The 142,348-nt window shown below is 39.5% G+C and overlaps 2 protein-coding genes and 1 non-coding gene across 7 annotated transcripts in view; all 3 read right to left on the minus strand.

Moving 5' to 3' along the window:
* The window catches only part of farp1 (FERM, ARH/RhoGEF and pleckstrin domain protein 1), a 240,549-nt gene extending 222,655 nt beyond the window's left edge, over positions 1-17,894 (minus strand). For 2 of the 5 annotated variants that reach the window (XM_016992295.2, XM_003218697.4), the window contains exon 1: positions 17,408-17,893. The gene's annotated coding sequence lies outside the window, so the exon portion shown is untranslated. Of the gene's footprint in view, positions 1-16,842; positions 16,991-17,407 lie in introns of those variants that run through there. The other 3 variants (XM_008106936.3, XM_062975494.1, XM_016992293.2) reach the window with 3 other exon arrangements.
* Positions 17,895-36,702: 18,808 nt separating this feature from the next.
* On the minus strand, positions 36,703-78,296 carry ipo5 (importin 5). Its single transcript, XM_008106932.3, has 26 exons — positions 78,081-78,296; positions 72,159-72,239; positions 68,825-69,017; positions 68,594-68,696; positions 67,026-67,122; positions 64,507-64,611; positions 62,887-63,009; positions 62,668-62,788; positions 59,919-60,006; positions 58,103-58,209; positions 56,588-56,712; positions 56,418-56,507; positions 56,166-56,339; positions 55,852-56,070; positions 55,367-55,450; positions 53,734-53,866; positions 53,528-53,649; positions 52,552-52,648; positions 51,646-51,818; positions 48,913-49,024; positions 48,118-48,173; positions 43,850-43,972; positions 43,306-43,525; positions 41,503-41,731; positions 37,452-37,593; positions 36,703-36,845 (listed from the first exon to the last, which is right to left on the minus strand). Exons 1-26 carry the CDS (start codon positions 78,171-78,173, stop codon positions 36,759-36,761), a joined length of 3,297 nt encoding a protein of 1,098 aa, XP_008105139.1. The 5' UTR covers positions 78,174-78,296; the 3' UTR covers positions 36,703-36,758.
* Positions 78,297-88,208: 9,912 nt separating this feature from the next.
* LOC103278301 (uncharacterized) lies at positions 88,209-104,307 on the minus strand. Its single transcript, XR_010004368.1, has 4 exons — positions 104,177-104,307; positions 99,500-100,091; positions 98,126-98,213; positions 88,209-96,101 (listed from the first exon to the last, which is right to left on the minus strand). It is a non-coding gene; the product is annotated as an uncharacterized LOC103278301 (transcript).
* Between the last annotated feature and the right edge of the window lie 38,041 nt (positions 104,308-142,348).

The raw sequence follows: 142,348 nt of genomic DNA on the forward strand, positions 1-142,348 counted from the left end.
TCTATGCATTTTTTAAAACCTGTATGCATACTATTAGATATTATACATAAGTGAGACAGAATCTATTTGGCTGTAAAAACAAATCTCGTTAGGTCTGCTTAAAACGGGTAAGCAATACTCTTTCCCGATGAATGAACACAACAAGCAATTCTACAACCATGAAATATGTCTCTGACATTCTCAAAATAGTGAAACAAGAAACATGCCAAAACTACTTTTTGGCTGTAAGAATCCATAAGGTTATTCTTCATGAAATACAGTTTCTGTAAAGGCATTTACTTTTACACTATGATATTTCTTCCCTAAAAGTCACAACCTATGTAGGAAAAAAAACCAGTTGAATAAAAAATTTAGGAAAGTCAAGTTTCTTGCACTGTTGCCTGAAATTCTAGATTATGCCTTTTTGACATGTGGTAAGAGAACCAAAAAGCATGTTGACTTCTCACAAATGGCCAGCATTTCTGCTCAGAAATAAGTGAATATTCTACAAATATCGGCTAGGCAACTAATGAAGTATTTTGCACATTGTACTAAATTGGCTATAAGGGGCTTTGATATACCAGTAGTTTGAAATTTGAACATCAGGAAGGTAGGGTTCACATACTACTGTATTACAAAAAGCTCCTGAACCTGAATTTCTCTAATGGACAAACGTGTGCTCAATATATCTATCTATCACAGTGTTGAACCTTGAAAATGAGGATTAGAATATATAGGAAGACTGTAATGATAGTCATGTGACAATTATATTTGGGATCAACACGAAGACACACAAAAACCATGTATAACTGATTATCATCAAACCAGAAGGGCATTTTGAGCAGGGTGTGCAATATGTGTTCTGTAATGTGGAGCTGAGGCAGAATCCTTTTGGCCCCACTGAAAATCAATAGTCCTTCTAACAGGCAAGCAACATCAATATATATCGCTAAGCAGCATAGTTCTTACCATACGGAGAGTTTTAGAGGAAAATAGCTATAAATGAAATCATCTTTAAAAGATACAATCTCTCCTCTCCCCGAAAGACAAGTAAGGATTTGACAAAGGCATAGACTACCACTTATTTGCACCCACACAGGACACCAAAGAGAAATGAAAACATACAAAAGGAAAGCGTGAACTATAAAATATAAAAAGAGAAGAGAAGGCAATGCAGATAATTATATAAGAAAATGAAATGGGGACAGGGAGTATTAAGCAGAAAGATCACTTTTGTATATTAAGTGTGACCTATGTTTCCATGGCACTGGGATCCACTGTGCTATTTACCTGCATTTGAGAAAATATGTAATTCTAGGCATTTCCTAGCTTCTCCAGCATAATTCTATGGTACTCTTCTCCTGGGATCCATTTGTTCGAGGGTTCACTAATACCCCCAATTTTGAAAACTACAGTAAGACCAGGGATGTATCCCCCACAGATATGGGTACTGTACTGTATTCCAAGAAATCAAAATGGGAAATACTGAGATTCATTTGGATTAAGAGTACAATTGTACCCTTTCCTAGGATGCTGATGGCTGGAGAGATTCAGGGCTATATATTATCAGCTGTGGGATCAAAAGCAGAAAGGCCTCCACTCTAGCTGAGGAAATAAACACTACAAAGGTAGACATGCTGAGGTGCAGAGCTTGGAAGAGTTACTAGAAACTACAGTTCCAAAGGAACTACAGTTCCAAAAAGTAACTTTTCCAACTCTCAGGCCCTTTCTACCCTGCCATATAAAATCCAGATTATCTGTTTTGAACTGGATTGTATAGCAGTGTGGAATCATATAATCTAGTTGAAAACATATAGTGTGGATTATTTGCTTTGCTAATCTGAATTATATGGCAGCGTAGAAGGGGCTTCAGAGAAGCCAACCTAGGATCTACCCTACATGCAGCCATTTTGTTTCCTCAATGGGCTCATTTAGGGCCCTTCCACACAGACATATAACTCAGAATATCAAGGCAGATAATCCACAATATCTGGTTTGAACTGGATTATCTAAATCCACATAGCCATATAATCCAGTTCAATGTGAATTTTATACAGCTGTGTAGAAGGGGCCTTAGATACAGCAAGTCAGAATGTGAAGCACAAACACAGTTGTGGTGAATGGGCAGATGTCTCAACTATCGACATAGTTTATGTTCTGACCTGTATGAACCAAGAGAGCTTGGATTATGATGTGAGATGCATTGCTCCATTTGCTGTGGCTCAGGCTTCCTCTGAAAATTAGTTGAATTTGGAAGAAACACTATTTTACTGGGACACAAGTGATCTACTGATTTTAAGATCTAAATTTAATGATCTAAGCCAGCAAATACTATGCCTCGCTACAGGTTTTCCACAAGATTGAATGTGGATTGAAACTGGATCCAGCTTTATTCGAATTGGTACTTTATAATCTCAACTCACTTTCTCTCTTTCTGCAACCAGTACAATAGTGATACATGTTCCTGATGTATCCAGAGAGAATATGGGAACAAGTCAGTCTTCGCATACTCCAGTCAGAGACTTGACAAGTGGAGGAAATCCAAAATTCATGCTCTGATGGCATATAAATGCTACTTTTTAAGAAAAAGCACACAATATCCATATTCACTTCTCAGATACCACAGTAATGCCGTGGGAAAGAAACATTTTTGCCACAAATGGTAGCATACAAAGTTGTCTTCAACTTGTAATAATTGCACAGACTGCCAAAATGGGTTTTCAATCTGGGGCTATTTGTCAAAGGCCTATTCACAAAGGAGTCTGTTGAAAACAGCTTGGAAATTTGAGAAAATGACAACAAGCCGAGGCCAGTAAGTCAGTTCAGTCATTAAGATTCAAGAAAATGTCCTAAATTGTGCTTGTTTACATAAGAGAGGGGATCTCTGCTAATTCTCCCTCCTGCAGTGCCCACCAAATCCTACACCTTTCCCAGATTTTCCCAAAACACTATAGCAGATCTTTAGGCGATTCAGGGGGCTGCAGAAGGAAAGGGAGCCTCATTCCATAAATATTAATTCTGCTCCATTCACTAAAAGGAAATAAATATTCAATCCAGCATGCCTAGATACAGCTTCTCAGCAAGGAATATCAACAGAATATTTTTGCAAACAGGTTTATTTGAGTAGTTCAAACAACAGGAGGAGAGTCTTCAGAACCACACTTATTTGAAATGAATAGACATGAAAACATCTCAGAAACACAAAGGTCACTCTCCTTAACTTAACAACACTTGACATAAGAGCAAATGCATTCCACAAATAAAATGGTGTACTTTTCATTTAAGATGAAAACTATATGATTTAAGATGAAAACTTTACAACAAAAATGAACAGAGAAATATTAAGAGCTCTTAAAGAGATTTAATAAAAAGGATACAATGAAACATTGGGGAGGAACAATGAACAGCACAAATATTCATCCAGATTAAAAATGAAAGGGTAAGAATCCCTTTCCCAGAGTCTCTAAAACTGTTTTTTTTTTAAAAAACCAACAAAAAAAACTAAACCACCAATACTACATATTGTATGATGAAGTATTTAAAATGAAGTAACCAGGCAAGAACAGAAGGTTTCCAGCAAACATTTATGAGGGAGTGGGAAGAGAGACATGTTAACAGACACCACAAGTATTTATATGAAAGATGTCAAGTATGCAACTTGAAGGCAGATATATACACACAAGCTCTGTGTTTTTCAGGGCAGAGTTTGAGCAAAAAAGACCGAATAATGGGGAGCAAAAAGAATGGATTCATGAAAGTGAGAACTTACAAAATAACAGAATGGAGTGGTTGCTTGCTTTTATAATTTACAGAAAATTAGAATAAACAGTCCATATATTTTTATATCTAATCTCAAATAAATCCAGTGAATGGCTGAAAACGTATAGGTACATTTTACTTATTGTGAGATATTTCCAGATAGCAGATAATTGGGTGCCAATTCTCAAAATTCACTAGAGAACAATGCAGTTTTCTATAACAACACAAAATGGGGTTGTTAACATCATTCAAAACATCCTAAGAGCTAGATGCTTTTTAAATAGTGTGGTAAATATGGCAGATTACAGTAATTCAGAACAGAACAGATTCTACAAAAGTCACAGAATTCTGCAGCTATTTCAGTTCAGATTATAGTCAAGGAAAGCTCCTGTTTAATTCAACAAAATTTACAGCTATGCTTTCAGAGCTTGAGAACAGTGACTTTCATGAAGCACAACTCCCAGAGGCAAACAATGTACACAATCCCAACAAATCAGAGAAAGAATTTATTGTTGGCTTCATTCTCTGGTTCTGAGGATGAAATCATTCCAGAAGGGAAGATGTACACTGCCAGGCGCAACAATAAACTAGCCACGGAGCAAATAAAGCACCATATTTCACTTAATCACTCTTGCTGTAAGTAGGGCCCATTGAGAAGATTTGATATCTTTGTAGTCAGTACATGCCAAAATTAATGTTCATCATGTTAGGTGAATGCAACTATCCCCTGGCTATTTTCTAGACTAGCATTAGCAAACAAGGCATAGAAGACCTTAATATGATACCTGCATCAGGGTTCCACTGACATTCTTATTTGTTCCTCATTTATCAGCAAAAGTGAAAAATCATTATAGTTTGCATAATTTATGCAAGTTGGTCAATTTTATAAAAGTGGAGAGCTACATCCTAAAACACTTACAGCAGCTCAAAAATGAAAAATCTACTCTGAAAAATAACTGCTGGTTTTACAGTATAATTAACACTTTTAAAGGATATTTCTTCTTATGTGTCATGTCTACATATATAATTCACACACAAACCAACACAAAAGCATGCAATTTTTGTTTGACTATAACACAAGTGCAAATTCTATTCTCATAAATGTGAGCTAATTTAGAAGTCAATAAGGTCAAAGCTTTATTTTTGCTTTTTAGCTGAGGTTGCCAATTGTCATTCTCTGCGCAAAGCAAGGAAGTTCTTCTGCAGAACAAACAATTTTAAAAATTGATTTAGGATTACAGGCACTGACATTCCAGCACAGCATCAATAATTATTAATCCAGCCTTCAAGAGTGAGTGATGTAGCCCATTTAGTATACCTTAAACAGAAAGCTAGAGCTCAGAAAAGGATTCAAACGTTCAAAAGGAGGGTCACAACAACTGTGACCTGTTTATCCATACCTGTGGTATGCCATCAACAGAAAAATTCCACTAGCATTGTATATTCCAACAGCAAATTCAACTATGTTTGTTTACACATGTGTGCACATTCCCAAGAATAAGTCAACCAGGTGATCATGCACATGACACTTCTACTACTCAAGATTACAGCAGCTGAAAATGTTTTTTAAATGCTAGAAAAAATACAGAACATAGGGCTGACAATATCCAATTCACACACTTCATTTGTCTGTTCAACACTGTATATATAAGCTAGATGGCTCTGCTCACATCAATGATGACAACACACACACTACAATTTTCCTTTAGCAAAGTTTATTATTAAACTGCAAACCATATATACACAATTAAGACTAACACAGAACAGCATGCCTGAGTTACAACAACCAAGAACATTAAAGCCTAGAATAAGCCACCTCTACATAAGAAAGCAAACATTGTACATTTCACAGAAACAGGCAAATGACCTGGCAGCATTTACTTCCAACTGACTGGAGTCTTTGGCCGAGATCCTATGCAAGGTTAGGCTACTTTAATCCCACTGAAATCATTGATATTTAGGCAGCTTAGCATCCTCACAAGCTTCCAACCCAAGATAGGCTCAAATTTTTATGAGTCACTGCAAAAGAAACCGAAGGGAGCATTCTATCTACCAGCCATTACATTTTATTGCAATGTGTTCAGCTGGGTGTGCCTGGTCACCTCTGGGGCAATGCCGACCATTTCTGTTGTAGACTGGCACCAGTGTAGACTCACATTGGAGTGCATATTATATTCCCCTTCAGATGTTGTTGGAGTAGAGCAGCTGTTCAACAACATCTGGAGAACCACAGAACTCCCATGCTACCCTACACTTTACAGCATGGGGCACATGCTAGTGTGCAATTCACAGATAAAACCATATTTTAAAAAGATGCCTATTTTGCTCATCCACATTACTTACATTCAGAGTTATTTTATTCTTTTTCCACTCCACTGACATCAATATTCAGTCTGGCCACTAGCAAGTTGCTTTAAAACTGTTCTGAATTACCCCGGAAACCTGCATCAGAATATACTCAGATGTAGGACCTGAGAAAGTTTCTTTCTTGGACTACAGATCTCCAAATTCCTCAGCCAGCATGCCCAAAGCTGCAATTGTGTACAAGCCAGGATTATTTTAACCTTTGAATAATTACATATTATGTTGGCCTCCTTCTTTGCTTTTTCCAAATTCTTTTTAAGAGGTTTATTATGTTCAGGTCTCAAATATCAAATAGTAAGAAGTTTTACCCCTGCCCTTTCAAACTCTTTATCTTTGTTGTAAACCTGCACTATGCTCCTTCAGCCACTTGCTTAAAACCCACTCTAGAGAATAATTTACAGAAACACATGTTTCACATATATGCACCTGAAAGAAGTACTGAATGAATACAATGCTCAGCATTGGCCAGGATCCAAAAAACTTGTCTAACAAGTTTTGTGCATCCAAAGATATGCTGAACACCTTTCTTAGACAGCAGCATTTGCTCAACATTGCAAAGGGTTTTGAAAAAGAAGGGAGCTGTGTATATGGTACTGTGATAAATTCTTCAAAGGAAACCAGTCCAAAATCTAATTGGCCTAAGCTTGTATCTCAGTCAAATGTTTTTCCACACCATTTTGTTTCACTGTTAAGGAACATTTCACACATTATATGGCTGCAAATCCATCATTTCCTTAATATAGAATTGCATTGATCCCAGCAAAATGCAAATTTTCACTCTACACTTGAAAAGAAAAGTAGGTAATTAATGAAATGTCTCTCAAATAGTCCACACACACTCCTTGAAGACTTGAAATTTTGCATAGTCCAGACACTGTAAGATGGGATAATTAATGCACCAATCTTTGGAAATGCTCTAAGAACTCTACTGGTTGGGGAGTCCTATGCTGATACTGCAGTACACTTCTTGTACTGTGGTGCTCTAAAAGGAAAAATGTTCAGAGGGACTATCTCACAACTTTGGGACAGTGTGGCCAGGAGGATTGAGCCTATGCCAATCAGCGTGTTCCTAGACATGCAGACATGTCTGCCAATATAAGCATGGGTGCCTATAACGGCAGGAGATCTCATGGACCTCTGTTGCCATCCAGCAGTGGTGTTGACAATGGGGACAGTACAATGACAGTCCAGCCAGGACAAAGCAATCTCAGCCAAGCTGGACTCTGCTCTGCTGTAGGTTGGGAACAGAGAGTGTTGCTGTATCCAGCCCTCCAGGACCAGTCCAGAGTGTTTTGGTTTGGCCTGGCCCTGGAATAAGTAATCAGTGTAGCTCTTAGCTGGATCATTTTTATGAAAATATAGCCCACCTAGTCACAGCAGCTAAGCCCAGCTCATGCTGCCCCTGCCCTCCAGCTTGGCTCTGGCCCTGGAGCACTGCCAGGCCCAATCCACTATAGTACAAAACTGGCTCCCAATGGGGCAGCTTGCACATGGGCACAAAATGAGGATGTTGTTATCTTAATCAGTCTTAAACCACAGAAGCTGGTCACTTTTCTGTGCATAGTTGTCATGACCACTTCATTATCTACTACTGTAGCTATTATCCAAGTGATATATCTCTCAATGCTTAGCTATTCAGGGCCTTGGGTGACAGATGCATAGTCTGCCTTCTTGGTTGTGTTCATAGAACCTCACTTCAAGAAATAAGGATGATTGTGACTCCTGTCACCTTTAGAGGCCTCCTCACTGTGGCAGCAGAAAGTTCCACACAACCAACACTGCTTTGACTATAGTGGGGCAGACGGGGAAGAACTATATCATATGTCTGGTGACTCCACCAAATTGATGGATTCACCGACTTGGTGAAACTTGGTGAATTTCATTTTCTTCCTTTAAGTCTCAGAAAGGACAAAAAGTACGCCAACCCTAAAACTGGCACACTTATTTTTCTTCTCGCATAAATGAATTTGAGGAGAACTTTTTTAGAATGAACAATCATCAAGAGAGGGAAAGTGAAGCGAATAGTGGGGAGGACTCAAGACCTCCCCTCTTCCTTCTTCCTGATCAGTATTAGTCTTGCAGGGCTATGGAGCCTTCTCTATCATGAGGTGTCCTCTTTACAAAAGGTTGGTCTGTTAAGCCAGCAAGGTAAAGTGGTTTGAGCATTAGATTATGACTCTAGAGACCAGGGTTCGATTCCACACTTGGCAATGAAAACCCATAGTGACCTTGGGTGAATCACTAACTGTCAGCCCCAGAAAACCCAATGATAGGCTACCTTACGTCAAAAATGATGTACTGTAAATGTACACTACAAAAATAAACAACTTGGTGTCTTCCTACTTTTGGACTCTGGCTCCATAAACCTCAACAGGCATGGCCAATTATAGAAATTGTACTCAGATATATCTGAAGAACACCAGTTTGTTTAATGCCTAAATGCCTTAAAGCCACCAGATCCTGTCTGATTTTAGAAGCTAAGCAAGGTCAGCTCTGGTTTAAACCTGAATGGGAAGCCATCAATAAATACCAGCTGCTGTTCAGAGGAAATGTCATCTCTGAATATTCTTTTCCTAATACACCCCCCTCCCCCAAGTTATATACAATTTTATTCAAAGCTCAGCCAAGCCAATGATTCTATGCAGCATCGGAAAACAGTTAACAAGTTGCTTCATGAAACAACAGTAAAGTCCTAGCCAGATATATGTGAAGACAGCTTTTTCAATGAAATGTAAACTCCCCAAAGATAGAACAAATGGCAAGAACAAGCATTAAAACTTTGTGCCATCAAAAATCCCACACTTTAAAGAAAATACTTGGCTTAGGAACTACTGCTCTCAGCGTGCAATTCCTCATTTTTGAACAAACACAAATGAAATCAACTACAGCTTCCCATACTGGTAGATGCCAAAAGGACAGTGGCTATATGCCAAGCTGTCCTTGGCTATTTTAGCAGGTTCCGGTCAAACATCGTATCTCAGTTTGCTGGAAACATAGCTTAAAACCCAGTCCATATTTTGAACTCAAAAGCAAAGGAAAGTTAGCTGCTTCAGATTTCCATCTGCTCAGAACTTCCATTTTCATCAGTGTACAGTACTGTAGATCTTTATGAAGTGCAACTATAATTTGAACAATTTAGTCATCACAGCAAACCACATTTGGCTTGCCCATGGTTTGGTAACTCACTTCATACCATGGCTTCTGATTCTGCATTTCTATTAATCATGCTTTATTAATTTTGGACATTATTTAAACATAATAATTTTATTTAGACTGGACTGGCTCCAATATCAATAGGTATACTATGGTATTCTGAGATAAAGTATAAAGTTACACAAAGTAAAAAAAAAGTATGTATCCAGAAGATAAAACACCAAATGTGTTCACTGACACCTTAGCGTTTATCTCTTGTTCTCTTGGGACAATCTACTTGAGAGAAGCCCTGAGAAAATATCATAAGGAGATATACAGGATATCATGCTTGAGTTGTAAAAATATGCCATATGATAAACCCTTTTTCTTTTCTTTTTTAAAGACTCCATACAACTCTATCTTGCTCACAACTTAACAGTCTGAGGATCAGGGGCTCAAAAAGTTATTTCAAACTTGCATTTTTCACTACCAAAGAATGTCAACTGTGGATTTTCATTTTTGTTCACTCCTAGTTTTCAGATAAACTGAAATCCATCACTAACATCTTGCAATTTGCAGAAGGCACTTTAACATTCTTCAAAGAGTGTTTTTCTCTTTAGTGTGATACAGGGAAATGGAGACAACAACAAAAAATACTATTCCTTGTTTATAAATAAAGATCACACAAACTATTTCCTATTGCAGTAACATCCAAGGACCCAAATGGTTTCAGCTCAAGACCCATCAGTACCAGAAAGTGATTGGTGCTTTTATTTTCATGTTCATCTTGCATCATCAACTGTGTATTGTCCTTATTTTTACTTGAAATTCAAATGAATACATTCCCCATGAAAACTATTTTTTAAAATTTGGGATAAACATTAAATAAATCTGTTAAGGGGTTATATCAGTTCTGGCTCAATAAAAGCAAATGCATAAAGAATAATTCTTTATGCACTTGTTAGTTGCAATTTTACCCTTGTTTTTCCAACAAAGCTCTCTTGCTCCTCTTCACTTTATCCTCACAACAACTCTGTGATGTAGGTCAGGCTGAAAGAGGGAGAGAGCGAAGCTGCTCTAAGGTCACCCAGTGAGTTTCAAGGTTGAGTGCCTACAACTTGGATCTCCAATGCCCCAGTTTAACCCTTTCAATCACAGCACCACACTGGCTCTCATCTCTATAATTAGGCCAATGGCACGCACTTCATATGGCCCAAGTCTGATTTCTGTAGTCAATATCATAGACTGAGCAGAGGGCTAATTTTAATCACTTAATGAAATGTCACTTGAATAATCACACTGATTGCAATCGATCCAATCTTAGAGCCATAATTAAATATAACCCTACAATGGGTGCTGTCAATTAAAATGTGTGTGTCTGTCTTCAAGTTACCTGCTAACTTGTGGTGACCTTGTGCGTTTCAGTGTGTTTTCTTAGGCAAGGAATACCCACAGGTAATTTTGCCAGTTCCTTCCTCTGGAATATAGAAACATCACCTGGTATTCATTGGCAGTTTTCAGCTAAGTAGCAACCAGGGCTGACCCTGATTAGCTTTCAAGAAAAAAGAATAATGCAGAAAACAGTTTTACATACACAGTATTCCTGCTCAAAGGTATAACCTGTGGTTCTCTGACAGTGCATCTACTTTGCTTGCTAAAGGATCCAAGGTTCAGTCTGTAGCATCTCTACTAAAATAGGTCAGATTTCAGGAGTTTAAAAGATCTTTGACTCATGGTCAGGAGAATGACAAGTAATCAGAGTGGAAAATAATGATCTAGTCTCAGGCAGCTTCATATGAATTGCATTCTGTTGCCACCCAAATTTATTACCCGCAGGCACCTTTTCATCACAATCTCCATTTTAGAACAACCAACCATAAGTTTATTTAATTTTATCTCTGTCTTTCTCAATGGAGCTTAAGGCAAAGAAAAGGTATAATTTACAACCTTTTAAGAATAAACCAAGCTCCCTGCTAAGCATTCTATGCTAAACCCAGCCTTGGGCAATTGACCAGTTAAAAGTTGTGAAATAATGGTGAAATATTTGAAGAATGTATTGGAAAAAAAGAAACAGGAATGCACTCATTTCCAAGTTAAGGTATAAATCTTATGTTCCCTTCACATTTCAATCTAATAGCGGCCATGCTGATGCAGGTTTCTGAGAGATGTAGTCAGAAAATGCAAGTTGTTAAAGGTCTACTGATAAGACAAGCAACAGAAGACAGAAAAAAGATCTTTGCCTGGCACAAAATTGGAACCAGACAAACCTCACTGGGAAAAGAATTCTGCAACTGGGAATCTCAGGATACGGGTGTTTCCATCATCACAGCAGCCCTTGTGGCTCAACTATTCCTTTATCAATTCTAGACTAACCAATAAAATCAGCTATAAAAACCAGTCCAATGATCTCTAATTCCTTCGCTAAAGGGCCACCTGAGGAGGATAGTCCATTAGGAAAAGGACAGGGTTTTTTTGTTATAAAACAACACATGTATGCCCAAATTTATTTGTAAGGAAGAACAGTTCTATCCATGATGAGGTGGAGTGGGGCTTCAAGCATACTATATAACCTTTTTCATGAGAACCAAATGAGTAAAATAGTTTGAGCACTAGACTCTGAAGACCTGGGTTCAAATTCCCCCTTGACTATGGAGGTCAGCTAGATGACAATGGGCAAGTCAAACTCCCTAAGCCTCAGAGGGAGAATAAGGCAAAACCGCTCTGGATAAATCTCGCCAAGAAAACTCCTGTGCAGTTTTGCCTTGGGTTCACCAAATGCAGAAACAAATCAAAGACAAACAATAAAAACAACAACCCACTCCATTCATTCTGAAGCTTCTTCTAAGACTATTCCTACCTACACAGGATTTTAACTACGAGACATCCATGCTTATCATTTCACGACTGAGGGGGATTGGCATTTCATTATTTTGTTTATCAATAAGAAACACACAAACAAAGCCACTCTTGAGTAACTGACCGACAAATATTGTGAAACCCTCACCAAATATTTAAAGAATGTGTTTAAATATCAACAAAAAGTCACAGATATACTAATTACGAAGGTGAAAGGCAATGATTATTTTTCACAGACCCACAAACAAAAACAGTGAAACACAAACTACACTGCTCACTTTATTACATCTAGTCTTTAGTCCGTATTGTACACTACACCAAGAATTGCCCACCACACACGTTTTCTTATTCATCTTGGTATGATGGAGATCCTGTCTCTCACATTTGTCCCTTATGTACTTTTTATAACCATTGTAGAAAAGGAATTTGCCACCTCATCACCATACTCACATTTTGCATTTCCATTGCTGTCTAGACATGCAAACTCCACACATTCATTAGTATAAATGTCTGTCAGCAGGTGCTTCCCTTCATGTATCTGATAAAGTAGATTGAGTCTATGAGTCTATGATTGTTTATGCTACTGATCTTTCTTTGAGGCCTCATCTACATTACCATGTAATGCAGTTTCAGAATGCGGTTTAAATGCATTGAACTTGATAATATGACTCTACACTGAATTCAATACAGTGTAGATGGGGCCTCAGACACAAAGATGCTGATACTGACTAGCATGGCTATGCCCTTGATTATGCCACACTGGTTCCTATTCAAAATGAAGCCAAGAATATGATGATGCATAATGGATTTGGTAACTGATTACTTCTATATCTATCTTGAGATTTTTTGATCCCTCACTCTCATCCTATTAACTTTCTGTGGGAGTGGCATTGAGGCACACCTTAAGAAAGAATGAATATGATGAGATGTTGAAGCCATATAAAACTAAACAGTGAGCAGATGCTGCTTAAAATATTGGAGCATCATCCTATCACTGCTCGGTTATGACTGACTTCAACATATCATTATAGAAAGTTGTGTGGCTGTTACTTCCACATTTCTTTTAAGGAGCAGAGGTGTGTAGCACATCCATGTATGTGTGTATTTGCTCAGTATTGTACTTGCAAATAATTAACTGTACTTGCATATAATTGTGTTGACATACAGTTAACAGGGTGTGCATGTTAACGATGATATAGATGCAGCCACGATCCCCTATCCCATTCCAAATTCTGGCAATCCTAAGCCTGAGCACATATACACTCTTTCCTCAATTTTTCATTCATGCTCAAAGATGCAACAGACAAAGGCCCAGTGAAGGAAAATAAACATTGAAGTTTAAAGAGGGCAAAACAGTCCCAAGAGAGCTACAGAGCAAGAGGTGTCTACCTATAACTGATGCAGATGGGGGGGGGGGGTGTTTACATGTGTGGGTCAAGAAGCAAGGAGTTTTCTTATCTGCCATTGCTATCAGTCTTGGGATAATTTATGGCTGGAGTCTCTGATGTCATTCAACCTGCTCCAGGTTTTAGAGTGAACTTGCTAAGAGCTGTCCTAGGCATTGCGGCCATGGGAGGAGTCAGCACCTTGGACAGGTACACTCAGGACAGATTCTACCCTACCACTGCCATGGGCCAGGTGTAATTTGTTGTTGGGTATGCATGTAAGTCATTTCTTACTTATATCAACCCCAAGGCAACCCTTTCATTGGATTTTCTTGGCAAGATTTCTTCGGTTGGGGGGGGGGGGGTGCCCTAGCATTCCTCTAAGACTAAAAGAGTGAGTTTCCATGGCTGAGTGTGCCTTCGAAGACTGATCTCTCGGTCTTTTTTTTTAAAAAAAATTTTTTTATTACATTTCTGTTCGTTCTGTTACAAAGGAAAGAACAATCTTTACAATTCATATAATTGATTCTTTTCCTTCCCCCAGTGTGTCTCTCAGTCTTAGTCCAACATTCAAACTACTAGACCACATTGGTTCTCCCAGGTGCAACAGGCTACCTGTGAGAGTCTCCTTTAGAAATTTGCTAACTTTCAAGTACACAGTAAATTGAAGAGTATCTTCATTCTTGAGGCTACAGTGACAATGTGAATGGGTGAGTAAGCCACAAGAGAACATAGCAGGGCTGTCACATTGTTTCTTATTACTCCAAATACAATGTTTTGTTTCAATAGCGAGTCACTTCATGCTTTCAGTAGTGAGTCATCAAGTGTTAAGTTATTGAATGATAAGAAAGGAACTGACGTAAACACACTTGTGGAACAGCACAAAAAGCCTTCTTTCTGATACACCTGAACCAGCTGGTCAAAGAGAGTTCTGCAAACATGGGATTAGAAAGCCAACATGTGTGATCGTTTGAGTATCAGACCATATGAAGATCAGAGTCCAAATTTCTACTGGCCACAGAAGCCAATTGAATGACCTTGGTCAAGTCACATTCTCTCAAGCTGAGAAGAAAACAAAGGCAAAGCACCCCCCAAACAAATCTTATCAAGAAACCCCAACAATAGGGTTGCCAGAATTCAGAAAAAAAAACCATCATCATGAGGTTGGATTCCCTCCAACATGAGTTTGGTAACTTATGATCACATTTTGAGATGTTATATTACAATATACCAAAATATAACTAAAGCCAAAATACAGACAAAATGGTCATCATCTCAATGAACTAGAGTGGTGATTCTCCAGTGTTGGGCTTCCGAGTGTTTTGGGGTTCAACTCACAGAAATCTGAGGGCACTTCTACACAGGCATTTAATCTGGCGTATAAAGAGGGTTTAAAAAACCCATTACCTTCCAAAGAGTCTCCACCTGGATCTGTTGCCCCAGAGCAATTATCTCAGAGCATCCACACTAATCTGGAATAATTTAGATTGGTAGGACATGTGACAGAGGTTTTCCACCATTTTTCTCTCTACCTAGACTTGCTGCAGTGCATGTCCAGAATGCAGGAATGCCTGCAATTTTTAAATGTGGTTATGTGCCGGTGACATGCACACTAGTGCCCCACATGGAAATCTCACAAAGTCTCACACTTTCCACGTGCCTAGGGTATAATGGGCCCCAATGCAGCACATTTTCCAGCTGAGCCCAGACTTTCTTTGGACTTTTTAAAACATGGGTGTTTCCTGTTTAATGCAGTTTCACCAGGACTATAGGCGTGCATAGTTTGGTTACACCCTCCCCTTATAATCCACTTCAATGTAGATTATAATGCCTGTGTAGATCCTAAAAACTGGAGGACCATTTTGGGACCAAGGAATTGCGTGTTCTATTTCATGATACTTCTTTTCATGTTCTCCCTCCACATTCCCACTGAGACTAGGCATTTGTGGAATCTGCAGTTTGTATTGTAGCAAATCCAAATGAAGTTATTTGCTGACCTAACACTGTGGGTTGGTAGGGAAGACCCTTCCATGCTATGTGTTTATATATACCTTCAAGTCAGCTATAGTGATCCCATAAATTTTATAGGATTTTCTTAGGCAAGGAATACTTAGGCCCCTTCTACACTGCCATATCATCCAGATTTTCGTTTTCTTCATGTCAGGAGTGATTTGTGAAACTGCAAGTCACTTCTGGTGTGAGAGAATTGCCCGTCTTCAAGGACATTGCCCAGGGGATGCCTGGATGTTTGATGTTTTACCATCTTGTGAGAGGCTTCTCTCATGTCCCCGTATGGGGAGCTAGAGCTGACAGACAGGAGCTCACCCTGCTCTCTGGATTCGAACAACCAATCTTTTGGCAGCAGTCCTGCTGGCACAAGAGTTTAACCCACTGCACCACTGGGGCTCCTACAATCCAAATTATCGAAGTAGATATTCCACATTATCTGCTTTGAACTGGATTGTGTTAGTCTTTGCCAGTCCCTTCATCTGAAATATGCCCTATACCACTGGCATTCGCTGACAGTCTCCCATTTCAGTACTAACCAGGGCTGACTCTTCTGAGAGTCCAAGATCAGAGGAGCTTTGGTGCCTTTAGGATAATTTAGACCCTTTCCAATGTTACAAGATCTTAATATGCTGTTGAAGCATTGCTGTTAGTTTAGTTATGTTTAAAAAGACGAAATAGCAAGCATACACTAGACTCTTTGTGTCTGCACATCTATATTTCTACCAAGCTGGAAGGGATGCCATCCCAAAGGGAACCCATGCGGAATATATATCCATCCGCGTTTTGCCCAGTGACTTCTTTTGAAAGAGGGGTTTCCTGAAAATTGGGGGAACAGTTGCCACCTTCAAGCTCACCAAGATCAACTCGATGTATATTGACACCGAAGGAAAACAAAAGCCCACCAGACAAGCCATAGACCACCAACAAATCTGCAAACGCTGGACTCATATGCTCCTTCCACACAGCTGTATAAAATCCATATTGAACTGATTTATATGGCGTGTGGACTCAGATAACCCAGGGCCCTTCCATACAACCATAAAACCCAGAATATCAAGGCAGAAAATCCCATAATATCTGCTTTGAACTGGGTTATCTGAGTCCACACTGCCTTATATATTCCAGTTCAAAGCAGATAATGTGGGATTTTATTCAGCTGTGTGGAAGGGGCCACAGATCAAAGCAGATATTGTGGATAATCTGCCTTGATATTCTGGGCGATATGGCTATGTGGAAGGGCCCATAGACAACGGGTGAGACCTGCCTCTCACGCCCACCTTCCCACACAAAGGTGTACGGCAGCCACGCAAACCGGGCAGAGAGAGAGAGAGCAGAAAGCGGCAAGACCCCACCTCACCTTGAAGCAGAGCAAGGCCAGATCTCCCTGCCTTGATACGCCCCCTGCTACTTTGTTGGGAGAGAGAAAAGACTCCCTCCCCAGTTCACCACGCCTTCCCATCAAAAGAGATTCATTCGCCCTTCTCTGGAAATGAGCGGTTCCAGATGAGAAGGGAAACCGGCGGCGTCCTCTCCCCTCCCGGCCTCTACCCGCCCCTCCGTCCCGTCCCTCGCCTTCCTTTGTGCGGGTCCAGAGACAGGAGAAGGAACAGGGCAGGAGGGGAAAGGGACGGAGACAGAGGGATGATGATGATGATGCCAAGAGGAGGCGAGGGCACCGTGCGGGTGTCCCCTTCCTTCCCTCCCGCCAAGGTCCTTCTTCTTCCTCGGAGGCCCCTTGGTCCCAGCAACTTCCCCAGCGGCGCCGCGGAGACAAAAGGCGCAACTTCTGGGCGAGGGAGAGGGAGAAGCAGGCGGGCAGGCTGTGTTCCCCTCGCTGCCGCCCGGGGCTTCCCCTCCCCGGCCACGAAACCCCGTCCTCCCCCTTCTCGCCCGCTCCTTTTCCCTCGCCATTGTTCCCTCACCCTCCGCGACGCTCCTTCTTCTTCCTCTGAGGCGCTGGGCTGCGAAAGAAGTCGTCGGCTGGGGGCCGCCGGAGAGTCCGGGCCATTAAAGGTTCCTGGAGGCGGAGGAGGAGGAGGGAGGGGGGAGGGCGAGAAGCGCCGGGACTGAGGTCGCCATGGCGAGGAGGAGGCGGAGGAGGAGGAGGAGGAGAGGGGAAAGGGAGCGGGGCGGGTTCCGTCCCAAGAAGTGGGCTCTGCGACTCGCCACTCCGATCTGGAGCCTGAATCCTCCTCCGACCAGCCCGGCCCCCGCCTCAAGGGGAGGCGGAGAGGGAAGCGGCGGCGGCGGTGGTGAAGAGCCCCCTCCAGCGGCGTCCAGGCGCGCCTCCTCCTCCTCCTCCTCCTCTTTCTCCTGAGGGAGCTCTCTCACCAGGGAGAGAGAGACAGAGACAGACAGAGAGAGAGGGGGGTGTGCCTCGTGCGCCTCCCCGGCTGCCCAAAGGTCGGCTTCCAAAGAGCCAGAAAGAGGAGGGGAAGGGGAACAAAGGGGAAGGGGACCTCGCGCTGAGGGCGGGGCCGGGGAAGAAGGGGCGGGGCTACCTGCCTTGCGCCCCGCCCAGCACAATTCCCACAGAGAAACACCCAAAAGGGGATTTACATCTACACTGCCATATAATGCGGTTTGAAACGACATTGTGCTGTCCAAGCCTTTCATGTCCAGAATTACTGGTACCTTCATCACACTAGACCTTGGATCCACTTTAAATCAACTTTAGAAAAGAGGCTTTAAACCAGGAGTCCTCAAACTTTTAAAGCAGAGGGCCGGTCCACAATCCTTCGGACTGTTGAGGGGCCGAATGATCATTTGGGGGGAAAACCCGAACAAATTCCTATGCACAGTGCACATATCTTATTTGTAGTGCAAAACAACAACAATAACAATGAAAGAACAATACAATATTTAAAAATGAAAATAATTTTAACCAACATGAACCTATCAGTATTTCAATAGGAAGTGTGGGCCTGCTTCTGGCCAATGAGATAGGTTAATTAGGATTGTTGTTGTTGTTGTGTGTCTTCAAGTCATATCAGACTTTGGGCGAGCCTAAGTCCAGAATTATTTAAGTCCAAAATCATTTACTACATTTATTTACTACATTTATATCTCACACTTCTCACCCCGAAGGGAACTCCGAGCAGCTGTATGTACATACAATATATTATATTATTAGCATAGCACAATATTAGCATTATACTATATTGAATTATACCACTATACTGTAATATTATATGTAATATATAACATATACTTAATATTATTATATGATATTATTGTTAGTTTTGTATTGTTTAAAATGATAATATTATTATCAATATTATATGTATATACAATATATTATATTATTAAAACTGATATAAAATATTATATTATAAATGAGGGTGGGGGCCAGGTAAGTTACCTTGGAGGGCCGCATCCGGCCCCTGGGCCTTAGTTTGGGGACCCCTGCTTTAAACAGCTCAACTAGATAAGTCCTGGGCCTCACCAAAACTACAAACCCCAGAATTCTGCAGGAGGCAGAATAATAATAATAATAATAATAATAATAACACTTTATTTATTAACTGGATTTTAAGTGGATTCATGCCCTAGTGTGATGAGTCAGTGGGTTGCTGTGAGTTTTCCAGGCTGTATAGGTAAAGGTTTCCCCTGACATTAAGTCCAGTCGTGACCAACTCTGGGGGTTGGTGCTCATCTCCATTTTAAGCCGAAGAGCCGGCATTGTCCATAGACATCTCCAAGGTGATGTGGCCGGCATGACTGCATGGCGCACCGTTACCTTCCCGCCAGAGCGGTACCTATTGATCTACTCACATTTGCATGTTTTCGAACTGCAGGAACTGGGGCTAACAGCGGGCACTCATTCTGCTCCCGGGATTTGAACTTTTTGTTCTGCAAGTTCAACAGCTCAGCGCTTTAACACACTGTGCCACCAGGAGCCTCCGATGGCCTAGGGGATAAAAACCTCCTGATTTGAAGGTTGGGTTGCTGACCTGAAAGGTGCCAGGTTCGAATCCCACCCGGGGAGAGTGTGGATGAGCTCCCTCTATCAGCTCCAGGGACATGAGAGAAGACTCCCACAAGGATGGTAAAACATCAAAACATCTGGGCGTCCCCTGGGCAACATCCTTGCAAATGGCCAATTCTCTCACTCCAGTTGCTCCTGACCAAAAAACAAAAAACGGGCCCCTTTCAGGCTTTATAGCCATGTTTATTTGCCTTATTTCTATCCCACCTTTCTCTAAGGCAGCTTACATATGGCAACCATTAGTTGCCTTATAATACATACAAACGGACACTTAAAATCAATTACATTTAAAATTAATACATGTTAAACATTTAAAACATTACATTCAATATTAAAATTGCATCATTCGAAAATTATAGTCCAAGGCCGTTCCGTTGTCAATTATCTATAATTCCAAGTCTATTACTGCACTGTACTAATCACTGAAAGCCTGATCCCAGAGCCAAGTTTTTACTTTTCTTCTGAAAGCTAGAAGGGAGGGGGCTGATCTAACGTCGCTGGGGAGGGAGTTCCACAGCTGAGGGGCCACCACTGAGAAGGCCCTGTTTCTTGTTCCCGCCAGCCATGCTTGTGAAGTAAGCGGGACAGACAGCAGGGCATCCCCAAATGATCTTAACCAGAAGCATTCTCTCTTGACGTTTCGCCCACATCTATGGCAGACATCCTCAGAGGTTGTGAGGTATATTGGAAACTAGGCAAAGGAAGTTTATATATCTGTGGAAGGTCCAGGGTGGGAGAAAGCACTCTTGTCTGTCTGAGGCAAGTGTGTTCTTTTCTGTTACCTGGGTTGGAGTTTGATACAGTTTTTAAACACCCTTCCTACATTCTACAGAATACAGGGAGCTTTGTAACTTAGTGAGCTTATTGGAATTCTCTAGTGAAGCTTCCTGAACTGTATATAGCATTATAAGTCTCTGGCAGAAAATACTACCTCATCAACAAACTATAAATACTAGAATTCAGTAGAATGGAATCATGACAGCTAAGGCAATATCCAGGCACTGATATTATATAGTGCAGATACATCACTGTGTGGTTGAAAGTTTGATAATATATTTGCTTTTTGTAGGAAATACGATACTGACTGCACTCCCAAACTCTACTCTTGTTTGCCCATTTGACGTATATAACTGTTTCTGAATTTGAAGTCTCCTTTTAAATATAATGGCCAACAACTATTGATTGACTCGTCCTCTATTAATTTCTCTAACGGTGTATAAATCAGTGGTCTTAATCATATCTGCAGGCAGTTAATTTCCTAAATTAATAAGACATTTATGTCAAGAAGTATTTTCATTTGACTAATGTACTGTGAATAGGTTTTACTGGGTCACCTCAAGATCTAATGGAGCAAGGTTAAAGAAATAAAACTCCATATTTGCAAATATTATTTTGTAAGTCTCTGTTACATTCCCTCATTTTGCTTTGGTTATCTGCCTGCTTCAGATAGAGTATTCATAAGCTTTAGCCAAACTTACCTATCTTGGTAAAATGTTTTAACTTTGTATATTTTTCCTGTATAATCAGTACAGAAAGATGTCCAATTTTGTATGTGAGACCAAATTGCTCAATATGATGAAAAGCCATAAAACTATAACAAAGAGCAGCAAATCAATACTTCCTAAATAGGTGTGCAAATGACAAAATGGTAGAGAGCCAATGTAAGTGAATTAAATGTAAAATTATGGTTTAAGTGAATTATAGTGAGAGAGAAAAAATCTGGCTTTATATATAAGTCTATGAGACTTATACATAAATAATATATTTTATATTCTGCTCTATCTCCCTGAGGGGACTCAGGGCAGATTACAGAACACTCATATGGCAAGCATTCAATGCCGTTATACAATTAACAAGGACAGACAGTACACGGACAGACAGAGGTAAAGGCATTTACCATCTTATTTCCAGCATCTTGAAGGCTGTGCTCGACTCTGACCACAGGGGGGCGGGTGAGGTGCTGTCACTCCATCTTCCATGCTGAGGAGCTTTGTGATCCTCCTGATAGATGTCCATAATGGCACCTTTATTACCTCCCCACTAAAAGCGGTACCTATTTATCTACTCATATTATGTTTTCTATCCGTTAGGTGGGAAGATTGAAAGTCTACCAATTATGGTAGATAGTAGCTTGACACATTTTAATTCTGCTGTCCATGGCAAAGGATTGAACAAACTCCACAAACCAGGAGTTCATTCCACCTGACCCTTGCCTTTTTTACCTGGAAGCATGTACAATTTGTTCTGGCTGTGTTTATGTGTTCTAATAAGGGTATGTATAAATGCACAGAACCTTTTCTGCAAGAAAAACCAAAGCATCCATGTTCAACTTGGGGAGAAAACCAATTAAGCAGAAACATGAAAGGTATTTAATATCATACATAGTGTGGAGTATATGAATAGAGGGACGATTTACTCCCTCTTGTCTCCTAGATGGAGGCATTTGCCCCAAGTAGATGAATTGAGGTGTCAGAAAGGAACAGTTGATACTTAATGTCAAAGAGAAGAAAAAAATTGACATTGGAGGGTTTTTGAAAAAAAAATCCCATGCCCCCCCCCCCCCAAAAAAAACAACAACCCAGCTTTGTCTTGTTTTGGAAACTATACACCTTTAATATAAAGTGACACTGTTTGCTATTCCACCTCAAACAACAAAATGTCTTGAACCACTCATTCTGTAATACTAGAATTATTATGCTAATAATTTAAAGATTATTTTGGGGAGACTACCATATTACACGATTGTAAGGCATTTTGTAGACTGCAAAAATCAAAAGGCACTTCCAACAGTCTGGATCCAAACATTTAAATGAACATTTTATGGCATATCATAAAGTTGCAAACGAAGAAAGAGGAAAAATACTTTCATTTTGATGTACATGAAAGAAGACAGCGAAGATCACAAGAAAAAAACATTTTCTGAAGCTTCATTTTATTCCACATTGTTACATGCTAGAGCCATCATCTTTACATATATCACATACAAAATAACAGATGCCATGTGACAAAAACTAGTATTCCTTGATAAAAGAAGACATTGAAGTAAATATGCAGTCTTACTTTTCTATTGCCCCTGTGATTTAATTGATTTGTAATACTGTTATTGTACTCAATACTGTATTATTTGAGCATTCCTTGATAAAACATTACTGTTTATCTCCAGATGATGTGCAAGTTTGAAGATTGCAATTACAACTTGTCCCAGAAAGTTGTCATTGTTTATTGCAAAGCAATAGAGATATGACTTTGCATCAAAGGTAGTGGAGACTTGAGACTGCTTTTAAAACTGACATCAGATTTGTTCCATTTAGTAAAAATGTTAGTGAATAAATAATAATTTGCTTTGATTTTATTATGAATTTTATAATAAATTCATGCTACAAAAACAGTTTTTTAAATGGGCAGATGTCTGAACATGTTGAACTATCTTTATCAATGCAAGATGAAAGTTTTAGAAGTCAGACCAGAGATATATTTAAAAAGTTCAGCAACACTGTGATACAGGAAGATAATACAGTAGAGTCTCACTTATCTAACACTCGCTTATCCAACGTTCTGGATTATCCAACGCATTTTTGTAGTCAATGTTTTCAATACATCATGATATTTTAGTGCTAAATTTGTAAATACAGTAATTACTATGTAGCATTACTGCATATTGAACTACTTTTTTTGTCTAATTTGTTGTATAACATGATGTTTTGGTGCTTAATTTGTAAAATCATAACCTAATTTGATGTTTAATAGACTTCTCCTTAATCTCTTCTTATTATCCAACATATTTGCTTATCCAACATTCTGCCGGCCCGTTTATGTTGGATAAGTGAGACTCTACTGTATCACTATATTGTGTCCCAATTGCTTTAGCAGTTATTTGTAAAATTAGTAGTTTGGGAGGGGCCAAATCTTTAAGGTATTTAAATAGCTACATGACCTGTTCCCTAGGAAGAAAATCAACCTGAGTAATTGAACATTAAACTTTAACTTCTTTCCTCTGTCAAGCTACATAGTAACCAAAGCCAACCAAGTTATTATGGCACATGAGGCAGAAGATATCACAAATGCTTCCCCACACCCTAGCAGCAAAATTGTAACAATATATGCAATAAGCATTTTATGCATCTTCCAGGTCAATTCCCAAACTTCTGACTGAGGTTGTTAAGATTTCAGTTAGGACCGCAGATAAGGAAGTTTGTGCCTGGTGAGCTTCGATTAAACGTGATCAGCCCAGATTGAGAATAAGTACTCTGGGTTGAAGGCAAAGTTACAGAGGTTTATTGTGATTTGGCCAAATAGGATGCAAGTACAAGCAATACGCTTCAAAATGTACAAGCACAAATTCATAGAAAAATACATGACATTTTATATAGTTCTGACAGCTATTCAGACCTCCTGCTCCCTCACCTGATTGGCTGAGAAGAGAGGCAGACTAGAATCCGCACCAGGATAACCCTTGTGGTTTCCCTGTAGTCACATCCTGAAGGATGAGATTATTGTGTTGGGAAGAAGGGCAGCTGGTAGTTGGTCAGCTTCAAGGATCAATCCCTTCCAGGGACACCTCCTGGGAGGGAGCGACTCTGGAGGAAATGGTGATTTGGATATGCTTATGAGTTTTTAATTAACTCAAGTGTCCAGTTCCATGTGACATAAAGGGTGCAAGACCCAAAAGATAAAGGTGGTAATTTCAGACAATCAAGGGCTTGGCTGCCCTTGGTTAATGAATTAATGTTTGCTGAGCCCCCTCTTCCACAGGAGTGACATACTCTCAATCTCAAGTTGAATGAACAAACATCCTGAGCTCATCCTAGTGACAAAGAGAATCATCTGCCTTCAGGATACATTTTAATATATATATATATTTGATATAGTTTATATATTTAAGAATTGACACAATACATAAGTGATACAACTTACACATAAAATCTCACGTTGACACATTTATTGAAGGGTAAGATTTGTTTTTGTTTTTTAAAAGAAATTGACTCCTATATGCATATGTGGTGGGAATGTTTGGGCAGAAATTATAAAATATATGACATTCGCCGCCCAAGCATCTGTTGCTTTGGGCTAGAAAGAATATAGAAAGCAGGAAGTCAATAAATGGTTAGAATATTTAGCTGATTCTCCATAAAAGGAGAATTAGATACACATCAGGCCGAAACAAGAAGAACTGGGTTCTGAAATGGGGAAGACTGATAGATAGAGCAAATGAAAAAGGAAAATATGAAGAACTGAATCATACTCTCTCCATGATCGATCAATTAAAATAATATTTGAATGAAGGAAAGTACTGTTTCCTGAGGGAGGGGGGAGGGAGGGAGGGAAAAAATATTGATAGACACAGGTGGAAGATAACTGTGGAATCGGTAATGTTAAGAAAATTAAGAGAATAACATTCTGTTTGTATTATGAAATGGTTACTGAATTTGATATTATTCTACCTGTGTTTACAATAAAAAGAATTTTAAAAATTTGATAGAGATTTTTAGGGTATAGCTGCTGCTAGATCCACCCCAGAGCCTCTAGCAGCTTTGACATTTTGCAACTTTGGAGCTGTGGAAAATATTTAAAAAATAAAGATAAAAAGTATATCTTGCTTGGAGTCATTTAATGGTCTATAAATCATTGGGGAGCAGAAGTGTGTTAGCTCAACAACATACTGGATGCCTCACTATCTAATAGTGTTTAAATAGTATTTTTTAAATTATGTAATTAATCTGTTCACATGTGATACCATATCAGAAAGGTCCCTTTGGACTGTGTTTCCACAATACCATAAGAAGGCAGGACAGCACATGGAGTATGAAATTCTTAAAGGGAAACTATGGTGTATATATACCATAGAAGTGCACCACAAAAACCTGCAATTTAACACAGCAGTAAGTCTAAGCAAGAGGGTTATTCATTGTCTGTGTGCTTGGTAATGGATGGAGAACCCCGTCAGCATTAGGTATTAGTCACAGTTCAATACAGTCATGTCAGATTTCATTGCTTTAGTGCCTCCTTCTGCATTACTTAATATGTTCTTTAGGAACCTCAATCTTTCAAAAATAAGGAACAAGTGGGCTGAGGCAAAATTGTTCTTTCTACATCCCTTCTACCTCCCCAATATTTCCTATTCTTCAATGTCAATGCATTTCAAAGAAAATTGGAATAGTATTTGAGTGGCACAAGTTCAGTGAGCAATTCAGCCAGAAAACTGTCTAAGGTCAATTCTAGTAAAGGTAAAGGTTTTCTCCTGACTTTAAGTCCAGTCATGACCGACTCTGGGGGTTGGTGCTCATCTCCATTTCTAAGCCGAAGAGCCGGCATTGTCCATAGACACCTCCAAGGTCATGTGGCCGGCATGACTGCATGGAGCGCTGTTACCTTCCCGCCGGAGCAGTACCTATTGATCCACTCACATTTGCATGTTTTCGAACTGCTAGGTTAGCAGGAGCTGGGGCTAACAGCAAGCGCTCATTCTGCTCCCGCGATTTGAACATGGGACCTTTTGGTCCACAAGTTCAGCAGCTCAGCGCTTTAACACACTGTGCCATCAGGGGCCCCCCTAAGGTCCCTTCTACATTGTCATATAATTCAGATTATCAAATCCGATAATCTACATTATCTGCTTTGAACTGGATTATATGAGCCTACATGGTCATATAATCAAGTTCAAAGTAGACAATCTGAATTTTATATGGCAGTATGAAAGTGGCCTCAGTAACCTCTTGTGCCTAGTCATACCTAGATTATGCTGAAAGTAGATTTCAGCATAATCTACTTCTCAGCCCTGTTGTGAGGATAAAATGGGCAGAAAGACATATACATTATCTTAGATAATGCAAAAGTATGGGTTTAATTAATTAATTGCTTGCATCTTTCTTCTTACATTTCATTCATTTCTACTGTTCTTCTACAAGACCATCTTTGTGTCCTGTGCCTCTATAATATCACAGCAGTCCAGGGACTCTTTTGCCCATGCCACCTTTGTGATATTAGAATAGATTAGGCAGTCATTGCTAGATGTATAACCAACATCACCAGATTCATGACTGTATATATCATTAGACTGATCAGGTCAGGGCTGGGTAGGCTTAAGTTTTGCATGATCCACTGTGTTTTCCCCCCTCTAGAATGGCAAGGTTTGCTAAGGGAACCAGAAACAAAATAATGGCGCAGGCAGAAATAATTAAGGAAGAAGTAATGAACACATGCTTCTAAGCATAAGTTTAGCCCAGGAATTTGCAATCATTTGCGAACAAAGTTCACAAGATCTTTCACATACAAAATCAGCCCTGGTTTCCTCCTAAGCATTATTTTTGCCTCCAGCAATAATTTGGGTTGCCATTGTTAGATAACAGGATATCCCAGTTTCTTGCCAACCAAATCAAATCACCCAGAGATCTGACTTCAGGACACTCTAGGTTTAGATAATTACTGAAACCTCTCCTTCCCAATGTATTGTGTTCCTCAAGTTATCTATGCTGCTCCTAATAAGCATTACCACTGAATAGCAGCAAGGGGCAGTCATGTACTGCTCTGAGCATGAGCAGATAAGGACTTACTTTGCCAGAGGGAATATACCTCCACTCAATCATACCACAAGCATCTATCTGAATGGCAAACCTTCCAAAGAAACAGAAGAGGATGGATGTGGAGGTTAATAGTCTCATTATGTCTGCTGTTGGTTAGTAACCTCTTTTTGCCCCTCATTATGGCATCAGTGCAGCCCACAGAGCTGTGAAATTACACATCCTTTTCTAAGAACAGCTGAGAAATCCAATGCCTTCTATTATAAGAGCTTTCAAGTGGCATAAGCCATTTAACCACACTTCAATTGCAATTTAAAATTTGTGTGCTCACATGCAGGAGATAACTTTTTCAGGCAGAGGAAGTATTTTAAAGCATCATGGCCCACAAATACACACAATACATTTATGTCTCTTAATTTGGTGGTTTCTGGCCAAATCTATTTTTGAAAGTTTCTGTATCTCTTGGAGCAGTACTTGGAGGAAAAGCCAAATCAAGTGATTCAGAGACATTAGCCTTCTTCATTGAAACTGCCACATCCTATTAACCAGGTAGTTGTGAGAATCCAGATACCTTGTCTCCCAAACTATTGTCTTCCTTCATCCAACTCCACATGCCTTTTACATTAAGTACTTTTGGTTGTAATTGTGCAAAATGTTTTTGAGGTGAACTAGCATTTTTGTCTGACTTGATTTGAGTTACGTGTTATGTGTTACCTGCTTGGTGAAAATGTGGAACATTGACTATTTTGGATACTCAACTCTAGGGATTCTTGGACAAAACTGATTATCTTGACTCGTAGTCTGGTTTTAGGCCTGGTTACAGAACTGAGGCAGCTTTGGTAGCCTTGTTGGATGACATCCGCAGAGACCTAGACACGGGGAATGTATCCCTGTTGGTTCTCTTGGATCTCTCAGCTGCTTTTGATACCATCGATCATGGTATCCTCCTGGACTGGCTCTCTGGGATGGGCCTTGGGGGCACTGCATTGTAGTGGCTCCATTCGTTCCTGGAGGGTTGGACCCAGATGGTGGTGCAGGGGGATGCCTGCTCGGATCCCTGGCCATTGGCCTGTGGTATCCCGCAAGGCTCTATTTTATCCCCCATGCTTTTTAACATCTACATGAAACCGCTGAGTGAGCTCATCCAGAGTTTTAGAGTTCGGCATCATCTGTACACAACTCTATTACTCATTTCCACCTCAAGCCAAGGAAGCCTCCCAAGTCCTGAACCAGTGCTTGACAGCTGTGACAAGATGGATGGGGACTACCAAACTGAAGCTTAATCCAGACAAGGCAGAGATCCTCCTGGTCAGTCGTGTGACCGTACCTCAATAAGCCAGACTTGGCCACAGTGGTCCATGTCTTATGGATTATTGCAATGCACTCTATGTGAGGATGCCTTTGAAGACAGTCCAGAGACTTCAATTGGTGTAAAGATCTGCAGCCAGACTGCTGACAGGGACTGTTTGTAGGGAACATACAACCCTCCCCCTTAAAGCAGTTCCATTGGCTGCCGATTTGCTTCCAGGCCCAATTCAAAGTGCAGGTTAATACCTTCAAAGCCCTATATGGCTCGGGTCCTGCCTATTTACTTGACCACATCTCTCCTTATGAACCTGTTCGGGCCTTAAGATCAGCTGGGGAGGCCCTCCTCTCGGTCTCACCTCCCTCACAAATGAGGTTGGTGGGGACGAGGGGGAGGTCTTTCTCGATAGTGGCCCCCTGACTCTGGAATGCTCTCCCCAAGGAAATAAAGCAAACACCCACTCTTCTAACCTTCAGGAAGGAGTTGAAAACCTGGCTATTTAAGCAGGCTTTTGATAATGGCTAGAGTATTACCTAACTATTGGACAGGATTTGAATTACTACTAGAACTCTAATTCATAATGCTGGATATCTTGATAACAGGAATTGACTGGTTTAAACGGTATTTATATTTATAATATCTTTAGAGGGCAAATAGGTTTTAAACTGTTATTTATTGTTTAAACTATAGTATCATTTTAATTGTATGAAGTGATATTTGTTTATTGCTGTCTATTGTTTATTGCTTATATTATTTTTTGTGTTTGTTGGTTGTTATAAGCTGCCCCAAGTCCCTTCGGGAAGCGGGGGCATGGTATAAATAAAGCTGCTGATGCTGCTGCTGATGCTGCTGCTGCTGCTTCTTCTTCTTCTTCTTCTTCTTCTTCTTCTTCTTCTTCTTCTTCTTCTTCTTCTTCTTTTTCATTTTAAAATGCTGTACCTGTGCCATTAAGTTCCAATTACAGGGAATTATTTTATGATTTCAATACAAAGCTTAGTTTTGATTACAAATTAGAGTATGAGCATTGCAGATATAGTTTGTGTGTGTGAGAGAGAGGGAGGGAGGGAGGGAGGGAGGGAGGGAGAGAGAGAGAGAGAGAGAGAGAGAGAGAGAGAGGGAGATGAACATCTTGTTAGACCTCACATATTTATATATTCAATTCATAGCCAACAATGTGCTAGCACCTATAACACATTTTTCATTTTTTTTAAATTTTGTACCTTTTGGAAACAAACCCTACAAACGGAGAAACAGAAACATTGCTCTTCTTCTTTTACTGCTTTTGTTCCCAGTCACCTTGTAGCTACAAGGGTTATGCTCTAACCATTTTTCACCACATCGACATTTTCTCTGTAACACTTTAAGCAAGCAAGCTGTAGAGTTGTTACTGAGTGCATTTGTCAAAGGTCAGACGCCAACTGAGAGCAAAGTATAGTTTATTTAAGTAATAATTCAAAAACAGTTCAGTAAATTATCAGAGACTTAAAACACTTAATCTTCAGTGTTATAAAGCAGTCAAAATGGAAAAAACGCCAAAAACATGAATTGGCATATAATCCGGATTAACCAGATATATAATCCGGATTTAACATAAAGTACTTGAACTCAGCCCAAAAGCTCAAAACGGGCTTAAAATGGCAAAACAAACAAAGGAAAACAGCTACGAAGCCCCAAAAACTTCCCCAAAACCCAGGAGTACAACAGCGATTTCAAACTGAAGCAAAAATCCAAACTGGGCTAAAAGCTCTTTGCTGTGAGCGGCAAAAACAAGCGAAACTGGAAGACGCTGAGGAGACAGCGGCAAGCCACTGCAGAGACGAAAGCCAAGCCAGGAGTTAAAGGAGCAGAGCGTTGTAACGTAGTCAAGCCGGTCCGAAGTCGGGATAAGGAAACAGCGTCAGGGTCAGGAACGAAGCCAGCAGTCAGCAACAGTAGACAACCACAGAGACGAGAACAAAGCCAAGCCGAGTTTGGGAGCGAAGAGATAAGCCAAGTCGAGATTCAGTCCAAGGTCCAAAGGGTGAAGTTGTCACAAGAAGGTCCACGTCACAGGATGGTACAAAAAGCCAAGACAAAGGAGGCGAACAGCAACTAATGCAAAATAGTAATAACAGTGCAGTCCAGGAAAACCCACACAATTCCAGCCCTCCGTTGAAGAATAACCCGGATCAAACTTACATCTGTTGCAAAGTCCCAAGCCAGTCTTCAGAATCACGTACAGGAAACCCAATGGCGCCCAGCAACACCTTGCCACACACAAAGAATAGTGGCCAAACATCCCCAATTTATTTAGGTTTCCTTGGGTGTCCAAACTTCCAACGCCCTAGGATCAGATGTCCCAAGTTCCTCATCAGAATCTGAGCTCCAAACATCCAACGCCCTAGGATCAGGCGTCCCAAACTCCTCATGAGAATCAAGATCATCCTGCCCACACCCAACTCTGTCCACACCTGTGGAACTACCCTAATTACTCCAGGCAGACCATGTGGGATCTGCTTCTGAAGATATCCAAGCCTCTCCAGCATCTACAGCATCCATGGACCCAGATTCCTCCCCAAGATCCTCCGGAGCCCGTGCCCAATCTATGCCAACTTCCTCAGTCACCACCAGTTCTTCAGCATCAATTTCCACCTCAAGATCCCCTCCCAAGTCCCCACATGAATCCTCCTCGGAAGACTCCTTATCAATCTCCCTGATACTCTTCCTGTGTAAATCTTCCAGCGAGCCCTCCTTGCGAGGGTTCTTCCTTCCTCTCCTGATCCCACCATTATCACTCACAGTCTCAGAAGACTCATTCACAACAGCATTAGAGTTCTTCCCAAGCTATGGAAACCCTATGAGGCAACCTATCAGATGGATTTTGGGATAGGATTTGTTTGCAGCTGCCTTCCTGTGAGGCAGAGGAACTAAGCCTTTCCTAATATTTTACATGGGTTTCCATGAGGGTGGTTTGAAACCCCAGTCCACTGGAGTCCTACCCGAAATCTGAAACCACCATACCATGCTGACTGGTACAAACCTGTAACTCTGCAATCTTTCTCCCTTTATGTAATTTTTGAGCCACTTTTGCCTCATGAAGTGGACTTTGTAAACTAGCAATGATGAAATGTGCACAATGATGAAACGTGCACCTTTTGATTGGCCTAAAAATGACATTGCCAAAATTACTCATTTGGCCTTTGGATTTTATTTTTCAGTCAACATGATTACCTCTGCATTTTTTAAAGCAAGAAACATGATGCTGGACTAGATAGGTCTTTGGCCTGGTGATGATCTCAGCAGGTTCTTTTAAAGTTCATTTTATGATATCTAGTTGTACGAGCTAATGGCTAATATGATTTCATACTGGCTTACCCACTCGATGGATTGTCACCTTGTCATGATGAGGAAGCTTGCGTGTTCTAAGGAACCTCCGGGAGTAACTGTTGGAGTCATGTACTGCTAAGAGGGGCCGCAGAGGAGGATCCAGACCAAGAACAATCTGAAGACTTCAATGGCGGAGCAGGCAGACGACAACATGGTATGTGTTGCAATGGCTAAGAAGGCAGAAGAAGGCTGCAACAGATGAGAAGCCACTGTAATCGTGTTAACCATGCCACTGGATGTGCACCTCATTCTGTGAAGACTATGTGTTCATAGTGTGTACTGATCTACACATATAAAAAACACTTGCGCACAGGTGTCTTTCAAGAAAAAGAAAAAAAATCCAACAGAAGTTCCATGGCGATCAGCGAGTGGTGATGGAGGCAGGATTGTGAAATCTGGAAGGTCCTAGTCATGTCCCTATTCATTATCTGAAACAAGTCGCAAAGTCCTGTAAATGTTGATGTGAAGATGGGAGAGTATGGCAATTGCCATAGAGAGCCTAAAGGGAAGTGTGCTTTTCACAACCTAATCCTTTGTCGTCCTCATAAAAAACCCAACAAGGGTTCTACTTGCCATTGTGAAGAAAGCTTCTCTCTCTTGACCCAGGAATTACATTAAACTCTCCTCTTCCTAATCAGAGAGATGCCTTCACAAAGGTAAGGAGGGAGAGGGTTCTTCTTCCTCTACCCCACTAAACCCTGGAATCAGTTTCCGATTGTAAGGAATGATGGATGCTCCCCGCCCCCTTTTCAAGCACCACACTCTACCTTACCTGTAGTAAACTGTTTTTCTTTCAGATAGCTCTGGAATTCAGCTCCCATTATATTCAGCTTTTGGCTGCTAATTGAAGTTGGATTCTTACAACATCTGGAGAGCCTCAGGTTCACCACCTCTGTCTTAGGCCCCTTCTATACTGCCATATAATCAATATGCACATTATCTTCTTTGAACTAGATTTTATGAGGATACACCGCCATATAATCCAATTCAAAGCAGATAATCTGGATTTTATAAGCAGTGTAGAAGGGGCCTTCGGAAGAAAAAAGAGGTGTACTTATTGGCATTACTGGAGTGAACTGAACCTATACCCATGAATGCTCTTGATACATTCCTATTATGTATTAAAAATCATAGAACATAGGGACATATACTCTGGAAGCTTATTCCCAAGCGAATTGACTTTTAAATACACAATTATTTCACGCAGCACAGGTACACAGCTGTATAAAATCCACATAATCTGCTTTGAATGGGATTATATGGCAGTGTAGACTCAGATAATCCAGTTCAAAGCAAATTATGTGGATTATCTGCTTTGATACTCTGAATTATATGGCAGTGTAGAAGGACCCTCAGAGAAAGAAATTGTGAAAATGGAAAATATAGTCCATTAACAGACCTTGTAGATTAAGAAAAAAAAACCCTATGAGGAGCACATAAGATGTTAGTGTAGCTTTTGAAACTATAGTTTTAAAGCTAATTCAGGCCTCTTCTACATTGCCACATAATCAGATTATCAAAGCAGATAATCCACATTATCTGCTTTGAACTGGATTATATGAGTCTACACTACCATATAATCCAGTTCAAAGCAGATAAAGTGGATTTTATATAGTAGTGTAGAAGGGGCCCTACACTTCTTGTTTTCTCCACACAAATGTTTCATTAATACATGATTCACTGGGCAATTTGGGACCTGGGATGAACTGCATTTATAATACTAGTGAATCATATATGAGGAGGAAATCAACATTGTAACCTTAAAGTACCACATGAAGCACACTTTATTTCTAAAGTGATGTTTGTCCAGTTCAAATTGCATTAGTGCTGGCCCTGACATTAGTTTCAAGGCTGAAAATATAACCGTAAGGACCAATTTTCACATTAGCCCTTTAGTTTTGAGTCGTTTCGGAAATTGGGGCCTGGCATGATTTAATTAGTACAGGTGGAAGATGTTGCTAAAACATTTACAGCAGATGGTCTTTTTAATAAACCGGAAATGCAAGGTCAGATATTTGGAATGGTTCAGGGTTTCCCAAGACAGAGTTTCAGTAATTCGTATCAGCTGGATGTTGTTAAATGTTTACTTCCCTATCCCTTGCTCACATGGTCTGATTACAGATTAAGCAAAAAGAACTTTGCTAGTTGATATATTATTAGAAGACTAGTAGCTGTGCCCAGCCACGCATTGCTGTGGCTTATGGGAATCATTTGTTGGCCAGGTGGAATAGCAATGAATAGCCTGGCCGTTTTCTGGAGTAGCTGGAGTAGCTCCCTCAATCAAGAAGCCTGGCTACTTCCTTTGTAGGGCAATCATCGTTTGGGCAGCTTGAATTGCACTGAATAGTCTTGCAGCTTAAAAGCCTGGCTGCTTTCTACATAGGGCATCCTTGCTAGGCTAGGTTGAATGGGACGGAGTAGCCTCGTGGCTTCAAAGTCTGGGGGTTTTTCACCTCGGGGAAATCTTGGTTGGAAAGGTTGAATAGCACTGAATAGCCTTGCTGCTTGCAAGCCTGGCCGCTTTCTATCGTGCACAATCCTTAGTTGACCAGTTTGAATAGCAATTAAGTCTTGGTGTGGCAGGTATGAATGCTGCAATTAGCCACCTTGATTAGCATTTAATGGCCTTGCAGCTTCAAAGCCTGCTTGCTTCCTGCCTGGCGGAATCCTTTGTTGGGAAGTGTTAGCTGGCCCTGATTTGTTTCCTTTCTGGAATTCACAATTTCCCTGTTTTCAGAGTGTTGCTCTTTATTTACTGTCCTGGTTTTAGAGATTATATTGTTCTGCATTATTATACCACAGTAATTATTTCATATATTTATAATATTATATTATCTGCTTAGAAGTGGATTATATGAGGCCCCTTCTACACAGCTGTATAAAATCTACACTGAAGTGGATTACATTCTGTTAACAAGTTTTAGCAAATAAAGTTTGCAGAACTGAGCAGGACCCTGGCTAGAGCATTTACTTTATTTTCTTCTGATCATTTTTATGGATCATATTTGATTTTTTTAAAGGAATGGCTTGACCATCATTAACTGGGCATAAGAAAGTAGTCCCTTCCTGCCATAAGCCAATAACACCACAGCAGTCTGCACTGTGTAAAGCAATAAGCCTCCTGGTGGTCAGCATAGGTTTTGCAGTCTAGTCTCTGAAATTTAGCAAACTGCAGAGATGAGGGTGGAAAACAAGGATTGCCTCTACAGCTAAGTTTCCTTGCAGCATTTTAATTCCACCAGGCCTCTACACTTGCTCCCCAGGAATATTTTCCCCATAGTGGTTCCTTGACACCCCCAAGCAGCTTTTTGTTGTAAAAATGTCAGGGACAAAATGGTAGCTAGAGGCACTTGCTTTAGTGTAGTGGTTCTTAACCTGTGAGTCCCCAAGTGCTTTGGGGCCTACAACTCTCAGAAATTCCAGCCAGTTTATCATCTGGGGTCCACAGGTTGAGAACCACTGCTTTAGTGAAAGATACCCCGTTTTCAACAGCTGTTGAAAGATGCAATGGATTGGAGTATCCACAAATTTACAGGATAGCTTGAATCCTGATAACCACTGTCAAGATATATTGGGTTGATTCAATACATTTATTGCTGCAGAGACCGATTCCTAAAACCATTGTGGCTTCCCCAAATTTTATAACTTATTTTCCTGGGCTCTTGGCCAATTCTTGGTTTATTCTCTGCTCTTTTAGATGTCACAGCTAACATTCATTGAGACCTAGCCTAGAAAACAACATATTGAGATGAAAAGAACTAAAGGGAGATGATATTCCTTCTTAGCATACTAGAATATAAACAGAACTAAAACAGCCAGCAAACTAAACAATTGAAGAGGTAAATGTAGGAATCATTAGAATTGATCACAATGTGAGAAAACACAAAGGTGGAACATAAAGGTGGACAGAACCAGCAATTGGTTTAAGAACCAGCAAAATATTACATTTTAGGGATAAAGAGGGACGTAACTATTCTGCAGGCCTCTTTGGAACAACTCATCTTGACCTTAATATTCCTTGCGATCCAATTAAGGCAAATCTAGACTATGCTAGAGTAGGAGTTCTCATCCATGGTTTCTTAGAACCCAAAGATTCCAGGGGTTCAAGTGAAAACTCATGAATGACAAAAAATGCTTAAACCTTTATGAGCTGTGGGAATAAATAAGAAATTGTACTTCATGTTATTTTTTCATTTTGTCCTATTTTCATATCTCCTCTAAAGGCTCTAAAATTGTGCTGCAAAATATTTGATTGCTGACGTACTATTTTTAAAAATAGACATACATGTAAGATGTAAGAATGGCTCCTCAAATTTCTGCACAATATAGAAGGAAAAAAATATATGAATGATTGCGAGCCAGGCATTTAAAGTCTAAAACATACAGTACTTGAGAACACAGTCTATTTTCACTGGAAGCAAAACAAGAGACCACACAGTACAGGACTTTTACACAAGTTTTGATTGAATTTCAACATCATTTATTGAGGAGTGAATGAGATACTGTCAGACATGCCAAAGACACTTCACATTCAAGGGCTGGGAGCTCAATGACTTTCCTCATTGAGATGCTACACAAGCCTGCTTCAGAAAACCGAATGTGATATCGATGAAGTCTTCATGCTCGATGTCACCATCAAATTAGTCTCTTAATCTACTGGTTTGGTGGGCAGAAGGGTGTTCGCTACCCTACAAAAATACTCACACTCCAATACATGTTAACACTAGAGGGTAAAAATGCCTGTAATCTGTTATAATGGGTGTCTACTGAATACCTGGTCTTAAAGCTGTCTTAATTAGTTTAGCTTCATGAAAATTCAACTTGTTTCCCTTTCACCATCATGTGGTTGGTTCATACCATTAGAAAAATACTCTTCAGTGCTACTGCAGGGCTTACAGGGAGCTCCTTCAGTGCTGCTGGGTAGAAACTCATTATTGCAACACCATTTGAAACCGTTTCTTCCTGCTGCCACTGCCTGTAGGTTGCAGAATAGCCTACATGCACTACAGTTTTCTCTCTCAAAAACAAAACAAAGAAACCTAAACCGAAGGGTAAATGTTTATTTGAAGTTTTCTTGTGGATGATCTTAAGGCCCTTTACGCAGAATTCAGGAGCTCCTGTATGGCTCCCTGCTGATCTGCATTGAGCTGAGATATGCATTCTGTCCACAAGCCTCCAGAAGTCTAGCAAGTAAAAAGAAAAGAAATAGGAATGTTAAACATCTATAAAGGTTAGGACAAAGCATTTTATATGACAGTTGCCTGTCTTCTAAAATCCAATCTTATTTCAAAGTATGACTGTGGAGACAGAGCATTAAAAAGTTTAAGATACTTTACATACTCATGTATAAGTTGATCTGATGTATACGTTTTGGGATCAAAATTATGGATTTTGATGTCACTTGTGGATATAAAAATACTATACATAGGTCATAACAAATGAAAAACAGGAAAAACAAGGTGTTTTATAGTGGTGAATTTTATTTTCTTCTGGAATTGGTTGAAGCTCAACTTCTGGGATCCTGTCTTGCCTGTCCTCTTATCATGCAGGGTACTTCAAAAAATGCCTCTATCTATCTGTCTGTCTATCCATCCATACACAGACTTATAGCATCTCTACTTTTTTACTAAACTTTTAAGGAAGTTGTATAACACTGTTCACCCCAAACTCTGTCATTACAAATTAAACATGAGAATTGCTCATACATATGCTTCCTATTTAATGAGATTTCGATTTTGAGATGAAATTTTGTTATTATTGTGTACATCAATTTATATATTTATATTTACCTGAACTTGTCGAACTACATTAGCCAGTCGCTTGGTGCATGGATCTTCATGCTTGATTGCTTCATTAATTTCACCATCAGCAATTATACCAAATATTTTGGGCAGGTTAGAGTTATTAGGGCCCAGGACAATGGGATTATTACTGTTGGAAACGTAATCACAGAAAAGCAGGGTGGAGCAAAAACAAACAAACAAAAACAAAGAAATGCTAGTTAATTTAACATGGAAAAGTTGCAATGTTTCAAAACATAATACTTCTAACGAAGATCTTCTGGTCAAATTCCATGTTGTCATGAACTGTTTTACAATACTCAGATACCCAAAATGGGGTTTTAATGTACAGATAACAATGTTGTGATGAAATGAGAAAACAAAAGACCACATTTAAGTAGTATTAGCAAATTGATGTGTGGTAAGAGATAAGAAGGCATAAAAGTTAATCTCCCCAGTACAGCATGCTACATCACACAAAAAATGTGAGGGTCAGCTTGTTCTTGCAGCTTGACGTTCAGATGTATACTATTTATCCTGCACCACTAAGGCCCTATTCAAAAGTAGCCTCAGATTAAAAGACAAATAATGTCAACTCAAATTTAATAAAGCAAAATTTAGAACTGAGTTGCCTTTGTTTATCTAAAATATGTGTATGTTGTATATGTTGACATTTTCTGAAAATACAAATTTTGGAGGGACTCTCTGGATCATTAAAAAAACAAGAGTTATTTGTTCACTTATAATGTAACAAGAGGGAGCCTGTTGATGCATAAACATATTCAAATATATTGACTGTGATTGATTTCTGGGCAACAGAAAAGTGAATAGCATACTTGCTTCCTCCCAAGCAAACAGTATTTTTTAAAACCTGAATGGTCCTGGACCTAAGTAAAGGACCATCTTCCCAGTACTGAACTACCCAGGACTTAAAGAGGAGTTAAGGAGGCTTTATTTGTGGTTTGCAAAGTGACCTACAGATTTCTTGTTGATGGCCTCCTGGTTATGGAATTTGCTTTTATTACAGATCTGGTTGTCTCGCACATTTCTCTTGGACACTATTTAAAAGGACAGATTGCTTACCTGTAACTGTGTTTCTTTGAGTGGTCACCTGTGAATTCATACAACTGAGTAATCTGTACTTGCGCAGAGCCTCTTGGGAACCTTTTAGAATCAAAGGGGTTTTGTGGTAACTCCGCCCACTCTCCTGAGGCTATAAAAGAGTTGATTGCTGCCAAAAGCCCTCAGTTCCAAGGCAATAGCTGCAGCTCATGACCGAAGTAGATATGATAAGTGGGGTGGATGGGTGGGGTTGTGTGAATTCATAGATGACCACTCGAAGAAACAGTTACAAATAAGCAACATGTCCTTCGTGGTTTCTGTGAATCACACAACTGGATAACAAGCAATAATACATTTCAGGTGGAGGGAATCATGACACCAGAGAATTAAATTTATTCAAAACAGCAGAAATTAACTGTAACGGTTGTTAAAATGTTATAAAAATGCATCATAAAAGTAGCATATTATAGTTTAAGAGTACAACCCGCCCAAAGGGGTAACACTGAATCTCTCTCTCTTCCACATAGATGGTAGGACACCTTGGAAATAACAGCATTACCAAAACAACAGGGCCTGAAGCAAACCAAATCACCAAAGAGTCAACATTCATTTTTACAAAGAATGACTTCTACAGACAAATATGAAATAATGTCTGCCCAGTGATTCATAACACAAACTTTTTAAAAACAATACCAAAAAAATAGTTTAGAAGTGTGTATCTGGATACACAAGAGAGCAAAATTGACCATCCAAATCGATTTTGAGAGTTAGACCTAGAGTCCAAGCTGTAGTGTGAAAAAAAGTTGATGGGGTTGACCATATTACAGTCCTACATAAGCCCTCTAGAAGTATGCCCTTCATAATGGCAACTGAGATCACTGTGGGTCAGGTGGAATGGGTTCGAATTTGACCTGAAGCTTCTAGTCCTGTCAGTTCGTAGCAGGTAAGTATAGCTCCGGTTGCTCCCGACACAGAAAAAAAAAGAAAAAAAAGAAAGAAAGAAGATGATTTACTTCAAGAAATGTTGGGATGAAAGGGGGCTCTTTCAAATGGCTTTGCCATAAGGTATCTTAAAACCAGTTTGAGACTCCATGGTGGAGTTGGTTCTTGAACTGGGGGGAAAAACATTATTGTAGCCCTTAAGGAATGGTTTAAATAAAGGAGAGGAAAAACAAAACAGTTTGTCTTGGCACTGCAAATAAAAACAGAGAGCCGAGAGATAAACTTTTATATATGCAAGGAATAAGCTCTTACTGGACAGATGAGCCAAAAATGTCAATATCCCATTAGTTGAGGCGGAGCCAAGGTTTACCCCACACTTATAAAAAAGAAAGTCCATGTAGGTCTGCCGCTTGAGAGTGTAAGATGCCTGCTTGGCGGGTTTCTGAGACGCTTGTATGACATGTGACACAGATTCTGGTATCAAGTTCAAAAACCTAAACACCAGGCTATTAACTTTAGAGTGTGTATGTCCAGATGGTGAACTCAACCCCTCAAGACAGTTAAGAAGTGGTTGATCATTAGAAGGCATTGAAACCTGCATCGTGACAGGTCTTGAGAAAAAGGATGGGTTCCGGACCAGGGCTTCTTGGTCTTTGTAAGGTCAGCATCAGTGATTTTTCCTGTGCTTTATGGGAGTCGAGACCTGCTTTGAATTTGAGGACTGTTTTCCATGTTTGTATTTTTTTATTTTTCTTTGACTTTGGTAGTGGTGGCTGATGCCGAAGTTAAAAGGGTGAGAGCCTTCTGGTATAAAATGGCTCTCAGACAGAATTTTCTATTTTTCCTTGCTTGTGGAGTAAATGCTTGGGATTGAATGCAGCACTGCACAACATGCTCTTCACCGAAACTGAACACCTTAAATGGCCTCCTGTATCCAGCATTTTAGCATTAGTCTTAACAGTGCTTAAATCTAGTTGCTGATGACATGGACCTAGAAATCTTTCAAGTAAGTACACAGTAATATACTTAACAGGCATTGAGGGAAGTAAGATATCAAACAGAAAGTTTTCTGTTACTCCAATGCATTAAGGTTCCTCACGAAAGAGCTTCAGCGAAGAGAAAAAGCAGTCTTGATGGCAACCGGCCCCTTTATAGCCTCAGGAGAGTAGGCGAGGTTACGATCAAAAAATTTTCTGCCTAGTGATTCTAGAAGATTCCGAAGAGGCTCTGTGCAGGCGCAAATTACCAGTTGTGTGATTCACGGAGACCATGAAGAAGAAACACATCTGCTTGAACATGTGTTTCAGTGTAGAAGCAAGTGTTTGATTTGACTTTTGCTGCTGATGACTTGCATTTCTCACATTGTATCTTATGAGGCATTTGTAATTTATTATTTTTAAGTAAAAAATCTATAATAAATGATGGAATATTTCACTGTTTTTGTATAGCTATTTAGGTAACCCACAAATCAAACACATAAGCACACAAATAATAATGGTGACATCAAAACCTGGCCTTCATTTACTTTACTTCCAAAAATCTTGAACCCACTACATTTTAAAAAGAGTATTCTTCACCTTATACTAGAATAGAAAGGGGATAGAGATGGAAACAGGAATGTACCATGTAATGGAAATATTTGGAGCATGAACTAATTCGGGTAGTAAGAAATATGTGACTTTTTGGATGTTGACGGAGTACTATGCTTATCATCGTTATGGCTAGCAGGAGATGATGAGACACAGTTCTTTTTGAAAGCCATAAATCTACGAACCAAAGCTTGGGGGCAGGGTGGTGGTGGTATAAAGTTGGGACAAGTAATAGATTCAAAATGCAAATATGTATTGAAGTCACAATCAAAACATGACTGAATATTTACATATGATGGATATGGATATTTCTTTGTGCCAGTGGATTATTGTAAGCACACTCCTAAAAATCAAGTCATGAGAATAAACAGTATTAGTCCAAATGTTGCACCACACATATCTAATGAAAATGAGCAAGAATCAAATCTAACAAATACATAATACCTTAAGATGCATTTTCCGCTTACCTTTCTATTAGGTCACACAAGTAATTGAAAGTATGGACAGCCTCCTCTTTGTCTTCATGCAGTGGAAGCCATGATAACCAGTGTGGCAATACTTCCTCAACATTTATACAGTCAGGTTTGAACTTCATGATCTTTCCAACTGCTGAAATACAGTTTTCTGTGGCATTGACATTCTCTTTGGCTTTGGAATCTGTTGATTGTATAACTCTCACTAGCAATGGAAGCGCCTCTGTTAATTGGTCAGGGGAGGGAGAGAAAATACACTGAGTTTCTGTTCAACAAGTGTTGGATATATTCTATAAAGTTCTATGTGGATGGGACCAAGCTGATAGCTCCTATATGAGTCAGCCCAGTTATTGATATCCTTTTTATGTTAGCAAGAGTCTTCTCTTGCAATCAATGGAAATCTAATCGATAAATAAACAAATGAAATGGAAAGTATGCTTCAGGGTCAACAGAACCATCACATTCTCTTCCCAGACGTTTTCACAAACCAATACTTAGCACTCTACACCTACTAAACATGTCCAGCACATGTTTGGCTATTTTGGGCCCTATTTTTAGAACTATCCCCTTAAAAATAATTTGTATTTCTGTAAAATTTGGGGATTCTCTCAAGCCTGCTGATATCTCTCCTTTTGTGTGCAGGTCTAGACTGTACTAGGTATTTATTTAGATAATTAGTTATCTGTATATAATTAAATGCTAATCTGAAGGACAAAACAATATACCCTGTTTCCCTGAAAATAAGACAGTGTCTTATATTAATTTTTGCTCCCAAAGATGCGCTAGGTCTTATTTTCAGGGGATGTATTATTTTTCCACAAAGAAGAATTCAAATTTATGCTTTTTTTAAAAAAAAATGAAAATTTATTATCTACTGTACAGTAGTTGTCATCACAAACTAGTGTAACCAAACTGTGAACCCTTTCAAGAATTTCTATATTATATTTTATTGCTATACTGTTTTTAAATTACTGTTTTAAATTTCTGTTCGTATGTAAATTTATGTTGTTGTTGGGCTTGTCCCTGTGTAAGCTGCCCTGAGTCCCTTCTGGGAGATGGAGGTGGGATACAAGAATAAAGTTAACCTCTATTAGATCTTATTTTCTGGGGATGTCTTATTTTCAGGGAAACAGGGTATATTAATGGCTAAAGTACATAAATTTCTATGCATGAAAACGGATGTATTTACTCAGAAAATGCACAAATATAAAAATGTTAATATATAGAAGATACACATATGTTATATAAACAGTGTCAGTTTCCCCCCTTGAAACATATATCCATAACACAAACTGGAACCTCATTCACCATACTGAAGTAAACAGGTTACCTTCCAGGCTGTTTTTAGGTTAGTAGTATCCCTAATACAAAGCAATAGTGTCAAGTTTTTAATCCTCAGGAAACCCTTATTGTCAACACTCTTCCTTAAGACCCACTTATGTTGTGTTACAGAATTTCTTTATATTGCAAATGCGTACATGGAATTTACATGCTGTTAAATGGTAGTCAGAGATCCAGAGAGTATGTGAATGGGGAAAAGGGGACTTGTGAGCAGGATGTGTACAGGAAAAACGCTTTACTGCCTGACAAGCATTCTTCAGTAACAAATACAATACAAATGTGGAATAGTAATTTAAGCCTAGTTTATAAGTTTCTTTCCCCTACATTCACTACTACTGAATGCACCTGTCTGCATGAATTTAAATGTCCCCATAATTAGAAATAGTAATAGCATGCAAAAGTGTTTTACTTAATCTATTACTGCACCCCATTTAGAAACAGCAGGAGATCAAATACCTGTACAGAATGGTCGATAGTTGTCACCACCAAATTGTGCCATAACTCCAACACCATATGCAGCTGCTTGTCTAACCTCTGGGCTGTTATCACATATTGATTGTAGCATTGGTCTCAGGAAGTATTCTGCATATTTGAATGAGGTTGGGCTGCAGTGTTCTATGACATCATCAAAAATGCATAAACCCCACTGCCTGTCTGGCCATGGCCTATGAGGACACTGTAAACGAAAAAATCGAAGTAGAAAAACAGATATTCAGCTTTCCTATATTTATCTGAAATGTATCTCTTTCAGATCATGACTTGGGTAAGCTAGGGAGCTGACATAAAAATCCTCTGAAGACAGACAGATTGAGATGCATCCTACTATATTATGTCAAAGAAAAGAGTTACATAGGTCATAGCTATTGCGATTTTAAATGGTATTTTAACTCAGTAAGCCTTTTACATGGATGCATCCACAATTCATCTTTCCAGTGATTATATTAATATGGAGTCCTTTCATTATACTGCAAATTAGTCAAAAGAAGTAAAGCATACTTACAATTAAATTGACAATTTGTGGTAGCAGCTGTTCAAACCATGGTAACACTTTTGCCTTGTAACTGCTGAATATTGAGTGCAAAATATCCGATACTTTAGTTAAGATGTAGACATCACTGTCATGCTAATAAAGAAAAAAAAGGGCAGCGTGAATAGCACAAATCATTTTAACTGTCTTAAAAGATAATGGGTTTCATACAGTTTATATTTTTGTCTTTGTATTTTGCATTCTCTTAGACATGTGAGACCCTACTGTTCTTATCTGTGGATTAGTGAGGGAGTGCTGCAGAAAAGGTCTGAAGTGGGTAACTCCGACACATGAATGAGCCAGAATTGTTAACTTCTCCAGGTGTATTATCAATTAGAGGTGTGCTGACGCCCATAGATTTTCTGCTTGTTCACTAACTCTCTTAATATGAGTGGCTAACACAAACCAGAAATTCAAATTTTCATGTTGTATCTCAACCAAGGCTCTTGGTTTAAGTCTTCCAAGAAAGCTAGAATTGTAAATGAAAAAGAAACTCATTTATTCCCACACTGGAGTGGATATAATTTTGGATTTATTTTTAACCTATTTGTGCAAAGGGAAGAGGGAACTATTCTGGTTTTTCAGTACTTGCAAAGTACTGTGAATAGGATGTCAGTGCTATTTCATTTTCCCCCACCTTGGGAGAACCACTATTTAAAAGGGAGACAGGACTATTTCTTAGTGCAATTCAACATGGTTGTTAGATTTCCAGTCTCTCTCTCCTCTTTCACTCCATCTGCCTCAAAGCATTCCCCAAGCTGGCAGTATTGCCCAAACCACAACAGAATATTTTTTTCCATGAAACATACAGCTACACATAACACAATGCAAAATGATAAAGCTTTAATTATACATACAGTCAGTACTCAGGTTATGAACAGGATAGGGTCTGCAGGGTTGTTCCTAAGTTGAATTTGTATTAAAGTCGGAATGGGTACATTTTTAAAATGTAACTGAGGCCATTTTTTTGAGTTTTGGATAGCACATGGAAGACTTAACAGCCCTGTAACATTTGTTTTGCTCTCTGTGCCCATGTTCAGAAGATTTCACCCTACTTTTTGTCTATCCCTGTAACAACTGATTTTGAAAATTTTGGGCTGTTGTGGAAACAAGGATTGGTGATAAAGCTTCAGTGGAGACACCTTTTCCTCATGATAACTCTTACAGGAGTGCCTTCCCCTTCCTAGGAACAGATTTCTCTCACTTCCTGTTGTCTCAACCCTGTTTGTAACTAGGAGTCATACATAAACTGGATGTTTGCAACTTGGGGACTGCCTGTATTTCATTATAAAATATGTGGTGAAATGATCCACTGTCTAGTCAACTGATCAACTCCTATTATTGTTACTGTCATTACCTCAATTTCTGCTCTTTCAGCCTCAAAGTGGGGAACTATGAAAAGAGAACTGGCAAGGAGCTGAATTTCAGTCACTGCTGGTATAGTAATGCTATTACTTTACCAATTACTGCATTGTCTTTGTTGCTAATGAGTCTAATTACACTACCATTAACAAAATACGGGCACTGCAAACCCTGGACATCAGTTTTCAAACTCCAAACGCAACAAGAAGAACTGCTATAAGCTTTGCTAAAATGTGAAGCTTGGAACACAGATTTTATTCTCAGGAATTCTGCTAAATCAATCTGGCCCCAGTGTAAGGGACCAATGATCATGACATACTGTTGTGACTATAATAATCTATGCAGTCACAGGGCAAAGCATCAGTACTGCTTCCAACAGATAAGAGAAAAATATTTTGAAGATGTATCTGTGACTGTCACCCACTTATAGTGCAGACTGTACACCCAACATGCAACCAAATCACAATTCTACAGACTACATAAGACATTTGTATGCCTGCAGAGTATCAAGTATGCAACTCACTCGTGGATCTGCACCAAATCAATCTCATACATTGAAATAAACTTGTTACAAGAATTTTGTATCAAAAGCTATTCCAACAACCTGAAGAAATAATCAAAACTGACTGGATCACAATGATCTGACAGTGGTAACTGTTTTAGGATCCTGAATGCATCCTTCGTTAAACCTAACCTGATACCTTTCCACCGGACTTTTCACACATCAGTGGACACTGACCAAAGTATAAGATTGAAGACAGTGGTCCTTATTTTGCTTTGTGAACTGTTTCTCTCAGGTATAATACTACATAAGGAGTCTTGGTCAAACCAGAAAGAGACATAATTTTTATTTTTAAAGCAGTTTAAATCTTTCTGTGCTGTTTTTATTATTTTGTGGTTATTGTAATCAGAAATTTCAGCTATGCTACTAATGTCTGTAACTTTCTTTATATGTCCATTGCAATTCCAAGATGATCTACAGAGATCCTTCTCTCTGTCTCACTACATTTTCAGGACCTTTTTGGTGGCTGCTCCCAGATTTTGCAATTCTTGCCTTAAAGTCAGAATGGCTCCGTTCTCACTGTCCTTCAACCAGCTAGTTAAAACATTTTGATGGTGTCTGGCTTTTGGAAACTGACTGGGATAGACTTTTAATTCCATGCAAGTGTTTTAAGGTTGCATGTTGTCTTAATAAAAATCAGAACATTAAAATTTGTTGTATTTTATTGCTTTTAAATGCCTATATTTTTATAGACGCTTTTGTATAATTTTAACCTATATTGTTTTTAAATATGTTGTTAGCTGTCTAGAGTCTCATTATTGGGAGAAAGGCATGATATAAATGAATAAAATAAATAAATGTTTAGCAATTGAAAAAATGGACAAAAATGTTTAAACACATGAACACTTTCATACCCCAGCCACCTTTGGTTTCTGAACCTGATTCAGAAATGAACTTTGACCAGGATGAAGCTTATTCTGATTTTTTACCTAGTTCGCAGAGCTCCTTCCAATTACAGCTCCCAGCTGTTGACAACTCGGATGCTTCCTTAATTGGGAGAGATACTGGAAATATTACTCCCATGGCTGAACCAGATGTTCTTAGTTCCCCAGAGAATGTGTCCTTCAACAGAAGGGAGTTTCTGCATCGCCAGAGATCTGAAAAGCAAGGGCTCCGCAGGAGTAATCGCTTGGCATCTCGAGGGGATAATGGATAGAAGATTTTCCCTTGGGAACTTTTAGGGAGTTTGACTTCCTTTCTTGTGATCAGATCTAAGTTCCATAAAAGTGTCTTGCACCATGAACACTTTGCGGTGTCAACGTAGCGATTTCCTGAGTAAGGTTCACCAACTCCAGTTCCTGGTTCTCCAAGTCAAGTTTCCTGATCCTGGCGGCCAAGCTGAGCCGCGACTTCCAAGTAGAACCGGAGTAAGTCTACTTCCTTGCCTTGTTCCTGAATCAAGTGTTGGCTTCAGCCTCGTCTTGTTCTTGCCTTGTTATCAAAGACTTCCAAGTGACTTTGGACTTTGTACTTCAGTCTTGCTTTTAGCTTCGTCTTTTGCCTGCCTTGAAATCCAAGACTTTCTAGTGACTTTGGACTTTTGTTATTTACTCCTGCTTTCTTGTTGTTTCCCTGCTCAAGAACTTTCCAACAGTTTTGAGCGTGTTTCAGTTTCTGGACTTTGGACAATATTGGACATTTCTCTTTAACTCTTTGGGCCAATTCATACTTTTACACAAAGGAATATTATCCACTCAACCTTTCCACTTATTCTTTCCTGAATTTATAATTGTTTTAATAAAGATATTATAGGAATTCAGTAGCAGCCATGATGGATAGTACCAGGGAACAATGTTCCAGGTTTTGAAGAGCAGTGACAGCAATCATTATTTTAGGAGAAAAAGTTGCTGTATTGTGATGGAAGAATGACTTTTGTGATTATAAGATATGACCTGATGAGCATTAGCACAGTGTAGTGAGAAACAGAAAAGTTTCACAGAAATGATCCCAAATCATTTTTTTAATCTGCAAATTTGTTGCTAGGCTTAGACCTTGACTCCTGAGAGAAACAACCTTCAGGAAGCAAACCTTGTAGTCTGCTAGAAACAGACTGCAAGCAATTTTTAATTCTATAATCTCACTCCTGTTGTGTTGAGACAGCCTGTGGAGTAGAATCTGAGAGAACTGGAGAATTTCATTCCTTTTTCCAGTGGAGCTGACATTACAGATAGATTTAACAGTTTCACCACTTTGTTGAATGCTTCCAAGATCATCCAGTATCACAGAAAAGCACACCCACTAAGAGACTGCACATATTTTTCAACAAAGCACTGTGTTAAACTATTGTTTTGTACTTGCAACAAGCTACCAAACTTACTTCATCTTGCAGAGACTCTTCAACTTGCTCATCATAGTCTTCATCCTGCCTTTTCGCTATTAAAAAGTAAATTTTAATTATTAGAATTAGAACAGCTTTGTTCATTAATGTTCAGATTAGTTGCAAAAATGAAGCTGAAGAAAAGGATCAAAAGGGGAATTGTTTAGTAATGCAACTCAGGAGGTAAATGAATTGCTGTAAAACAGTAGAGGGAACCTTGGATAAGAAAGGTTTGCTTTAATGCAGAAATAAATGGCAACTTATCTTGTAATAAGCTGTTCAGATAGGAAAAGCCTATTTAATCTGTCTTGCAAAAATACTGTTGTGGTTCCTAATTTATGCAGTTAAAAATGAAAATTACCTTTTGAAGATTTTTATGACCTTTTTTGAGCTGGCACTGGCCAATAAATTTTAAATAAAATTGTGTGTTTCTGTGATGCCCATTATTGCATAGAGTTTTCTTAGGCAACACATACTCAAGTGGTGGTTTCCCCAGTTCCTTTCTATGAAATATAGGATACAGCATTTGGGATTTGTTGAGTTTCCTACCAAAATACTAACTAGGGCTAACCCTGCTTTGCTTCCAAGATCAGACAGGATTCAGTGTCTTTTAAGATATTTAAGGCACTGTATATAGTATTACAGGCTATAATAAGCATTTCATCTATATTTGATACATATTTTGAGTTTCTAAAAGGTTTTTTTTTAATTTGGAAAGCTTACATTTTGATAGGTTAGATTCAGTAAGATTCAAGTCTCTTGACGTTTGGGTAATATTAAACTGTCTTAGTTTACCTTGTCTTAATTCTTGATTTTTAAAGTGCTCTTCTAGTTTTCCTTTCAATATTCCTCCAAGTTCTTCAAAGTGTTCATTGTTAAGGCATCCATCTCCCATGACTTCAATGCACTAATGAAATAATATTATCAACTTGAAAATAAATTCTATTGAAACACCTTCAAGAATAACAATGTAGTAAACATAATTATAGAAAAGCCAGTTCTGTAAACTCTGCAGTTACACATTTATATATACTCCCTAAATACAAATGTACAATGTAAAAATAGTGCATTTCTTATATTCAAGCATGAAAGGTATAAAAATGCAGCTTGATCTCACAGTATGTATTTTATGTCAGCAATACACAGTTCATGACCCACATGTGTATCTCTTTAGCTGTTTTTGTAGCCAAGATACATCCTGCTAAAGGCTGGCAGTCTGGCAACAGTCTCTCCTTTTTAGGAGGACCCATAGTCCTATAACCTACACCAGTGGATAACGGTCAATTAGGACAAAAATATGGAGAAACAATGGTCTCCAACTGGGAAGCAGTCAAACAGAGGTACATTACATTATCCTACATTATTAAATTATACACAGAATGTATATTAACAGTGAGATGAGAATTAGAAGAACATATGACAATTGAGGGGGAAGAGTATTAATAATTTTAGATAGAAATGCTATCATATTGATAGCAGAAACCAGCAAAAGTATTGGCATGGCTACTGATGAATGCTGAGGAAGAATGTGCAAAAAGGAAAATTACTACAAAATTTAAAGAAAATAAAAATAACGACCACATAAGATTTACTTTATGTGGGTCATGAAGACATTGAAAATGTTATTTTTATACACTGACTCAATCTTTAATCAAAATGGAAGCTGGTTAAGAAATCAGAAGAAAACTATGACTTGGTCAGCCCTCATCTGAAATACTGTGTCCAGTTTTTGGCATCTCAATTCAAGACTGATATTTACAAGTTGGAACGTGTATAGAGGAGGGAGATCAAAATGGTAAAAGGTCTGGAAGGCAAGTCCTATGAGGAACAGAGCAGCAAGTTGGGGATGTTTAGCCTGGGGAAGGCTGGGAGGGGACATGATAGCCATGTTTAAATATTTGAAAGATTCACATTGAGGAGGGGGCAGGCTTTTTTCTGCTGCTCTGGAGACTAGGACATTGAGCAATGAATTCAAATTGCAGGAAAAGAGATTCTTTCTGGGTGCTAAGAGCTGTTTGGCAGTATTATAGGTTGCCCTGCAGCATGGCAGCCTCGTTCGCTGGATACTTTTAAGCAGAGGCTGGATTGCCATCTGTTGAGCATGCTTTGATTGTGTGTTCCTGCATGGTAGGGGTTGGATTGGGTAGCCCTATGATTTGGTGACACAAGTATGCAGATATATAATTAAATATCAAAGTCAGGATCCTCTATGCGTGTTTCCAGTTTCTATTTACAGATATGAAATCTGAACAGTGAAAAAAGCAGCAGGAAGAGAACCACTTTTTGGAGAAGAGATGCTGAAGGACAGTCAAAATCACTAGATGTATCAAGAAATAACATGATCAATGGAAAAGAAATAATGCTTTGTCAAATTGAAGTCACAGAAAAAGGCAAAGACTTCATTACAAGTGGATTGACTCAATCAATGCTGCACTTTAAAAATTGGAAATGGGCTTTTAAATTCTGAGAAAACAAAGCGTTATGTGACAAGAAGTGTACTGGCACCACTAAAGTTGCCAAATCCTTATTAAGCTATCTTCCACCTTCAATAGTAGAAGAGTAGATGTTTTCATTATTAGCAGGCTATTTGCATTGCAAATCTTTTGGATAGTACTGCCTCAGATCAAAAAAATGATTTTGTAGGAAACCTATTCACCATTCCTGACTTTTAGCTCATATTCTCTTTCAAATCCTTTCCAAACCTCCCCCTGCCCCAAGCTTAGACAATGCTTGTTACAGGAGTGAACAGCTTTCTGTGCTAGACAGCCACACTGTATCCCTGCATTGAGGGCTACACTAATGCTGATTCCTTAGCTGCTGCTGACATTTAGTGGCATCTGGATCAGCTCTCTCTGATGAAGAATTATCATGGCCCACCCTCCTTCAACAGAAGGTATCATGAGACTATACAGCAGAAAAGCTTGATCCAATTGGGAAAGCTGGAAAAAGAAAGGAATCTAGGAGCGATTTCAGGAGTGGACAGAATGGCTGCCAAGGATTCCTGCTTATACAGCTGGTGCATGGGGTGTACGTGGAATAACCCGCTGGTTTTTGGATTGCTCCTCCTAATCCATTTTCCTTAATCAGTTTTAGGTAATGCACACTTACTCCCACAGGGTATTATCTGACATGCTTTAAAAGATTACATATGATACACCCTTGTAAAGTCCCACTGCTCATTGCTGTGGAATACATGTTTTTGTCTTGTTTGCTCTCCAAAGACATCAAATAATCTATTTTATTAAGGAAAACGTAAGTAGCTATCTATATGAATTACTTAAATGCAAACACTTGAAAAGGTTCTTAGGCTTCTAGAATTGAAAACCTTGCTCTCTCTGCACACACACACACACACACACACACACACAAATTATAAGTATTAATAAGAGCTAAAATTTCAATTCAATTCAATTCAATTCAATCAAACTGAAAGCAAAGCATGAGTATTTGAAGAACACGAATATTTATATATTCTCTTTTCTTGCTTAGTGATGATAGGAAACAAAAAGTAGTTTATATGAATATTACCTTGGCAAAAGAATGCATTATTTCTGATAGTACATCTGAGTCTGGTTCCGTTCCTATAGCCTTGATCAGGGCATCACACATAAAATGCCACATCTGAGTCAGGTATTCTGGGCCACGAACTCTTGCACATTCCAGGAGCAAAGGCATTGATTCTGCAGCTGCCACACGAACACGTTACACTTATTAAGGTAAATTACCTCTAAACATATTTTTAAATGTTAGACATCCACTAATGCAGTTTCATTGTAAAAGTGTGATCAAGATCCAATCTCACTGTTTCATCCATTCAAAGCCTAGTATGAGATTTAAAGTTACAATTAAATACTGTAACACATTACAATATGGCTACATTTCAAGATATTAATAAATGTATGATTTTAAATATATATATTTTCCTAGTAAGATAAAAAAGCATTCTAAGGTTTGGAACATTTGGAAAGATGCAAGTAATTTCACATTTTTAATATTTTTTTGTCCAAACATAAATATCCTTAAAGTAAAATGATGATATAATCAGATATCTCAAGGTATTATTTAATTAACTGTCAGTTTTATCCTACAAGACTGGTTTGGATGCAGAATATGTGCCTTCACATCGTTTTAACTAAAAAAAAATATAATCCAACATATAATAATAATTTTCTTACCCTGTGGAATCTAATAAAATAATTTTATTTCTTGTATCAGATGCATGAATGAGCAAGGCAGAGTTAAACATGGAAATGCAAGAACTGGATTCATTTTAACAGATATCCTTGCAACAGTTGTGTTCTACCCCAGTCATAATACCCTGCAGCTTTTCCAAATAGCTTCTTTCCCAGGATAACAAATAGTTTTCAAATATTGTGAAAGCTGTGACATAAAAACTCTGCTGGAACATTATGGCAGTAACTTGTAAAAGGATATCGTCATGGAAATAGAATTTCAACAAAGGAACCATCAATTTCACAACTTGTTCTGTGTATTCCACAAATCCTTCCTTCAGTTCTTTGGCATAGCAAACCTAAAGCACAGAAATGCACATAACGTTAATGAATTCTACTGTTAAATTGTTATATAAGCATCAGATACAGTTAGGTAACCACAGGAATAAGCAAAGAACATCAGAAAAGCTAAAAGAAAAATTATGCAATTCCACATTAGCTGAGATATTATGTCTTATGCTTGCTTCTATAAGACTGTACCCCACTTATGCTGGTCTATGACAGTAATAAAGATTTTGATTTGATATGTCTGGATGATTAAATTCACTTTTACTAATTCATGAATCACTTTTGCACTTAACAGGAAAATAAAGTCTCTTGCTATCCAAAGATGTAATTGTTTACTTTTCTCAGAATACTGCGATCTGGATGCAATGGTGTATACCCATTGAATTCCACCAGTAGAAATTAATCATGTAGTCAGTTGTGTACTTGTTTACAGTTGTGTTCTGCTATAGAGAACTAAGACCCTCCCTCAAGCATGTTTTTCCCATGACTGAAGATTGCCAATGGGGATTGAAAGAAAATCCCAACTACAGTGGTGGAAGCTGTGGAATCCAATAAAAGAAGAAAACATTATAGTTACAATGCAATTAAACTATCAAATTAAAATATCTGAATCAAATATATTTTAAAAAATAATTAAAATCAATAGCAACCCTTCTAAATCCTTGCTGCAATAAGTTCAACTCTACTTACTCCTCCTCCCCACTTTTTAAAAAGCAATCTTTCAAACACTGCTGGCAAAAGAATTAGAAAGAAATTTCACTCATCTCCTAGCCTTCCCCATGGTGCTTGTTTAAAAGACAGTTTATCAACTGTAGTTAATCATCTTTTATGGTTTCAGTTCTGCCAACTATTAATTTCTTTTCGAAGCATGTGATCAAAACAACACTCACCAACATCTGACATGCAGTTGCTTTTTCTTCAAGTCCTGCAGTCTTAATACCAAAACTCTGCTGGTCTCCTAGATTTACAAACTCCCAGCCATCATCATCACTCATGTTCTCCATATCTTGTGCTGGCGGAGGGGAAATATAATTTTAGCATAGTTGTCCCATAACTCTTTGGTGAAATTATGAATGAATTAACTAGAGGAACTCACTGTCAAGGAGAGCCACTTCAGGCTTGATGGATGCAGTTTTCATTAAAGGACCCATAACAACAGGAAGATATTGTTGGAATTCTTTCCCAAGGATCTTGCACATTCTTGCCCATGCAGAAATCATATATGATATCTGAAAATTAATAATACTCTTTTCACCTTCCTTTTCTCCAATATACAAAGTTGCATTACTACTTGGGCTGACAGAAAATCAAGGACATTTTAAAAGTTAAAATGTGCTGCGAATGACACTGAAGTTATTGCCACAAAGGGATCCGTACAGGGAAGAAAGAAACAAAACTTGACATTTGTGTAACACTTTGAATGCAAGTAATTCATAATGTTTTCTTGTTGCAAATCCTTCATCTGTTCTGTAAACTAGGGTTAATGCTCCCAAATTTGGGAGGGACAAAGATACAGCAGTTTATCTGAAGCAATTTAACAAGCTAAAAATGGAAAACCGAGCTTTCATAGTTCAGTTTGAGCTGCTATGCCAAAAATCTCAATAGCCAAATATAAGCCCAAAATGTGTGGTCTAAATATTGAAAAAACGGTTTGGGACCCACCTACCTTAGAGACCGCATTTCCCCCTACGAACCCGCACGATCTTTTCGCTCGTCAGGGGAGGCCCTTCTCTCGCTTCCACCACCCTCGCAGGCGCAGTTGGTGGGGACGAGAGAGAGGGCCTTCTCTGTCGTGGCCCCCCAGCTTTGGAACTTGCTCCCTAGGGAGATTAGGCTGGCCCCCACCCTCCTCTCCTTCTGGAAGAACCTGAAAACCTGGCTTTTCCGGAAAGCCTTTGATGAGTGAATTCTGTTGGTTCAAGTTGTCTGCCTACATAATAATAGACCCACTGATTCGCCTTCTTATTGTCATTATTGTCATTTCTAGTACTTTAATGACTATGTCAATTACGTAACTACCTCCCCCCGATTTGACACATTCGCCCTTTGGCCTAGACTTGTGTTCTATATCTGTTTTTAACGCTTTTTTCTGCAATATTGTTTTTATGATGGTTTTACTGATATTGTTGATTTATTGTTGTAAATTTATGTGTTTTGATTTGTTTTTATATTGTGATGTTGGGCAAGGCCCCATGTGAGCCGCCCCGAGTCCCTACGGGGAGATGGGGCGGGATACAAGAATAAAATTATTATTATTATTATTTTAAAAAGCAGGAAAATACCATAGAATGGATTTCTATCAGAACATTATTGGACAAAGCCCTTAGTACTTTAATTCCCCCAAGTAAAAATCTGTCACGCATATCTGTAATCTTCCAGAAAGTGAGAACTGCAACAATGAAAATGTGGCTGTGAACAACTGCATCACAAAAGAAAGTGGTGTCACTTTGGAATGGTCTGTTTCAGTCCATCTATCCAACATGCATTTAGCTAATACAGTACAAAAAAGTAGCATTCATGCAACCACTCCCCGCCCATAACAACTATTTCCAATAAAATGAGTCAGATTATCACAGCATGCATTCAGATTATCACAGCATGTGACTTAAAACATGTTCAGTTAGAGAGCTTGCCTAAACAATACAGCCACTATCTAAATAGTCATCATACCAATTGATTCTATGGGATATTCTTGAAAAAATAACATTAGAATTAATTATTTGGCATACCTGAGGGTCATCATCTTCCAAGTCATTGAAGTCAGTTTGTGTCTTCAACAAGAGCTGCATCACATCTGATGCATCTTGCATGAACTAGAAAGGAAAGCATTGAATAGTTTTTAATTTGTGTCTGTTTTATTTCGTTTATATGAAGACATCTGATAGCTTTAGCTACAACCAATGGCTGAAATGTTATTCCTAAAAATCGGATCCTGGGTCTAGAAAAGGTCCTTGTACCTTCTCTCATTTAAGCTGACAGGAAATATTATTGATGAATGTTTAAAAGCAGAGCTTTTAAATATTCATCAAGGCAATCCGGTAATAAAATATTTTTGTTTTGAGGACGGTTTTTTATGTTTCCTTATTTGGGATCTAGTCAGCCAAAGTGCATCCCTGGACTAAAAGGCAAGAAAGAGTAACAAGACAAACTGAATAACATCAGCAACATGTAGCTATCAAGTCAAGGGATGGAAGTATTCTTAGCTGAAACATACCTTCTCTTTACCAACTGCAAGACCAATCAAGCTGATACATTCTATGGTTTTTCCTCTTAAGAGTCTAAGTTCCTTCTGCACAGCATTCTCAACAATGTGTTTAAGAGAAGGCATAAATAAATCATAGTATGGAACAAACTTTTCCTCTGCAGTATCAGCAACTGATGCAATTGATGTAACAACCTGCTCCAAAACCAACTTGGTGCCTTTTTCAATCAGCTGTTCATGGGGTAAAAAAGGACAAATTTAAGACATTTATTTAAAATTCACTGAACTAGTGCATGACTTTAAGTGGAGTTTTTTGATTGTCTTACCTCCTGCAATTTTAAAACCATAATGGAATGAAGATGTTTCACTAGGTTATCTAAATAGGGAATAAGGAGTGATTTTGGACAGTCTTCAGTAAAGTTGATCAGAGCAGCAGCTGCATGAGCCTGAACACGTTGATTTCCTTGATCCTCCATAGTCTGGAGAAGAGCTGCTATTACCTAAAACACAATGACTACCATAAGTGAAAGGTCTTAAAATGAATTTGTTCAATATACATTATATAGCTTTCTACTTGCCTTTTCATGGAATTTCTTCTGGAAGCCTGGTGCAAAATCTGTAGCCATCTGACCGATTGCATTACAAGCAGCATATCTTACTCTTGGATGCTGAAATATTTAGCTTAAGGTTGGTACAGTCACAGAACAATCAAACATAAATTATAAGAAGCTAAGTACATTAAACTTACAGGATCCTGAAGGAAAAGCAAAACCAAATTAACTATCTCATTCAGAATCCCCTCCATTTGTTGGTGACAGCCTTCGCCAATAGCTGAAAGAGCCATCAAGCCAGCATGTCTGCATTTCCAGTCAGCTGTATGAGATATCAAATGAAAATATTATTAGACAGGAAAATACATATAGAAGGTAAGAATACATATTTTATCTAGAAATTGAATCTATTCAATAATGAAGAACACAACATCAAAGCCAGTGTACACTGATGGGTCTGACTCATTCTTCATTTAATGAACTAGTTATTAAATAGTAAAACTCCACTCAAAGTCCTGTAGAATTTTTAATTGTAAAGTACAGTTATTTAGATCATCTGCAAAGCCTGAAAAATAAGAATGCATTCTCTCATGACAAAGGTCATGAGAGGGAGTTTAATAACTTCGGTTCTGTACATATCCTAGACAGTCAATCCTCTAAATTTAGAGGGTTATGGAAAATGGTCTCCAATAATGAAAGTAATGACCAGATAGATACCAGGAAAATCACCCTTTTAATTGTCTGGTCCTGGAGACCACAGCTGCTTGAGAGCACTAGTTCATTATGTAGCACACAAAAAGTACACATGGGTGTTCATCCAAGAACACAAATGTAATTACAAAGACCAATTGCATTACAAGAAACATATTTTGCTCTTGGATGCTGCAATACTTAGCTTTAGGTAGTGCCCTAAGATTACAGGTGCTTTCAATAACATGGATAGACAGCAACAGCAATGGAAAATTTTGTGTTTGAATTAATTGTGTTTTTAAAATATCATTGGGTTTGGTACATAACATGAATGTCCCTATATGTCCATATTATAGCAAACATCTTGACGTCAGGCCAGAGCACAGCGATTCATCCTATCACTCCAATGAATTGATTAGACAACCAAGGATGAACTTGGCACCCAAATTTAGGACAAGAGCAAGGAAAGTGCAGCTTGTGGGTTACATGTGGTCCTCAGGGAATTTTTACACATTCAAGTATTCTATGGATCTTCAAAATCTTGGACCTCCTTCAACCCTGGCCCCATATAAAGAAATCCACTTTAGAATAAATTCCAGTTTGACTTAGGTGATTTGGGTCCAAGAAGGCCAAAAGGCAGTCCCCATATCCACTCACATGGACAGCCCTCGGATCAAAGGACTAGGGTTATGTGTTGTGATCATAAAAACTCTTTACTTGAATAATACAACTATATTATAATAAATCTATAATGAATCTGTTCTGAGAATGTTTACACCTCAGAGAAGAAAAGATGATGGTCTAAAGCACAACATGCCACTGGCTGCATTTTGTACACAAATAATGGACTCCCAACTGCTCCCATTTCAAAGTGACACCCTGCACATCGCTGAAAGCCATGGGGACTTAATGAGGTATTAAAAATTACTTCATACAAACATAGCAAAGTACATGGGATTTTCTTAATTTCACCCACCAATTCCAAAATCAATTAAATTCATTTTGAATTCACAATCACTTACGATTCTGAAGCATTTGCATAATGTGTTCTTTTATCATAGGAAGAACAAGTTTTCCACCAAGGCCACATGCCATTCTGTCCAATGCACTCTCACCCGCAACAGCATTGCTAAAGTGGGTAAATAAAAAAACAACAACTCAACAATTAAGTTAGTAATTGTAATGAGGTGAGGTGGAGAAGAATCCCTTTTGAATCAATTATGTTATTATATATTTAACTATTTTCGCTGCCACCAATATAAATATGCTTTATTCAGCTGCGGCCACCAACTGTGGAGATGTCAGGCAGAGGATAATTTATTCTTTTTAATTGTTCTTATTTACTTCAGATGGTAACGTTGCTTAGCTTGAATATAGGTGTGACAGAGACTTAGATGGTTTGAAGAACAAAACAAGTTTATTTCAAGTACAAAGCTTAGTGGTTTCAATAATTTCTTTAAGGTACTTAAGTAACTGTTACAAATAGATGTTGAGGTGTTCTAACTTCCAAAATACTTTCTTCTCTCAAAACCAAACTATAAACTGATCACTTGGATCCACTGGGATTGATTTCCCTTACTCCACAGCCTCTACAAATAACCCTAAACAAGTCACCCAACTTGCTTAGTCTGGCCTATTAGAGGTCTGCCTCCCTGATTTCCTAATCTGAAACCAGTCTTTCTCCTGTGACTAAGAATCACAGACTAAGATTTAAACTTCCCTGGTTTCCTTAAACTTGGAACCAGTCTGTCCCCTGTGACTAGAAATCACAGACTACCTAAAATAAGTCACCTTATTTTAGAATTGACTCAAATTCCCTCATTTGAGCCACCCTGATCCTCCACTTGAGAATCAGTCTTCTCTGTAATTCCACCATTACAGACTCTCACTGACTGACTGGGTTTTAAAACGTTCCCTCCTTTTTCCTTCAAACAGCGGTTGGCTCCGCCCCCGTTGCTAGGGTAACCTGCCTTCCCCCCACGAAATAGCAACTCTAATACTTAAACATAGCCAAACCTGACTGTTTAAACAAAATCAAACAAACACGTCATCCATAAATCAAAATAAAACACACACTTCTTTACAGTAATCCATAAAGTTATCATTCAGCTGAGTTTCTGAAAGTGTTCTTAAGCATCAGAGACAAAACAGTCTGTAAGTTGAAAGTACTTCAAACACAACTTTAAAAAGATATTATGATGCTAACACACGCTTGCATCGGTTTTGTTAAGCTTGCTCATCATCTTAATATAAGTGATGTTGTCAAAATGTTCAAAATGCATACTCAGTATGTAAAACAAACTTTCTTTTTAAAAAACACAACAAAACAAAAAACAAAACATGTTATTCATTTTTAGTTTTCTGGCATGCAAATAATTTGGATGTCAGCAAAGGAGCAAACAAGCTTCTAAACAACAACATTCAAACTACTGTGAAGTGCTTCTGGCAAAATATAAGTGGCATTATCAGTAAATGAAGGACAAATAAAAATGTAACTTTTACGATTGGCATAAATATTCATCATATTCTTTTGATGTTTCAGCCAACCTCAAGGGACCTCATTGTGAACACTGTGCATGCATGCACCAATTTCCACAATAGCAAAAAGTTCAAAATATGTCACTACCATTTAGTAAATTGTATTACTTACATCAGCAATTAACAAACCTGCAGCTGCTGCATGTAAAACTGCACATAAGCATAGTCCAACCACAGAGTTCTGAGACCACTATATGATATGGGCAAGCCACTTACAGACATCAAAACATACAACTTGAAATGTAAGAGAATTATTGGGAGGTGAACTGTTTAATCTTTTTTTAAAAAAATATTGTTTACCTATCAAAGTCATCATCTTCCAACTCATCAGCATTTGCCCAGTCTTCATCTTCTTCTAGATCAACCATCATTGTTAACATCTGAGGAACTAAAAAATATTTCCAGCTTAGAATCTTGCTGGCCTCCTTTCCCATTTCTTCCTTTTGCCTATCACTTCTTTGCTTCCTTTGAATTTCAGCAACAATCATGGAAGAGTGTTTCAACGGTGGCTACATTTCCCAAAACTAAACCAAAAGTAATGTTATTCAATGTAGACAATATGTTTAAGAAACTAGGAAATGCCAGATATGTATTAAATGTAAATGTCAGTCAAATACCATGAAAATCAAAGTACATTAGTTTGTCTTTAACAGGTAAGAATTCTTAATCTAATTCAATTGTTCCTACTTCATACAAAATGTAAAGACTTGTGTAAATCTTAATGATCTGATAGTTTTAAATGATTTTAGTAGTCAATAACAGCTTTAAGTATTTATCAGCTTTTGGACTGCTTATATGTAAAATATGTAAGTTTTTATTGCCTTTGAAAATGATCCATAATAGGGGCACATGTTGCAGTGTTGGAAATAGCAACCTTCTACTAGCCTCCTATACTAGTTATTTGTTATGTATATAATTGAGATTTTATTTATTTATTTCCAGCTTTTATATTCCGCCCTTGTCACCCAGGAGGACTCAGAGTAGCTTACAACAGTTGGCAAAATTTAATGCCAAGAACATAATAAAACAAAAACAGTACATATCATCAATTAAAACTATAAAAATACATCATTAAAATACATTGTAAAACTTAAAACATATGCAAATTAGATCCATTTGTCTAAAAACCTCATGCTTCAGCCTTAAATCGGGCCATGTCGACGGTATCATATTACTCGTTAAAAGCTTGTGTACACAGCCATGTTTTCATGGCCTTTCTGAAACCCAGAAGGGTTGGGGCTTGTCGGATATTTGTGCGGAGGGTGTTCCACAGCTGGGGGGCCACCACCAAGAAGGCCCTGTCCCTCGTTCCCACTAGCCGCGCTTATGAGGCAGGTAGGAACGAGCGCAGGGCCTCTCCAGATGATCTTAGGGAGCTGGCTCATATGAGGAGATACATTTGGATAAGTAAATTGGGCCAGGACCATTTGGGGCTTTATAGGTCAAAACCAGCACTTTGAATTGGGCTCGGTAGCATATCGGCAGCCCGTGGAGCTGGCTTAGCAGGGGGGTGGTGTGCTCCCTGTATGCCGCCTGTTATTAATCTGGCTGCTGCCTGTTGTACTTGTTGGAGCTTTGAGGCAACCCCACGTAGAGAGCATTGTAGTAGTCCAAACGCGATGTAACCAGAGCGTGGACCACCGTGGCCAAGTCAGACTTACTATACAGTATAGCTTGCTTACTATATAGTGTATATATATATATATAGAGAGAGATAGAGTTAGAGGGGTGTGTGCAGATTTTCCCTTAAATCTATGTTGTTAGAGGTTGTGGGAGGGACTACAGACCATGTGACCCTGATCAGAGTGAGACTGTTTTAGAATGCGTTTGAATCAGTGAAGTCAGTTGGAGTCAGTGAAGTCATTTAGAAGTTGAGGTCTGAGGTTGAGGTTTGAATCAGTTTGAGTTAGAAGTTGGTTGAGGTTTGATGTCAGTTAGAACAGGAGTATAGTCAGTATGCTGCAGTGAAATGTTCAGTTAATATGAGTCTGTTTGCAGCAGATGTATAGTACCGTATAGTAGAGTCAGTTGAAGTATAGTACAGTACAGTTTTAAGTATAATTCAGTTAACATGAAACCAATAAGTAATGTACCTGTATGCTAAATACATGAAGTTTGTAAGTAAATCAACTGTTAACTTTTAATGAAGACTACTTATTTTTTGGTCTCATGAGAGAATGATTGGAAAGCAATACATTTTATGGGAGATATATATTCTTGGGCAACTGAAATAACACTTCTGAATATCTGCAACATATTTTATGCACTGGCATATCTTTGTTCCTAACAGTTCAGAGAGATAACCAGGTATATGGCTATGTGCCCAGGCTTTCGAAGATTAAATGGTAAAGACGGCCCCGGACTGATTTACGGCTACAGCATGAGGATTTTGGAGGAATGGATTTTAATCATATATTTTATATTTTTATATTGTTTTAATTGTTTTATTGGATTTTCATTGCTGTTTTAATTATGTGTAGGCATTGAATTGTTGCCAATTTGTACGCCGCCCTGAGTCCCTTCGGGTGAGAAGGGCGGGATATAAATGTTGTAAACAAACAAACAAATAAATAAATAAATATCAGTATAACAGCTGAGAAGCCTAAATCACCTTGTATGAATACTAGTGCATATTTACCACTAAGGAGAAGGTTGACTCAAGTGAGGTTTTAACTCTTCTCAGGAAGAGCATACTTTCCAAAAGCTTATGATCTCTAACAAGGTCATGCCTTTCCAAAAGGTTATGATTATTCCAAATAGTGTGAATGCCAATTAATCTCCAGAAGGATCACGCTTCCAAAAGACCTGTGGTGATTCCTGGTTTTCCCAATATGAAGCCCTTTAAAAAGGCTAAAAGAACACTCTGATGTATTTGAGAAAAAGACTGATTTAGACTTCTGAGTTGATCAGTGGGAGTTTGGCTTTTCACAACAGTATGGTAGGCAATGTATTGTCTTATACAGCAAATGTCTCTCAAATACTTAAAGTTCTACTATATAGGTATATCACAATTTAAACTACCAAAAATTATCAGAATATGTTTACTCACTAGCTTGTGCAACAATGTTGATATGCCTTCTCAGCATAGCAGCAGCAGTCTCTGATAAAGTAACTATTACTTCCAATGCCAACTGACGTTGCATGTTATTGAGACTAGTGTCAGCACACAGCTGAAATCACAAAATATTTAAGCAGAACATTAATAAACAAATAACAAAAAGAACATGAAAGAACACATTGAAATTTGGGATCTGAGGATCAAACATACCTTCAAACTCAGTTGTAATGTAGGTTCTAAGTGTGGGCGTAAGTATTTTGGAACTGTATCTGCAATCTCTACAAGAGACTTCAATACTGAATCATCATTTTGATAACAGGAGTCATTCACAGCCTAAAATATGAGAATTTGGTTAAGACCTCTTCACCTGAAATGTCCACTTAAAATCAAGTTTTTGTACATTACAAATACAGTAGAGTCTCACTTATCCAACGTAAATGGGCCGGCAGAACGTTGGATAAGTGAATATGTTGGATAATGAGAGATTAAGGAAAAGCCTATTAAACATCAAATTAGGTTATGATTTTACAAATTAAGCACCAAAACATCATGTTATACAACAAATTTGACAGAAAAAGTAGTTCAATACATGATAATGTCATATAGTAATTACTGTATTTACTAATTTAGCACCAAAATATCATGATGTATTGAAAACATTGACTACAAAAATGTGTTGGATAATCCAGAACGTTGGATAAGCGAGACTCTACTGTATATCGTTCACTGATTCAAGATACTTTAAGCAGAACAAAAATCTAACCCTGCAACCAGGCAACATATTGGTTGAAAACTTCAGTAGCCCAAGTAATTATTCTTACACTTTCATTGAGCCACTGCAAACAATTTTAATGGACCCCTAATCAAAGTGTTACCTGTTCTATTTGGTTACACATCTTTTCTCCTAATTACAGTGACAAAATTGAAAAACAATTACTCATAATATCTTTTGAAAATTAAGACTATTTTGGGAGAAACTTCCAGGGAAACAAGTCATGGGATATACGTCAAAGTTACATACTTTTTGCATTTGCCTGTATTAGAATGTTTTTGTTATTTGGCTTTTTTGCATGCAAAGATTTGAGGAAATTTTATGAAAGCACAAAATTTGTTTTTTCAACAAGTGCACCAGCATAAGCTTAAAACAAGTACATTTTTATAAATACTAGATTGAATGGTAATAATCTTTCATTGATGTTTCAGTCATTTGAAACTATTTTGGATGTTACAATCTCACAAAATCTGATGTAAATTTAATATCAATTGATTAAAGGTATTATAAGAACATTTTCCCAGTCTTCACAATATAACCCTTTTAACTTGAAAGTGGTCTTTTTCACAGTGCACATGATACAAAGGAAAATGTCATTAAAATGTTTTAAACTGAGTATCTGTTATAGATAAATAAAGGGGAAACAAAAACAATTCCTAGCTAGTATGTTTAAGATTCAGATTTTACAATCTCAATCTTTAGAGAAGTTTGTCAATAAGGCAGCCTACGACTAACTGCACAATTCAATTCATCAGTGATTTTTTTTATCAAGGTCCTTTCAAAAAATTGTTGATGCACTTGTTCCCATGTCATAAAGTTTAATACATCAGGAAACAATTGGTATTTTCAGTGTTTATAGGCTTTTCTTAGACACCTATTGTTATTTGAAGGGCAATGAGTAATTCTTACTATTGGTAACAGTTACTGTGCTGATGTTCACACTACAAATTCATACATTATTGATGTGGAAAAGAGCAACACCAGATGCATTTCAGATGTCACACCTTTGGTCTATAGAAGATAATGTACTTGAAAAAACATTCTGGATGAGACTTTACCTGCAAAATTCCAGGGAGCAAGTCTGCAAAATGTTTAAGAAGGGGAAGGTTTTGTTCATTAGCGAGAACAAATGCAGCTGCAGCTCTAGCTGATAGTGTCCTGATCTAGAATAAAAATTAAACACTGACATTAGTATATTGCTCCTTAAATATTTTGAACTTCCACAAATATGGTAAACTTTCTCTAACTTTGTATTAATACCTCATTGCCTACATCATAGTCATTCTACAGATAGATAAATACAAGAGTAACAGTGATGAAAATCACAAGCTCCACAGATTGCCTCATCACATATTTCTGTGTGCTCCCTAAAGAGAGAATGTGTATGTGCTTTCAGGTCACCAGTTGACTTATAGTGACCCCATGAACTTGAGAGGGGTTTCTTAGGCAGGGTGTATTTAAGAGCTGGTTTTGCCAGTTTCTTCCTCTGAAATATAGCCTATAGCACTTGCTATTCAATTGTAGTCTTCCATTCAAATACTAATTAGGATCAAACTTGCTTAACTTTCAGGATCAATCTGGTGCCATAAAAACAAGGCCTTTAGTTGGCCTCTAAAGCAAGCTCCCATCAAGCACCATGTTTTAGTGCTATACTCTTATCTTAGGTATATGTGGGTGTATGGCGAAGGAATGATGTCTGACAATGGGTCTAGGACAGGCATGGGAAAACTTGGGTCCTCCAAGTGTTTTGGACTCCAACTCCTACCGGCTGTTAGGAATTGTGGAAACTGAAATCCAAAACACCTGGAGGGCCCAAGTTTGTCCATGCCTGGACTAGGAGGTAGGTGAAAGTACTCACTGCAACTGCCTACAGTTGTTCTAAAAGAAAAGGTAGGAAAATATCAGTACAAGAAAGTTGTACTTCTACCTGGTCTCAGGTATTCTGTATTAGGTCAGGATGGTGTACTGCAGAAAACAGCCTCCACAAAAATTCAATATGGATCAAGACTGTCCCCATTACAATCTCCCTCAAATCTACTCTATCGATTTTGTACATGTAGATATACTGTATATGCCCTTACAAAACTTCATACACAGCCTGAGCTAGAGCTGTAACTAAACAGTATTATTTTCGGTTAATGTATATCAGGTTCCATAAAGCTGATAAAACAGCCAAATGAATGATAACCTTCTACAGTTACAGCAAGTATGTTTATCAGATAAAAAACACCCTGTATTTGTTTCTGGCAGATGTTCATCAGAAAGGAAGACAGGTTTGACTCCCTTGCAAAGGACTGAAAGAAGACACCCTTGGCAACTATGCTCCAGATGATGGCAGGACTAAAAGAAGACCCTCTTCCAAAGGGTTTGTATTGAAAAACAGTATTTCAGATCACCTGGAGCCAAGTTGTGCAGGGCTCTACAAGTCACAGAAAACACTTTGAATCATCCCCAAAAATGGAATGTCATGGGATTCCTATGCACCCTACAGTTGGACCCATGCTTAAGCATTGTGGTTCTACTTCCTAATAATCTTTAAAGTTAGCCCTACAAAGGATGTGTCAAAACAAAATGTAATCAAGGTATGTTTAACTAAGACTTGCAGTAATAAGTATATTGAGAAAATCTGTGCAGACACCTGGGCCAATATGGAGTCCAGAACTCCACATCACCCTGGGGGAATCCATACAGACAGCTCAGGTTGCTGCAGTGGCAGGAAGGAGTCCTGACCAACCCCCAGTGTCAAATCTGGTTCAGTGCCCTTACTATGAGCCTCTTGTTCTCATTGTAAGGGCTAACACTATCTGTGAAAAAACTAGTGGCCATAACCCGTCATCCAGAGAGACAATGGCCGGGGTGCCAGAGTGTGGGAAAATGGAAGAAGGAGAAGAGGAACCCCAGCTGATCTCACTGCTACAATGAGAACAGGAGAGGATGGCAAGAACCATCCTGTGTCCCAAGTCTACCCAAATCCAGGGAATATGGGATGGCTATTTAAACAGTTGCAGCTGGATCTGTATTGGAACCAGCCCAACTGTTTACATGGGCCCAGTCTCAGCAAAATTCTGGAACAGCACACAACTTTCCTTAATGTGGGCCAAAACAACGTTAATCTGAATCTGCTCCATCCATCATGCAGACACCACAGTTTATTCACCGCCCCCCCCCCCCCCTTTGGGGTTATGTGTCCATGTAGATGTGCCCTTGGCTGCACTTAATTTCTAGACATCACCAAAGCCCATGCATGAACTGTGAATCAAAATCTTCAAGAATGAAATTCCAAGATAGAAGTTTGAACCTCTATCTGTTGTGCCTTTCTACTGGCTTTTGACTTGTCTCAATAAAGTCAAGTTTTGATTAGTTTGCCCTCACCCTCTTCCTTTCCAATATCAGATACCAATTCAGAATGTCTTTATATTATGTTAAGTGATATTAATTATTGAACTATGACTGTAAGTTTTCATTTCAGATACTCTATTCTCTTCCTCAATGACAGCAATGCTCCCACATTAAACAAGGATTTCTGGTATAAACTCAATCATGGTCATCAGACAAGATTAAATTGGTTTCAAATAACCTGTGGATTCTCCTGGTCCTGCATACACTGTACCAACATGCGTTTGATGACTTCCAAATAATGCTGCTGCTGATTTCCAAAAATACCAGGGAAGTTCCTAAATGGGAGATAAAAATTATGTACGTTTAGGCATCCTTAAAAGTATGTACATTAAAAATATGAAAAAAGTAATTTCTGTACAAAGCGAGGGGGCTTCAGAGGGGTTGCCAAAGACCATCAGAAAACACATATTTCCCTTTGGCAGAGAAGGCTGAAGATCTCTTTGCCTGTCCTTTGGCATAATTCTATTGTTGGTGGGGTTCAAAGGGCTCTTTGATTATAGGTGAACTGTAAATGCTAGCAACTACAACTCCCAAGTATCAAAGTCTATTTTTCCTCAAACTCCACCAGTGTTCACATTTGGGCATATTGAGTATTCGTGCCAAATTTGGTCCAGATCCATCATTGTTTGAGCCCACAGTGCTCTCTGGATGTAGGTGAACTACAACTAAAACTCAAGCTCAATGCCCACCAAACCCTTCCAGTACTTTCTGCTGGTCACGAGAGTTCTGTGTGCCAAGTTTGGTTCAATTTGTTGGTGGATTTCAGAATGTTCTTTGATTGTAGGTAAACTATAAATCCCAGCAACTACAACTCTCAAATGGCAAAATCAATCCCCCCCAACCCCACCAGTATTCAAATTTGGGCGCTTTATGAGGTATTTGTGCCAAATTTGCTCCAGTGAATTAAAAAACATCCTGCATACTAGATATTTACATTACGATTCCTAACAATAGCAAAATTACAGCTATGAGGCAACAACAAAAATAATGTTATGGTTGGGGGTCACCACGACATGAGAAACTGTATTAAGGGGTCGTGGCATTAGGAAGGTTGAGAACCGCTGGTCTAGAGAGAATCTATTTTTTTTCAGATGTGGTTAAGTGAAATTACTGGTACTGGTCCTACAAGCACTGGGAGTGTACTATAGTTTAAAGAAAATAATAACCAATCTGTACCTAACATTCTATCTTGCAATATATTGCACATGTATCATTATTACCTTGGCCCAATTCTAAACATGTCCACTGTGCATGGTGATTGGTTGTTATTCAGCTTATGTTTTATGATATTTTATAAGTTTTTATGTCTTAATTTGTTGTAATTGGAATGTATTTTATGTCGATGTTTTATTGCTGTACTATCGAGCTTGGTCCCTATGTAAGCTGCCCCGAGTTCCTTCGGGGAGATGGGGCAGGATATAAGAATAAAATTATTATATTTGTTTGTGTGCATCCTTAACACTCATCAAGCTGAAAGATGGATCAAAGTGTGAGGTATAAACTAATTCAATACAGGACAATGGTGAATGACTAAAGAACACACGAACGTAGCTACTGCTGTTTATCCAACATTATTCAACTCACTTAAGAGTCCCTTCAGAAATTCACCAGGAACAGAAGGTATCCTTAAAACCCAGTTTGAAGCAAGGCTTTAAAACAGGATTTTTAAGTAACCAGAAACAATTTTACCATCTTACACTGCTATGTAAAATACACCAATGCGATAATTGAAAAACAATACAATACCAGAAGATATGTAGCGCAGCTTCACGTAATCCCACATTTTGAGAGCTGACTGAGTCAAACAAGAACTTCAGACCTTCTGGCCACTGGTTATTGCCATCCTCATCTATAACAAAGAGAAATGAAATATTGGCTAAATTAAAATCAAAGTGACACCAGTTTTATACACATGATTAAAATAATTGCTATTAATGCACTATTTACATAAAGAGAAAAAACTAAAATATCACATACCTATTAAATTCCTGGCCAGCTCAGCTACAATGTCACAGATTTTTCTCCTCATACTAGACTGTGTTTCCAATTGAATAATCAAAAGCAATTCACTTTTGATGGCAGTCTGAACTTCAGGGGGTAATGTTGGATAAACTTCTTCAAAAGAAGCTGACAGAAGTCTCCGTAAGAGCACAGCAGCCATTTGTCTTGCCTATTAAACAGATATACATTAGAATATTTACTGGGAAAACTATTCTAGGAAAGCACAGTATAATTCTGTTCTCTACAATATTATTTCCTACATAGCTATGTATAAAACTTAAATGCTAAACCATAGTGCTGACTCTGCCACACCTATTTTTGGCATATTTAGTTATATAGCTAGTTCTCTTCAACTATCTTCATAGCTGGTATAAGAACTAAACAAAGCAAATGACTCTACTATAAAAGCAGTGCATATTTAGAAGAATACAGGGAAGAGATTCATGGACTAAGAATCTGAAATGAATTAATATTTATACAGAAGCAACATTCATATTCCATCTTTATAATAATATGAAAGAACTGAGTATAAACTAAGTATAGTTTTAAATGAAATTGTTTATTATTTTCAGATCTTTTACAATATATGTTTAAATATGTTTCTTAGTATAATTCAGTTTTAATGTGGCTTTTTCTATATTTTTAATCGTAAATTTTAAAATTTCTTTGAAAGCTACCTTAAAGCCCAGTCTTGGACAAAAGCCAGAACATAAACAGAGTTAATAATATAACAGAAATAATAAGCATGTATTAAATTATGTTTTAGAAGTGAATTATTATGTTAACTAATTAGATCTTTCAAAAAAAGGAACCAAAATTGACATTTCCAAAACAGAAGACACACATTTTTTACCCAAAAATTAGCCAGAGAAATCATACCAACAGTGAATATATCAATATATCTAGAGCTACAAAAATATATACTAGTGATGAATGAACTTTTCAATTATTTCAGCCTAGAACCTGACAAGAATCATTTCTATCGGGAGCAATTCTTAGTATACCTTATAGTTTACCTACAATCAAAGGAAATATTGTTGTGCGTAAAAGCAGCAGAAAAAAGGAGATGGTTTGTATGCAGACTGAAAGAGAAGCTAAACCATAAAACACTAATGTCCTAAAGATTAAGGAAATAGGAGGTGTGGCAGATTGGACAATCACGAAACTTTTTTGAGGGGATCACCCCATAATAGTATCAAGCAACATAGGGTATATGCAATATGACAAGAGAAAGGACCAAGGACTATTAGATGGCTTCACCTGCATACACATCAGGTGCCATTCTATCCCCAGTGCTTTTTAATATTTACATTAAACCACTAGGCATAGGGCGGAGTGTTATTAGTATGCTGAAGACACCCAAATATATTTCTCCATCCCTTCAAAAACAGCCTCAGCCAAGAATAGCATGTCTTCCCTCAATGAATGCCTGGAGGAGGTAATGGGCTAGAATGAGGGGGAAAAAGTTGAAACTTAATCCAGAAAAAGCAGGTGTGCTTGCCATCAAGGGTCCTAATCTGGGGGTGGATGTGTGTCAACCAGTTCTGGATGGTATCCCCCCGCCCCCCCGAAAGACTGTTTACAGCTCCAAATGTCAGCCCAGGTAGATATAACAGTCAAGAGTGTTTATTATCAGTTTTGGCTGACCCGCCCCTTTTGGAGGACCTAAAGATGATAGTGCACACACTGGTAGCCTCAAGGTTAGACTTTTGCAATGCACTTTACATTGTGCAACCTTTGTACCATGTTCAGAAACTCTAGTCAGTTCAAAATACAGCAGCCAGATTGGTTACAGGAACATCCAGGAGTGACCATATTACACCCACTAGCTGCCAATTGGTTTCCAGCCAAAGTACAAAGTGTTTGTTTTAACCTTTAAAGCCCTACATGGTTTGGGTCTTACCTACAGGATCACTATCCCCTGTACAATCCGCCCCAAACACTGAGGTCCTCCGGCAGGCGATTAGGCCAGCCTTCCAGAACCCGACTGGCGACAGTTACCTATAGGTCCTTTTCATCGGCCACCCCAGATTGGAATGACCTGCCGGAAGAACTCTGACAGCTAAATGAGCTGTTGGAATTTAAAATACATTTAAAGACCCAGCCAGTTTTAATCACTAAATTAAAATTTGCACCTTAATTTTTGATCTATGTACTTTAATATGTATTTTGTAGAAATGTGTTTAAAATGTGCATTTTATAGACAATTATGTGTTTTTAGCAATGTTGTAACCCACCTTGAGGCACGACAGGCAGATATTATTCTTATTGTCAGTGGCTGATGAGAATACTGAAATGAGTTGGGGTAAATTAATCACTCTTTGGCCTTTTGACTAAGATCAAGTGCATCATGGTCAATATGGAACACAGATGAGACTCAATTCAAAAAATTCTTACTAAGTTATCTTCACAAGTATTCCTAAATTAGTAAGGGAAAGTTATGACCTAATATACAAGAAGTAAGGCAGGGAGGATTGGCCAGCAAAACCCTTTAAGAGGATTAAACACAGTAATGAGGGAATCCCAAGATACCATGAGCAGAGATGCACGTTAGCTATGTTAGACTGCTTTCTGCTGAAGACTCCTGTGAATGCCCCCAGTCAAAACCTGTATATCGATTATGTTCTGAGTTGCCAGAGCTCCATAAAGTAGAATGCTAAGCAGAATCTCACTGGACACACAATGGCTTCAATAACATCACTGGGTTGGATATTAGCTTTGCATCTGTGGACAAAACAGGGCTTCCTTTCTTTGGAGCTTGACTACTGATTCTTCTAAATAGCTCCTCCATTCATGTAAAGGACAGAACGTTTTGCTCCATCAGTTTTTTGCTCCATCTGCCCCACCATATCATCTGATACCACCCACAAATGTCTTCCTACCCATGAAAACAGATTTTCATGGGGCACAGGGGATTGCAGAGAATGGGAAAAGGGAAAGCTCTATTCTGTTTACAGAATGAAAGCTAGGGCCCAGACCAATGGGATACTTCCAGTCATGGTTTATGAACCTGGCTCTAAAGGCAAACTGATTTGCCATTAAATAGAAAAGAGAGTTTCACATCTATGTATGGAAGGTGAGGAGGGAATACACATGCCTGAAACTGAACGGAAGTATTAAATAAATAGAAACAATTTGCCATTTGTTTGTTCTGTAACATATTGGTAATTACAGTATAGTTTTTCTCCACCAATTTTAGCTGACATGTTTAAAAGTAATTTGAAATAACATTAGTACAGCATAAACATTCTGCAATGCTGACATTATTTTCACTGTTACAGATGAGACATTCCTTGGAGAAAATAAATACCTCTTCAGCAACAGTAGTATTTCTGATAGCTTGCAGGAGGAATGTAATCTTAGATTGGCCTGGTATGTTCTCATATGTTTCCTGTGAAAGGAAAGAATACAGCAAAAGTTAGATTTAACAAAACAGAATTAATCAATTTACTATAAACTATTTATTTATTTATTTATTTATTACATGCATTTATACCCCGCCCTTCTCCCCGAGGGGACTCAGAGCGACTTACATTCTGCCACGAGGGCCAGCAACAAATATACTATAAAAACAAACAATTAAAACATGATAAAAACATGATAAAAAGTATACAAAAATTAAAACGCTGCAAAACTATGTAGACCATTTCTTAAGGGAAAAAAGAACTGGATTACATCAAAGCTCAATTGGTTACATATTTTGTTCCCATGACTGGCAAAACAGAAGCCCAGAAGCAGCCCATGAGAGCAATCATCCTGTCTCAATGTCATTCCCTAGTGATGTGATATTCAGAGACATGCTGCTTTTCAAATATATCATGGGTATAATGACTCCACATAAACTAGAATAAACATTTTATGTTGAGATTATTTTATTCATAGATATAGCTCTAAATTTAGAAATCAGTATTTTGCAATATCAAAAATGAAACTACGGAAGCTATTATAAACAGAAAAGCATATCTTAATCACAAAGCAAAACTTTTAAAGTCTATGAGAAAAGAAGCAATAGTTTTCCTCTATTTCAAAAAGTGAGACAGAGAGAAATCCTAAACTATTCCATTTTAACAAAATGTTTGCTGAGAGAACAACTGGAGGTGTGTGGCAGCTAAATACTGAAACACAAACATATATCATTTTTATTTCCCTTTAATACTACTTAATTATATTTTCCCAGAATAATAGTCCAGATTAAAGTCACACTTCCATTTAAGATTGAGTTCTAAAAAAACAGAAAGGCAGTTCCACACTTTATAAAGCAAAAATAACACTCCGAGAACTCTACAGAAGAAACCAATGCTTCTCATGTTCTTAATTCTAGAGCTGATCTATCAACTAATTCCAGATAACTGCAGCTTTCTGGATCAAGAACCAGCTGTTGCTTTCCAATTTTCCTTCTGAAGCAAAAGTACTGCCTTCAATTTCTCTTAATACTAGAATGACTAAGAAACTGGATTTTAAAACAGTTGAAAGTATTTAGAATAAATTATTTCCAATACTGTTTACTTAATAACAAAGCTTACAACATACTTCACCTGTTTTATAACATAGCAATAATACTTTATTTTTTAAATGTTCCTTTAACAAGAAAAATGCAAAGCCTTTCAATAAGATAAACACATCTTTATGTTCCAAATATTAATATCAATTAAGTCGATTAATGCCAAATAAGATTATCTGATGATCTGCAAGCTTTTGAAATTAAATGGAGCTCCTTCAAGACCAATACTGCCAATTCTCCTAGGTATGAGTAAAATGCCACCATGATCAAGTTCTGCCTATGTCTACACAACTCATTAAAGATGGTAGAAACTACCGACTTCTCTTTCATTGTGATAATGATTACTGAGGTATTTTTCATTCATACTTAGCAACCGTTAGCGTGGTGGTTTCCTAGGCTAGTCTGCTGCTAACTGCTGCACAGCAACATAGTGAAAGCTTTCTTTCTGAGTTGATGCATGATGCCTCAGACAGCATGGGTACTAAGTGGATAGCCCAGCTGACTCTTAAGGCAATTATACACTTGTACAATTATACACCTATATTAGTGTTGACAGCTATATTCACACCTAAAAAAAGAATTGACTGCTCTTCAAACCATTCTGAAGTTTCACGTAGCAAAACTGATACGCTTTGTATTAATTTCAAGACCTTTACCAATCAAAACTCTCAGATTAAAACCCACTTACACAGTTCTAAAATGTACAAGCTTAGAGCTACAAGACAAGAGACAGAAACTACTAGATGCTCACAAGGACAAGAAAGCAAAACATTTCTGCTCTATGTGCCAAGCATTTGGCATTCAAAGGTATGTTTCCTCTGAGGATGGAGGCTTAAACAACGAATGAACAAAACATCCACATTATCATCATACACTAGACAATGTACACCACTACAATTGGAAAATACGCTTCTCAGTTCTTATCTTACTTATATTCAAGTAATGCAAAATTCATATGACACAGCTATTAATTACAGCTTTTGTCAAAGAGGTATCCAGTACTTTGTCATGTTACTAGTGATTCAGACCAGGAACATAGCTACATATTTTATTTGCCTCTTCTATCATCTGTGTTTCCAAATAGATGCATACTGTGCCTCTTCCTGGCACTTAAACTGATAGCAGTTTTCATCTTGAATGTGGAAGGCGTGTCAGCTAAAGAAAGTAAAATAAGCAGACTGCATAGTTTTACACTAGGGTACTGAGAACAGCTTTTTATACAATTGTTCATAATGAAAGAATGTGCTGAACTCTGCTGACCGCTCAAATGATGCAAACGATAAAAGCCTCAGAACAGTTATCCAATGAGAAAATGCTAAACTAGTCCCTGGCATTTATTTCAATGGAACCGAGATGCCCCACCAGCTTTTTATTATAAAGAATGTAAAGCATTCCTCTGTGTGGGAAGAAAGTATTACCCTATTTTTCTAATTACTGAGAAATCCAGTAGTTCTGAATTTTGGCTAATAATGGGAAACATAATAGAGAGAGAAAAAACTTTACAGAGAACTACATTAAACACAGAAGACTTCATAGATAAGAAACACAAAGTATGAGACACATTGTCCAACAACGTATGGAACCAAGATAGTTTAAGTTTCCAAAACATTCTTTTGTCTGGAATAAATTGGCTAAGAAAAAGAACACTTTTTAAAGACCCTGACTGGTAAAGGTTCCTTCTTTGTCCCTACTAAATCCAATTCAGGATCTTGACAAAAAGATTAGTGCCTTCCCTGAAAAACAGACCTCTAAAGTACAGCATCTATGTCAGTGGTTCCCAACCTTTTCTTGACCAGGGACCACTTTGAGCAAGGTCCACTCTCCAATATGAATACCAAAAGGGTTACAAATCAGTTTTTGGTCAATTTTAGATTCGGTTTGGTTATCTGAGTTCTGATTCAGAAAACTGCATTAGATAGACCATATCAGCTCTAGTTCCTGATACAGAATATAAGCCATCCAGTAGTCACCATCCGCTTGCCCACAGAAAACCATATTTAATAATTCAGAGCTGATGTTGTCTAATGCAATTTTCTGAATCAGCACCCCAAATAACTTCAGGAACAGACCTAGAAACAAAGACAACAACGCGCCTTCGCTTTCAGGCGCCACATAGAACGGCTCCACTTAGGGGGATTTTTTAAAACCTGCCTCAGATGAAGCCGCTCTGAAGAAAACCTGCCAAGAAAACGCCAACATAGGGACTTCTTTTGGTTGTCCCACATCTGTTGTTGTTGTGTCTTCAAGCCTTTTCTGACTTGTGGCGACCAAAAGAAGTCCCTATGATGGCGTTTTCTTGGCAAGTTTCCTTCAGAACGGCTTCTTCTGAGGCTGAGAGTGTGACTTGCCTGAAGTCACTCAATGGGCTTCCATGACTGAGTAGGGTTTTGAACCCTGGTCTCCTGAGTGGTAGTCCCACACACACAGATTCCTGTGTGTAACTAATTCATCAGTAGTAAAGGAATGATAAGTCAATGCTCTTTGTAGTATTCTGATTTTTCTTCTTTCTTTTAATCTATATACACAATAAAAGTGAAAAATGTGTATATGTCTAGTTGGCGGAGATGTCAATTTACACAGACAGGCTCCTGCCTCCACAAACAGCTAGAACCCACAGTGCTAAGCAGCAACCCACTGCACTCCCTCCAAGGACACTGCAAGTTATAGTGAGCACCACCTCACAGGTTTCCTTTTTTCTCCATTGGTGTGGAATTTGCATGACCTCACCCACTGCCTCTCCCTTAACCCTTTTTCTACCCTTTCTTATGACACACAGCAAACAGAATTGATCAGCAACTGAACATACTGGAGGGGTTTGGGGGACTGACTCAACAAGATGGAAGTTGTAATTCATCCTGCATCAAGACACTGGACTGTGACCCCCACCGACAATGGGCCTGGACCACATTTGGCATACAGAACCCCCATGACCAGTTTGGGGAGAACTGACCCTGATTTATAGGAATTGTAGTTCACCTGCATCCAGAGAGCACTGTGAACCCAACCAACGATGGATCGAACTTGGCACTGAGAAGCCCCATGTCCAACCAAACATACTGCAGGGGTTTGGGGAATTTGACCTTGATTTTGGGAGTTGCAATTCACCCTTATCCAGAAAGCCGCTGTCAGATCTGGACCATACTTGGCACACAGACCCAACATGGCCAACTGTGTATACATGCCTGTTTGGAGAGGATTGGCCCACGATTTTAGGAATTGCAGTTCACCCACATCCATATGCATTTTCTAATAGAAGCATTCATAAAAAAAAACACATGGAAAGACTAGCTTTTAAAAAGGAAATTACAAATTACAAAGAAAAACAAATGATGCCTTTTTCAAATAACTGGGTCATAAAGGTGGATGCAGCTCCTCCTGAGCGCTTCCTGGGAAGAAAAAGTGAGCGAGGCTCCCAGGTGCCTTTTGCAATATTTGAGGGAGGAGGGAGGCCCTGCCAGGCATGACTCTTGCTTTCTCCCCAGAAAGGTAGGGAAGAGGCTCAGGGGCGAGAAAGGGATCATGACAGATAAGAGAGGCGAGGAGGCCAGATCAGAATCTGCGGAAGAGCACGTGCATTTATCTGGGAAGTTAAGTTTAGGGGCATGAGGAAGAGAGGAAAACAAGAAAGAGACCAGGGATTGCTGTGAGTTTTCCGGGCTATATGGCCATGTTTCAGATGCATTCTCTCCTGATGTTTTACCCACATCTATCACAGGCATCCTCAAAGGTTGTGAGGTCTGTTGGAAACTAAGCAAGTGGGGTTTATATATCTGTGGAAGGTCCAGGGTGGGAGAAAGAACTCTTGTCTGTTAGAGGCAAGTGTGAATGTTTCAATTGGCCAACCTGATTAGGATTGAATAGCCTTCAGCATCGAAGCCTGACTTCTTCCTGCCTGGAATCCTTTTTGGGGGGGTGTTTGCTTGTCCTGATTGTTTCATATCTGGAATTCCCGTTTTTTTAGTATTGTTCTTTATTTACTGTCCTGACTTTAGAGTTCTTAAAATACTGGTTGCCAGAATTTGTTCATTTTTTGTGGTTTTCTCCTTTTTGTTGAAATTGTCCACATGCTTGTAGATTTCAATGGCTTCTCTGTGTTGTCTGACATGGTAGCTGTTAGATTCAAACAGCCAGGCTTTGACACTGTCAGGCTATTCAATGGTAATCAAGGTGGCCAACTGCAACATTCACACTTGCCTCAGGCAGACAAGAGTTCTTTCTCCCAACCTGAACATTCCACAGATATATAAACCCCATTTGACTATCTCACAATCTCTGAGGATGCTAGCCATAGATGTGGGCAAAACGTCAGGAGAGAATGCTTCTGGAACATGGCCATACAACCCGGAAAACTCACAGCAGCCCAGTGATTCCGGTCATGCGAACACATTTTGATTGATAGGAAGAAGAGAAGGGAAAGCGGTGCAGAGGGGACGGTGAGGAAGGCAGTCCCAGAAAGGCCCACATAATGTGGAGGAGAGAAGCTTCGATCGCGGGACGGGGGCTGAGAGGGAAGTCGGGGGAAGGAGAGATCGGGGTCTGTAAAGAAGAAGGTAGCGAGAAGCAGGCCCCGCGCGAGCCCCATTGGCCAACGGCTCCAACGGCCTGGCGCGAGGAGAGCGCGGCCGGAGCACGTGGGCCCCTCTCCCGGGCCCCGCGCGCAGCCTCCCTCTCTCTCCCTCCCCCCCCCCCTCGCACGCGCACAGGCGCCCGGCGAAGGGAGAGGCCGCTCACCTCGGCCTGCTTTCGGACCACATTGTCCGGGCTGAGCAGGTTGCCTAGGAGAAGGTAGAACTGCTGCTGCTCCTGCTCCGCTGCCGCCGCCATGGCCGCTGAAGAGACAGAAGCCAGCCGGGCAGGAGGCGGGACTCCAGGCCGCGCACCGACCCAAGGGAGGCGGAGCCACCGCCGCTGCCTCCGCCTGCCGCCCGCCGCGCTCTTGTGGGCTTCTCCCCGCCCTCCCGGCCTGGCAAAAGCCCTCTTTTGCTCCCGGCTCTCCTATTGGCCACCAGCGGAAAGGCCGATGCTCTCCCATTGGCCCGGGCCCGCCCGTCTTTGTGATTGGGCGGCGAGGCGCCATTGTGAAGTCACTTCCCCCGCTTTTTTTGCCCGGGTGACTCCATCTCCTTCATGTGGTGGCCGGGAGGCGGGACCAGGGCGCGGGCTGAGGCCCCATTGGCCGGAGGCTCCATCCGCCGCTCTTCGTGGCTGGGCGGGAAAAGGGTCGGCTGGGGGAGCCTGGAGGGAGGAAGAAGGGGAAAGAGGAGAAAAGGCGGGAGATTGCAAGGCGGCTCCCTTGCCGAAATGGGGAGGGGGGGAGGGTGGAGCGCGCGCCAGGGGAGGGTACGCGCACGCTCGCCCTGGCTGTCTTTCGCTTCGCTGTTGGGCAGGCGCTCCATCCTTCCATCTATTTGTAGAGCATGGTCGAGTCATCATTAGCAGAGCACTTGATGAACCAACCTGGCGTTTATCATATTGAGAACGCAGAAATGCTGGACCACTCTCACAACCTCCATGTCAGACTACACAGAGAAGCCAGTGAGATCCACAAACATGTGGACAACTTCAACAGAATGGAGAAAACCATGAAAATGAACAAAACCTGGCTACCAGTATTTAAAAACTCTAAAATCAGGGCAGTAAATAAGAACAACACCCAGAAAACGGAAATTCCAAGCATGAATGAATCAGCGCCAGCTCACACCCCCCAACAAACGATTTCCCCAGGCAGGAAGCAGCTGTAAGGCCATTAAATGCTAATCAAGGTGATTAATCGCAACATTAACACTTGTCTCAAACGAGTTTTTTTCTCCCAACCTGGATCTTCCACAGATATTTATTTCTTTATTTACTATACTTTTGCCCCGCCCTTCTCACCTCGGAGGGGACTCAGGGCAGCTTGATAACATAGTCAATAATTCAGTGCCGTTTAAAACAATTGCAAAGAAATTACAGAGAAGTCATTAAAATATATATTAAATTACGGTAAAACACAGTTAAAACCATTAATATCACATGATCCAAAAGCAAGGTCCAGGCCATTCCATTGGTCAAATTCCAAGTCCTTTATGTCTCTTGTTGCATCAGGTTTTCAAAAGCTTGGATGAGGAGCCATGTCTTTACTTTATTGTGGAAGATCAAGAGGGAGGGGGCTGATCTGATCTCCCCAGGGAGGGAGTTCCATAGTCGTGGGGCTACCACCGAGAAGGCCCTGTCTCTCATTCCCGCTAGCTGCGCCTGCAAGGCAGGCGGGACCGAGAGCAGGGCCTCCCCAGATGATCTTAAACTCCGAGATGGTTGATAAGAGGAGATACGTTTGGACAGGTAAATTGGGCCAGAACCATTTAAGGCTTTGAATTGTGCTTGGTAGCAAACTGGTAGCCAGTGGAGCTGGTGCAACATGGGGGTTGTGTGCTCCCTGTACGCAGCTCTGGTGAGTAATCTGGCTGCAGCCTGTTGGACCAGTTGCAGCTTCCAAACAGTCTTCAAAGTTAACCCCACGTAGAGCATGTTGCAGTAATCTATTCGGGATGTAACCAGAGCGTGGACTGCTGTGGCCAAGTCAGACTTCCCAAGGTACGGGCACAGCTGGCGCACAAGTTTTAATTGTGCAAAAGCTCCCCTGGCCACCGCCAAGACCTGGGGTTCCAGGCTAAGCGATGAATCCAGGAGAACCCACAAGCTGTGAACCTGCGTCTTCAGGGAGAGTGTGACCCTGTCCAGCACAGGCTGTAACCCTATGCCCTGTTCGGCCTTGCGACTGACCAGGAGTACCTCTGTCTTATCTGGATTCAATTTCAATTTGTTCACCCTCATCCAGACCATCACAGCGGCCAGGCACCGGATCAGGACTTGAACAGCCTCCTTAGTAGCAGGTGGAAAGGAGTGACAGAGTTGGACATAATCTGTGTACAGGTGACACCGTACCCCCAAACTCCGGATGATCTCTCCCAGTGGCTTCATGTAGATGTTAAACAACATGGGGAACAATATAGAACCCTGTGGGACCCCACAGAGCAAAGGCTGTGGTGCCGAGCAGTTGTCCCCCAACAACACCTTCTGAGAACAACCCTCGAGGAAGGACCAGAGCCAGTGCAAAACAGTATCTCTTGAGGCCTATTCCTGCGAGGCGTTCCAAAAGGATATGGTGGTTGACAATATCAAAGGCTGCTGAGAGGTCCAGCAGAACCAACAGGGACGCACTCTCCCTATCCAGTTCCTGCCGTAGATCATCCACTAAGGCGACCAAGACTGTTTCAGTAAAGCCAGACTGCCAGATCCAAAAAATCAGTGTCTACCAAGAATGTCTGGAGTTGTGAGGCCACCACAAGTTCCACGACTTTGCCCAGAAAGGGGAAGTTGGAAACAGGCTGATAGTTAACAATTTGAGTGGGGTCCAGTGATGGTTTTTTCAACAGCGGTTTTATAACGGCTTGTTTTAAGCTGGCTGGAATACCGACTTCCTGAAGGGAGGCATTAACCACCACCTTTGCCCACTCTGCCAAACCCCCTCTGGCTTCTTTTATAAGCCAGGATGGGCAGGGGTCTAGGTGCATGTGGTTGCTCTCACCTCTCCAAGCACCTTGTCCACATCCTCAAACTGTGAACCAATTGAAAAGGATCAAATAAAACTGGACAAGCAAGTGCTCATGTTACATCTTCAGAGACTGCTGTTAATATGGTGTCAAAGCTGGAATGGATCAGAGCGACTTTGTCCACAAAGAACGGAGCAAATACTTCACAGCGGACTGTCGAATTGTCAGGGATCCCGTCTTGGGAGATGGGATTTAACAAATTTTTGACTACTCGAAATAGCTCTGCTGGACGGTTCTTTGCAGATGTAATATTAGCTGCAAAGAAAGAATTCTTTGCAGCTTCTATTGCCGCGGCATATGCCCTAAGATAGGAACATAGTCATGTTCGGTTTGATTCGTTCGGCCTTAAACTCCACACATGCTCTAGTTCCCTCTTCTTTCGCTTCATCGCTGCCAGCTCCTTGTTGAACAAAGAGGCTGGTTTAGCTCGGGTACTCAAGAGGGGACTTCCGGAGCGATTGTGTCTATTGCCCTAGTTGTCTCCCCATTCCAGAGAGAGACTAGAGCATCAACAGGATCACCTACCAAGGTGGCGGGAAATTCCCCAAGAGCTGTCAGGAATCCATCCGGATCCATAAGTCTCCTGGGGCGGACCATTTTAATAGGTCCTCCACCCCTGCAGGACCCACCACATAGGACTCCTAAGCAGGAACAGGAATCACCAAAGTTACCCCTGAACTACTGTTATTGGAAGAGGGTGTTTTAGGGCCCTTCCAGACAGGCCCTATATCTCAGGATCTGATCCCAGGTTTTTTTGCTTTAAACTGGGTTATATGAGTCCACACTGCCAGATAATCTGGGAGAAACAGAAAACCTGGGATCAGATCCTGGGATATAAGCGCCTGTTTGGAAAGGCCCTTAGAAAGTAGACCTTTCCCTCAGACACAGATTATGTTTCAGAGGAAGGAACTGGTCAAGCCACCTCTGAATATTTTTTGCCTAAAATAATCCTACAAAATTAATGGGGCACCATAAGTCGCCAGGTAACTGTAAGGTTTACACAGACACACGTTTAATGAATGCATCAAGAGAAGCAGGAGTCTGGCTGAGATGTGCCTCCTCTCTGTATCAAGGACCCATGAATGCACAGATAGGCCCACTAAGAACTCCTAAATAGCAGTAATAATCCAATCAACACTGAAGGCCTGTTACAGGAAGAAGGCATTTTAGAAAATACGCCTGTTTCTCAGACGTCCCCTAAGGCACCAAATCTTATCTGATCTTGGAAGGCAAGCAGGATCATTCCTGGGATGGAAATCACTGACGAAACATAGATGCTGTAGTCTGTGTTTAAGAGGAAGGAAATGTCAAAATTACCATTGAATATTCCTTGCCTAAGCAAACTATATAAGATTCATGGGGTCCCCATAAGCCAATAAACAACTTGAATGCACATGCACACACATTTAATGAATATATGAGAGGGAAGCTGGTTTCTGGCTCAGACGTCCTTCCCTCTCCATAGCAAGGAACCAGAATGCCCAGATATACCACACACAGGAGCTTTGAATCACCAAATCATCACTGAATGCCCTTTACTGGTGTTTTAGAAACTAGACTTTTCTTTCAGACAGGGCACCAGATCCCCTCAGATCTTCAAAGCTAAGTTAGACTCTGGATAGTATTTGGATGGGCAACTGCCCACAAATACCACCTACTGTGGGCTATATTTCATAGGAAGGACCTGGCAAAATTACTTCTGACTAAACCTTGCCTACAAAATTCATGGGGTTGTGGTATTTCAATGGGTGATTTGAAGGCACACATAGAGACACAATGCATTGTTGTGATAACTACAGTGACATTTGTCATGAAGATTTCTATATTGTTTCCAGCTTGAAATGAGCAGCTTGCTGAGGTCAGGCTCAGATGAGGAAAGTGGGAATGGAAACAATTATTGAAGAATTCAAGGATTAAATAAAGTAGAAGGATTGAAGAAAAATATATTCAAATCTTTTAAGCAGCCAACATCAAACAAATTTTGTACCTTAAGCATAGTTTAGTGAAGAAAAGTGGATGAGGAGTGGGAAAAAAGTATCAGTAGAAGTGCCTGATATAAACAATAAACAGTGCAACAAACAGTAGCAATAAACAGTGAAAACTGAATACCTGTAGAAATGCCAGAAGCCCTGGGATTTGCAGTTGAGGGAGGCACATTTAGAAGTCTTTCAGTCAGAGAGTTGTAGTGCCTTCCCAAACTACAAACCCAAGAATTTCATAGGATGGAACTGTAGTAGTTAAAGGGCATAATAGTATTATGACTCTGCAGTGTGAGAAAGTCTTTTCTCTAAAGTTAAATGAACTATATAGCGTTCTGGATCTATTTCTAGAGTGGGTTCAGCACCTTAGATAGCTCCTTAACAATTGAAAAACCAGAAGTAATTCAGCAGCAGTCACAGCCAGGGTCTGATAGTTCCCTGATGACTTAGAGGCAGACTGGATTGTGGGTGTTCCTGGGATTTCTTGTGATGCAGGCCAAGAAAATGAAACCGTGTCAGATAGAGATGCAGGCACAGATGCAGGGCCTGAGAATGTAATTGCTTCTGAACTTCAAGGCCAGTCACAGAAGTTGGAACCATCTTCTCTAGATAAGGAGTCTAGCGAAGACGAATCGATGAGAAACTCTCATAATAAAGCACCTGGTGATATTGACCTCAGTAAGGAGGCACATTTGCAGATTAGAAAAGATAGCCAGCTTTGTAGATCAACACGGCTACGCTGGAAGCAGAAATTTCAAGGCAGATGAAATGCTTTCATGTGTTTTTATTAGGAGCTAACAGACACTCTAATTTCAGTTCAGACAATGTGGCTTTTAAGTACGGTTAGACCTGGGTTCTCTAGTTCATGCTTGGTCTTGGTTTTGGGATTCAAGCTTCTGGAAGTTCTTCATGTTCTTGTTTTGTATCCTTGTTCAAATTTTGCTTATGGATTCAAGCTGCTTTTGTATCTTGGGACTATCTTTAGACTGTCTTGCTTTTGGATTTATCAGAGACAATTGATTGCTGACTTTTTGGATTCTGCACCTTATTTCCTTACTCCTGCTTTTTACTATATACCTTTTGTGTGTTTTTGCAATAAACTGTTTGCCTTTACTCTGGACTCTTGCATGGTCATAGGTGTCTTCAGGCCTGGGTCACAACGCATACATCCAAATTATGAACCTGAGTCTTTGGGGCACAATCATGTCTAGCACAAATTATATCAGTGATCCCTTATCTGCCTTTGAACAGACTAAAGCATCTCAGTTTTGTCTCAGTTTCAATGTATTTAGTCTCATTTTTTTTATTACTTATCACACCTTGATTTAGAACCAAAACAGTTGCCTTCGCTTAATAATAATAATAATAATAATAATAATAATAATAATAATAATAATAATAATAATATATTTATGACCTGCCTTTCCTGATGGTTCAAAGCAGGGTACAACAAAGTCAAAAACATATGAACATAAAAATGCATACAATAGATTACATAGATTACATAGATAAAAACACAAAAATGTAAAAAAAAAAAAAAACATGCCCCAAACAGAGATACAGAATTGACATATGGTAGAAATAGAATGTAAATCAAAACTCATGATTTAAAGTTGACTGGGAAGTTTTTTTAGCAGAGGTTTTACCACTGCCTTTTAGGTACCTTTTAATCCTACCAATAGCTGTTTACCATTCCTTTAACCCACTTGGCTATTCTCCTAATCCTGTTTTTGAAACCAGAAAGGATTATGGTTTAGTATAACTAGTATGCAAGACAATAGTTTCTCACCTCTGTGAGGATCCTGTCTATATTCTTAGAACATATCATAAAAGTATCCATTATTCCTGGACAACCTGCATCCAACCTGTTTCACCTGTATCAGGCAAGACTGTTTAGTGGTCTACATTATTTTCTCATGAACCAAAATGTAATATGCTCTCGATCATTTGCTAAAGGTTTGCTGGATGATTGCAACTACTGTGGTGGCAGAAAACAATGTCTTTGTTGCCTGCACCATCACAAAGCATGGCTCCAATGAGGCTCTGAATCCAGTGCTATTCAAAGTCTGTAGACTAGTGCCAGGCAGTTGCAGACAGATGGCAGTGGATGCTGGTCCAGAAGTAGTTTCCAGAAAGCTGTGAATATAATACAGTACAAATTTCCCTAGCACATTGGAAAATGAGAGTTGTCTGCTTCACAAACCTGGCAGACTGTAAGATAATGCACCTGACAATAAAGAAGGAATCATTACAGAGCAATGCAGCTCCACCTCTCCTCACCTCTGATCTTCTCTGCTTATACATAAACAACCTAGGCAGGCAGAGCTGAGAGAGATTATCTTGCCCCCATTTCATCCAGCCAGGGATCTGCAATACAGGCCAGGCTATCACACTAATCCAGGATCTGGTCCTGCATGACCGTTGTCCTAGCTTTCAGTATTCATTCCATTTGGTAGAAAACCACATCTCCACAGTTTCCCACATATTTGACATTTGGCACATTCTTGCCAAAAAATATTGTTTTCTCCATAGTTTTAGATCCAAGGAACTGTCTAATGTTCCACTTTTTGGTGGACTACACATTCTACTTCACTTTTGGCCAGCATCTACAGGGTTTCTCATTCTTGCTTTAGAGCAGGTCCGCAAACCTTTTAAGTAGAGGGCTGGTTCATGATCCCTCAGACTATAGTTTGAAAAAAACATGAACCAATTCCTGTGCATACCTTATTGTAGTGCAAAAACATGAAAGAACAATATAATATTTAAAATGAAGAACATTTTTTACCAACACAAACTTACCAGTATTTCAATGGTAAATGCTTTTGGCTGATGAGATAGTCAAGTTAATTAGGATTGTTGTTGTGTGTCTTCACCTCGTTTCAGACTTAGGGTGACCTTAAGTCTAATGTTCAGGGCAGGGGCTGGGTACATGGCCACATCCTGTCTGCGGGCCTTAATTTGGGGACTCCTGCCTTAGAGAATACATTTGTTGGAATTATAGTTATCTGGTTGAAATTGTAAATTGCTACAACTTTTAAATTCATTAAAAAAGAATAACTGTCTGTGACTATTTTTTTTAGGGATGATCAATTTAACACAGAAACCTTTTATTGTTAAGAGTAACACAAAATATTATGTTTTAAAATCCCTTAGAAATGCATTTGTTGTTATTATATTTATATAGCCCAATTCAGATACATTTCATTGGAAATCTGCTCATTTAGGGAACAAAAGGATAGTGCCCCTTAGATCTCTTCTGTCAAGGTAGGTTGATATACTATATCTTGTCATTACATTTTGATCTATGCAGTCATGCAAATGGGAGAACTGGATTAGCTGTATGGTTTATATTTTGAACCAGTTGAATTTGTACTTTTTAATACTGAAGTCTACTTATTGGTTACCCATAGGTCCACTGTGGCAGTATTTACAACTACAACACAGACCAAGTTCTGTGTATGGATCAACAGTGATAAATGTCTTAGATATCCCTGTAGTATTGGAAACATTAATCATATCTGCCAGGAAATAGAAACCAGCAAGTCTAGTTTATAAAGACTTGTTGGAAAACACTAAACGTGATGTTAATGAAGTTAAGAGTTGAGTGGAACAAAGGGAGATATTATTCTGTGCAGTTTAACTAATGGAAAACTGTTCTAGTTTGGATTTTAAAAGTCCAAAATTAGGTTTTGAACACAATTGACCTTAATAGAAAGAAATAATCTTAATTCAAATGAATGCTGTCAATGTGCATACAGATAGGGTTGTTGTATGTTTTCCGGGCTGTATGGCCATGTTCCAGAAGTATTATCTCCTGACATTTTGCCCACATCTATGGCAGGCATCCTCAGAGGTTGTGAGGTATGACAACCTCTGAGGATGCCTGTCTTACCTCACAACTTCTGAGGATGCCTGCCATAGATGTGGGTGAAACGTCAGGAGATAATACTTCTGGAACATGGCCATACAGCCCGGAAAACATACAACAACCCTGTGATCCCGGCCATGAAAGCCTTTGATAATGCATACAGATAACTTCCTCAGATGTATGATATGGCCATGTTCAGTAGTTACACATTTTTGTTGGTTATGTTAAAATATTTTAATTTTGTATTGAAAAAAATGTAGATATGTGTGTGCTTTTAAATTATACTCCTGCAATGTGGCATTTAACTGAAATTTTACTGTTGCAAAAGACAAGATGCACTTTCCAAGACAAAAAGGATGAATACTCATCCTTATCATTCAGTGGTTAGATGATCTTGCTTTGGTTTGAATGTGTCAGATTCTATAAAATATGCATACAGCATGTTAATTGTTGATCATCATCACTTTGCCCCAGTGGTCAAAGTGAGGGGTTAGCTAATCGTTCATTAACGCTCTAATGGTTTGCAACCTTTTTTGTTCTAAAATTGGAAATACAAGAAAGTTTAAGCAGGGCTGCTCTTGCTAGCAGTGGTTATCATCTGGAAGGAGAGAAGGCTACCAATAGTTGACTTTGGAAGATTATTTAGCAATGTAAACTGTTGTATTTTACTTGTTACTTTTCTCAAAACAATACATTGCTCACTACTTTAAGAGCAATATGACCTTTTAGCTAGTTTGAAAAATACAAGTTTAAAAATAGAAAATTGGCTCAATTGAACAAAAAAAATCCTCCTACTCACTTGTTAAACATTTTTATGAATAATGAACTGACATTGTTCAATGTGCTAAAACACACTGTTTCTTTTTTGAAAACAAAGCTTGTTGGTGTCTTACTCCTGTGTCAGTTACCCCACTAAGCAACTGCACATTTTTGTCCAGTGTGATAACAGCATATTATTTTCAAATTGCGTAAGTGGAGTTGTTCATTCATTGCCATTGTATATCAAAGTTGCCAATGCCACTGTTGTATAACAACAATTGAGGTGGCCTTTTACAAGAAAGATTAAAGTTTTGTTGCATTTCCTAAGTGTAAGAACTTGGCCAATGGTAATGTCTTTATCCCAAAAGTAACATATTGAACATTGGCTGAGATTCTTGTACAGCATAATTTTATGCTGGAGTTATCCTGGATCACACACTATTGAAGAATTGATCATGCCACACCATGTAACACAATTTTATTGGTTTTATCATAAAAACATGGAGAAAGTTGATTAAATTGCCAAAACTTTGTCTTTGCGGAGGGACATTGTGCAGCACATTATATTATATTATAATTACATTTATTATAATATTATAATTGTATTATATAATTATAGTATATTATTATAATATATTACACTATGTAACATGATTTTTGTTCCTGAGTTATCTATGTCATTTCCTAATGGGTTCTATCATAAAAACTTGGGGGAAGTTTAATGTGTTCAACATGTTTGATGGTTTTAATTTGTATTTATATGTTTATTGATTTTAGTTGAATTATGTTATGTATTACTTTTTGTATGTGTATGTGGCATTGAATTTTGCCAAGATGTAAGTTGCTCTGAGTCTCCCTTGGGATGAGATAGAGCGGGATATAAATGGAGTAAATAAATAATAAATAAATTCTGTAGCATGGTACAACTTTGGTTAGCATAACATACTTAGACTACCTCCTATAATTGCATGCATAATGGTATTCACACCAGCACAAGCCCACTAATAGAATTCCAGTACTTTCAGACTTTGAGTAATTGTGATCCAACTTTGGATTTATGATTATAGAAGTATAAATTTTCTTTCCTATGTGTAATTTTAAAAAAGTGTTATTGATTTCAATAATTCCGGAAGAGTAGTTCCATTAGTGTAAAGTACACATGTTTAACGGTGAGCCTGTAGGCTGAATCTGGCCTATCATATCATTGTGAGTGGCCCACAAAGCTTTCAATGCCAGAGCAACATAGTTACATTTATATAGTCTTATAATTACAACTGGCCCTTTGAAGGCAACCATGAGGCTGATGTGACCCTTGATGAAAATGGGTTTGACACACTTGGTGTAAAGAGAAATGTGTGAGGCTGGAATGAGCATGGGAGCATAAGAGGAAAAGTTGGCTTTTTGGAAGTTATTGCAGAATGAACTTTTTAGGGGTTAGCTAATTGGATGTCATCACAATAGACAGTTATCCTGTGCTAGTAGTCATCCATTGTTTTAAGAGTGTTTATATGCCCAAGCTGTCTGTTATCTCCTTAAAGTGACTAAAGTATTTGGATTAATAAGTAATCCATCATATGTAGGTTGGAACACATTGGCCTACACTCCAGCAGACCAAGTCCTAAAAGTCTGGAGATTTTATAAATAATAAATAATAATAAAACTTTATTTATATACTGCTCTATCTCCCAGAAGGGATTCAGGGTGGTTTACAACAGTAATACACAGCATACAATATAATACATACAATACATAACCATATAAAAACAGATTATTACACAAAATAAAATGTTACAATAAAAATAGCAATCAATGATAATCACAACAGGTTCCTATCGGGGGGCGAGGGTCCATAATCTCATAGGTTAAACATGGTTCATAATCAGGAAAGATGAGACTATGCAGTATTTATCAGGTCAAAGTCGGTGGGCTAACCAGAATGGATTCATTCGAACACCTACTGAAACCACCAGGTTTTGAGTTCCTTACAAAAGGAATGCAGAGTAGGGGCCAACCTAATCTCCTAGGGAGGGCATTCCAGAGCCGGGGCACCACTACTGAGAAGGCCCGCTCCCTCGTCCCCACCAACTTTGCTTGGGACAGCGGCGGGAGTGAGAGGAGGGCCTCCCCAGCAGATCTCAAGGACCGCAACATCCCTATTATGTGTCTCATTCTTTCCATAAAAGTGTCTCACCTCAGGTTAGCTTCACCTTGCTAAATACACCAGGCTATAGACAGGTTGAAGTCTTCTGTAGTTTATTAGGAAATAGGAAAATAATAGTTCTTAAAAAGCAAAAGTAAAGTTCCAAAAGATTGTTGCAAAACAAGGCTATAAAGAATAATCCAAGAAAACGTTAGCCATAAAACAAGGTTCCATAAATGCATGACAAGGTCCCAAGAACATGAATACACCAAGGCTGCAAGATAATCCGAGAAAGCAAGAGCTGGCTACTTGACTCAAACGAGAAGTTGCTTTGACAAAGATTCCTCTCTCAGTACACTCTTTTAATACCCGTTGCATAGCATGAACACATTTCTTTGGCCTCTAACCTCCCTCTTGTTTGCTATTCCAGCACTCCTGCGAATCCTGAATTCCAAATGGCCAGCTCTATCCAAAGATTCTGTTTCATCAAGGCCAGACAGCTCATTAGCATTAGCGTCTGTCTGCGTGCTATCAGACTGGGAGCTGTCCTCCCTTTGCACCTGGCTAGCTTCAGTATCACCTTCAGAATCATCAACACCATTCCCTGCCATGGGAAAGCCTCTCTGTTCCTCATCTGCCACAGCAAGAACACTCTGAACCTGAATCCCATAATTCCCATCAGAGTAATCTTGAACCTGAATCTCATCATCTTGAACCTGAATCTCATAATCCCCATCAGAATCACTCTGAAGCTCTAGCTGAGTCACAACAAAAAGTACATTGCAAACTGCTTTTGTTCTTATTGTTGTGTACCTTCAAGTTGTTTTTGATTTATAATAACTCTAAGGCAACCCTATCACAGGATTTTGTCAACAAGATTTTTCTGAGAGGGCTTGCCATTGCCTTCCTCTGAGGCTGAGAAAGTGTGACTTATCCAATGTCATCCAATTGGATTTGATAGCTGAGCATAGATTTGATCCCTGGTCTCCCTGATTTTTAGGTCAACACTCAAAAGAAAGCCAGGTCTCTCTAATTTGCCAACCGCAAAAATAGATGTAGTCTTTGACAACTCATAAAACCTTTGAGGAGCTACAACTGGAGAGTTCTACATTCCTCACCACTCTTCTAGCTGAGTCTCAAATTATGTCACTAAGCAGCCAAAGGAATATCTAGCATGAGTATTTTACAAATGGATGATGCCTGGATCTGTGGCAACATATTCTGGAAAATTTGTTTGTTTTTGAAAAAAATAGATCAAAACAAAAAGCAGTACATGTTATTTACAATAATTATTACTCTTGTAGTTAACACATCATGCACGTTTGTATGCTTTCTTCTTCTTCCAACAACAACAAACTTTCTTTATATTCTGCCCCATTTCCCTGTGGGGATTCAGGATGACTTACAACATAAAAAGGCAAATATTAAATGCCACACAATACAATAAATTAAGCAATACAAATAGTATAAAACATTCAATCATATAAAGCAATAACATAAAAGAGCAAAAAAACACATTCCCGGTCTTAACCTACCATCACCCTAGCATGGCATTCTAGGAACTATCTATCTCTATCTATCTATCTATCTATCTATCTATCTATCTATCTATCTATCTATCTATCTTTTACAAACATCCATAAACCCAAGATTTTTGCAATGGTTAATCCTGCATACATTTCTTTAGAAGGGGTTTTTATTGACTTCAGGAAGATTTTTTTCCAAGTGTATGTAAACGGTTTTTATTAAATCAAATAAATCTTCTGCTTGAAAGCATTATTTCTTTGCTTAGTTCACAACATGCAGCATTAGCCATCTGACACATCATAAGAATTAGAATGACAAATCTTCTATAGTGTGCCTGTGGTATTAAATGTCCTAAATGTTCTCCCCCACAATGTTTTCTGACATCTACTGGTTAGAGATACCAAGGCTAAATGTGTGGTCTAAATCCAATATTTCTTTCCCTGTTTATCATTGATTAAAACCATATAGACATTCTTGACAAACAAGCAAACAATCTAAAAAGACTCAACACAAAATGAAAAGGGCATGGAGAGAGAAAAGGTATATGAAAACATGCAGATTACCAATTCTTAAAATGTTACAAAAGTTCTTATAATGACTTGAGTGCCCATTTATATTACGGAATTATAGTATTGTTATTCGATTTTAACCACTATGGTTTCATTGTATGGAATCCTGGGATTGACAGTTTAGGGACATTTATAATTCTGAGCCAGAGAGCTTCTCTTGTACTTTAAAAAACTACAAACCTCAGGATTCCATAGGATACCACCATAGTGGTTATAGTGAAATACCAATGGGCAAATAGGTCCCCATGTGTAATGCAACAGCTACACTGCAGTGCGGCCAAATAGTATTAGTACTCCTATCACAAGCAAATTGAAAAAAAAGGGGGGGGGGGTCAGAGAAAGGGACGAAACACTGCCGTTCTCTCAATGGAACAGTTGTGTGGTTTTGCTTGCCCTTTATGTAACCCAAAGGAATACCTCCTGGATGACAGTTATGGTGAGGCAAAGGCCAAGGAAACTGGTTTTTCAGGAGAGCTGACAATGACTCTTGCAACCCTGGTAAATATCCAAAGCACACTTCCTGCCCCAATCATTTCTGGTAATTTACTAGGAAATGTTATAGATTTCCTTGCATCAGGAATAAGCACTTATATTTTCTATTAATCTCCATAATTTACCCATAGCAAAAGAGATAGGGAAATTCCCAGATTTATTCAGAAATCAATCACTTTTCAGACTTTTCTGGTAAGTCTCACACCTTTATTTAAAAGCATTAAAATAATACATAGCTGTCTTGAATACTGTGCAAAATACCAACAGATGAACCAACAGATGAAGACTCATTTGAGGGTTTTACCGAGGGAATGGAGGAAGAGATGGTTAGCTCAGAGGAGGATGACATGGAGTGGACTCGTGTGAGGGAGGATTTGGGTGTCACCGGCAATGATAACATGGGAGGCGATTGGCGGGTTGCAGGATCAGACCCATGGACGGGCTGGAGGGATGGAGCGGGATCCACAGCTGGGGATGCTGTGGGGTGTAGTCAAAGGTGTTTTAGCTCTGATGAGGATGATGATGAGGAGGCACCTGGAATTAGGATAGCAGCTGACAGCGATGAGGAGTTATGAACTGGGATAAAATGGGGTTTAGGATCAATGGCTAATTGCGTTGGGCAAGGTAATCTGGACGAACGCTTGGGCTCTTGTTGGGGAACTTCCTGAAGACGGGTGTGATTCGTTGCTGGATACGTAAGTTACCAAGGACACTGGGCATAGACGGCGGGAGGAACTGTGTGGGGTTTTTCTGTGCAACTTGTGTTTAATCTTGATAGCTTGGACCTCCGTCGTCTTTTTGACGGACATTAATTACCTACTCTGGATTGACGCTGGACTGACTGACTGACTACGACCTTGGACTATCCCTTCTGTGGCTATCGGTGGAACTTGTGGAACTTTAGACGTCTGCACTTGGCTTTCGACCTTCGACCGGATTGGGACCCTGCTGACCGCCGTTACCCTGATTGATGTGCCTGGACCCGGATTTCGCTCGTTGCACGGAGGAGTAAACAGCCTGAGTTACTCATCTGTAGCTTTTGAGTAGCAGAGAGGAATCTGCTGCCAGTTTTTGTGTTCATTTTGACCTCTGTTTACCAACTTTTGTTTGTTTAAATTGTCAGGCTGAAGTAAGCACTTTTGCTTTAACCCGGATTAAACTCCTGTTTAATCCGGTTTATCCTTTCGAACCGTTTTAATTCAAACGGAGCTGTTTCTGTTACTTTTCACACTGAAGACAAGTGTTTGCCTAGTCCTTTGCTTCCTACGGGCATTTTTTAGTTCTGTAACTTTAATAAACTGTGTTGTACTCTATTTGGTGGCGTTCTGTCTATGACAGCAAGAATGTTGAATACATAAATATACAAGTGTCCACTCTGAAGAGTGATGCGCAGAAAAGCTGGGACTCAATGGATGAAAATATCAGCTTAGGTTCCTGATGTTATTCAGTCTATTTAGATCTCATGCTGTTTCCATCTTGATTATAAGCAATTTACAAAATATGATAAAAGCTATCTATCAATCTATCTATCTATCAAATTTGTGTCATGGTTTGCAAAGGCACTGTGCTGTGTGTGTATTAACTGGAAAATAAAGTGCATGAAGCCAATTGGCTGAGTCTGCAAAGACCTGGGGATTGATTTGTGGACCGAGAAAGGGCTGATTATGACCGTAGTAGACTTCTGTAAGTGATCAGAGGGACCATTGTATATACTACTTTTTTATGTCTTGGAATTAGTAAAGTTCCTGTATTTTTGTTTTGCAAACCTTTGTGGCATGTTATTGTTCTGCGGATGATTCTGGATCGCGGGCACACATAAGAGCTTCCACTTGTCATCATAAATCCTTAATAATCTGTACCCTACCTTTCTTCCAAACTGGGATTCAGGCTGCTTACAATATTTTTTAAAAGATATAGCTAAAGCATAATTACAAAAGTTAAAGTAAATTAAATATCATAATTATTAAAATAGGATTTAACACCGTTAAAACACCTAAAGCATAACTTTAAAATACACATCACTCTCTTACACACTAGAATTCCATAGTTAAAATTTATACTTCAAAAGCTTGTCTAAACAAAAATGTCTTCACCTCCCAGCAGAAAAAGTTCAAGGAGGGGGCCAACTGGACTTCCTGTGGGAGGGAGTTTGCTGGGAGCAGCCACGGAACAGACTCTCTCCCAAGTCTTCATCAAATGGTTCTGTAAAGCTGGTGAGACTGAGGCCCCTTCTACACTGCCATATATTTATTTACATTTATATCCCGCCCTTCTCACCCGAAGGGACTCAGGGCGGCTTACACAATTGGCAACAATTCAATGCCGACACATAGTTAAAATCATAACAATATATAAAATCCATTAAAAACAATACAATATAAAAATATAATACATATGGTTAAATCCGTTCATCCACAATCCTCATGCTTTAGCCATAAAACAGTCCAGGTCATCTTTGTTGTTTATTGGTTAAAGGCCTGAGCACATAGCCATGTTTTTAGGGCTCTTCTATATAATATAATCCAGTTCAAAGCAGATAATCTGGATATTATATGGCATTGTAAAGGGACCTGGGAGAATGCCTTCCTCTGCAAATGTTCACACTTGTACTGTCTTGTATGAGGAGATTCAGGGCCCTTCACACAGCCATATAACCCAGAATATCAAGGCAGAAAAATCCCACAATATCTGAGTCCACACTGCCATATATTCCAAAGCAGAACATGTGGGATTTTATTCAGCTGTGTGGAATGGGCCTTCAGATAGTCCAGACCCAAGTTGTGTAGGGCTTTAAAGCTCAAAACCAGAATTTTAAATTCTGCCCAAAAATGAACCAGTAGCCAGTGCAGCTGATTCATACGGCGAGTTACACGATTTCAAAAAAATAATTCTCATCAGCTTACCTGCCAGGGGCTTGATAAAAACTGTTGCCAGTTTAGGATTTCAAACAATAATAGCAACAAGAAATTGGAATCTTAGCAGGGCATAGAACATAGGTTTGCAAGCAGCGTTTGGCTTGGAAGTTGCAGAAATCTAATTCAACAAAGAAGCAGAGATTTCAAAGAGGTGGGAAACTACGGGCTAGACTATGGCCCATAGATCTGTTTCAGAAGCCTATACACCTCTTTAGAATTCCTCTAAGGCCCCAGATTTGCCCCAGATTTTACTATTGGGGAAAAATTAGTATGTTTGCTCCAGGAAAGCCCCCCCCCCCCCCCCACCAATTTGTATATTTGAGTGTCTTCCTGACAGATTCTGGGAGTTGTATTGCAGAAAAGTAATGTTTACATCAAGAGGTAAATATACTAACATTCCATATTTTAGACACTGCAGTTACATACCATTTGGAGTAACATTCCATTTGGATAGCTGTTTTCAACATTTGTACATATGGCTTCTAGAAGTTTCAGAAGTGACCCAATGTTTGCACTGACAAAGATGGCAAACCTGTACGACTCAAAAGTCCAAGAACTAATCCCTATATCAAAGACATTCAAACGCCAGCACTCAGCATAGGAAATAAGGAGAAAGCCAGGATATCAATTAAGGAGGAAGAGGAGAATGGGAGGAAGAGGAAGAAATACCGGATCAGCACTTTGTTGCAGGCTAATGACAAAGTGAAGATCTAAGAGGAAAACCTATATTCATGCCTTCTAGTTCTCCTAGAATTCAAGTTTCCTTTTACCACTCTGGACAGCTTCTGTTGCTTTATCAGAGCAAGTCATCTTCTGAGGAGTCTCTGGACCTAGCTGAAATCTTTCCACTTCTGGTATTTCACATGGACTCTCCAAAACTTCATCGACATCAAGTTGTGATGCAGCAAAATCTAAAATTATTTAGAAAACAGCCATTGCAATCACATTTGGTGCTTCGAATAGCTGGCTTACATTTCTATTGTACTAGGTGAAACAGAAACACTGTGACCCTTCTCTCAGTTCCACAACCTTCCCTTACTTGTCTGGTGGCTACAAGGAAGAAGGCCTTCTTGAAGGCAGCTCCTCCCAGATTTTGGAACAGGGAGGGTTTTTTTCACAAGGATAGATCCACCCACATTGCTCGCCTTCTGTTACTAAGTGAAAACAGATATTCTTCCAATGGCCTCTTAGGAAACAATTCCAAAAGATTTTAATGGTGTGTCATTTTGGGTTTTTAAAATTATTTTAATTTTTAAATGATTTTAATTATATATAGGCAGTCCCCGAATTACAAACACCTGACTTACAAATGACTAATAGTTAAGAACCAGAAGTGAGAGAAATCTATCCATAGGAAGGAAAATTCACCCCTGAAAGAGTTATCACAGGAAAAAGGGGTCTCCGCTGAAGCTTTCTCACCAAACCTTGTTTCCACAAGACATTTTTTTCCAATTCTCACAGGGACAGAAAGTGAGGCGAAATCTTCTGAACAAGGGCAAAAACAGAAAAACAAACACCACATGCGTGTATATGCGTGTGTACTATGTATGTATGTACACACACACACACACACGGCTGGATTTAAATTTTAAAAATGTACCTGTTCTGACTTACAAAGAAATTCAGCTTAAGAACAAACCTACAGAATCTTGTTCATAACTTGAGGACTGCCTGTACATATTGTTTTGCTGCTAGTTAGAAAAACAAATACATATGCTTTTACTGATATTTTAAAAATCTGTTCTGGTTTTAATATTCTCTAAGCCACCGTGGTATCCACTGGGGTTTGCTTCCAGGACCCCTCATTGATATCAAAATCCATTGATAGAAGTCCCATTCTATATAGTGATGTACAGTAGAATGATATCCCTTATATGAAGTGGCAAAATCAAAGGTTGCAGTTGGGGTTTTTATTTTGGTGTACACTTTCAAGCTGTGGATGACTGAATCCATAGACACGAAATCTGTGGATATGGAGGGCTGACCGTGTATGAATAACAACAGTTACAATGCAGTGTTCCCTCACTACTTTGCGGTTCACTTTTCGTGGATTCGCTGTTTCGCGGTTTTTCAATAAACTCTAAAAGACTATTATAAATCATAAAAATTTACAATTTACAGCCTAAAGATGGGAGGAAGGAGAAGGCAACGGGAGAGAAAAGGAGCCCAAGTGGCAACAGGATGAGAAGGAGGAGATTTATCAACACACGATTGGTTGATAAAGACTTAAAATAGTATAACTACTAAAATAATGTATAAATATTAAAATAAATATAGTGTCTGTACTTCGCAGATTTTCACTTATTGCTGGTGGTCCTGGAACCTAACCACCGCGATAAGTGAGGGAACACTGTAATAACAATAATTTTGCAAGCATCTAATGTCACACTACTACGTGCCACAACAGCATTCCCCCACCTTTCGGGAATGGAATGGAGGATTGCTACCCTTCCAATACCACTAGTGGAAAATATTCACACCAGATTCTGGCCCTTGCTCCTAGCAGTTGTTTTAAAACCCAATTATCAGCAGATAAATAATACCTTAATTTTGTGTATAAGCTTGAAATTACAAATGTGTCATTCTGGGACAATGGAGACAAATGTGAAAATGGAACAGGAAAAAGTCTTTTTATGGGCACATTTGAATTGCTTTGTAAAAATTATTATCCCAACTCTGATCGCCCAACAGCAATCTTCTCTTCATTCAAGGTCAATTTACAATGGTGCTAGGTAACTATTTATAGATTCTTTGGTTTGTCCAGATCATTTTTTGTGACAATTTCAGTTATTACAGTGTCAGGATGTGCTGCCAAACACCATGTGGACTAACAATACAACTTTCACTTCTCTTACTATTGGTAAGTACTTCTTCATACAAATTTTTGATTAGTGGAACTGCATTCTTAATATTTTTAATAAAATGTTAGTATTACCAGAAATGATTAATGACTCGATCGTGCTGTCATGGATACATATTTTAATTTCCTTTCTGGTCTTTTCTTCTGTCTTCTTTTCATTTTCCTGGGACAAAACAAATTTTTAAAACCATGTTGGGATGGAACAGTGGAAAAACATGTTTGATTCAATCAAGCTGAAAAGCATGTGCCAAGTTGTAATGTGGTTCAGAAATCAACAGCAGTTCACAGATGTATATGATCACTGTCATTAGCCTAACCCTTTTCTGGTCAATATTATTGGCAAGGATACTATTATTGCTGCTACTGTTGCTGCGTGAATTATTTTCTCTGGAAGCTTTCTAGATAAGAATTTCAGGAAGGCCGCAAAGCCTCTCTATAATGTTATGAATTTTAAAAGTTTTGCAAATCCGGAATTACATCTCTTGACATTTGTTGTTGCCTGCCTTCATTCTGATTTTTTGCCAGTATCGTGTACTAAGACTTTTCAGACCAGAGATTGAATTCTCACTCAGACATGGAGACCCACTGGGTGACCCTGGGCAAGTGACATAATCTCAGCCTCAGAGGAAGGCAAGGGCAAACTCACTCTGCCAAAATAAGATTGCCTTAGTGTCGCATCAGTCAGAAATGACTATAAGGCACACAACAATAACTTGGCAGTGATTAGGAAAAAAAGAGACACTTTCAGTTGTTTTTATCCCACCATCACTCTTCTGCATTCAAGATTGATATAAATGTTTTGCACTCCATTGACACTGGTGTGGGAAGCCCATGGCCCTCCAGATGTTGTTGAACCAATTCTTAGCAACCCTAGCCAGCATAACCAAAGATGGGGAAAGCTGAACATCATGGTCCAACAATATCTGAGGCAGGGGAGAGAGTCATAGATGCCTAGTCATACATTAACTGGACTGAATTTTACAAAACATTAGTAAGTTTCCATTTTTTTAATTCTGGAAATAATTAGCAATAGTGGTTTTGCACCAATTAATCCCCTTCCCCTGTATTTCGGTTTCCTTTGTAGGCAGCACAATGCCAAAGATGTATTTTTTATCAAAACTGAATGGAAATCACAATAATTGATGCGCCTCAGAATATGTCTTTAGAAGACGCTGTTCTCAACCACTGAACAACTATTTTCAGAAACTGACATTTCTGTTGATTACAACTTCTAAACCACCCCCCCCCCCCCCCCGGATTATGGGAATAGTAGATTACACTCCCCTGTCCTGTAAGATGAAGCAACTCTATACAATTTTTAAAAGCTCTGTTCTTGTTCAACTTTGCTAAGTACCCTGTTGCTTTGTACATAACCTTATATGGTATATGACCTTAAAAGTTTTATGAAAGTGCTTTAGTGGCAGCAGTGCAAATGCTTCTCCAACTTACTATAAAATTGTCATCCATTGCCTGTTTCCAAAGTGCTGCCAGATCATCCATGTTCTTCTTGCTTTGCTCATCCAAATCTGACCATGGAGTGAATGTCTTTAATGGGTGCACAAATAAATAGAAGCATTCTTCAAAATCAGATCTGTCCATCATTTTGAGTAGGACGCCAATCCTCTTCAGAAGATAGAGGCCTTTTCGTCCTTCATTTAAAAAATATGGTCTTGAAGCTTTTATTTCCATGGACAACCCTTTTCTTGAAACTAAGAAAGATGCTATCTTATCACTGCATTTATGGCAAGGAGTGTGTGACATAAAGAAAGTCATTTTATATTTTCCTTTGATCTGATTTTCTGCGATGAATTGTTCAATATTACTCAAAACCAAACATTCAGCATGTTGGTTACCAGGATCATTGTAGGCATAACCCCATGTCTTCCAAAGAATACTGCTCCTCTTTTTAAAACTAAACAGGATTAAGGTTTTTCTGACTAATACTGTATTGTTAAAGTTTTCTTCAAAGTCTTCTTCAGGTAGTTGTTCTCTGAGAAAGCAGGGCATTTCATCCAGTATTGAGCTGGATGGCTTGTTGAATCTATTAAGAAAAAAAATGAAAGGGAATATAAAATTGGGATGACCCATAGTGGTACTCTCCATGAATATTGTAAATTCACAAAATCCTAGTTATACCTACCTGGGACAAAGTCTTACCAAAGTTACTGTGACTTATTACTGACCAAATATGTTTAGTATTGGGCTATAAAAGGAACTCCCTAAATGTTTAGAATATACATGTGAAACTGATCTCAGTGGAACACACGCTCTTCCAAACAATTATGGTCTACTTTTCTTTTACCAAGCCAATATTTCTTTTTCTGTTATTTGTCACCCTAGCTCTATTTATGCACCCTTATGCCTACTTCAATTATCCCTTCACCTCCATTTCTTTGTTCTTTCTGCCTCTGGTTAATTAGAAGTAAGGTGCATATTTGCAGCAGGCAATATGTGGCTCTCTAGACCAGTGATTCCCAAAGTGGGCGCTACCGCCCCCCGGTGGGCGCTGGAGCGATCCAGGGTAGTGGTGATGGCAACTATTAGGACACGGGAGTGGGGCCAGAGGAGGGGCGGGGCCTCTTCTTAAGTGCCGGAGACAGGGCTGAGCACCTGAGGTGTCTGTTAGAACACACAGGGTGCGGAGCTAGAGAGTGGTCGTAGTTTCTTCCCAAGAGCCCGAGACAGGGCTGAGAATCTATACCTCTCTTGAGGCGCTTGTTGGGACACTGAGGGCGGAGCTAGGGAACGAGGCGGGGCCTCCTTCCAAGAGTCCGAGACAGGGCTGAGCCTCTATACCTCTCCTGAGAGGCCTTTTAGGACTAAATGGCGGGGCTAGGGGTGGGGCGAGGCCTCTTCCCAAGAGCACGAGACAGGGCTGAGCCTCTATATACCTCCCTTGAGGTGCTTGTTAGAACACGGGGGTGGGGTATAGATTCAGCCCTGTCAGGCACTTGGGAAGAGGCCCCGTCCCCTCCTCTAGCCCCGCCTCTTGTATCCTCGCAAGCACTGCAGGACAGGGATAGAAGCTCAACCCTGCCTCAGAGCTCGTAACTCCACCCATCCCAGTCCTGGCCACCCATTTGTGGCCCCGCCCACCTCCCCCTGCCAGCCCTGCATCTTGGACTAGGGGAGAGGCTCAGCCCCGCCCTCTTGAGCAGGAGCCAAGCCCACCCCTCTAAGCCACGCCCCCCTTTCCAGGGGGCACTGAGTTATATTTTTTCTGGAAAGGGGGCAGCAGGCAAAATAAGTTTGGGAACCACTGCTCTAGACTAACTGAAACTCTCATAATCCATCACAGTTGGCTGCAGTGGAGACTGGTGACTTCTATGGTTGTGAGGTGATGAATATGCCCAGAGATTTAGAAGGAATTTTAATGGGATTATTCCTGGCACTGAAACTATTTTGAGGACCTAGTTCAGCACCTTGGATACTTCACATAAAACTATGGAATGGGTTCATCATCTCACTGATATGAGAGTCCCCGGTTGCTACTTATTGGACTGTTGGCGCCAAAAACATTGAGAGGGGTATATATACTGCCCAGAAAAATGGAGAAAAGAAAGGTTCACCACTCATCTCGCTGAGAAGGCAGGTGTTGGAAAAAGAATCTTTTGCTAGAAGAAAATAGGCAATTATTGTCTCTCAGAGTGACTCATATAAATTAAAAACAGAAGCAATCCCTGTCTTACTTGGGCAGAGGTGCTACAACTTTGCATTCGCTTTGAGAACCCTTCAGGAGAGATAAAGCGGGGTATAAATAAATACAATAATAATAAATACTAACTGACAAAATGAAGATTGGGGGGGGGGGGGGATTAACAAACCATAAATGAAATTGCCAGAAGAATTTATTTTCTTATGAACACTGTGTCATTTGTGAACATGCTGTGGTTTTTAACGTTGAATATGTTTTGATGGTTTTTAATTGAGACATTTTAATGCTATTTATATTTAATTTTGTTTTAATGTTTGCATATTTGTATATTTTAAATTGTATGCTAATACTTTTATGCTAAGCCGCTTTGAGTATCCTTCAGGAAAGATAAAGTGGGGTATAAGTAATAATAGTAATAATAATAATAATAATAATAATAATAATAATAATAATAATGTATAAATTGTGTATCTTTTATCTTAAGTGTTTTGGATTTGCATATGCATAAAAAGGTAAAGGTTTCCCCGACGTTAAGTCCAGTCGTGACTGACTCTGGGGGTTGGTGCTCATCTCCATTTCTAAGCCGAAGGGCCGGTGTTGTCCATAGACACCTCCAAGGTCATGTGGCTGGCATGACTGCATGGAGCGCTGTTACCTTCCCGCCGGAGTGGTACCTATTGATCTACTCACATTTGCATGTTTTTGAACTGCTAGGTTGGCAGGAGCTGGGGCTAACAGCGGGCACTCATTCCACTCCCGGGATTTGAACCTGGGACCTTTTGGTCCGCAAGTTCAGCAGCTCAGCGCTTTAACACACTGTGCCACCAGGGGCCCCTGCATACCCGGTTTCCCCAAAAATAAGACATCCCCATAAAATAAGACCTAGTAGAGGTTTTGCTGAATTGCTAAATATAAGGCCTCCCCCGAAAGTAAGACCTAGCGAAGTTTTTGTTTGGAAGCATGCCCATTGAACAGAACACGAGAGCATGCAGGATTGGTAAATATACATACCATAGATTGCTGTACATGGAAATAATTGTAGTAGCAAGAAATTATTGATAAGATTCACAGTTTGTTTGGTTATCCTGGTTTGTGATGACAACTACTGTACAGTATATAATAAATGTTCATTTTTTGTTCAACAATAAATGTGAATTCTTCTTCATGGAAAAATAAGACATCCCCTGAAAATAAGACCTAGTGCATCTTTGGGAGCAAAAATTAATATAAGACACTGTCTTATTTTCGGGGAAACACGGTATGCATACATAATGAGTTATGTTAAAGATGTGATGCAATATATTAAACATGACATTCATTTATGTTTCACATGCACCCTTATACACATAGCCTGGAGGGAATTTCATAGAAAATATTTAATAATGTTGTGCATGAAGCACATTTGTGTACATATATTGAACCATCAGAAAGCGAAGGTGTCATTAATTCAGCCACCATGGGGACAATTTCAGATTTTGGACTATTTTAAATTCTGTAATTTTAAATAAGGGAAGACTGAAATGCCTCTCCCAGACCTTAGTCACTGGCAGAACAGCCCTCTGAATTAAATATGCTTGTGTTTTTATTCTGTATTTTTGTCTTTGCTCCACTTCTGAAATATATCTGAAATTGAATTTAGCTCTTAAGCTAAAACAGTTTCTTATTCTTAGGATGCGTAAATGTGCTTTCACAAATCAATACAAAAATGGCCCAAGTGTGATCCTTTGGACACTGGACTGCAGCAATTCCTATGTTTCTTCATTATTTACTATGCAGCTTAGAACTGATGGGACTTTGCTCACCCTCACTGAAGAGGATTGGTAGTAGTTTAGCACTGTTACATCAACTGTTGCTTTTCAGTTACAATCACTTATTAAGAATGGGACTATTAGCCTTGAGTGTGAAAGAGGAGAAATCTAGTTGATGCGTTTTCTTTTGTGAATGCTAACAGACACCTCACATCACATTCAGTAATGACTCATCTTTACCAGTCCCTTTGTGTGGTGAAAACAAATACACTGTAATGTTTATGTCCATAAGGAATGGTCTTAATGAACCACATGATACTTCTACAATTAATGGGAAGAAGAGTGAAAGGGAGTAAATCTATTTTGTCTCAGATATTTGCTAAGAACTGTTCCAGCAGATATGACAGAAGTTCTAGATCTTCTAAGGGCTCCTGTACAATTGCTCAACCTACTGTTGAAAAGCTCTCCATCTAGAAAACTATACATAGTTCAGTGATACGATCAATAGTGGTGGATTGATCCTTGTTATATTTTAAGGAGCCGCTGAGTTCTTAATTGTTTTTGTGGCAATGAATTAAAGTCGCCAGCTATCCCAAATAGGAGTACAGTTCGAAAATAGGAGTTCTGTTCAAACTGAAAAAAAAAAAACCCAAGAGACATTCCAGAGCTTTACTTCCTCTAATGCTATTTTCAAAATGCAAATTCCATCAAGTGTAAACTTACCAAATTCACCTTCTGTACTATCCAAAGTTCGACACTATTTTTAGAAGCAGCTTTCAGGAAGCAATTGGATGTTCAACTTTCACTTTCCATTTTAGTGTTGTGCGTAAACAAGTATCTGGAACTGTACCTTCGCCACCTAGTGGCAAATCTAGAGTTGCTTGCACATTTTTAGAAATGAAGTATTTGTGTGTTCCCAGTACAGTGCATGCTCTCTGGTCACTTCAAAAAAGACTATGATCAAAACTGGCTTTGATAGTAGTTAAATTTGTACTTATAATGCTAATGGCATTAATTTTTGATGAAAATTGTGACCCATGAAAGTTTAAAAATTTGTAGTAATTTCTTCCAGAGATGCAACAATCCAGTTACCATTAGTGCTCCAAAGTTGGATGCTGGCATCTGGATTACTAATGTAGGTAACAGGAAAAATGATATGATTTCCAAGTGCACTGGGCCCTAGAAAGGTAAACAGGATGCATAGAGATATGCTATCTAAACCTCAACCATAAACTGGATTGTTTTTAGAGCATTAGGAATTTTAGTTTAATATCATTTAATAATCTGTTTTGCTTACATGTATATGGCAGTGTTTTATTTTATTGAATTTGTCTTTGTATATCTATCTGGATAATTTGTTTCACAATAAATACTGTATTACTTTTCTTTTAGTGTTACTCCTTCCATCTGAGTATGTTACAATGAAATCCCAAAGCCACAAAACAACACTACCTTCATTGGTCAGTCAAAATGCACAAAATAAACGATGCAATCTTCTGACGCTTCAGTGGCTTTATCATCAGGCAAACATGTTAAAAAGCAGACAGGAGAAAAAACGTGATATTAGAATCACAGAACTACATTTTTTCCCAAGAGTTATTTTTGTTGTCAGTTAAGATGGTCTGGAGGGATCTCTATGCAGGCAGAGGATGCATCTACAGTAGAATTAATGCAGTTTGACACCACTTTAACTGTCATGGAGCAAGATATTGGAGAAACAAACTAAAGGATTTATTATAGGAACTCCATTCTAAGATAAGAAAATTGCTCATGGTGCTAATCTAATCTAGCTTCATTCTAGGGAAAAGCTGAGAGAGGACTGGCAGGGAGTGAAGAGACTGAGGATTAGTATACATCAAAGAGGGGGCAGGATAGATAGTCAAGGAAGGAGGACACTTTGGGTTACTAAAACTATTAAAATCTATTACTGTTGATGCTTTGAAGTATTCTTGGCTTTTCAGTGCTAACTGCTATTAGACATCTAACAAGAACAAAATTAAAACTACCATCCAGCTCAAACTACTCCTCTTGGCATTCATGTAACTACACTGATTTGCTGATCTGTGGTCCTGCGGCTGTACTCCTGTTATCAAAAATTAGACCCCAAAATTATGAATTATGATCTGCTGCACCATTGGGACATACAGCGAGGCCACATTGACATTTCTGTTTGTCCTACAGTAGCTTTTCATGATTTCCCATTGGAATGTTGCCTGATCACACCCTGGTCCTCAGGCTGTAGTTTTATGATTATAATAATTCTCTCACAATGGTCTGGAAAAACTCATGGGACACACAATGGGTTTATGCAAAAGCCTCTGGGTTTTTCCTGTTTCTCCCTATTCAACAAATTGGACCTCTTATTGGGGCTCTCTTTGAAATGGCCAAATTTTCTGAACACTCTGTCTGTCATAATGGCACACATTGTATTAACTAGAGCTGAGACATCAAGCCTCTTTTCAGTCCATTATTGCTTGCCCCACCACATTCCCTTCCAACTATGCCCCTTTCTTGGGTGAATCAATAAATGGTCACAAATCTTCAAATTAATTCAATTAACAGTTTATGAAATTTCCTGCCATGGTGGGGATCAACCAGCAATGACGTTGGGCGGAGTCCTGGACCAAACAGGGAGTGGATCCTAGCCAGTCATTTTCTAGATCAGACAGAAGCCAGCCTAGCTGTCAAAATGCTATAAATAGTATGTTTGCAAATGTGTTTTATCAGTTCTTTGGAGTGCTGTGTCCACTGACATCTTCTCTGTCCATTGAGAATAAAGCCTCTGATTTTGCCTTTAACCTATCTGTGTCTCACCTGACCTTCTGGAAAGCTTGACACATCAGGCTCTGAACCTGGTGTTCTTGCAGAAGTTGAAATCAATGACAGAGTCCCACAGATCTGCTGTTCCATACTTAAAAAAATGTTTAAAATAGAAATTTCACAATTCTACCTGATTACATTTAAAAATAAATCTTCAGATCAAGGATTACAATCTTGGGAATAGCGAGGGAAGTGGGGAGAGTAGGAAAGAAGGGCAAGTTCACCTTTTGATGTTACTTCAGTGCCAACATGCCAGCACAGAAGCAAAACATCCTCATGGCATAAGGTAAGTTGTGTTTTTCTGTTTTTATGAATTTAATCTTTTTTTAAATACGAATGATATCTAATGCTGTTTTAATATCTTAATATTAGTATACTTTGAATTGTATTGCTGATGTTTTTATGTGAAGCTGCTTTGAGTCTCCTGCGGGAGAGATAAAGTGGGGTATTATTATTATTATTATTATTATTATTATTATTATTATTATTATTATTATTAATAATGCAGGATCATGCTATAGATTGACAGTCCTGCTTCAGTGCCAATTTGCCTCTTTCATGGGATAAAGTCCTTGGTGTGTTGATGAATAGACAATGACCTCCTCTAAAAAAAGGAGTCATTTTCAAAGACCTGAAGATTAACAGATAAAAGGAGTTTCTTAGGCCTGTGCAATCAATGAAAAAAATGTTTCAGTACTCATTACTAAATTAGGGCTACATCAAATTGTTTCTATAGTATTTCTAAAATATCGTAGGGAGTCCATATCATAACTATAACAATATAACAAAATGTTCGTTACTTTTTCGTTATGTAATTGCTCAATTGGGGAAGCTTCTGGGGCTTCTTTCTCTCTCATTATTAGATCTATCTATCTATCTATCTATCTATCTATCTATCTATCTATCTATCTATCTACTATCCTGCCTGCTTCGAATTGAGGATATCTTCCTGCAATATCTTTCTGCAACAGTTCATTGTTTAGCTAAAGGGAGGGCAGAAATAGCTGGTAACTTTAAAAAATTACATTTGTTCAGTTTGCAGAAGGATATTTAAAGCTCCATGATTATGACAACAAAAGCTGACTGCTTAAGAATTATTCCTATAGGAAGATATGTGAAGTCATTCTTTTGTTTGTTCAGATGGAGTTGTTTTTGCTTTTGTTAGTACAATACCTTCCCTTGGTTCTTGACCACTTGTTTTTCTTCTTGGGGTTGACTCTTCAGATCAGTAGTCTCCTTCTTCACAACACTCAACTCCAGATGGTTGAGAAATGTGTCGTTTTCTTTGAGATCTGAAGTCAGTGGCAAATATTGAAATCTAAGAATCTGATTTGTGGATGCAAACAAGAAAGAGACAGCAGAGGAAGGAAAAAAGCAAACTAAAATTATACATTAAGTGAAGAAACCTGGCTCTAGCTTGAGTTCAGATCTAGGCATCAGTCAACCTGCATGGCGACTGATGAAAGCAAATGGTGCAGTCCACCTTCTAGTGATAGCCCCAGGTCCCTTAATGGAGCTGTTCAACAGTGGAACTCTCTGCATCAGAGCGATGATATTGGGGTAAAAAAAATCAATTTTCAAAGCCAATCTATTTGAGAAACGAAATTTATTATATCTTGAATTTTGATGGTAGGAGTAGAAGCCACTATTACGAAGCTTTATTAGTCTTATTTTGCTTCATTGCAATGTTTTTATCCTGTCCTGTATTATATAGTGACACTGTACAATAAAATTGGTTAACTGTATGAAACTATATAAAATGTTAAGAAATAATTTAAATATATAAAACATATTAAGCAATTTAACAAGTTAAAACAAAACAAAATCAGTTCATTATTAAAACAATTAGAATAGGAATGCATTTGCAAATTTGGATAAAGTCAATAAAGCAAAAAAGCCTTTGACAAAAAGCAGGTCTTGTTTTTACCTGGTGTCAGAATGATGCCCGTAATTGGGCTTCCAAATTCAGGATGTTTCCCAGCTGGGATGACATTGAGGCAGAGGTCCTTTTCCAAATCCTCATGCCTCATGTACAGTTGATTCTCCATAGCCACGATTTCTGCATCCATGGATTGAAACATCCACAGCTTGAAAATATTAAAAAGCAAACTTTGATTTTGTCACTCTGTACAAGGGCCAGTGGACCACCATTTTATTATCTAATTGCATATAATGGATTTATATAATGGACTCTGATTTTGGTATTCCCAGGGGGGAACCAAACCCTAGAGAAAACCAAAGGTCTATTGAAATGTATCCGTTGTAGAAATGTATCCGTTGTCTCCATCTAGTGGCAGAGTAGAACATTTTAATATGAAATGTTTTATGGATCCAGGTGGCATTTTCTTCCTAACTACATTTGGGAAAGGAATCAGTCTTAGAAACATTTTGGTACACACAAAGAGTTACTGTGATAAGGGATAATGCTACTCCTTTTGGATGAAAATTTAACAGTTACTTTTATTGTTTCACTAAGTGGTATGGGGAACTGTTGCATACATAGTTTAGGAGCTTCATCATGCTATTCTATTTACATATTTTATGTAATTTAAAGTGGCCCTTTTAGATATGTTTGATAAATAAGAAAGCAAATTTTTACTTTGAAACAGAGTTGGCAATAACATATATCTTTTAAGAGACTTAGAACTATTTCATTAACTTCCATACTGATTCTTCTGGTGGAATATAGTCTCAATGAATATGTAGTTTTGTAGTGTACGACTGAATAAAAGAAAAAAAGAAAGAAAAATGTAATAAAAGAGCCTTATCTAGGAAACAAATAGTATCTATTACAACAGACTTTGTTGAACTGTTTGTATAACTATGCTAGAGTAGAGTCATAGGGGATCTCTCTACCTAAAATCAAGTCAGGACATTTGCAATAGAAATGTAAGCCAATTACTTGCACCTGACAATGTCTGGGAGCAAACAAACTCTCTGTCTCCCTGCTAAATTATAGAAAAGTCCTGAAATAGAAATCTACTTCTAGTTCTGAAAAAATTAATTTAGGTTATTTTTAAAAAGGATTTTTCAAATCAAAACAGTAAAAGGATGCTCTGCATCTTATTGGAAAGGTGAATTAATGTTCTTGGAGTGTAAACAGTCATGCAACTGGAGCCACGATGGCGCAACGGGTTAAACCCTTGTGCCAGCTGAACTGCTGACCTGAAGGTTGGGTTGCTGACCTGAAGGTAACCAGTTCGAATCTGTGAGATGGGGTGAGCTCCCATCTGTCAGCTCTAGCTTGCAGGGACATGAGAGAAGCCCCCCAGCAGGATGGTAGCACATCCAGGCGTCTCCTAGGCAACATCTCTGTAGATGGCCAAATCTCTCACACCAGAAGCAACTTGCAGTATGTTTTCAAGTCGCTTCTGACATGATAAAAAAAAAACTGGTCAGGTGTGGAAAAATCCCATCATATTAATAATGATGTTTTCTGTGTACATGAACAATTGAATCAAGAGGTGCTTAACCCATCAACCAAAGAAGAAGTGTGTCTAAGTGCTTAATATAATGGTTACCCCATGAACTGGTTAAATTATCATTATTTCTAGTGCAAAGCAACTCTTTGAAATTGTAGGAAGGATTCTTCATAAATTCTGAATTTTAAGTTTACATGAAACCAGGATAAAGAAAACAGCAAAACAAGATAGCGGTAACAACAGGTAAGACTTCAGCACATGGCTGATCGGCATTGTCAACTATTAAATGTAAAGTGCTCAATTTATCATAATGATAAAGTACTATAGACAAGCTTCAGTTTGAGGCTTTGCATGTCTTTTTGTTGACTTGGTCTCATTCACAAGAAAAGAGTGTAGACCTCAGATGCGTTCAGTTTAGTGTTGTTTCTAAGTGAAAAAAATGATCCCATAAATCAACAATTTAATTTTCATTTTGATTCTTCCCCATGTGATGTAATGTTTCATAAACAGTAAGGTATGCTCACCCCCCCCCCCCCCCAATATCTTAAGGCACATCTGCACTGTAGAATGAATGCAGTTTGACACCTCTTTGCCATAGCTCAATGTTATAAAATCATGGAAACTGCAGTCTAGGGCCCTTTCTACACTAGAATAAAATCCCACATTTTCTGCTTTGAACTGGAATATATGGCAGTGTGGACACAAATAACCCAGTTCAAAACAGATATTGTGGGATTTTCTGCCATGATATTCTGGGATATTACTTACTTACTTAGGCGATCCCTCGTAGTTCAAGGATGATAGTCCTCCGTCTTCGCTATCTTGGGGATGGATCCGTAGATGGTTGAAGAGACCTATTCTTGATCTGCATGTTCTCCCGCAGTGAGGACATCGGTTTACAGGTGGAAGGCGGTCTCGGTCAGGGTTGGCTTGACGGGCTTTCCTCTTGGCACGTTTCTCCCTTAAGCCCTCCATTCGTGCCTCTTCGAACTCAGCAGCACTGCTGGTCACAGCTGACCTCCAATTAGAGCGCTCAAAGGCCAGTTCCCAGTTCTCAGTGTCTATGCCACAGTTTTTAAGGTTGGCTTTAAGCCCATCTTTAAATCTCTTTTCCTGCCCACCAACATTACGTTTCCCGTTCTTGAGTTCGGAGTAGAGTAGTTGCTTTGGGAGACGGTGATCGGGCATTTGGACGACCTTGGCCAGCCCAGCGGAGTTGATGGCGTAGGAGCATCGCTTCAATGCTGGTGGTCTTTGCTTCCTCAAGCACGCTGACATTCTGTGAAGACTGTGTGTTGATCGGCCGTGCACCAATCTCCACACATTAAAAAAAAAAATCACGCACTGGCATCTTCTAAGAAAAATAAAAACAAACCAAAAAAGTCCCATGGCGATCAGCAAGTGGCGATAGGGGCAGGACTGTGAAATCTGGAAGCCCCTAGTCACAGACTGGCACATGGGTGGTGGATATGAACTCAGTTGCTCTACCTCAAGGACCGAGGCAGTTGAGTAGTCCGGCAGCTGTATCCATGACTGAGCAGCCCTTTTCAGGATCCACTCTGCTCATCCCACACGGGGAAGGGGCTAGAAAAGGTGCCCTAAACATAGTCTGCCTCTCTTACTCTGACTGGACTGCCACGTCCAGAGGGGTCACCACTCTGCAGCCAAAAAAGAGAAATGAACTTTGGAACATGGAATGTACAGATGCTGTTGGATAACACTGACAGCGAACGCCCCGAACGCAAAACTGCTATCATTACAAGGGAGCTGGGACGCTTTAAGATCGACATAGCAGCCCTTCAGGAGACCCGGAGAGCAGGAGAGGGACAACTGAAGGAAGAAAAAGGAGGCTACACCTTCTTCTGGAAGGGACTGCCTGAAGAAGAGCGAAGAATACATGGAGTTGGCTTTGCTATCTGGGATATAGGGCTGTGTGGAAGGGCCCTTGGAAAAGAATAACAGGCAATAAGTAATAGTAAGCTTGCAATGATTTGATGCAGTTTGAGAACACTAGGTGGCTCTCTGTGTTTTTAATGTAGAGCTTCTAGTGACAGAAACGGCGCTCCATGCAGTCATGCCGGCCACATGACCTTGGAAGTATTTGCAGACAACGCAGAAATGGAGATGAGTACCAACCCCCAGAGTCGGACACGACTAGACTTCATGTCAGGGGAAAACCTTTACCTTTACTTTAATGTAAAAGGGAACGCTGCTTCTCAGTTCTCAAAAAGAAGCAAAACACTTTTCTATTGGTGCCTAAGTTTGTTGATGTCTTCCCCTTTTAAAGAACAATTACAATTTTTCTACTTTTGTACACAGCTGTCCTCTCTCTGGAAAATAATTTTGAGTAGGGTTGTTATGAGTTTTCTGGGCTGTATGGCCATGTTCCAGAAGCATTCTCTCCTGACGTTTCGCCCACATCTATGGCAAGCATCCTCAGAGGTTGTGAAATATATTGGAAAAACTAAACAAGGAATGTTTATATATCTGTGGAAGGTCCAGGATGGGAGACAGAACTTTTGTCTGTTAGAGGCCAGTGTGAATGTGGCAATTAATCACCTTGATTATCATTAATAGCCTTGCCAGCTTCATGTCCTGGCTGCTTCCTGTCTGGGGAAATCCTTTGTTCGGAGGTGTTAGCTGACCCTGATCGATTCATGTCTGGAATTCCTTTGTTTTTTTAGTGTTGTTCCTTATTTACGGTTCTGATTTTTGAGTTTTTTTTAAACTGGTTGCCAGATTTCAACAGAAAGGAGGAAACCATGAAAATGAACAAAATCTGAACAAAGGATTCCCCCAGGCAGGAAGAAACCAGGATATTATTATTATTATTATTATTATTATTATTATTATTATTATTATTTAATACATTTCTATCCCGCCCTTCTCACCCCAAAAGGGATTCAGAGCGGCTTACAAATTAAATTTACATACAATATTATAGTGTTAGCATAGCACAACACTGGCAATAAATTACTATATTGTACTATAACAATATATTGTAATATTATTATTAATATTACATGTAATATATAATATATAATTAACATTATTATATTGTATTATTAGTATTATATTGTATTACAAATACATGAAGCTGGCAAGGCCATTAATGCTAATCAAGGTGATTAATTATAACATTCACACTGGCCTCCAACAGACAAGAGTTCTTTCTCCCCCCTGGACCTTTCACAGATATATAAACCTTCCTTGCATAGTTTTCCAATATACCTCACACCTCTGAGGATGCCTGCCATAGATGTGGGTGAAACGTCAGGAGGGAATGATTCTGGAACATGGCAATACAGCTCAGAAAACTCACAACAACCCTATGATTCTGGCCATGAAAGCCTTTAACAACATAACTTTGAGTACTTTTGCCTAAACCTGCACTACAGTTAATGTTTTTTTAAAAATTAAATTGATGCAATAAGTTAAAGTACATGTTTAAATATTTTTTGAAACCCCAGAGACATACAAATGCTTAACTGTTGGTCTAACCTGCAATGTATAGGAGAAGCCACACAGGCAGAGAGGGCAACTGCATTTCTTTGAATAAAAATTAATTTTTTTACCATTTCTACTGCCAAGGTAATGTCAACCTGGTTTTACAGTCCAGAAACTAAATAATGCCATTGTTAGCATTGGTTATTATTTGCATGGTTGTAGTTAAAAATTTGAAAAAAGCTTGATACCTTGAACATAGTGTTCCTGAGAACATCAAAGATTGTACTTTTATTCTGTATTGTACTGCTTTGTGCAACATCATTGGAGTGTTTAAAACAATAAGAATGATATATGTCGGAGACACTATAGATTTTGTATTTTGGGAGATGGGAACCTATTATTTTGTCTTCTTCCCGGCAGGCGTTGATGGATGTCATGTGAGAACTGGCCCAACAAATCTTCACTCTCCAAATTGGGGCTGAATTTTCCTGCCAACTTTACTATTTAAAACATCTAGCCTAATTGTTGGATTTTCATGCTTCCCTTCCTTCTAATTTTTTTTTAACCACTAAGTCAAAATTGCGCTGCTTGAAACTGTTGGGAAATGGCTCCATCAGCTATGCTTAACTGTGGATTTTGCTTTGTTCTCTCAGATTAACTCTCTCTTTGTGTTTTGATAATTAGACACACAACTCTTTCAGGAACAATTTGAAAATAATAGCTTCAATAGCTGGCCTCTTAAACATAGCACGAAATGAGGAGATTAGGCACCTATGTATACGACCTCCCACCTTGAAAAATATGCACGATTTAACATAGACATTACTTGTTTTTCAATATTTTATTTGGATACAAATTAAATTAAATTAATCTAATTTAGCCTGGATAATCCCATTGGTCATATACTACTTTAACTGTCATAACTGTCCTCATAAACTCTAGAAATTGTAATTTAATGAGGTTGATAAGTATTAAGGGCTTCTAGTCTCCCACACCCATCAAAAACAGTTTCTTGAGTTCTTACAAGTAGGGAATGACACTGGAACCAGCGGAGAGTCAGCAATTTCAAAACGCCCTGTGTGTGTCACTCACAGACTGGGGAAAATGAAGCAGGAAAGAGAATTTTACAGTGAGCATAAACTGTTCAGCTCAGAGTAAAGTGGATTTCTTTGAATGCTTCAAACGACATGTCCAAAGAGTTTATCAGACATGCTTTCCAGTGTTATGCTTCCAGAGTTCAAACAACTTTATCAGATGCTAACAAAAAGCCTTTGCTAGTCAAACAGGAAATTACCCTGAGGATATGGTTTTTGAACATTTATTCAAGATGTAGTCCAAGTGCTGCTTCAGCTTTTACTTTGAGTAACTGGCAGGGACAGGACTGTTCTGTCCTCATCTGGACTTGCCTAATCTTTTCGAAATTTAGTTTGTGTGCCACAAAAAATGAGAGCCCCATACATGGAGCTGCAAAAACAATGTAGAAAGCTTAGTGAAAGGTTGCAATTCCTAACCAAGGCCAGTTTGTTAGAGAAAATTCCAATACTTTGGAGGAAATAATATACCACATCTTCCATACAAAGAAAGGGTGCCTTATTGCGTTGGTTAACTATTCCCAAATACAAGAAGGCTTCTGCCTTGGCAAGATTCAGTGGTCATCTTCCTAATTTATTGAAATATATAATTAATTTATCATACTCTAATTTATTAGAATTTAATTAATTAGATTCCAATATGGAAGAACACTAATATATTAAAAAGAAGATTCTTGCTATTAATTTTAGGTGGTAGTCATGATAAAACCCCACCAAACAACTGATGCTGAGCTTGTAACAATATTGAAATAGAAACTATCCTAAATGTATGATTTCATTGTAATTAAAATCAAGGGTCTAGCCTCTAATATCTTCAATTATTCAGCTTTCCCCAGGCCATTTCACAAAGACTCTTGTAATTATTTTGCATTAGTTTCCAAAAAGTGTTTACAGAGCAGATAGGTATTTAAACCTATCATTTTTAGTAGTTCACTCATGATAGAATACCAATAATTATATTTAATGTATAATTGAACTGCTCACTTGTTTTAAACATAAAATATTTGATTGTGTAGTCTGTGTTTTTACTTAACTGTGACTTAAACGGAGAATTCTATGCTTTACTGACTGAAAATAAAGAGGACTGGAAATAATATATGGATTTACCCAGGTTTGTATTTTGAAGGGTAAAAATAATGGAAATATGCCTACTGTGTCTTTATATCATTGTTTAAGGAATAGAAAGCTGTCACACTATAGCGGTTTCATGTGCCATCATATGGAATTCTGAGATCTCTACTGAGAAACTTGGAATTTTCTAAATCTTGAAAATACCACCATATAATACTCAATCCCTCTGCTCAAAGGAATGAACGCTATATTTTTACATATACCAGGTTCCCTCCTCCCCTCTTTTAAAAAAAATTTCTATCACACTTGCCACATGTTGATGCCAACTACAGAATAATACAGTCTGGTGAACTTGGCAAGGAAGAGAAGAACACAGCATGTACCAATATTATCCTCCTATAATTCCCTGGGAAATAACCTAAAAAGTATACTCTCACTGAGAGAAAGGGTAACTAAAATATGGCTTTATTTCCCTCTCCAATTTTTAAAATGGAATTAATATTGCCATATAGATTCAGATCTCTACTGCTTCTTGGATCTTTCTTCAATTAATTCTAACTTACACATGAATATCACATTTTCATCCAAGGTCATGTAAAATGACAAACTTTAAAACAATATTGATTATATTTCTGTGATAATGACTCATTTACACCTGCAAGTCATTCTATGTTGCAGAAGTGCAGTGTTTGTAGACTAGATAGGCTTTAAACATTCTCTCTTGTGTTCCCATTTTTACAGAATTTATTACTTTTAGAGATCTTTGAGATTCAAGTGCATGGACCATATAGATGACAAACTCATTTTTTCTTGTTAAACAGGATTTAATCTTCAACTCTGATATAACTTAGCCATGTTCATGTTATGTTTGCTACTGTTGGTGCTGTTTATTCTGTATTTTGTCTGGAGCAGTGGTTCTCAATCTGGGGTCTCCAAATATTTTTGGCCTATAATTCCCAGAAATCCCAGCCAGTTTACCATCTGTTAGGATTTTTGGAAGTTGAAGGCCCAAAATATCTGGAAACCACAGGTTGAGAACCGCTGGTCTGGAGGTTGTAGCCTTCTAAGATCCTTTTCTGGCCCTCTACCTCTGCTCACTATGTGACATCAGGAGGCATTTTTTTCTGAGAAAGTGTCTTGAGGAGAATCCTCCTTGTTGGAGGATTTCAGAGACTTGAAAACTTGTTTTTCCCCACTAAGAATTCCAATATTTTTTCAATTTCTAGTGATTGTCAATTGATTTTGTAAATTTGGTGTGTACAAATAGGGAGATGTCTAATGATTTAAGTATTCTGATCACATTTGGACCAAATTTGAATATTTTGGAATTGCAAAGTTTGACAGTCAGTCTGGGAGATTATAAATATCTCACTTTCATCCTTTGGTGGTAGGATGTTGTAAATGTGTGGATGATTCACATATGTAATGGTGGATCAGTTAGTCCAACATGGGTGAATGCATCTGATATTTCCTTTTGGAAAACAATGAAGTTTTCTTTTGACATTCTCAGAACTTTTAAGGGAGTGATCTTTTCAATACTTTTGAGAATGGACTTGTTTTCATGACCACCATGAATAAATGATGGAATATTCAAAAGGGGAATATTCCCATCATACCAAATTACAACTCCTATAATCTGCAGCCAACATGGCCTCTGGTTTAAAGCCCCCTCCCCACATTTGCAAGCTGTGACTATGTGAATTATTCCCATCCCTGATAGATATTTATGAAATATCTGGTGTCTATTTTTTTTTAAGTAATGTGGGATGGAGATGAGTCCACAGTATGTAGGGCACTCTGCTCCATTCCAGTGCTCTCTCAAAAAATTGTACTACACCTCCCATTGTCTCTAGTCAGCATGGTTTGTGGCTGATGTAGAATATTCATGGACCATGCCTTTTGGGGCTTGATTTCTTCAGGAACTTGAGCAGACAAGAGGGGAACTCCCTTCCTGTAACATTTATGTTTATATTTTCAAACACTGAATTGTTTTATGAGTTCCTCCTTCTCCTATATTTACAGCACAGGAAGTTGAGATAAACAGGATCTGGCTGATGAAGCTATGACTCTGTACGGTTATAGCAAATTTTGTCTTTCTGACCTTGGACCTTAGAAATAAGCCTGAAACTTGATGGTATTGATGTTGCAGTTGAAATGGATGTGCTAAACCCTATCACAATAAATTGTCAAATTGCCCAGAGTTATTTAAAAGATATTAAGAAAATTAAGAGAATAACATTCTGTTTGTATTATGAAATGGTTACTGAATTTAACATTATTCTCCCAGTGTTTACAATAAAATAAAAAATAAAAGACCAGAAAGTCTCAGATTTTGTTCCAATATTTTCTGATTTTATGTTGGAGATCCAAACATGTCCCATTTAATCCCTGAATATTTTCTGTTTGCTCCTATTATGCTCAGAGACTTTGTATACCAACTTCCCAGATTAGTTTATTTTAGTATAAACTAAAAAAGAACAGGAACAAGGTCTGGGACCTTTCAATAAATCCCGATGTGCACAAAGTCTTTGAACATAGCATAGTTTTTCTGCAATAAAGTAGCATGTGTCATTTTTGCACTGAAAACAGCAGAAATAATATTTATATACAGGAAACACTGTCCTTGGAGACTTACTCTGCAAAACATTTGCACATAGTATTTTCTATACAGTATAGTTCACATGAGAAACCACATTTTCTGTTCAGAAAATAATACTTCTGTAGCATAAGTATAATTCCCTGCATAGAAAATGTTTCTAGTGCAAAAATACCATGTGCACAATTTGGATATAATAAGTCCCAAACTTTAAACAACCTCATTAGTTTCAGAGTTTCCCTACACTGAGAAAATATATTTTTCTACCATTTTTGAATATTCTTATGTAGAGAGCCAACGTGATATACGGTATTTCATAGTTTTAGAGTTGCCATTCCAAATAATTTTGGGGAAAGCAAAATTTCAATTTTGCTTTTCCCTACATAATAGTAGCACCCTTGCCTGAAATTGGGTGAGTGAATGAAGGGTGAGACTTGGGGGGGGGGGGGTGAGGCTTCATCCATCCACCTGCTTCTCCCCACACCGAACGATGGGGTTTTCTGAGTCTGGTAGCCCTAGCCAGCCTCATAACTGCAAAGGGGAGAGGCAGGTATGTGGGTAAGTTGACCCACTCCATGCCTTACAGCTATGAATTTACCATAGCAAGCTCTGTAGCTCCATGGGAAAGAGGTAGGTATGTGGGGAAGTGAAGCTTCTCTCCGCTATGTACCTGTCCCCTTTGCAGCTATGAGATTTCCTTTGGTTGCCAGCTGAGGAAAGCCCCATAGCTGCTTTTTTCACCGTGTAATAGTCACCACAGCATAATAGTCGCATCCCCCCTTTTCCAATGACTATTATCCAATGAATTATGATAATGATTTGACTGTTGGACTACGACTAAGGGCTCAATTCTCTGCTTGGACATGAAAATTCACAGAGTGACCCTGGGCAAGTCACACATCCCCAGCCCCAGAAAACTCTGCTTTAGGTTTTTGATTTTAGGGTTGCCCATGAGTCAGAAATGATTTGAAGGCACACAAGAACAATACACATTCTTTCAATTTCTGCTAATGACATCATCTAGTGCTCTTTTACAACCTGAGACAAGAGAAATGTTTTTGCCCTCCTCCTCCTCCTTTGTAGAATCAGCCACACACACAGCCGTTTGGCTTTGAGAGAGTCTCCTTCAGAGCCAAATATTGTGAGTTCCATATTCACAATGGCTGGCTCTGAAGAAGAATCCCCCCAAGGGCAGGCATTCGTGGGCTGACCAACTCAGAATAGAAAGGTGTCCTTTCCTGTTTCTAATCAACATCTTTCCCACTGAAATCAGGTGTGGAATATGTGAAATTACAATTAAATTGTGACCTGTCCCCTTCAGATAATTTATTTCAGAGGAAGGTTATCCTGGCAATTTGGAAAGGCATAAGTGGACTGTCAAGAGCTCGCGGGATAACAAAAATACTCCCAGCTTTAGGAGTTTGCCTATTCCTGATAGAAATACACTAACCTTTGATACAGGCCATGGTTTATGGCTCTGAATTTCAAATCAATGCAGGTCCCCTTCATTTGGAAAAGCTACTATTAAATATATACTTAAAATATATGCTTCCTGTATCTGCAAAGGACACGTTTAAAAGCAACAAAATGTGTCTTTGTGTGGGGCACCATGTAGTCAGACTGGTCAGATGCAGCTCATCTTGGTGTTCAGCTTTATCTATACAATTAATCCCCTTGTGGGTACTTCAACTTCTAGCTGTGTTAAGTTTTCATATATTGTAATTAAGTTATATGGGGAAAGCAAAAATAAAGATAACAGAGCATAGATATTAAGATCACCTCCAGAATTCAGTACTTAAGGATGAGACCTGTGGGGGAACCAGGGATCCACCGATCACACTAATTAAACACTAACAAGACATTTGCCCTTGGTTTCCCAAATTCAGCATCATTTCAACATTAACTCTCTGCTCAATTAGAATTTTCATTCACAATTGTTACATTTGTCATCATTTACCACCATGTATTTGCACAGCAGGACACAAAAGCAACATCTGCCTTCTTTTTCCTATATTTTGGGTTCATAGATTCCTACAAGTGATAAAGTCACTCATTACATTTATTAGCATCAGAAAAGAATCCAAACAAGTTCTTTTTTTTAAAATGTTGCAGGCAAGCATCAGGCAAGAGTAAGATAATGGGATTCAGGCTCCATGGAAGTTTTATGGATATAATAGGGCCATCCTTAAGATTATATTTCTCTTTTTGGCATAATTTCTCTTGCCTAAGATAAGCATACTGTCATTTTGCGAGTTGTGGGGTATTTTCAGATCTCAATAAGAAACCTTGTGTATTTCATCATCTAAAAATCCCCCATGTTCACTGAAGTGTTGGTCTATGTAACAGCAGTAGTAGTAGTAGTAGTAGTAGTAGTAGTAATATTAAATTTGTTACCTGATTCTCTCTGTGGCTTGTGGTGGGATACAACATCATTAAAACAAGAGATAAAACACCATTAAAAGACATAATCAAGATACACAGAGTTAAAATACAAGTTAAAATCCACTAATGAGTTGCAGATTACAATTCACAAATTAAAATTGAGTGAGTATATTGGAATCACAGACGCCTTAAAGGGCCAGACTTAAAAGTGTCTTCAAAACAGAGTTTATTGAAACAAAAGGAAAAGGACGCAGGGATACTTAAATGCAGTTCCACTGGTCAAAACTCAAAAACCCAAACTAGACCTAGTTCATAAGGGTAAACAGAAATGTAATCCAGATCAACTGGATGCAAAAAGCAACAAGTCAAACAAAGTGCTCTAAGGCAAAACAAAAAGGCACAGTACACAAATGGTTAACAGAGGGAGTTGCAAGAAGAGAAGCATTGTCAGCCGAAGTCCAAGGTCAAAGCAAGAGGAATCCAAAGCAGCATTGCTCCAATGTCTGCAGAAGCAGCATCTCCAGCCAAACTGGTTCAGTTCCAAACTGCAGATCCGAGTCCAACACCGAACATGAAACAGGCAGCAGCAAGACTACAAAAAACTTTCCCAATACCCAGCACACAAACGCACATCAACACCTTGCCTTCTGCAAAGACCCCTCACCCCTGAACCCACTTTTATCTACAAACCATCATCAGAAGATGAACTGACCACAGGCCCATCACCATCTCCCATAGCTGCTCCCAGCTCTTCACGTGAATTCCTTTGACTCTCCCTCCAATTTCTCCATCTCCTGTCAAGACTTAGATCCCCTCAAGAATCAGTTGGATCCCCTGATTGCCAGTCTTCACTCCCAGAGAACCCCATAAAGGTATCACTAGTTGTTGGTGACTCACAAATAGCTTGCACTTCTCTTATCTTAGTCCAATCCATGGTGTCTCCTTTTTCTCCTTCACTCATTGACCATCATCCCCAGAGAATCCCTCAAATGACTCTTCATCTGTAGGTGCTGTAAGTATGTCCTGAATTCTCTTTCTCTGCTGCTCATCATCAGATTCCTGCTCCCGAGTAACCCTTTCCCCCGCTTCTGACACCCATACTACTGTGTGCAACATTATCATCCCCAGAGAATCCCTCAAACAACTCCTCATCTGTAGATGCTGTAAGTATATCCCGGATCTTCTTTCTCTGCTGCTCATCATCGGATTCCTGCTCCCGAGTAACCCTTCCCCCCTTCTGGCACCCATACTACTGTTTGTAAGTTACTCACAGGCTCTACTACAACAAAATAGGCCTGCAGGAAGAGATGGGCCTTCAATTGTGTCTAAAATTCCAGCAGCTGATCTAGCTGTCAAAGCTCTTTCAGCAAGTCATTCCCCATGTGCATCAATAAGTATGTGTCATCTTCAAGTGGAGAGCTATCAAATACCAGGTAGAATACACGAAGATACAATAAATGCATATGTCTTGCATTGTGATCCCAGCGAGTTTCACTGTTCCCAAAAGGTAGGAAATTACCCCAATCTATTGACAACTGAAACAGGATACATCTGTATTGCTAAGTAAATAAGTAAGTAAGTAAAGTAAGTCATGGTTTACTGAAAGAGAACATTTTTTCATGTTCCTACTGGCTGAGGAAAAAAACAAAACATTCCAGTGCTAAAATTAATAGATTCGTTGGAATACTTTTTTCCTATCAGTGAGGGTTTTTTATTGTAGGAAAGGAAAACTTTACATAGCAAGTGGCTGGAGCTTGGGGATATTGTTCCCCAAGTGGCTGGAGCTGGGGGATATTGACAAAGAGCTCATCTACACCGATCACTTAGATCAGTTTAGAAAAGGTCTGGCAGAAACTGGTTTCACTGTGTGTATGATTAGGGAGTCAAAGCTAGGGAGTTAAATACATTAACCATGGAAGGTGGCTTCAAACAGTTTCAGAATCTTCAGCATTCATGGCTTGACATCCACCAGAGAATGCGCTCCCTCGCCATTTTTAGTGAGATGCGCACCACACTTAGGAGCGGAGGCATACAAGGGTGGTGGGGGGAATGACAGCAATGGAAGTAATCTTTTAATTGTAAATGGGGCCCTTGTTATCCAGCTATGCCCTTGGGGTGTTTTTCTGGCAGTCCCCACATTCTGAATGTAAGGTTGCTGTACTGACCTTAATTCATGCAGCAGTGCATTTTGGCAGCATGCATTTTGTAGCTGCTGCAGTTTGAAGCTAACTTCAAAGACATTCAGTGCTTGCATTGTTAGCCTAATTCTTTATAGCTTATCTTTTGTATAGATGCTAAATAATTCTGTTGCATTTAAAATTGTGAAGTTGATGTTTAAATTGTTGTTCTATATACTGCTGGTTTCATTCAGTATTGTACTTTATGTTTATTTTGTGCATTGTTTTAGGTGCTTTGTGCCATATGTAAGATGCCCAGAGTCCCTTCGGGGAGATGGAAGCGGGGTAAAAAAAGTGTATATAGGCCTGCAATAGGATTTTCATAGTTCAAATAATATTGAGAGAAAAAGAGAAAGAATAAAAGAGAGAGTGAAAGGCTGGATCTACACTGCCATCTAATGCAGTCTGAAACTGCATTACATTATATCAATCTATACTGCATTACAGGCAGCCCGAGTTACAAACATCTGACTTATAAATGATGCATTGTTAAGAACGGAGGGGGGGTGAGACAATAGAAAGAGAGAGAAATCTACCCCCATGAAAGGAAATTAACTTTTGAAAGAGTTAACATGGGGAAAAGGTGTGTCAACTGAAGCTTTATCGCCAATTCTTGTTTCTACAACAAGCCATTTTTTTCCAAAATCCCATTATCACAAGGAAAGGTGAGGTAAAATCATCTGAACATAAGTACAGACAGCAGAACAAACACCTCAGGGCTGTTAGCCCTTCCCTGTGCTATCCAAGGTGTGTGTGTGTGTGTGTGTGTGTCTATCTATCAACATATCTGGAGTTACACTTAAACATGTATCTGTTTGTAACTTGGGGACTGCCTGCATATGGTTGTGTAGATCCAGCTAAAGGGAGAGGATGTAGGTTAACCTGAATGATGTTTAGAGGAAACAAAGCATAATTAATTCACACTTCCATTGTGGGAAATCGAAATGCCTGCCACAGCAAATGTAGTGTAGCGGTAAAAGCTCCTGAGTTATTTTAAAGACACGTATCATATGCTTTCTTCTTTCTTGCACTCTCTACTTGCTTGTGGAGAGAGACCCTTCTTCCCCTTTTGTTCTACTTCTTTTCAAACCTTTTCAGCCCAAGTTTCCCAATAGTAAAAGTAATGACAAAAACAAACAAATGAACAAAAACCCAGGAGATTCATACTACTTTTTGTTTGCTATAGGGCTCCTGCCAACCTAGCAGTTCGAAAACATACCAATGTGAGTAGATCAATAGGTGGGAAGGTAACAGCGCTCCATGCAGTCATGCTGGCCATATGACCTTGGAAGTGTCTAGGGACAACGCCGGCTCTTCGGCTTAGAAATGGAGATGAGCACCAACCCCCAGAGTCAGACATGACTGGACTTAACGTCAGGGGAAAACCTTTACCTTTTATAGGGAATCTTATTGTAGCCAATGTTATAACTATTTTTCAGATGATACATGGTAAGGCATTGCTAGTGGATTTATTGTTGCAAGGATGAGCTTATATTGCAAGCACTAAAAAAAATCACTTTCCAATTAGAATGTAATTGGGGAGTTCTCTTGAATATTTTGATTCATCTGTCTTGTTGGGTGAACTTGACAAAGCTCTGAATGAACCGAGGAGGAAACAGAAGATAAATGGTAAATTTCATAGACTCTCTTTTCTCGTTAACTGTCAGTTGATAATATGTGAAGTGCTTACAAGAAAAAAGGGCTTCAGTGGTCTTTTGTTAAAGACCCTGAGGGGATATGGCTCGAAAGAAACCATTCTTTCATTAAGTATAGGCAATTAGTGAGAGAGTCCAGTGTTAAGACGACCACGAGGATCCAGCTCACAGAAAGGAAGTCTTTTCTTGGATGACTTTCTCATGACTATCAAAAATTTATGGGCATCACACAAAAGGAAGCATTGTAAGAACAATTTATAGGGCATGCTTATTACCATGGTGATTATCTAGCTAAAGACTGAGGCATTCCAGTGAATTTACATGCAAAGAAAATTTTCTGTAGTGGTGGAGGTGCTACTTTTAATAAAAGAAAGAATACTTACTGCCTTTAGATACTGGGGTCTAAAATTCCTGATCATACACACACATTCAAACTTTTTCATTTTATATTTTACTTATAACCTACTTTTTCTTAAGGTCCAAATTCAAGAGCTGATACAGATAAAGCACAAAATGATATTACTATTACTACACATACTGTGTCTGTGCCTTCAAGTCACATAGAGTTTTCTTAGGCAAGGAACACTCGGAGGTGGTTTTGCCAGTTCCTTCCTCTGAAATATATCCTGCAGCACATGATTTCAACTGTGCACTAACAATTTAATATACAAACTACTAGCCATCCCTCAAGGAAAAACCTGGGGTTTGGGTTGGGGACAGAAACCTGGGAGGAAGTAGGTTTAAATAACCTGCTTCCACTCAGGTTTCTGTCTTGTCTGGAAGGGACCTGAGAAATGAAGACATAAAATGTCGTGCTTTCATTGCAATCAAGGTGTGTGTGGGTGTGTGTGATATATTCCCAGTGTTAGTAGAGTTCAGTGATCTTTTCAGGAAAATCTTGTCCTGTAAAGTCTGGAGATCAATTTAGGTGTGACAAGCAAACATGCCAATAGAGGCCAATTTGGATCCTTCTACCAAGATCTTGAACATTCCTTTATAATCTGTATGCAAATTTCTGTGTATTTTTCCTCAAGAAACAGTCCATAGTTTTCTTAAAATTTCCAAAGGGATTGTGACCCCCCCAAAGGTTCAGAACCACTGCTTAATGTAAAGAGGCCCATGAAAGATGCATATGCAGTTGACATGAAGCCAATTCATATCTGAACATTCACCACTAAAGGATTGCAGGATCAAGTTATGTATGATTTTGAAGGTTTAATTCTCCAAATATAGGGTGGAAGAACTTGAGTGAATGTTTTCTTTATGGCAAGTATTAACTTGGGGCATGATCTATGCTAGTAGGAAATATGAACATGAGATTGAGCCTTATATGCAGGTGCTACAATAATGGAGTCTATTTTTTCGGTGCCATTCTTCAGCTATGTGAAGTGACAGACATTTCTAGAAACCAGGAGGCCTATGCTTACTTTTCAGTTTTCTCTATCTTTTTCTCTTCAACTCATGATAAGAGAAATGTCAAGGGATATGGATGTATACAAAGATGTGTTATTCTCCATAATCGCCTCATGCATAGGAAGGTGCAAAACAAGGCTCTACTCAGTCTTTAACACATATGATAGCCAGTATGATACAGTGATAGGAATAGAGATGGAAATCTTATGCTCCTCCAAATACTTCTGGATTACAGCTCTCAACAGCTATACATAGTGTAGTTAATGGTGAGGAATGATATGCATTGCAGTCTAAAAGCATTTGTTCTCCTTGCCATCAAGTTTGCTTTGACTGATGAATAAAAGAGTCCCAAGACACTTGGATGAAGTCTTGTATGGTTATTATGTTCTATGTAGCACTGTGACTATAGTGCTTGTACTGGATTCCTGCCAGACTGTCTCCTTCACACCCTATTTATCAGTAAGCAACCACTGGGATTGATGGGAGGTGTGTCTGTTCCTTCCCAATCAGGAAAACACTGCCTGATATTCTCCCATTCCCATGAGTGATTTCTGATATGACAGGCAGAAAAGGACCCCTGTCATAAATATGGGCCCGGGCTGTGGCACAGGTGGGAGAGCAAGCCAGTGCAATTAACTGCAATGAATCACTCTGACCAGGAGGTCATGAGTTCGAGCCCCGCTCGGAGCCTATGTTTGTTTGTCTTTGTTCTATGTTAAAAGGCATTGAATGTTTGCCTATATGTGTAATGTGATCCGCCCTGAGTCCCCTTCGGGGTGAGAAGGGCGGAATATAAATGCTGTAAATAAATAAATAAATAAATAAATAAATAAATATTCCTCATGCCAGTAAGAGGAGTAAGAGGAGTTTCATGTCTTTATGTCTTTCTGTAGCCCCAAAACAAGAAGCAATGTAGGTATCATGAATATATAGCAGTTATGAATGTATAACAGTACACAGGGCCGGTCGGAGATAAATTTAAATATTAAGCGGGGGCGCTGAAAAGCGCCCCCCGCCGGCCCCGCCTCCTGCGCCCTGGCCCCGCCTCCCAACCAGCGTGCCCTGGCCCCGCCTCCCGCGCTGCGTGGGAGGCGGGGCCAGGGCACGCTGGGTGGAAGGCGGGGCCAGGGTTGGCCCCGCCTCCCATGCTATTCGCCCTGGCCCCGCCTCCCACGCAGCGTGGGAGGCGCGGCCAGGGTTGGAAAGAGGGAGGCTTCGCCGCCCGGGGAGGGGAGGAGGGATCGCCTCCTCCCCTCCCCGGGCGGCGAAAGAACCAGGCTTCGCCGCCCGGGGAGGGAAGGGGGGATCGCCTCCTCCCCTCCCCGGGCGGCGAAAGAACCAGGCTTCGCCGCCCGGGGAGGGAAGGGGGGATCGCCTCCTCCCCTCCCCGGGCGGCGAAAGAACCAGGCTTCGCCGCCCGGGGAGGGAAGGGGGGATCGCCTCCTCCCCTCCCCGGGCGGCGAAAGAACCAGGCTTCGCCGCCCGGGGAGGGAAGGGGGGATCGCCTCCTCCCCTCCCCGGGCGGCGAAAGAACCAGGCTTCGCCGCCCGGGGAGGGAAGGGGGGATCGCCTCCTCCCCTCCCCGGGCGGCGAAAGAACCAGGCTTCGCCGCCCGGGGAGGGAAGGGGGGATCGCCTCCTCCCCTCCCCGGGCGGCGAAAGAACCAGGCTTCGCCGCCCGGGGAGGGAAGGGGGGATCGCCTCCTCCCCTCCCCGGGCGGCGAAAGAACCAGGCTTCGCCGCCCGGGGAGGGAAGGGGGGATCGCCTCCTCCCCTCCCCGGGCGGCGAAAGAACCAGGCTTCGCCGCCCGGGGAGGGAAGGGGGGATCGCCTCCTCCCCTCCCCGGGCGGCGAAAGAACCAGGCTTCGCCGCCCGGGGAGGGAAGGGGGGATCGCCTCCTCCCCTCCCCGGGCGGCGAAAGAACCAGGCTTCGCCGCCCGGGGAGGGAAGGGGGGATCGCCTCCTCCCCTCCCCGGGCGGCGAAAGAACCAGGCTTCGCCGCCCGGGGAGGGAAGGGGGGATCGCCTCCTCCCCTCCCCGGGCGGCGAAAGAAGCAGGCTTCGCCGCCCGGGGAGGGAAGGGGGGATCGCCTCCTCCCCTCCCCGGGCGGCGAAAGAAGCAGGCTTCGCCGCCCGGGGAGGGAAGGAGGCGATCCCTCCTCCCCTCCCCCGGCGGCGAAAGAGGGAGCCACAAGGCCAGGGCGCACTGGTCGGGCGGCGGGGCACCGTCAGAGCGGTGCCCCGCCTCCCTCCCAGCCTGACGGCGCCCCCCGGGACCTGCGCCCGAGGCGGCGGCGTCAATGGCCTTTATGGTGGGGCCGGCCCTGACAGTACATTATGTATTTGTAACTGCCCAACAGGAATCTGGCCACAATTATTAACTATCCTGTTAAAATCTTGAAAACCCATGACTTAAAATCTTGAAAATTTGATTGAGTCTACTCATCTTGAAAACAACATCTGAGCCACACAACTGTCACCCCAGAGTTAAGAATGTAGGGCTGTTAGAAACATTGTTTGAGTTTCCACTTTTTTTCATGATATGTAGTGGGTTATCTCAAGGCCTGTTGCTGTGTTTTAGTTTGTACAACAGAACTGTTTTGAGGATTAGGTAAAGAATGGAAGAGAGCCATGTATGGTACCTTGAACTCACTGGAGACAAGGCATAATATAAATGTAACTAGGAAAGAAATGTGCAATCTGCATGCGAGCAGGAATGAGTGAGCTCTGGGTTTCTGTGTAATATGACTAGTTTTTACTATGCTATTGATTGCTGTAGCATGTTTCTCCTCTTGTCTGTCAGCATTTCTTTCTCAAAGTAACGCTAAACAAATAATCCAAGACAAAGTTAGTTTTGAGTTTTGACATACAGTTAGTTTATTGCATTAATTAACCCAAATGTTCCATTGTGGTGAGTTGCACAAAAAACATGGTAGATAACCTTTGGGAAATCTGCTTTTTCTTGTTTTTCAAACTCATCTGAATGTGTTCTGATGCTTAAATAATTCAATTAGTTGGCTCTCACTGGCCAGGGAGAGGAAAGGGGGATTTTGCATTCTCTACATTGTCTGCTGAACTAATCCCCATTTAAGGCACAGGAAAACCTCAGTCATCTGACACTTACTTATGCAAATAGTCAGGTCAATCAAATGCTACTTAATGTTTTGGCCTCTGTGATTCTATACCGGGCTGGATCTACACTGCCATATAAAATCCAGATTATCTGCTTTGAACTGGATTGTATGAAGTGTAGACTCAGTGCCTTTCCAGACAGGCAAAAAATGCAAGAGGAATTGGAATTTTAAATCTCACTTCCTCTTGTGATGGAGGCCACACAGCTGGCCGAAACTCTGTGCTTTTGTGGTGGTGGTGGTAGTGGTGGTGGTGGTGGGGGGGGGGGGGTCAAGGAGACTGGAAGTGAACATTGGCATTGCCAGCCTCCCCCTCCCTGCCCTCCATTTCCCTCTGTACTTACTGGGGGAAGACTCTACTCCAGGGGTCCTCAAACTTTTAAAGCAAAGGGCCGATCTACAATCCTTCAGACTCTTGAAGGGCCGAATTATCATTTGAAACAACAACAATGAAAGAACAATACAATATTTAAAAATGAAAACAATCTTAACCAACATAAACCTATCAGGATTTCAATCGAAAGTGTGAGCCTGCTACTAGCCAATGAGATAGTCAAGTTAATTAGGATTGTTGTTGTTGTGTGCCTTCAAGTCATTACAGAATTTGGGTGAGCCTAAGTCTAAAATTAGGAGACCCGGTGGTGAAGTGTGTTAAAGCATTGAGCTGCTGAACTTGCAGACCAAAAGGTGCCAGGTTCAAATCCTGGGAGCGGAATGAGCGCCCGCTGTTGCTCCAGCTTCTGCCAACCTAGCAGTTCGAAAACATGCCAATGTGAGTAGATCAATAGGTACCGCTCCGGCGGGAAGGTAACGGCACTCCATGCAGTCATGCTGTCCACATGACCTTGGAGGTGTCTACGGACAATGGCAGCTCTTCGGCTTAGAAATGGAGATGAGCACCAACCCCCAGAATCAGACATGACTGGACTTAACGTCAGGGGAAACCTTTACCTTAAGTCTAAAATTATTTATTTATTTACTTACTACATTTATTTACTACATTTATATCCCACCCTTCTTACCCCGAAGGGGACTCAGAGCAGCTGTATGTACATACAATATATGATATTATTAGCATAGCACAATATTAGCATTATACATTACTATATTGACCTATACCACTTTTCTGTAATACTATATGTAATATATAACATATAATTAATATTATTATATGGTATTATTATTAGTATTATATTGTATAAGATTATAATATTTTTATCAATATTATATGTATATACAATATATTATATTATTAAAACTGATATAAAAATATATTATAAAACTGAGGGTGCGGGCCAGGTAAATCACCCTGGAGGGCCACATCCGCCCCCGGGCCTTAGTTTGGGGACCCCTGCTCTACTCCAACAATACCTGAAGCCTCCCTTCCTTTAAAGAGCAGAAGGAGGGCCTTGGGAGGGAAGGGGGGATTCCTTCTCCAAGCCCCCCTGTTGGATCTTCCAGGGATGAGGAAGAGAGGCAAAGGCTTCAGGCCTGCATGGAAGGCTTCCTCCAATAAGTTGAGAGGGAAATGGGGGGCAGGAGGGAGTCCAGACAGGGGGGAGAGTGAAGAAAAATACATGTTTTCCATGCCTGCAGGTTTGCTCGGGTTTAAAGGCCATCATCTAATTCCGATTTAGCCCAGGTTATACTTCATGTGTAGAAGGGCCCTCATATAATCCCGTTCAAAGCAGATAGTGAATTATCTGATTTGATGATCTGGACTACATGGCAGTGTAAATCCAGCCTCAATTATCTGAGCATTGGTCAGGCATCACCTGTGTTCACTGGCTGTTCTCAGAATGGTTTCTATGGTCTGATCCAGGTTCTGAATTCCTGTTAATTTTAATAGAGTAGTTCTCAATCTTGTGTGCTTCAGATGTTTTAAATTTCAACTCCAGAATTTCTGAGCTCTGGCCATACTAGCAAGGGCTCCTACAAGTTGTGGTCCAGAACATCTAGAGCAGTGGTTCCCAACCTGTGGTCCATGGATCACCAGTGGTCCCTAAGAACTAAAATATGGTCTGCGGCCTCACCATTGCTATACTGTTGCAACAAGAGCAACTGGTCTTGCAAAACCCTCTTATAATGCCATGGCAATGGGGATGTTGGGAGGGGAAAGGCTGACTCCACGAAAGGCGTGACAAAAAGCCTCCTGACTGGTGCTTCTCCTCCTCCTCCCTCCCCCTAAGCGAAGCCATTTCATGTGGCGCTTGGAAGCGGGACTGCCTCGGTGTTGTCATTTTTAGATCTGTTCCTAGAGTTATTTGGGGTGGTGATTCAGAAAAAATTCATTGGATAGACCACACCAGTTCTAGATTATTAAATATGGCTTTTTGTGGGCAAGCAGATGGCAACTACTGGAAGGCATATGTTCTGTATCAGAAACGAGAGCTGATGTGGTCTATCTAATGCAGTTTTCTAAATCAGCACTTCAGATAACCAAACCAAATCTAAAGTTGACCAAAAACTGATTCACAACCCCTTTGGTACTAATGTTGGAGAATGATCCCTGATTAAAGTAGTCCCTGGTCAAAAAAAGGTTGGGAACCAGAGGCTGGGAGCTACCTGTTTAATGTATGGCTATGGCTCCATCTACACTGCCATATAATCCAGTATCTGAACCCAAATTATTTGCTTGAAACTGGATTATATGAGTCTACTCTACCATATAATCCAGTTTAAAGCAGGTAATCTGGGATCAGAAACTGGATTATATGGCAGCGTAGAAGGGGCCAGTGTAGATTCAACCTAAGATGTCTACAGAAAGCAGCTGTGAGCCAGTGTGTTATAGCAAATAGACTGGGATTTAGGTGAGCTGGGTTCTAGTTCCCACTCAGTAATGAAACTTTCTGGGTGAGCTTGGGTCAGTCACTTACTTTTCTCAGTCTGACCTTGTCGTTGCCTGCCTTCAAGTCATTTCTGATTTACAGGAACCCTAAGGGGAGCCTATCATGAGGTTTTCTTGGTAAGATTAATTCAGAGGAGATTTGCTTTTTCTTTCTTTGAGACCAAGACTGTATGACTTGCCCAAGGTCACCCAGTGGGTTTCCATGGCTGGGCAGGGATTCAGACCCTGCTTTCCCAATATCCTAGTGCTCAAACCACTGCTCCACAATTGCTCTCCTCAGCTTTATCTATTGCATAGGCTCTTGAAGATAGCAACGGGGAAGGAGGCCAAGTATATATGTTGCCTTGAGTTTGTTGGAGGAAAGGCAAAGTATAGATGTAATGAATAACTAATGAATATATGCAGTCTGAAGCAACATAGAAATCTCCACAATGATCTCGTATTTCATTCTGAGCAGACTGCAACTTTCTAGACCTTACTGAAGTCACTTTTAAGGTTTACTGCGATGATAGGTCATATCTACAAAGCTCAGGCATTATTGAGTAAGATTTCCAGGAATTCCTTTGGTTGTTGAGATTTCATCTGACTACTACTTCCTTTCACATACATTTTTAAATCGCAGAGTAATTCATGCAGCAGAGGGAGAATCCCAACAATTTGCTTAATTCCAATCATTTGTTCTATATTGGTTTTCCTCTCACAGTATTTAGGTTACTTTCAGGCAGATTGTTGATCTATTGCCCACTCCTTTCTCTTTTTTACTAGCATAGGGTACAAACAACTATTTGTCATATTAATAGCCCAATTCATGGTCAAGGTTGTTAATTACTCACAGAGAGAGAAAGGAACATTATGCAGATGGGCCAAACAGAGCGAACAAATCATTTAGCAGATGTAGCAGTTCAAGGCAAAAAGCTTTGACTGTTGGGACAGTTATCTAGCCTGATGAAATGAGTCAAGCTATATCTAGCAACAAATTTTATATATTGGGAAGCAGAACAGCAACAAGATGGAACAAGTGTCATTTACTTCAAATATAATAAATAAGGAGTTCTATACCTATAATATACCAATGCATTATATGAAAGAGCCAGTATGGTGTAATGGTTTGAGTGTTGGACTTCATCTCTGAAAACCAGTGTTGGAACCATGAAGGCCACTGGGTGGCCTTGGGCCTTAGAAAAGCCTGTGATGGGTTTGTTTTAGGATCAGCATATGTTTTAAATTATCTGAAAGCATAGAAAAATTATATTATATACAATGTATTGCATTAAATTATTAATTAAGATTAGCTAGCGTGTCCAGAAGAAATATACCTTCAAAAGCAAGAACTTCGATTTTACAGCTGTGATCTTTCATGAAACATAGCTATGATGTTGTAACTAGGCTCCATATTCTGACTTAAAATCCTAAATTCACTTTAAAAGCCAGGCAGCCATAGCAAGAAAAAGGTTCTGCCGTGCTGACAAAATACATCCAGCCCATTTCTGCTAGTAAGCTGCATTGTGACAAACAGAATGGATCTCTGCAGGGTCTTGTCATAACTTTGTGTCACACTGTGAGTTTGGACATATGATCCTTCAGCATTCTACTTACCAGCAGCACATAGCTCCTTCACTCAGCATGGATAACTGGCTTTTAAGGTGGGTTCTGAGAGCACTTGTGTTCATGGGCAAGTGTGCCACAATTGTAAATGTGATCCCAAAAGGATGCTAGCCACAGTTCCAGAGTTTCTTGGAAGAAACCAATTATCTGGATCCATTTCAATCTGGCTTCAGACCTGGTTATGGAACTGAAACAGCATTGGTCGCCTTGGTAGATGATCTACTAAGAAAGCTAGATGGGGAGGGGATGTCCCTGCTGATCCTCCTGGACCTCTCATTGGGTTTGATACCATTGACCATGATATCCATGACCATGACAGTGCCTCCACTCCTTTCTAGAGGACCAGACCAAGAAGGTGTTGCTTGGTGACTCCTGTTCGACCCCTTGGCCACTGACCTGTTGGCTCTCAGGGATCCATTCAGTCACCCATGCTGTTTAACATTTATATGAAACTACTGGGAGAGATTATCTGGAGTTTTGGGAGTTCAGTGCCATATTTATGTAGACGACGTCCAACTCTATTATTCCTTTTCACCAAAAGCCAAGGATGCCGTTCTGGTCCTGAACAGATGTCTGTCAACAGTAATAGATTGGATGAGGGCAAATAAATTTAAATTAAATCCTGACACGACAGAGGTTCTCCTGGTCAGTTGGAGGGGGATCAGGGTACAGCCTGTGCTGGATGGGGTTACACTCCCCCTGAAGACAAAGGTCTGCAGCTTGGGGGTGATCCTGGACTCATCACTGACCCTGGAGCCTCAGGTGCCAGTGGTGGCCAGGAGTGCCTTTGCATAATTAAAACTTGTGCTCCACCTTGAGACACCAGATCCGGCCATGGTAGTACGTGCCTCAGTTACATCTCAATTGGACTATTGTAACATGTTCTACATGGGGCTGCCTTTAAAGAGTGCTTGGAAACTTCATCTGGTCCAGAGGTCAGCAGCCAGGTTACTAATGGGAGCACTATACAGGGAGAGAACAACTCCCATGTTATGGCAGCTCCACTGCCTTCCAGTTTGCTACCAGGCAAAATTTAAACTGCTGGTTGCTGCCTTTAAAGCTCTAAACTGTTTAGGTCCAGTCTACCTGACCAACCACCTCTCCTCATGTGAACCTGCCCGAACACTGCATTAATCAGGGGAGGTCCTCCTCTTGGTCCCATTCCCGTCTCAAACCCGGCTGGTGGTGACAAGAGAGAGGGCCTTCTCTGCAATCGCCCCCCCCCCCCCCCCCGCCTCTGGAAATCTCTCCCGAAGGAGATCAGAACGGCACCTGCGCTGTCCTCTTTTAGAACTCAACAGAGTTCTGGCCTTATTAAACAAGAAATAGACTATGGATAATGACTTTTAATTTGGTTTTTATTGATAGCATTTAATGCATTTTATTGGCCTTCTATGTTATTTTTGATACTATTGAATGTTTTATACTATTTATCTGTATTGTTTAATTTTATTGTATTTGTACAGCATTGAATGTTTGCCTTTTTATGCTGTAAATTGCCCTGAGTCCCCATGGGGAGATGAGTTGGGATATAAATACACTTTTGTTGTTGTCATTGTTGCTTATAGAGAGTGGTACAAATTCTATTAGTAATTCTTATTTTCTGTCATACAACTATGGTTATAATGGTGCCCTAGTAATCAGGAACGGCTATTAAGCCATAAGAGATTAGAAGAGTCAGTGTGGTGTAGTGGTTTGAATGTTGGACTACAATTCTGGAGACCAGGGTTCAAATCCCTGCTTGGCCATGAAAATGCACTGGGTGACTCTAGGCAAGTCACATACTCCTAGTCCTAGAAAAACCCATGATAACTTCTCCTTATAGCTGAAAACAATTTGAAGGCAGATAACAACAAATAGTACATCTGGGTGTGTATGAAACAGAACTGATTAGAAGCATCTGCCACTATTTGGGGATTTTTCCAAGCATTAAAAATCAATAATTATTGACAATTATATGAAAATAAGTATTGTACCATAACCAAATTCACTCTTTTTAAAGATCCCTTCAATGCTTGATTAAAGTAATATATTTTCTACCACTGAATAACTAAATTCACGATAAGAGTCTTTTCAGTACAGATTAGCTTTATGACAAGTAGTGCAAATATTTACATTTTTAAAGAGCACAAACTCAAGGCTGCCTGGAAGACATTTCCTGAAATCACCAAGCGGATCCCTATGGAACAGTTTGGAGGGTGTGTGTGATTCCTCTGTATGTGCTCAGAGGTACTGATGACTATTTTCACTGTTCTGATATTTCAAGTAAAATCATATTTTTCTGCTTATCCCAGCTCACAGAGTATGGAAAATAAACTGAGACCAGATGTGTGAGAGGGCGAGGTTCCTATAGCTGAAATAGTTTTATGGAAGATGGAATTTCAGTCTGAGATTACCATGTTCTGCAAAGCTATTGAAAGTACAGAAATTATTTCATTTTTTTCTACCCAGCATTCTAGTTTTATGTACAAACAGGAGAGTTAACTGAAGTGACCTCAAAGGGATTTTAATAATCAAAGTCTTACAAATCAGCTGTTAGAAAAAAAATTCCACTGAAAAAGTTATAAGTTCAGCACCTTAGCACATGATTTGAAAATTGTGCTCAGCACAGTGTGCAAGCCTAGAAATATGTCAGTGTATTCACATTGCTCTCTCTCTCTCTCTCTCTCTCTCTCTCTCTCTCTCTCTCTCTCTCTCTCTGTGTGTGTGTGTGTGTGTGTGTGTGTGGTGGGGCTTAATCAGGCTTTCAACTTGATCATGAGAAACTATTCAAACCAACTGAACAAAAATGATTTCCTTGCCAACATCACAATTAAAAATGCAGAAACCAGAGATAAGAATCAGTCGCAGTCTGGAAAACTTTCACTAGAAAGTAAAAAAATTCTTAAGAAATTAATGACCTTCCTTAGAATACCACAGCCTTTGTCAAGGAAGACATTCACATTATAAACTCTTGACTGGATTACAGATTTAATCTTATGTAAAGTAGACTAACAGAAGTTATGCTTAAAATTTCATTGATTGCAATAGATCTGCAGATAATCACAAATAAATCTACATTCCACTCTATATTAACTTTTATTGGCTAAATTTATAATGCAGTGTCAGAAATTTGTACCAAATATGAGATTGGCATGTACAAGAACCACTGCATCAAAGTGTGTGTGTGTGTTTGTGTAAAAGGATATGGCTCAAATGCTGCTGATACAATTTCTTTTTCTTGTTTTGAGCAAACTGTACTTTGGCTAACAGTAAGTTGAGTAGTACTAATATGCCATCTGACATCAAAGGAAATTTGTATGTATTTAACAGCAGGCAAAGAGAGAGTGGACTGGAAGGAAAACCACTGCTGAGGATGTCAAGATAACTCTGGTATGTTTGGATTTGGCAGCGAGGTGTGTCTGTTTATGTGTCCTGCTCATCTAAAAACAAAGAGGATGTTTGGATGTAGAGTAAAAGCAATGTGTGTTTCCATGAAATCACAGGAAAAAACATTGAGATGTGTGCTAAAGCAATTACAGAATGCAACACAAAGGACAAACCGTTTATTTTTTTAATATCAGAGTTACCGTTAATTGAAATGATGGTATACATGAAATTGAACTGCCTTCTTTTTGTTCCAGTTTGGAATTAGTCATTAGTTTGCTTAACTCTATTGCATTGTTTCAGTTATAGGAATACGGGAATTGGACTTGTAACTGAAAAGACTATAACATGTTGTTAACTGCCATAAAGTTGACCTTAACTTATGAATGCAAGTCATCTTATGATGAACAGCCTTGCTCTGATGTTGCAGACTCAAAACTGGCCCCTTGATTGAGACAATCCATCTGTAATGTGGCCTATTTCTTTTCCTACTGCCTTCTGCCTTACCAAGCATTATGATCTTTCCTAGTGAATTCAGGGACTTCAAACCTTGTAAGTGGGGTAAAACTGGTTAATTTGAATTTACCCACATTTCAGAAGTCAGGGAATACACAAGAACTTCCCTGAAACTCTGTAATAGCACAGCACATCAGCTGCTGGGATGCTATTCCATTTTCCTTGTACTCAGTGGCACAGTGAGAAAGGGATGGCTTTTACTCTTTCTGTTGTTTGTCTCTGTGGTAGTGGCCACAAAGTTTTGGAGAGCTCCTGGACATTGCTGGTCACCTTTGTTGATGTCAGCAAATGAAGTTGCATGACCTAGAGAAGACAGCTGGAAAAGCAGGGTATCCTCCCTCCTTACCCAACTCCTTTCTTTAGATTGCACACATCAACAAACAGCCAAGAGCTGTCTAGAACTCTGTGGCCACTGCTGTAAGGACAAATAATAGAAAACACTGGTAAAGTTGATCACCCAGAAGCGCCAAACTGGGTTTGGCCAGAGTGGACAGTTCGAACTCCATTTCTGCTGCTGCTGCAGTTTGAGAGCAGCAGAACCTGGGGCTGGTCTCAAACAGCAGATTTAGGTGCCCATGTAGATGGCCCCTACTGAGTCATGTCTTCCCATAATATATCAAAGAACAACACTTTTGTCATTTTGCATCTTTCTTTCTGTATTTACTGTCCAGCTTTCACAACTATACATCGATTTTAGAAATATGATGGCATGCGCTATCTTAATTTTAATATTCAATTCTATGTTTTTACATTTCAGGATCTTGTCTAGATTTTTATAGGTGCCCTTTGAAGTCCTAACTCTTCTGATTCTTTGACTGCAGTCTTCATTTTGATTCACGACTGAAACAAAGTATTTTTATTTTAAACGCTTCATTTTCTACTCTAAGTTATGTAATTATCTATGCTTATTATTTATGTTTCCTTAATGTTCAACTGTAAAGCTGCCTTTGCACTTTCTTTCTTGGCTTTATTCAGTAATCGTTCCAAGTCTTTGCTGGTCTTGAATAACTGTCAGCATTGACTTCATTGGACTAAAGTGCAATGTCTGCTCCAAACCATGGTCCCCTGAATTCTTGCTTCCACGGAAGGAAGCATAGAGTCTCAATTTCACCATAGATGCCTTTATTTGTATGATGGCATCCTTATACAAATTGTTGTGGCAGTTTTTGAGTGAGAACTGTAGTGAAGTGATGTAACTAAAACACTAAGATTTATGTTTTGTCCTCTTCTTATGGTTTATTATGCTTACATGTAATATATACTTCAGAGACTGGACCTCTGACATTTCATTACCTAAAATGGAAAAAAATTATATCTGAATTCGCTTCTATACACATCTGTTTACAGTATTTAAACCCAGTTTTCTGACAAAAGGCTAGCACTGTGATGGATGAACTTTAAAACCACATACTCACTTTGGAGAGTGGCAAAAACAACTTCTAATAAATGCATTGAGGAATCCAGATTTCCAGTTTTGGAGCTTGGGGAGTTCAAGTTATCATTTAAAGTCTACAATAGTGGTAAGATACCATAATAGTTAGAGCTGCATGCTTAAAAGGAATTAAATCATTGCTTTTTTGTTTCTTAAATCAACAGAGGTAGATAGCAGAAAAAGCCTAGACTAACAATTTAGATTAACATTGGTCATGCTGGCTGGGTTAGAGTTGCAAATTAAGATAAACCAAAGCAGTGCTTTTTCAGCTACCTGATAAGGGAGAGCAGAAGAAGTCCCTTTGCCACCCCGATGTGCTGGGGACCAGAGCCATATTAGTACTAAAATCTACAACTGCTTCTCTCTCTTCCCCACCCTCCAGAACCTCACTGTTGCTCAGCAACTCATAGCTCATAGACTGGTCTATGGACCACTAGTTTAAGTAGTGCTGATTTAGAGGATTACAGATTTCCTATCTCTGGTGTATACAATTTGATGAGAGAAGAAAAGTTACAACAGTAGATCTAATCCACCACTCCCAAATAGGAAGTTTATTTTTAATGGAGTACTGCCTCTTGCATTTTCTATTCATCTGCTACTATTGTCTTCTGGATGACTTGTTTAGACAGCATATTGGTCTGTTTTTTTTTGTGTCTGAAGAAATGGTTGTTTGTTCTGCAAGACTGCACTCATTGATTATTTCATGATCTTGCCAAAGTGAAGTATTTTAAAATTCAATGGAATTCAACAGGAATGAAAAGCTCTAGTTTCCGTCACAAAACCAAGGGGACCAACAATGCAACCACCTCCATGTTCACACAGAAGCCACCCCATTGAGCTCAATGGGACTTACAGGATGTCGGTACAAATGTTTTTTCCTAATTTCTTGAAGGAGACCCCCTCAATTTTAGACATAAATTTGTGCATTTCAAGTAGTGAAAAGTAACACAACTTTCAAGTGCATGCAGGCTTCAGTTTATGAGGCAGATGTACCTCTGGACATGGCCTCTTTAACAGATAATTTGGTACCAGAGCCAGAAATAGACAGAAAAAATAGGGATAGGTTCATGCATCATGAAAAAGAAGAGTAACTTAACATTTTCCACAAGCTTTTATCCCAAAATTAACAGTATGCATATGTAAAATGAAACCATCAAAACATAAATAAATAAGCAAAAACATCTTGAACATTCTAGAGTCAACTTGAAAGCATTCTAGGATGATTTTTTTTAATCCATTCTCTTTCCCTTTCCCCTCTTTCAGTCTTCTAACATGCCAGTAAGGTATGCTGTCACTTTTTTTTACTAGAGGGTAGTACAAAGCCAACCTTATGAAATGGGGCTACAAAGTGGAGTCCACGATGTGCTAGTGTGGAGAAGAGCAAACCACAGACCACCTATTACAATGCAGTCTGAGCCCTGCCACATGCACAATGAAGGACCTTCTTACAGCAACACCAGAGGCACTCCAAGTGGCCAGCTACTGGTCAAAGGACATTTACTATAATGCCAAGTTGTTTTTTTTGTTTTTTTGTTTTTTTAACTTTGTGTTTTCAAATGCATTACAACTTGTACCCTTGGTTCGCTTCTGACTTGATAAATAAGTACAAAACATCTGTCTGGTATGGGGAATAATTTATGTTATTCCATATTCTCTAACTATCCCAATTTGGAAGGAACAGTCCTGATTTTCTGTCACTCGACTTTTCAGCTGCCTTTAAGAAGTCCCAGTGTTTCTCCTCCCTTCACATTCAGCCCCTTTGCTGGTCTTGCAAATTGACTTTAAAATGCAAATGTTTCTCACCAAGTTTTAATTTAGTGTTCATGTGGCCTGCCCTGGTTTTTATTACTTTTTCTGAATTTTGGATTGTAATGTATGTTATTATTTATTGTATTGTTAAATTGTGTTATAATATGTTGTTTTATATTTTGTCATATTGTATGGTTTTGGGCATGGCCCCATGTAAGCCGCCCCGAGTCCCCATTGGGGAGATGGTGGCGGGGTATAAATAAAGTTTAATTATTATTATTATTATTATTATTATTATTATTATTATTATTAAATGTTTGCAAACAGTTAACTTGGGGGAGAGGAGAGGAGGGACCCGAATCTTGCCCTTCTCGGTGGACTCAGGCAAAAGGAAACTGCTGCATTTTTCTAGCTTGTCATTTCTTCCACAGTAACTTTTGCCATCTTGGTTACACTCTGATGTTACTTGGTCATATCTGATGGTGACTGTTCTGCCTCCATGCTTAACTAAATGAACTGGAAGGACTCATAGCACGAAGGACAGATTGGAGACTGTAGTTGGTGAAACAAAATATTTTATTAATAGACAAAATTGATCTCTTTTCCTCTTGTTGCCACTATGAATTCTCTTGTGAGGAAAGAAATCTTTGAGTCTATGCAGTTCTGGATAGATATTGCCACAGAGTATAAAGTCTTGTTATGACTGGATTCTTTGTATCTTTGAGATGACTTCAATGCAGTGTTGACATGGCTTTCTCTATTGCTGTAGTCTGTGGCTTTTTAATCTAATTTGAATACAGTTCCAACGTGACGTGAATTTCTGTGATCCTTTTACTTCCTACACTTCCTTCCAAAGCCTCACCAACTGACAAAATTCTAACTGACAAAAAATAACTGCCATTTCAGACTGGCAGGAGCCAAGGCTAAGCTCCGCCCCTTTGGAACCTTAAAGAGACATGGCAGCAGGTAATGTTTTGCCTGCTCGTGGCATGACACTCCCCACCTAAAACTTATTAATAAGTTTTACCCCCTTATTAATAACAAATAACTAACACAAAATATCAACTATTAACTAATCTAATGCAGATTATAGTCACACTAGCTTATGGGTTCATTCCTGTGAAACATTAATACAAGGTCTGTGATCGGCCTCTCTAAGATTCTGGATCCTGTTGTCTTTGTAGTCTTCACTCTTACCTTGCGTACCTGATGGTCTCCATCTGGAATTACCTGGGTTATTACTGCCAATGGCCACTTTCTTCTAGGCGTGTCCTTTTCCTTCATCAAAACTATATCGCCTATGCGAAGGTTCTCTTGGACTTGCTCCCACTTGGATCTTCTTTGAAGTAGAGGCTGTGATGACTCATGGGCCATGTAGTCCCGTTCCTAGTGCTGTTGTGAATGATGAAGAGGAAAACTTGGGTTTTCCACCATTTCAGCCAGAAAAGGAACTATCCCAGCCAGAAATTGAGCCTTTGCACCTGCAGGAGGCTTGTCTTCCAGAAATCTGCCAAACAAGCCCTGAGTCGAGTTCTCCCCCTTTTTCGCGCCGTAATTATTATCTCCAGCAAAAAGGAGTGCAACAAGCTAATCGCAGGAGTTTGAGAATTGCAGCAAAGCATTCAGATGATTAAGCCTGCTGCCATGAGAAATTTTAGGGAGTCATACATCTGGACACAGAGATTGACTTTCGTTTCTGATTCCCCAGAGAAGTGTTCTCTGGTGGGAAAACGAGGCCTATTTAGGTTCCTTGCTCCCGAAGGAATCTTGCGGAGTCAATTCGTCAGCTACCGGAGCAGCGTGTGTGGACAGCTACTCCTGCTTTCAAGCCTTTGTTCCTGTTCCAAGCCTTCGTTCTCAGCCTTGTTTTCTCCCCGGATCTTGCCTTGTTTTCCGGACCTCGCCAAGTAATTACCACGGATCTTGTTCTTGCTCCTCGTTTCCTTGTTGCCTTGAATCAAGCTTTGTGTGCCAAGAATCAAGTTATTTCCTAGCCTTGCTCAAGTTCATGGACTAAAGGACCTTGTCATCTCCCCTCACTTGCTTGGCAAGTGAGTGTTTCGGTTATTGGATTACAACTTTGGACCTTAATATTTCATATTGGACATTACTTTTTTGGACTAATTTTGACCTTTCCTGAAAGGTCTACTTCTGGACTATTTCCTATACTTGTTT

This window comes from Anolis carolinensis, chromosome 3, assembly GCF_035594765.1.
Source record: "Anolis carolinensis isolate JA03-04 chromosome 3, rAnoCar3.1.pri, whole genome shotgun sequence".
NCBI classification, from domain to species: Eukaryota; Metazoa; Chordata; class Lepidosauria; order Squamata; family Dactyloidae; genus Anolis; species Anolis carolinensis.

Coding starts and splice junctions, on each gene's coding strand:
- ipo5 (XM_008106932.3), bottom strand. CDS start 78,173: ATGGCGGCGGCAGCGGAGCAGGAGCAGCAGCAGTTCTACCTTCTCCTA. Junction 68,697..68,824: donor GCTGGCCAGGAATTTAATAG/GTATGTGATATT, acceptor TCTTTGTTATAG/ATGAGGATGGCAATAACCAG. Junction 41,732..43,305: donor CTATCGACCATTCTGTACAG/GTATTTGATCTC, acceptor ACCAATTAACAG/AGGCGCTTCCATTGCTAGTG.